This window comes from Gorilla gorilla, chromosome 10 (genome assembly GCF_029281585.2).
Source record: "Gorilla gorilla gorilla isolate KB3781 chromosome 10, NHGRI_mGorGor1-v2.1_pri, whole genome shotgun sequence".
Lineage (NCBI taxonomy): Eukaryota > Metazoa > Chordata > Mammalia > Primates > Hominidae > Gorilla > Gorilla gorilla.
This window is the reverse complement of record NC_073234.2, coordinates 117277941-117422119: the sequence shown is the minus strand read 5'-3', so window position 1 is coordinate 117422119 and position 144179 is coordinate 117277941. Positions and strand designations below refer to the sequence as shown.

General features: G+C 42.3%; 2 protein-coding genes and 1 pseudogene across 3 annotated transcripts; 2 read left to right on the top strand and 1 right to left on the bottom strand.

Annotated features, from left to right (window-relative positions):
* Positions 1-69120: 69120 nt before the first annotated feature.
* DRAM1 (DNA damage regulated autophagy modulator 1) lies at positions 69121-116167 on the bottom strand. 2 transcript variants are annotated; one of them, XM_019039450.4, is made up of 7 exons: positions 114838-116167; positions 94722-94789; positions 91209-91351; positions 84285-84462; positions 78408-78466; positions 72435-72527; positions 69121-71523 (listed from the first exon to the last, which is right to left on the bottom strand). In XM_019039450.4, the coding sequence occupies exons 1-7, from the start codon at positions 114966-114968 to the stop codon at positions 71479-71481; spliced, it is 717 nt and encodes a 238-aa protein (XP_018894995.2). In that variant the 5' UTR covers positions 114969-116167; the 3' UTR covers positions 69121-71478. The 2 variants fall into 2 exon arrangements, with proteins under 2 accessions (XP_018894995.2, XP_055214786.1); XM_055358811.2 differs by lacking the exon at positions 72435-72527.
* Positions 116168-116925: 758 nt separating this feature from the next.
* On the top strand, positions 116926-119602 carry LOC101152105 (10 kDa heat shock protein, mitochondrial-like). Its single transcript, XM_055358906.2, has 2 exons — positions 116926-116950; positions 119067-119602. Exons 1-2 carry the CDS (start codon positions 116926-116928, stop codon positions 119423-119425), a joined length of 384 nt encoding a protein of 127 aa, XP_055214881.1. The 3' UTR covers positions 119426-119602.
* Positions 119603-120938: 1336 nt separating this feature from the next.
* LOC115930289 (uncharacterized) lies at positions 120939-121030 on the top strand (annotated as a pseudogene).
* The last annotated feature ends 23149 nt before the right edge of the window (positions 121031-144179 follow it).

Here is a 144179-nt window from a genome sequence, read left to right as displayed (position 1 = left end):
CTGAGTTTTGGTCAATCAAATGTAACCAACCGTTTGAACTGTGTTCAAATAAGGCAAAAGCCAAGCTGTAATCAATCCAGCTGTTTCTGTGCCTCACTTACATTTTCTGTACATCACTTTCCTTTTTCATCCACCATATGGCTGTTCTGGAATCTCCAAGCCAACTCTGGCTGGGAAGGCTGCCTGATTCGTGAATCATTTATTGCTCAATTAAACTCCTTTAAATTTAATTCGGCTGAAATTTTTCTTTTTTCAACACCAAGCAGATTTAAACCAAATAAGACTACCTCAAGGCATTTAATAATCAAACTCCCATAGGTCAAGGATAAGGAAAGGCTCCTAAAAGCAGCAAGAGAAAAGAAGCAAATAACATACAATGTTATCAGCTTAAAATGATGAGTTATAAGATAGTATTTGCAAGCCTCATGGTAATCTCAAATCAAAAAACATAGAACAGATACACAAAAAAGTAAACAGCAAGAAATTAAATAATACCACCAGAGAAAATCACTTTACTAAAAGGAAGACAGGAAAAAAGACAAGACCACAAAACGACTCGAAAACAAATCACAAAATGGCAAGAGTAAGTCCCTACTTATCAATAATAACATTGAATGTAAATGGACTAACTCTCCAGTCAAAAGACATAGAGTGGCTGAATGGATTAAAAAAACAAAACCCAGTGATCTGTTGCCTATAGAAAACATACTTCACCTGTAAAGACACATAGAGACTGACAATTAAGTGATGGAAAAAGATATTCCATGCCAATGCAAACCAAAAAAGTGCCAGTCACTACACTTATATCAGACAAAATAGATTTCAAGACAAAAACTATAAGAAGAGACAAAAAAGGTCACTGTATAATGATAAAGGGGTCAATTCAGTAGGAGGATATAACAATTTTAAATATATATGCACCCAATACTGGAGCACCCAGATATATAAAGCAACTATTACTAGAGCTAAAGAAAGAGACAAATCCCAATACAATAATAGCTGGAGATTTCAAGATCCCACTTTTAGCACTGGACAGATCTTTGAGACAGAAAATCAACAAAGAAACATCAGACTTTGTCTGCACCATAAACCAAGTGGATCTAATAGATATTTACAGAACATTCCATCCAACTGCTGCAGAATATACATTCTTTTCTTCAGTACATGAATCAGTCTCAAGGATAGTCCATATGTTACCACAAAACAAGTCTTAAAACATTCATAAAATTGAAATAATATCAAGCATCTTCTCTGACCACAATGGAATAAAACTAGAAATCAACATCAAGAGGAATTTTGGAAAGTATACACATGGAAATTAAACAATATAATCCTGAATGACCAATGAATCAATGAAGAAATTAAAAAGGGAATCAAAAACTTCTTTAAACAAATGATAATGGAAATACAGTAGAACAAAACCTATAGGAAACAGTGAAAGCAGTACTAAGTGGGAATTTTATAGCTATAAGTGCTTACATCAAAAAAGAAGAAAAACTTTAAATAAACAACTTAATGATGCATCTTAAACATAATTAAACTAGACAAAAGCAAACCAAACCCAAAATTAGTAGAAGAAAAGAAATAATAAAGATAAGAACAGAAATAAATATATTTGAAATGAAGAAAACAATACAAAAGATCAATGAAACAAAAACTTGGGTTTTTTCAAAAGATAAACAAAATTGACAAGACTTTAGCCAAACTAAGAAAAAAAGAAAGAAGACCCAAGCAAACAAAATCAGAGATGAAAAAGGAGACATTACAACTGATGCCACAGAAATTCAAAGGATCTTTAGTGTCTATTATGAGCAACTATATGTCTTATTTATTTTATTTTTATTTTTTTTTTGAGACGGAGTCTCGCTCTGTCGCCCAGGCTAGAGTGCAGTGGCGTGATTTCAGCTCACTGCGAGCTCCGCCTCCCAGGTTCACGCCATTCTCCTGCCTCAGCCTCCCGAGTAGCTGGGACTACAGGCGCCTGCCACCACACCAGGCTAATTTTTTTGTATTTTTAGTAGAGACGAGGTTTCACTGTGTTAGCCAGGATGGTCTCGATCTCCTGACCTCGTGATCCGCCCGCCTAAGCCTCCCAAAGTGCTGGGAATACAGGCGTGAGCCACCGCGCCCGGCCGGGCAACTATATGTCAATAAATTAGAATACCTAGAAGAAATGGATAAATTCCTAGACACATGCAACCTACCAAGATTGAACCATGAAGAAATCCAAAACCTGAACAGAACAATAACAAGTAATAAGATCAAAGCCATAATAAAAAGTCTCCCAGCAAAGAAAAGCTCAAGACTTGATGGTTTCACTGCTGATTTCTGCCAAACATGTAAAGAAAGAATACCAATCCTACTTAAAACTATTCTGAAAAATAGAGGAGGCAATACTTCCAAACTCCATGAGGCCAGTCTCACTCTGATACCAAAATCAGACAAAGACATATCAAAAAAATATATAGGCCAATATCACTGATGCATATTAATGCAAAACCCTCGACAAAATACTAGCAAATCAAATTCAACAATATATTAAAAATATCAGTAATTATGACCAAGTGTAATATATCCCAGGGATACAAGGATGTTGATATGATACATTAAGCAACAGAATAAAGAACAAAAACCATACGATCATTTCAATTGATGCTGAAAAAGCATTTGATAAAATTCAACATCTCTTCATGATAACTCTCAAAGAAATAGAAAGAACATATCTCAACATGATAAACGACATAAACAACAAACCCACAGCTAGTATCATACTGAATGGGGCAAACCTGAAAGCCTTTCCTCTAAAATCTGGAACAAGACAAGTATGCCCACTTTTACCAGTTATTCAACTTAGTACTAGAAGTCCTAGCAGGAGCAATTAGACAAAAGAAAGAATAGAAATAAAGGGCATCCAAATTTGAAAGAAAGAAGTAAAATTATTAATATTTGCAGATAATATGATCTTATATTTAGGAAAACCTAAAGACTCCACCAAATCTCTATTAGAATGGATAAACAAATACAGTGAAGTTTCAGGATACAAATCAACATACAAAAAAGAGTAGCATTTCTATATGCCAACAATGAACAATCTGAAAAAGCGTTGTAATCCCATTTGCAATAGCTAAAATAAAATAAAATAAAATAAAATACCAGGGTTTTAACTTAGCCAAAGAAGTGAAAAATCTTTATAATGAAAACTATAATTGATGCAAGAAATTGAAGAAGACACAAAAAATGGAATGATATTCCATGTTCATGGATTGGAAGAAATCAATATTGTTAAAATGTCTGTATTATCCAAATCAATCTACAGATTTAATGCAATCAATTCCTGTCAAAATACCAATGACATTCTACAAAAAATAGAAGTAACAATCCTAAAATTTATATGGAAACACAAAAGACTCAGAATATCCAAAGCTATTCCAAGCAAAAAGAACAAAACTGGAGAAATCACCATTACCTGATTTTAAATTATACTACAGAGCTACCTATAGTAAACGAAATGGCATGGTACTGGCATAAAAAGAAACACAAAAATCAATGGAACATAATAGAGAACCCAGAAATAAATCCATGAATCTACAGTGAATTTATTTTTGACAAAAGTGCCAAGAACACATATTAGAGAAGGATAATTTCTTCAATAAGTGGTACTGGGGAAAGTGGATATATACGCCAAAAAAAAAAAAAAATGAAACTAAACCCTTATCTCTCACCACATACAAAAATCAAATATAAATACATTAAAGACTTAGAATCTGATACCTGAAACTATGAAACTACTGTAAGAAAACATTGGGGGAAACTCCAGGACATTGGACTGGGCAAAGAATTCTTTTTTTTTTTTTTTTTTTTTTTTTTTGAGACGGAGTCTGGCTCTGTCGCCCAGGCTGGAGTGTAGTGGCGCAATCTCAGCTCACTGCAAGCTCTGCCTCCCAGGTTCACGCCTTTCTCCTGCCTCAGCCTCCCGAGTAGCTGGGACTACAGGCGCCCGCCACCACGCCCGGCTAATTTTTTGTATTTTTAGTAGAGACGGGGTTTCACCATGTTAGCCAGGATGGTCTCGATCTCCTGACCTCGTGATCCGCCCGCCTCGGCCTCCCAAAGTGCTGGGATTACAGGCGTGAGCCACCGCGCCCGGCCAAGAATTCTTGAATAATACCCTAAGAGCATAGGCAACCAAATTGAAAATGGACAAATGTGATAACATCGAGTTAAAAAGCTTTTGCATCCCAGCCTGGGCGACAGAGTGAGACCCTGTCTCAAAAAATAAAACACAAACAAAAAAGCTTTTGCACAGCAAAGGAAACAATCAACAAAGTGAAGAGACAGCTCACAGAATGGAAAGAATGGGAAAAAATATTTGCAAACTACCCATGTGACAAGAGATTAATAACCAGAATATATAAGGAGCTCAAACAACTCTATAGGAAAACATCTAATAATCTGATTTTAAAATGGACAAATGACCTGAGTAGATATTTCTCAGAAGAAGACAAACAAATGGCAAACAGGTGTGTGAAAAAGTGCTCAATATCATTGATGATCAGAGGAATGCAAATCAAAACTACAATGAGATATCATCTCACCCGAGTTAAAATGACTTTTGTCCAAAGACAGGCAATAACAAATGCTGGTGAGGACATGGAGAAAAAGAAACGCTCATACACTTTTGGTGGGAATGTAAATTAGTGCAACCACTATGGAGAACAGTTTGGAAGTTCCTGAAAAAAGAAAAATAGAGGTATCATGTGATCCAGCAATCCTCATTGCTAGGTGTAATATATACCAAAAAGAAAGGAAATCAGTATATCAAAGAGGTATCTGCACCCTCATGTTCGTTGCAGCACTATTCACAATAGCCAAGATTTGGAAGCAACCTCAGTGTCCATTAATAGGTGAATGGATAAAGAAAATGGGGTACTTACATTCTCATTAAAAAAAAAATGAGATCCTGTCATTTGCAACAACATGGGTGGAACTGGCAGTCACTATGTTAAGTGAAATAAGCCAAGGACAAAAAGACAAACTTTACCTGTTCTTACTTATTTGTAGAAGCTAAAAATTAAAATAATTGAACTCATGGAGGTTGAGAGTCGAATGATGATTACCAAAAGACGGGAAGGGTAGTAGGGTTCAGGGGATGGGAGTGGGGATGGTTAAAGAGTACCAAAAAATAGTTAGAAAGAATAAGACCTAGTATTTGATAGCACCACAGGGTAAGTCTGAAGTAATTTAATTGTACATTTTAAACTAACTAAAAGTATACTTGGATTGTTTATAACACAGAGGATAAATGCTTGAGGGGATGGATACCCCATTCACCCTGATGTGATTATTAGGCATTGCATGCCTGTATCAAAATATCTCATGTAGTCTATAAATATATACACCTACTTTGTACCGACAAAAATTAAAAATAAAAAAGAGGAGAAAAAATACAAAGATTAAGCTAAAATAATACACTGGATTTGGTAGCAAAGAGGTCACTGGTAACCTTGATGAGAAAAATTTCGGGGCAATGATGAAGATGGAAGCCATATGGTAGCATGTTGTGGTATAAATGGGGTATGAAAAAAATAGAGAAATCTTTTCAGTGGCTTGGTGTGAGGGGAAAAGATAAAACAGCCAGAAGTCAAGTGGGGTAGAAGGGTCATGGTAGGCTTTTTGACCATTAAACCTTTTATATTTCAAAAGCTGGTAGAGATCTGAACAGGAAAAGAAGAGAATTGAGGGAGAAAGTATCTTCTGAATTGGGAAGAAGACAGAATCCAAAGCTTGAGTGGAGGAAAGATACAAACATGGCAAATTTAAAAATGCATACAAATTAAAAAGTCAACTATAGAAACAAGTATTCATTGCAAACAAGAATTCAAGTATTCATTGAAACAAGTATTCATTGCATCTGGTCAAAAAGGTTCAGTGCTCAGAAAAAGACTAAATCATTTGGATGGGTCTAGGAATGTTCTTTTAGAGGATTACTCTTAAAGTGTGTTAGGTGGAGAAGGTGAAGAAACAGAGCGAGAGCATTCTAGGTGAAAGGACAACAGAAGTAGTGGTTTATGATGAGAAAAAGGCCCTGGATCTTTTAAGCCATGCTTCAAATTTATCAAATGTGGAAAATTTCAGCCATTGTTTCTTTAAATATTTTTTTCTGTCCCCATCTTCCTTCCTTCACCCTTTGGAACTCCAATTATACTTGTTACGCTGCTTGATGTTACCCATAGCTTGCTCACTGATGGTCTATTCATTTTTTCCCCCAACTGTTTTATTGTTTGGTTGGTTTTGCTTCTTTCTTTATTTGTTTTTAAGATAGGATCTCACTGTGTCACCCAGGCTGGAGTACAGTGGCATGATCGTAGCTCACCAGAGCCTCAGCTCCAGGGCTTAAGCAATCCTCCCACATCAGCCTCCCAAGTAGCTGGGACTACAGGTACACACCACCACGCCCAGCCAACATTTTTATTTTTTGTACAGACAGGGTTTGGCAATGTTGCACAGGCTTTTCCCCAATGTTTTAGTCTCTGTGTTTCATTTTAGGTAGTTTCTTTTTTTTTTTTTTTTTTTTAGATAGTCTCACTCTGTCAATCAGGCTGGAGTGCAGTGGCTGTGATCTTGGCTCGCTGTTGCCTCTGCCTCCCAGGGTCAAGCAATTCTCCTGCCTCAGCCTCCCAAGTAGCTGGGATTATAGGCATGCACTACCACATCTGGTTAATTTTTGTATTTTCAGTAGAGACAGGCTTTCACCATGTTGGCCAGGCTAGTCTCGAACTCCTGACCTCAGATGATCCGCCTGACTCAGCCTCCCAAAGTACTGGGATTACAGGCATAAGCCACCACACCCAGACTTCATTTTAGGTAGTTTCTATTATGAACTTCTAGTCCGTTGCTCTTTTCTTCTTGTGATGTCTGATCTGCTGTTAATTTCAGCTACATTCAGTGCACTTTTCAACTCTAGAGGTTTGACTTGGATCTCTTTTCATAGCTTCCATTTCTCTTCTTGTCACGCTCATGCTTTCCTCATACACTTTAAACATATGGGATAAATTTATACTAGCTGTTTTAATGTTGTTGTCTACTAATTCCATCATCTATGTCACTGAGTCTGCTCCTATTGATTTTCTTCCTATCATGGATCTTATGTTCCTGCTTCCATTCATGTCTGGTAATTTTTATTTAATGTCAGATATTGTAAACTTATTTTTTGAGGGATGCTGGATAGGTTTGTAATCCTTTCAATATTTTTGGTCTTTGCACAAGAATGCAGTTAAATTACCTGCAAACAGGTAAGTAATTTAGCAAGTAACCCCAGCACTTTGGGAGGCCGAGGCGGGTGGATCACTTGAAGTCAGAAGTTTGAGACCAGCCTGGCCAACATGGCGAAACCCTTTCTCTATTAAAAATACAAAAATTAGCTACTGGGCGTGGTGGCACATGCCTGTAATCCCAGCTACTCAGGAGGCTGAGGCACGAGAATCACTTGAACCCAGGAGGCAGAGGTTGCAGTAAGCTGAGATCACACCACTGCATTCCAGCCTGGGCAACAGAGTGAGACTCCATCTGAAAAAAAAAAAATTACTTGAAAACGGTGTGATGTTTTCAAGGCTTGCTCTGTAGCTTTGTTTGGTGGGTGCAGAACAGCCTTTAGTCTCGGGATAATTTCACACTGCTATTGAGGCAATATCCTTTGGAAGGCTCCACTCAGTTTCTTTTGTGTTAAGAAGTCTTTCTACTGTAGCTCATGGGAACGTAAAATATTCCCAGCCCTGGGTGTGCTCCAAGGATTGCTCTACCTGCTCCTTTTCAGTGGTTTCTTCTCGAGCTTGATAGTTTCCTCAAATTCATACACTAATTATTACTCACCTAAGACTCAAAGGGACCTTCTGGAGATATCTGGAGCTCTCTCTCTCTCTCTTTCTCTCTCTCATTGCAGCTTCCTTCTATCCTGTACTTCGCCCCTCTGTGAAGTCTAGCTGCCTTGGCCTCTCTGAACTCTGAATTCTGTCTCTTCAGCTCAGGGAGACCACCAAACTAGGCTAGTTCCCATTCCTGTGCAGTGACCTGGAAATTCTTTAGCCAGTAATCTGGGTCATTCTTCAGGTTCATCCTGGCTTTTTTTCCCTTTCGGGGAAATGCCTTTTTTCTAATGTCTGAAAATCATTGTCTCATAGATTTTTGACCAATTTTTAATTTTTTAAGAAAGGAGGGCAAATTTTGTTCTGGCTACTCTATTATGGCCATAAGTGAAACTTCAATGTTTTAACTTCAATAAGAGTCTTAAATTTAGTTAGAATGTGAGCTTATTGAAATTAAGCTAGCACCTAGAATAGAACTTGGCACATAGTAGACATTCATTAAATATTTTTTGAATGAAGGAGGTCTGCTTCCTTCAGTATTGTCCTCAATAAACTTTTTTTCTTTTACTTCTAACCATTTCTCTAACCATTTGCATTTAGGAAGTAAACATTATCAGTTCCATTTACTCTCCTGAAATATTGACTCTCCTATATCCATCTTGGTGTGGTTAACATACTTCCATAAAATTTATTTTTTTAATTTTTTTTTTCAGAAACGGGTCTCATTATGTTGCCCAGGCTGGTCTTGAACTCCTGGGCTCAAGTGATCCTCCCACGTTGGCGTTCCAATGTTTTGGGATTACAGGCATGAGCCAATGCAACCGGCCTTCCATAGAACTTTTAAAATGTTTAGAAAAAAATTTCCAAGAGAGGACCTGCATAAACTGTAGGTTCCTCTGTTTGACTTAATCTGCTGATATCTTTGTGAGCAGAATCTCTCATCAGTTGTGTACCCATCAAACAGTAGTCTAATCCAGTGGCCTAAATTTTCCTCAGAGGAAATGATTCGTACATCTGATCTGCCAAAATAATTTAGCGTGGCCCTGGTCTCACACTATAATTTATGCTCTGAACACTTGAAAGTGCTAGAGAATGGCTAGTATTGGCATATTGCCTCTGTCTCTTACACGCTACCAGGCTACCTGCTTAAAAAAAAATGTCTTGGGTAAAATTGTCTCTTAAATCAGAAGAATAAAGTAAATTCAGTTCAAAGTTATTAACTGTGTTAGCACATAGTAGGCATTTAGGCTCCCTCCATCCTCACTACAGCTGGTCTTCTTTTATCCCTACTGGCATGTTTGTAATTTGAAATGACAAGAGTTGAACTGCATACATCACTCCAGCATTAAAAGAAAAAATAACACTTTATTTGGATTAAAAGAATCAGATGTGAATTAAATGAAAACGAATTTTAAGTGAAAATAATTTCACTTAAATATATTCTCTTAACATATTCTCCTCAACTTAAAATGGAATTTAGTGAGAGTACCAGCAGACAGCCACAGCATAAACGACTTATCACCGCTGCTTTTAAAGGGAGCATTTCCTGATGTATTGCTTTTGCTCTACATTTATTTTTTACTTTAGAATAATAAATCTAGATCCTTAAGTCCTAGAAGGAATTGGCTTCACTTAGCAACTTGAATTGTAGTCCCTAGACTCCGAGGGCTTATCACTAGCAAGATAGATCAGGACTGGAAGTATGATTTGTTTAGAGAGGTTTTTGGATATTTCTTTTCAGTTTTCAATGAAGAAGAGCAATAAGCCTGCTTATTTGGGCTTACTGTTGAATCAAAGTTAAAACACACAGCCTTTTTTTTTTTCTGAGACATAGCATGTTAATAACTGAAAGTTTTCTTCTAGGTGAGATGCTCAAGTCACAATTTAGCTCTTATTATACATTGCCCTCACAGTAACCATACATTTCTGGAAGCGATCTCACTTTAAACAGTTGAAACTGAATGGAAATGAAAAGGATCTCTTAGAGTTTCTTACGTTTAAGTAAAAGAATGCAATTATTTTTCAACTTTAGGAACTACACTGCCCAAACAGGCTAGTAAAGCAATGATAGTAGTAGCAAAACACAACTCCGTAAATTTAATTTATTAGCAGAAACTTAGTTTGATTTTCCAGATGAAAAAGTGCTGAAACATTTCGAGCACAAAACTTCCAAGGTGCAGGTGGATGTCATCCATCACATGGGGGTGGAAGGGCCAAGTTTAATTTATTTTTCCCTCCTTTTATTTGTACTAATAATTTGAGGGCAGAGCTTTTCAATGTTGACTGTAATTATTAGGCCAAGAGATTTTAGTCGACAAGGTTACAACATTCAGTGCAGAGGAAAACCGGGACAAATCAAAGTCAAAATAAGTTTCTCCTGGAACTATTACACGAGTGGGAACAGCTTGTTCATTAATTGCACAGATGAAGTCATTTTTGTTGTGCTGATATTAAAGGCTTGACATGAGAATCTTTCAGTCCCATCTCGCTCTGCAATATAACCCTGGTGACAGGTATTTAGGAACTGCCCGTTCTTCCAAAATGTTCACTGTCTACCAAGTACTATCAGACTGTCCATATACATAGTTAAACTGCTCCCAACTGTTTTAAAGCACCGCAGACCTTCCATGTGGTAGGCACGCCTCAGGTTGTAACTCTTCCCTTTGAATTGGATAGTCATTATTTCACTTTTGAATTTTTTATTTTTATTTTTTTTGCTTGCTTACACTTCAGAAACAGTGAATAATGCTTTGCTTTTTTAAAGAGACCACTTCTATTTAAAAACAAACTTACTTCCTAAGTGCAAAGAGCCTTGCAAAATGTAGTAAAATACTTTACAGGATGTCTCAGACCCTTGCTTAAGTTTATTTTCATTGGTGGAGACTCCTTGGGGCTATTTCACATTCTGTTCAATGCTAACACATACCAAATTTGTAGAATCATGGGAGATTGTTGGTATGAAGCAGGAAGGTTTGCAAAATTAAGACAAATTAAGCTGAATGTCAGTGTTATGACCAAACATTACAATTTCCACTAGTCCACAGGAAAGTAATAATAATTGGAAGCCCTGCAGTTGAATCCAGGAATGCCCTTTCTGAAGTTGCTTGCTGTTTACCAGTGTGAAAGCAAAATGATCCTTCAAGTACTGTTTCTTGAGAATTTGCTATTGTTATGTGATCTTCTAATAGAGATATTGGCTCCAAGCTCTTTGCAAGAGTATTTTGCAATAACCTCTTCTTTAAAAAGGTTGACTCGATGTGAACATGTCAGACTACAACTTGCCTGACCTGAAAGTTATTATTATGAGACCTTTTCCCCTCCTTGACTTTTTTGCTTTTTAATGTCCCCAAATAATAAACCATCTCAAATTTCTTGTTTAAATAATTTTTATAATATGCAAACTGTACTGAACACCATGGCTATCAAAACGAGCCTGCAGTTGCACTGATCTCCATGGAAACATTAAAATGCAGATAAACAATCCTAGACAATAGATAAGAATGCATTAACCTGTTTATTACAGTTTGAATTTCTTCCTGGTACACATATTGGCAAGTTCCCTAAGAGGAAAAAAGTTCAGAAAAATCAGAGGAAATAGAGCAATTTTATGATTGCAATATGAACTTTCTATAGAAGTTCTGACCAACAGTATAATAGGCCATATAAGTTATTTTAATTTTGTCTAAAAGCCATATTTTTCAAAGTAAAAAGAAACATTTATTTTTATAATATATGTTATTTAACCCAATATATCTGAAATTGTATTCAACATGTAGCTGGTACAAAAAGCAGTAATGAAACATTTTATACTTTTTTCTCATATTAAGTGTTTGAAATATGGTAAACTGTATTTGACACTCAACGGCAAATCTGAATTCAGACTAGCCACATTCAAATGCTCAATAGCCACATGTGGCTAGTGCTACCATGTTGGAGAGAGCAATTCTACAGGATAGAATTGCTTGACATATCTATTGCATTTAAAAAAGGAATAGAGTCTCTTTGGGGTATAGCCCTTGCAGTTTTCCCCTTGGACTTGTTTAGAAACTATATTATACCCCTCACTGACCCCCAAGGACCTGATATGTTCCTGTCCAGAATGATTAGGGTGCTATGCATGTTACAAGATGGCATTTTGCTTCCCTTTGTCTTCTATATTAAAATTGTGCCCCAAGCCAAAAGTGAATCTTGGTTGCTGGCTGTAATATTAATCTTCTAGAATCTTTCCCACTTCAAGGCCTCTGTTCCCACAACCTACCGCTGAAGCTGATTTGAACCTAAGAGGAGGCTCATCCAATTCTGATGGGCCAAAAGCTGTTGTCAACATGAACAGCCTATCAGCGAGCACACATTGAGTGCCACTGTAGGCTGGTCAGTAGCTTCATTCATAACCTCATTTGCTCAGATCCTCATTTGCTTCCAGCAGCACATCAGTAGCGTAGTGTCCATCTAGTTCCCTAATTGTACAGCATCTCCCCACGCTCTCTCTGCAGGTGCTCCAGCCACATGGAAATCGCTTCTTGCCAGTTCTTGACCATGCCTTATCATTCTTATCACACCAGGTTTATATACGCAGTTTCCTTTGTCTAGAATGAACTTTTCCCTCTTATTTACAGGTCAAAATCCTACACATCCATTCTATGAAATCCAGTGTAGTGTCTTAGCTTCCCTACTTATTCCTGGTGAGTTGCCCTGCTAATCCGAAAACACCTTTGTTTCTGATGAGAGGATCTACAGCTACTTCCATGAGCTAGTCCAAAAATGCTCACACTTTGAAGAGCATTAATGCTTCCGTCTTATCAAGACTAGTCTCTTAGAAAAAGAAGTAAAAGCTTTATTTTAAAGGTTCACTTGGAAGCATTTGAAAAGAAGAATTAATACTTTTTACCATAGTCCTATCAAGAAGGGACTAAAAATGAGACATGGACCTTCCAATGCCTTTTTGTGGCCTGAATCCACATAAGCACTCATTTTGTGAGTATTAATTCTCTCTTTAGTATTTTTCAGTGTCGTTTCCATTCATGTTTTTATTATTTTATTTTTATTTATTTTATTTTTGAGATGGAGTCTCACTCTGTCACCCAGGCTGGAGTGCAATGGCACAATCTCGACTCACTGCAACCTCCACCTCCTGGGCTCAAGCGATTCTCCTGCCTCAGCCTTCTTTGTAGCTAGGATTATAGACGCCCACCACCAGCCCAGCTAATTTCTGTAATTTTAGTAGAGATGGGGTTTCACCATGTTGGCCAGGCGGGTCTCGAACTCCTGAACTTAAATGATCCACCTGCGTTGGCCTCCCAAAGTGCTGGGATTACAGGTGTGAGCCACCAGGCCTGGCCTATTTCATTTATTTTATTTTTATTTATTTATTTATTTATTTTTTTGAGACAGAGTCTCGCTCTGTCACCCAGACTGGAGTGCAGTGGCGCAATCTTGGCTCACTGCAAGCTCTGCCTCCCGGGTTCATGCCATTCTCCTGCCTCAGCCTCCCAATTAGCTGGGACTACAGGCGCCCACCACCACGCCCGGCTAATTTTTTGTATTTTTAGTAGAGACGGGGTTTCACTGTGTTAGCCAGGATGGTCTCAGTCTCCTGCCCTCTGGATCCACCCGCCTTGGCCTCCCAAAGTGCTGGGATTACAGGCGTGGCCCACCGCACCTGGCCTATTTTATTTTATTTTATTTTTTAAGACAGTCTCACTCTTGTCACCCAGGCTGGAGTGCAATGGTGTGATCTCAGCTAACTGCAACCTCCACCTCCTGGGTTCAAGTGATTCTCGTGCCTCAGCCTCCTGAGTAGCTGGGATTACAGGCATGTGCCACCAGGCCCAGCATTTATTCATGTTTTTACAGCAGAGGTATCAACAGTTCACTCTCATACCTAAGCATATTCCAGATCAAACTCATCACCATCTCTCTAAAACCTGTTCTTGTGGACTCTCTGAGTTATCAAAAGGACATTACTTGGAATTACACTCAATGTGTCCCTCTGTGTCACTCCTGACAACAAATACATCGCCAAGTTTTCTTATTCTACCTCTGCGGCATCGTTGGCAATTGTTCCGCCTTGCTGTTTCCATTGCCAACATTCTAGTTCAGGCCCACATCACTTCTCACCTATACCCTTGGAATCACCTCTAGCCCTGTTTCCCTTCAACTCCTAAATTTCAACTTCTATCAAGGTGATGTTTCTAAGGCCCAGGTCTAAGCATGTTGCCTCCCAGCTCAAAAACCCTCAGCTCCTTCCCTTCACCTAATAAACACAGTCCAAATTCTTTAGCCTGATAGTCAAGGCCCACCCATGCTCTGACCCCAATATAACATTATAATGTGATCTCCTCCTACTCCCCTACAGGCTCTCCAGCCAAAATGTACTCATCAACTCCCAAATACACCCTACCCATTCTAGCATCTGGGTCTTGTCTGCAGTGTTCTTGTCCTTTCTTACTTCCCTAACTTCTCGCTGATTGAAATATGACACCATCCTTCAAGTCTCAGTCAAAGCTACTGTCTCTTCCAGGCAGTCCTTCTGGATTTTTTTCAGCAGAAAATAATCTTTTGGTCTTTGTGTAGACTTTAGTTGTATCTCTATGATGACTCGCTCTGTAGTTTACATTGTAAGCTTGTTTGTGTGTGTAGTATGTCAGTATCTCATCACTGCCCAAATTATAAAATTCATTTCATTTGTTCAACTAATATTTTTATTGAGTATTTGTGCTGTGCTAATGCAATAGAGAAAACGGTGAGCCAGACAGATATAGAATGTTCATTTTAGAGGGTCATCATACAGTGCCTAGCATGCATCTTGCACTTTGCAAACAATGTTATTTGTTGAATACCTGACTGAATTTATCTGAAACATATATATCCAGAAAGTTTTATTTTCAGAACAGAAAAGTAAGAATAGAGGATAAATTTAAAAGTCTTCGGAGCAGCCAAACTCGGTGTTCACAACATAGATGTGTTTGACTCTTGCCCAGTTTGGCCATGGAGACTCCGGCAAGCCCTCACACAGAGAGCCCTTTTCTCTTCGTTTACACACATTTCTAACAATAATAACCATGTCAACAACCACAGTGAGCTTGGGCATCTGATTTCCAACTCATTTTAGATGAGAAGCAGCAAATTAGGATCAGGGAATAGAAATGGCACACTCACATGGACATCAGTGAGATGGACAGCGGCAAGGGAGGACTCAGAAGAGCCAAAAAAACAAAACAACAATAAAAACACAGAAATCTGCAGCCATTTAGAATAGGGACAAACAGTTCTGCAAACCTCAGAGGGACCTGAGGGCTTCTCAGCGTTATAGCCTTTAATGACAACCCGGAGTCCTCTGGCTGGTTCATGTTCCTAATGCACTATTTGAGAAGGCAGTTAAGGTTGCTATACTGGAAATGTTTCCATCCAAGATAATTAAAAGTAAAACTTTTGATGTTCAAAAAGATAAATCCTCAGCCATCCATTAAACTCACTTATCCAGAACAACTCTCACCCCACCCTGCACCCACAGCCTCTGGATTCAGGGTTTTATTGTGCTTCCCCATACTACTTGATTCATTTGCCTTAGAACATTTGTTGGCTCTTGGCATCCAGTTCAATTTTCATTCAGTAAGTTTTATTCCCATTTTATTTGCACAATACTCTAAGAGAGCCAGTGGAGGACACAAAAGATTTTAAACATCTAGACCCTAGGCTTGTCTTGGGAATGCTCAGGGTCTAGTTGAAGAGATAAGACCTACAGCCTTGAACCAACATAAGGACACTATAGAGTGAGATAGGTGTGAGTGCATGGTGAAACATGACGTATGTAATGAAGGATCATTTAGGAAAGGACTAGGGCTAATCAGGCAAGATTTCTTAAAGATGAGCCTCTCAGCTAGAAGTGGAAGATAGGGGGAGGGCATTTTGGGTAAAGAAAACAGCACAAGGAGGAGTATATAGTAGAGGCAAGAAAGAGCAAATTGTGTTCAGGCAATGGTAAAGAGCCGGCCTGGCAGACTGGGGTTGAGGGGCCCCATTTGGATATAATAAGAGATAAGTTTAGAGCATTTCCGTAATTTTGTACAAATCCCTGTGATCTTTCTAAGATCATGTCTTAGTTGGCTAGGGCTGCCATAACAAAATCCACAGACTTGGTGGCTTAAACCACAGACATTTATTTCTCACCATTCTGGAGGCTGGGAAGTCCAAGATCAAGATGCCAACCAATTCAGCTTCTGGTGAGATCTCTATTCCTGGTTTGCAGATGGCAGCCTTCTCACTATGTCCTCACATGGTTGAGAGAGACAGAGCAAGCTCTCTGGTGTTTCTTCTTATAAAGGCACTAATCCCATCATAAGGGCCCCAACCCTCATGATTTTGTCTAGCCCTAATTACCTAGCAAAGGCCCCATTGCCAAATAGCATCACATTAGGGATTAGGGCCTCAACATATGCATTTTTAGAGAACACAAACATTCATTTCATAACAGATCATGTGAATGTAAATTTCTGCATTGTATGAAAATCCCCCCAATCAAGTTTAATGTATAGACTGTTATTGTCTTCAATCACATCATTTTGCTAGACAGTTTAAGTGACAGCTAATTGCAAACTACAGAGCTGCCTTGATTTGCCGTCTCTATGTTCATTTTACGAATACAACCATAGGAAATGTAAAGTTCTCCTTTGGCTAGACACCCTGGAGGATACCACATCTAGAAGACACCACCTAGTGAAGTGTGTGAAGTTTTGGGTGATGGTTAATAGATTCATGGGTAATTGGGTATGAACACAAGTATTTTTCTAACACTTATCAACTAATAAGGACTGGAGACTTATAAGCCTGTTAAAATAAGGTTCTAACAACTGTACTTTTACCTTTTTCACTAGACTATAGGCTGTGGGAGGATGAAGTGTTTTCCCTAGTGTCTAGCCCAGTGCCTACCAGCAAGATGGGATTTAGTATTACGTGAACAACTGAAAAAATGATTAAATGTAAAACCAATTTATTTGTTAACACTTGACTAAAGTAAAATCATGTATTTCTCAAAATAAACTTGGTCTGAATTGGCTGAGACTTTTGTGACTGCTGGAGCATGCTTTTTGAACGAATTAGAAATAAACCACAAAATCAGGGATTTAAAAGTAATTCTTCACAAACGTGTTCGTTATAAATCCAACTCACGTATCCTGCTGAATTGGCTGCTTTGTGTAATTGAGGGCCAATTTCAGCGTTCGCATGACAATGAAAATCTCGAGCTTAAATTTATTAATACGTTGCCTTGGCAGAACACCAGCCCTCTTAATAGCAAAATATGGAGAGAAAGGATATTAGTCTCCAAAGACTTGAGTTTGATTTTGAAAATAAGCTGATGTTCATTTTTAAAAAATCATTCATAAGAAGACATAACTGTGGAACTATAAAGTTATTTACATGGAAAATAATTTAAAGGACAGAACCAAACAAAATTTTAGTACAGTATTTAGTTGGAGTTCCTGTTTAAGGAGAGCCCAAAGATAAAAATATTTAAGTGTTTTGGGGCCCACCTGAGCAATTCAAGTCTTGAATAGCTGCTAGCCCACTAATCAGATAACTCCCAATCTAGACATAACTGACAAATAATTTGCCAAATACACCAAGATATGAAGCAGAAGCACTGCGTGGTTAACCAGACAGATCCCAGCAAAAGAGATGACCACATTTCTAATAACTGTGGCTGTCACTTATTATCAGCACCATATCAAGTGCTGGACAGTCATCATTTTATTTAATACATACAAAACCCCTAATGAGCAGATGAGAAACAAAGGCTTAAAAATAGTTTAAATAAATTACCTCAAATCAACAAATCTTTAAACAAGAAAGCAGGATTTAAGCCCAAGATTGTTTAATGGCAAAGCCTTTGCTATTGACCACTCCATATTATTTTATTGTTTCTCAAAGGATGGTAGTTGAATTGGCAACATGAGCAACAACTGAGAATCTATCCCAAAGTCTCAAATTCTACCCAGGTCTACTGAATCACAATCTCTGGCTATGAGACCTACAAGTTTATTTTAACCACCTCTCCAGGAGATTCTAAAGCTCACTAAAGTGTGAGAAGTACACCTCTACTCTATTTCTCCAAACTTAAGCAAATATATATAATATTTCACTTTGCCAGTGAAGATTCTTACAAAACCCAGAAAATGCATATCACATCCATTTCCTTGTTTAGGCTATGTGATCAATTGTCACTATAATTCCTACAAACAGAATATATAAAATGAGCTCCAAGGAAAATGACACAATAGCATTATTACCCACCTAAAATATGAACAAGGGATACAATGATTGGAATTCTTTCAAGACCTGACTACACATATTGATTTGGGATTAAAACAGTATCACTTAGCTCACTCTCTAAGCTTTAACAGATAAAACAAAATTTTAATATAATCTGACAAATGAGTATCTTGCCAAGAGGGCAAGAAAAGTCAAGAGCAACCATCCAGTGTGCTGTGATGAAAGTGAAACATATGAAAATGACAATCTGAATTTCAATCTATTGCTGTGAGTGGTTATCTTGCCAAATAATGAAATGTATTGACCCTAATGCTGCGCTGTCATTGGCATGTTATACAGACGTTGACATTTTCTAAGCAAAGTTGCTGGAGGTCATTCAAATATTTATAATGGTGTAATAGGTGAACTGAAGACTCTCTTTCAAAAAATTTTTGTTCCAAATTCCTTGATGAGAAAATGTTTGGAATAAAGCAAAGTTTATATGCAAACTTATATGACTGAAATTGATTTTTGTTTCCCTGGGAATTTAAGAATCTTTTTTAATAGTTGAGAGCTGGTGTACAGCTGCAAGAGGATGTCTTAATAAGAACCCAATATTTATGCTTTCTTGATAGAACAAATGAGAGTTCGCGCTCTGTTTTCTATCTTACTTATGCTGAAAGCCTGGCAACGCTAGAATAGAATACTTGCTCCTTCAGAATGTTTCTAAATTGTTGTTCACTGTTTTGTATTTCATCTCAGTGCTGCTTTATTTATAATATTATTAAACCTCAAAGAAACCCATATGGTGGAAGAGAATGAAGAAATTTTGTGATTTCGCTGTTTTATTCCTTTATAAAAGAATTGACTTGAAAGTGAAAATTGTTTTAGTCTGCTTTTTATTCACAAGGACTGTGTCCCTGCTTTGCAATGGGATGGCTTAAACAGACAGGTAAATTATATTACACAATAATTTTTTTGACTGATGTATAATTCTAGAGAAATTGTCCTCTTTCCAACAGGTATGTGAAAGTTTATGTAGATAGTTGCTGTTTATATTTATTTATTTTTTATTTTTTTAATTGTTTTGTTTTGTTTTGTTTTTGTTTATATTTAAATAAAGCAAACCCAGCCTTGCAAAAACACAAACATTTTTGTCCAAATACAGACAAGGAATATTGCTACCAGCAGCCCCACTCCTTAAAAATTTCTCGGTTCTTTCTAGCATTACATATTTATTCCTACTGCTTACCATTTTTTCCACTATATTGAGGACCTATAAAAAGCTAGCATTTTTAAGCTAACTTATTTATTTTCATGAGTTCATAATTGTTATATATATTTATGGGATACATGAGATGTTTTGATACCAGCATACAATGTGTAATGATCAAATCAGGTAATTGGGGCATCCATCACCTCAGCTATTTATCACTTATTTGTGTTAGGAACATTCTAATTCCACTTTTTTAAGTTATTTTTAAATATACAATAAATTATTGTTAACTATAGTCACCCTATTATGCTACTGAATACTAGCTCTTATTCACTTTATCTAAGTGTATTTTTGTATTTATTAACAAGTCCCATTTTATCCACCCCTGCCTGTTACCTTTCCCAGCCTCTGGTAACCATCCTTCTACTCTCTATCTCCGTGAGTTGTCTTTTTTTCTTTAGCTCCCACATATGAGTGAGGAAATGCAATATTTATTTTTCTGTGCCTGGCTTATTTCACTTAACATAATGTCCTCTAGTTCCATCCATGTTGTTGCAAATGACAGGATCTTACTTTTTATGGTTGAGTAATATTCCATTGTGTATAAGGATCACATTTTCTTTATCCTTTCATTCACTGATGTACACTTAGGTTGATTCCATATCTTGGCTGTTGTGAACATTGCTGAGAGTACAGCTATCTCTTTGATATACTGATTTTCTTTCTTTTGGGTATATACAGAGTAGTGGGATTTCTGGGTCATATGGTAGTACTATTTTTATTTTTTTTAATGCTATACTGTTCTCCATAGTAGCTGTACTAATTTACATTTACACCAACAGTATACAAGAGTTCGCCTTTCTCCACAACTTCACCAGCATTTTTTATAGCTTGTCTTTTGGATAAAAGCCATTTATGGAGAGATGATATCACATTATAGTTTTGATTTGGATTTCTCTGATAACTAGTGATGTTGAGCATTTTTTATTTATTGGCCATGTGTATGTCTTGAGAAATGTTTATTCAGATCTTTCGCCTTTTTAAAAATCAATTATGGCCAGGTGCAGTGGCTCATGCCCATAATCCTAGCACTTTGGGAGGCCGAGGCGGGTGGATCACCTGAGGTCAGGAGTTCGAGACCAACCTGGCCAACATGGTGAAACCCTGTCTCTACTAAAAATACAAAATTTAGCCAGATGTGGTGGCATGGACCTATAGTCCCAGCTACTCAGGAGCCTGATGCAGGAGAATCGGTTGAACTCAGGAGGTGGAAGTTGCAGTGAGCCGAGATTGCACCACTTCACTCCAGCCCAGGTAAAAGAGCGAAACTCCGTCTTGGGGGAAAAAAAGAGAATTATTGGTTTGTTTTTTTTTTCCTATTGAGTTGTTTGAGCTCTTCATATATTCTGGTTATTAATCCCTAGTCAGATAGATAGTGTGCAACTATTTTCTCACATTCTGTGGGTTGTCTCTTCACTTTGTTGATTGTTTCCTTTGATGTGCACAAGCTTTTTAGTGTGATGTGATTCCATTTGTCCTTTTTTTTTTTTCTTGCTTTGGTTAACTGTGCTTTTAAGGTCTTACTCAATAAATCTTTGCCCAGACCAATGTCCTGAAGTGTTTTCCCAATGTTTTCTTCTAGTATTTTCATAGTTTCAGGTCTTAGATTTAAGGCTTTAATCCATGTGATTTGATTTTTGTACATGGTAAGAAATAGGAGTCTAGTTTCATTCTTCTGCATATGGATATCCAGTTTTTCAAGCACCATTTTTTGAAGAGGCCGTACTTTCCCCAGTGTATGTTCTTGACACTTTCATCGCAAATGAGTTCACTGTAGATGTATGGATTTCTTTCTGTGTTCTCTATTCAGCTCCATTGGTCTATTTGTCTGTTTTTATGCCAATACCACACTGTTTTGGTTACTATAGCTTTGTATTATAATTTACAGTCAGGTAATGTGATTCCTCCAATTTTCTTCTTTTTGCTCAGGATGGCTTTGGCTATTCTGGGTCTTTTGTTGTTCCATATAAATTTTAGGATTTTTTTGTTGTTGTTTCTGTGATGTATGTCCTTGGTATTTTGATAGGGATTGCATTGAATCTATAGATTGCTTTGGGTAGTATGGACAGTTTAACAATATTGATTCTTCCAAATCATGAACATGGAATATCTTTTCCATTTGTCTGTGTCCTCTTCAATTTCTTTTGTCAATATTTTATTGTTTTTATTGTAGAGATTTTTAACTTGTTTGATTAAAAAGGTATTTTACCACTAGGTATTTAATACTAGTTTTTTGGTTTTGTTCTGTTGTTGTTGTTGTTGTTGTTGCTGCTGCTGTTGTTTGAGATGGAGTCTCTCTCTGTTGTCCAGGCTGGAGTGCAGTGGTGCGATCTTGGCTCACTGCAACATCCACCTCCCAAGTTCAAGTGACTCTCCTGCCTTACTCTCCCTAGCTGAGACTACAGGGACTACAGGCACACACCACCATGCCCAACTAATTTTTATACTTTTTAGTAGAGATGGGGTTTCACCATGTTGGCCAGGTTGGCCTTGAACTCCTGACCTCAGGTGATCTGCCTGCCTCAGCCTCCCAGAGTATGGGATTACAGGCATAAGCCACTGCCCCAGGCCTAATACTAGGTATTTTACTTTATTTGTAGCTATTGTAAATGAGATTACTTTCTTTGTTTCTTGTTCAGATTGTTACCTTTTGGCATATTGAAATGCTACTGATTTTTGTATGTTGATTTTGTATCCTGCAACTTCACTGAAACTGTTTATCATTTCTAATAGATTTATTTAGTGGAGTCTTTAGGTTTTTCTAAATCTAAGATTATGTCTTCTGCAAACAACGATAATTTAACTTTTTCCTTTTCAATTTAAATGTCCTTTATTTCTTTATTTTGTCTAATTGCTCCCACTAGGACTTCCAGTACTATGTTGAATAACAGTGGTAAAAGTGGGTATCCTTGTCTTGTTCTAGATAGTAGAGGAAAGGCTTTTTCAGCTTTTGCCCATTCAGTATGATACTAGCTATCGGTTTTTTGCATATGTCTTTTATCATGTTGAGGTATGCTCTATTTTTTGACAGAGTTTTCATCATAAAGAGATGTTGGATTTTATTGAATGTGTTTTTGGCATCAATTGAAATGATTATCTGGTTTTTGTCCTTTATTCTGTTGATATGATGTATCACATTACCTGATTTGTATATGTTGAACCACCCTTGCATTCCTGGGATGAATCCCACTTGATCATGATGAATGATCTTTTAAATGTGTTGTTGAAATTAGTTTTCTAATATTCTGTTGAGGATTTTTGCCTCTATGTTTATCAGAGATATTGACCTGTAGTTTTTCTCTCTTTTGTTGTGTCTTTGTTTGGTTTTGGTATCAGGGCAATACTGGCCTTGTAGAACGAGTTTGGAAGTATTCCTTCATCCTTAATTTTTTGGAATAGTTTGAGTAGGATTAGTATTAGTTCTTTAAATGTTTGACGGAATTCAGCAGTGAAACCATGAGGTCCTGGGCATTTCTTTGATAGGAGAATTTTTATTACTGCTTTTATCTCATTACATGTTATTGCTTTTTTCAGGTCTTCCATTTCTTCATGGTTCAATATTGGTAGGTTGTATGCATCCAGGGATTTATTCACTTATTCTAGGTTTTCCAATTTATTGGCATATAGTTGCTCATAATAGTCTCTAATGATCCTTTGAATTTCTGTGGTATCAGTTATAATGTCTCCTTTTTCATCACTGATTTTGTTTATTTGGGTCTTTCCCTTTTTTTCTTAGTCTGACTGAAGGTTTGGCAACTTTATCTTTTCAAATGACCAACTTTTGTTTCATTGATCTTTTGTGGGCCAGCATTATGCTGCATGCTTTACCTGAGATCATATGTACAGGTGCAGAACTCTGACACATGGTAAGCACTCAAGCAAATGTTCTTATCTATAAAATAATACTTGTATCTCAGCAGATGTGCCTGTAGACAAAGTAATTTATGCTTCTCACCAGCAGAGTTTTGACATAATGTGCATCATCTTTTTTTCTTTTTTTTTTTCTTTTTTTGAGACAGCGTTTCACTCTGTCACCCAGGCTGGGGTGCAGTGGCGCGATCTCGGCTCACGGAAACCTCTGCCTCCTGAGTTCAAGCTATTCTCCTGCCTCAGCCTCCCAAGTAGCTGGAATTACAAGCATGTGCCAACACGCCCAGTTAATTTTTGTATTTTTAGTAGAGATGGGGTTTCATCATGTTGGCCAGGCTGGTCTCCAACTCCTGACATCAAGTGATCCATCTACCTTGGCCTCCCGAAGTGCTGGGATTACAGGCGTGAGCCACTGTGCCCAGTCAATGTGCATCATATTTTAACAAAAAGATTAAGAGCAGGAATCCAATCTGTTCGTATAAAGTAGTGGTTAAGATCATGTGCATTGGTGACAGACAGCCTTGGTGTCAATTCTTGCTTTACTGCTTACTACTTATGTGATCCTGAACCAGTCACTTAGCTTCCTGTGCCTCATTTCCAATCTCATAGGGTTGTGGTGAAGATTATCGAAGAGAGTGCTTGGAACAGTGCCTGGCACAAGGTAGGTGGTTGATAGATGGTAGCCATCATTATCATTCTCTTGGCCTCATTTTTATCACCTATAAAATGGAACTAAGACCTCCGAAAAGGTCTATTCAGTGGCATCATGGAATAACTCCTTTCTTGACTAGAAAGCATTGGACTGGAAATCCAGATCAAGATTCAAGTCCTGGCTCAACTGTTTCCTAGTTGTTTGCCTTAGACAAGTCATTTCACCTCTTTGAGTCTGTCACTTCGATTGTGAAATGATTCATTTGGGTTGAAAGGTCCTCTTCTGACTCTGGATCTCTACAATTTTAGAAAATATATCCTAATTTTGTTCCCGAACATATGAACAATTTTTATGATCTATCCTTCATACACACACACACATGCATACACACACACAACTGTGTCTGTATGAGTCAACAGTGCCTGCTCAAAATTTTTTCATATGATATAAAAATGTTTCTTCTGAAACAGTGAATTCCTTTCTCCTTTTATTCTTTGTTGGTGATACCTGCAGGAGAGTCGCCCATTTAGATCTGGCTTCCTTATTATATTAGAAATGATAAATGTTCTAAAAGGAAGCCTTGTTCTTTTTTCATCTATATCAGCCCAATGTTATTCCCCTCCTCCAGACTTGTCTATTATTTTTGTTTGTACCACAAGTATTTGCCATTTCTCATATATTTAACTGATCGTGTGTGTGTGTGCATGCATGTGTGCATATGTGTGTGCTGTCTCCCTATATAAGAATAGCTATCACTAATTAAGCAGCCACTATTTTCCAGGCACCATGCTGGAAAATTTTCTAATTCTTATAACCATCCTGAAAAATTGCAGTTAGGAAAACTGAATTTAAGTGCTTAAGTAGGTGCCCATGTTTAAACCATAGTCATTAATGGAGGCAGAATTTGAACCCAGATCTGTCTCACGAAAGTCAATGTCCTTTCTACACTGTACTGTGTTTTAAACAGCTGTTTGCTTTGTCAAATCTCAACAGCCTAAAAACTTCCCTGGAAGCAGCTCTGCTTATCATGTTTATTTGAACTATTCCACCACACACACCATGCACACACAGAGAAGTATACGTAGTGGGTGCCTAGTGAATGTATGTTGAGAAAGTACAAGAAGAAAGGGGCACAGTCGGCTTTCTACATTTTATGGTCTTGTTTTTCTCCTAAAAGCTCTTTTTGGGGATGAAAACAGGAAGTGGTAAGGTTGTGACATAAATACAAATCACAGAGTAGTGACAAGTGCCATACTGCTTCTAAGGCATCAAGGAACTCAAAGCTTGGTCCCTCTTTTGCAACATTCAGCAGGCCTAAACCTCAGTATCCCCATCTTATGACAGCCTCTGTAAACAGCAGCCTGCTGTGGAAGGCTCGAGCACGGTCCTTACCAGTGACGGGGATCCCTGAGATCTTTTCATACCCTATGCCTAATAGTTTTCTCTAGGTTCATTAAAGTATCTCTTAAGAGAAATTGATCTTTTTGGGGTATTATTACCACTCACATATTTTGAAGACTATAAATGTAAGCGATTGAACAAAGCTATTATTTCTAATCACAGAAATGAGAGAGTTTATACTTAAATGGATTAATAAATACAGTTTTGGAATCTTTTTTGTGGGGTACTTTTTTGAAAAGTAGGTAATTATGATCAATCTAGGAAGGTTATATTAAACTTAGTACTTAGATTAGTCAAGATAAGCTAACATTTATAACAAGCAGTCCCAAATTCAGAGACTGTACACAATAAAAGTTTATTTCTAACTCATGCATTAGTATCATGCAGGTGTTCTCAGTCAGCTATTAATCCCCCTAATAGCAACTCAGGGGCCTAGGCTCCTTCTGTCTTGTAATTCTACCTCTTATAGATCTTCAGGGTCCTCTCCATTAAGCTATCAGATGTAGAAAAAATATAGATTAAGCAGAAGGTTTTTATAGGCCAGATATATATATATATATAATGTATAATATATGTCATAATATATATGTATTACATTATATATATTATATATTTATATATATAATCACTTCCTGTCCACATTCCATTGGCCAGAACTTAGTTACATGATCACACCTAACAGCAAGGAAGGCTGGGAAATATAGTCTAGCTGAATGGCCAGTAAGAAAATGGAATGGGGTTAGGTGAACATACAGCAGCCTCTGCCACAGCTCTAAATGTGTACTTCTCACCCAGCATGTCAGAGTTCACAATGTTCTATGTAAAAAGTCAATAAATGATTACTCTTGTTACTATTTGTACATCTGACTAAATCCAATAACCATTATCTCAGCCCTGCATGGTGCACATTCTAGTGTTAGTTGTGGGCTATGATAAATAAAACATTACTTCTGCCTTTAAGAATTTTGCACTAAAATAGAGCTCTCAACCAATACTGATATAGAGAAGATGAAAGTAAGGACAAAATAAAGGTGAAAGATTTTTGTAATATACATTATATGTGTGTATATATGTAACATACAGATTATATGTCTATCTGCTCTAACTTTAATGTTCTTGAGGCCAAGACCTAATAATATTCATATTTGTGTCTGTGATCTTTTGTCAGTGCCTGGCATATAGTGAGTGTTATAAACGTATGCTTAGGGAACAAAATAAAGAACTGTATTGAAGGAGTACAGAGAACAAAATAATTACTTATGACTGGAGCTTGTTATAAGTTGTACATTGTACAACTCTAGAAAGTGCAACTTACACTGTAATTATGAACGGCTCTCCTTAGAGTTGTGTGGTACACACCTGCACAGGTATATGTGGCAGCCCTAGGGAAAAGAGCAATCAGAAAACACATCCAGGAAAACATGAAAATTGAACTGGGCTTTGAAATACTCAAAAAAATTCTACATGTGGAGAAAGAGTGCATTCCATACTGAGGAAAAAGTCTGTACAGAAGCTCAGAGTCAGGGAAAGGCAGCTAGTAGACCAGGTAGCTGAGAGTTATGTTGTGATAAGAAGGTAATGGATGACAGGTAGAGAAGTTACTTTGCCACTCAATAATGAAGGACATTGCCTGCTATACTAAGAGTGAGATTTTCCTGGTGAGCATTCAGGAACTATTGCTGCTTTTGAAGGAGAGAAATAATGTGAACCTACTCATGTTTTAGGAAGCTCACTCTGGCCATTTTGTGGAAGATGGACTAAAGAATAAAAGGCAGAGAGACCATTGCGGTAATGCAGCTGAGAGATGATAAAGTCATTATTATGTTAATGACAAAAAGGATAGAAAGAAGAAGACAAAAAGAATGTTGTGACTTAATGGCTGCTCCAGGTGAAAGAGAGGAATAAAAAATTATTCCACGGGTGACTTGGTAGACAATGGTACAATTAATTGCAAAAGGGCACAGGACTTTTAAAAAGGGAGCTGATGTGTTCAGTTTAGCAACAAATGTATTGCATTTGAGGTACCAGCAGGACGTCTACATAAGTAACTGGTGTAGAGCTCAGAAAAGAGTTAAGATTAAGATTTCTGAAGTATCAGCTCATGGAGGATGGCTTAATCCATATAGGCCAGGTGGGCAGCAGTATAGGATGTTACTGGTTCTTAACAGGGTTAAGGCCAGGGAGACGATATAGGTTCTTCAGTGGTTCTATTCTTTTTTTTTTTTTTTTTTTCAGATGGAGTCTTGCTCTGTTGCCCAGGCTGGAGTGCAGTGGCACAATCTCGGCTCACTGCAACCTCTGCCTCCCAGGTTCAAGAGATTCTCCTGCATCAACCTCCAGAGTAGCTGGGATTACAGGCACATGTCACCACGCCTAGCTAAATTTGTATTTTTAGTAGAGATGGGGTTTCACCATGTTGACCAGGGTGGTCTCGAACTCCTGACCTCAGGTGATCTGCCCTCCTCAGCCTCCCAAAGTGCTGGGATTATAGGCCTGAGCCACTGCACCTGGCCAGCTTCATCAATGATTCTTAACAGGATGGTATATGTGTATAGGTAAAGAGGGTTGGTCTAGTTCACCTATTGTTGAGTAATAAACTACCCTAGAGCTTAATGACATAACACAGCCATTTATTTTGTTTATGATTTTGTGGGTCAGGCATTTGGAAAGGGTATAGCTAGGTAGTTTTGTTCCACATGATATTGGCTGGGCCTGAAGGATCCACTTCCCAGATGGATTCTCCACTCACACATGGGATCTCATCCTTTGCAGCTGCTTCACATGGCCTAGCTTTCTCATACCATGGTTGTCTCAAGATAATCACACTTCTTACAAGAGGTAGGAGGTGAAAGCTACCAGACCAATAAAGGGCTATGTCTAGAACTAGCACAATCACTGCTATCACATTCTATTGGCCAAAGATGTCACAGGGCCCCACTATATTCAAGAGGTTGATAAATAGACTTTATCTCTTTTTTTTTTTTTTCCAGATTAAGCATCTGTTTTATTCAAACCTGGGTAAGTCAGAAGTTTTAGGCAGCCTGTTTTGCAGGAAATTTAGTGCTGGAGTGTCTTCCTACCTCACACTCCCAAGAACCTGCTCCTGCAGATGAAACCTCAGAACCCTTCCTTCTTGTCAGAAAGGGGCTGGTCTTCAGTCTTGAAGTCCAGATTGGGACTGCCAAACTCATTGAGAATTGTCTGAGCCCTGTAGCTGACAATTGGGTGTTTGGCTTTGTACACACTGGTGAAGACATCATCCATGGACTACAACTTCTTGGCTATGAGACCTGTGGTGTGTCACAGGTGAGGTCTACATGATCCAAGGACACCTTGGCTACCCCTCTAGCAGAGTCCTTCCTGGTCAAGGCATTGTAGGGGGCTCTTTGTCCATAAAACCCCTTTCCAGAGGTGACATCAAGCCCCACTCCCTTCACTGCCAAATAGATGGGCTGATCCTTCTCCTGCCATAGTAGACCAGCCCCCCAGGCTAGCACCAGAATCAGGACTAGCACTGCCAGCTGTTGCAGCCACTGCCCTGGCATGGGGCCCACCACAGTGAGCACGTGGTGCAGGGCAAGGGCAGCCTGGCCAGCCTAGACTTTATCTCTCTCTTGATTCTCTTGATGTGGGAGTGGCACACATTGCAGAAGGACATGTGGGATAGGAGATATTTTGGAGCCATATTTGTAAAATACTGTCTGTCATAGAAGTGTTCACTAAAGTCACCTGAGGAGCTTTTGCAAATTATAGCAATTATGCTTCCAAGTTTTAAATAAATTACATAGAGGCTTCTGACACATATGCCTGACCAAGACCCACTAGAAAAAGTGGCTCAGGACTGACATGTGTAAGGAGGGGAGCAGCTTTGGATATGGAGCTCCTACTGTAGACCAGAGACGAAAGAAATGAACTAGAAGCAGTATGCAAGCCAAAGGAGAAGAGAATTTCAAGGAGGCTGAGGTCAGAAGCACTAACTATGATGGAGACAGTGAGGATGAGGAGAACTAAGCAAAGGCTGATGAATTTGGCTTTAAAAGCTCTCCAGAAATCTTTGAAATCTGTTTCAATGGGGTTGAAATCTGAATTCAGAAGCTTGCAAACTGAGTTTGCAACCAAAATAAGTTTTTTTCCACTAGAAGTGTGGCTAGCCTCATTAAAATCTTATTTGTAAAGATTGAAATAGCAGTTCTATGACAATATACCCAGTCTGCAAACAAAGTGTTGTAAAGGCAGCTAAGGTGTAAACTTTAAAGGCAGCTAAGGTGTAAACTTCAAGCAAATGGAGATATTTTCCTCTTGCTACTTCCTTTTATCTTTGCAAATACATTGCTTGGTATTAACTTTGATGTTTTTCTTTATTTGGGATATCAATTCAGAATCATGTAGTGTATCAGTTAGTTCTTGTTGTATAACAAATCACCCAAAACTCAACGCCTTAAAATCGGGGGTCAGAAAACCATAGCCTGTGGTCCAGATGCCAGTTTTCGTGAACACAGTTTATTTAGACACCACCATGTCTGTTCATTTACACATGATCTATGGCTATTTTTTGGCACTACAGTAGCAGAGGAGAGTTACAACACAGGGTATGCTGCACGAACCTATATTATGTACTATAGGGTCCTTTAAAAGTAAAGGTTTGCTGAATTCTGCTTAAAACAATGAGTATTTGTGACTGCTCATGAGTCAGCTGGGCAGTTTTTCTAGTCTCAGCTGTGCTCACTCAAGCCTCACTCATGATCAGCTGTAAGCTCTGGCAATGTGGGGTAAGCTCTCTCATCTGTGGTGGTTGACTGGTTGTTGGATAGCTTAGTATGGCTTTGACTGGAATCACTGGGATCTTCTCCATGACTTTTTATCTTCTAAGTATAGCCTAGTGCTATGTCCTGAATGTGTCCCCCAACAACCCATATGTTGAAACTTAATCACCACTGTGATAATATTAAGAGGTGTAGCCTTTAGGAGGTGATTAAGTCATAAAGGCAGAGCCCTCATGAATGGGATTAATTACCTTATAAAAGAAGTGCAAGGAAGCTGTTTGCCCCTTTTCCCCTCTGTGTCTCTATTTCACCATGTAGGGACACAGCATTCATCCCATTTGGAGGAAGCAGTGTTCAAGTCACCATCCTGGAAGCAGAGACTGGACCATCACCAGGCACCAAACCAGCTGGCACCTTGGTCTTAGACTTCCCAGCCTCCAGAACTGTGAGAAATAAATTTCTATTATTTATAACTTATCCAGTGTCAGCCATTTTCCACAGCAGGAGGAACAGACTAAGACACCTAGACTTGACCATACAGTGGTAGTAAGTTTACAGCAAGCAGAAGCTCACAGGTCTCTTGGTGCCTGTGCTCAGAAGTGTACCATCATTTCTACCACATTTCACTGGCCAAAGCAAATCACAAGGCCATCCCAGATTCAAGAAGTGGGGAAATAGTCTACCTTGAGATGAAAGGAACTGCAAAGTCATATTGCAAAGGACGTGGATATGGGGAGGCCCAAAGGATATGGGGATGGCCATCTTTGCATTTATCTGGAGTAGTGCATTCTGGAGTACAGAAAGTACACAAGACTGGGACTTGAGAGAACGGAGGTCAGATTCTGACATGGCTGCAAACTCACTCTGTGACCTTATACACATCACTCATCATCTCTGAGCCTCAGACTCCTTAGCTCCAAATTAGTATTTTTAAATGCCATACTCTGTTCTTGTTTGCATTCAACAAATGTTTATTTTCTTGAAATATCTTTTAACAACTCTTGAAAATACTCTCTATTTTCTAATGTGGTATTACTTGGGGCCAACATAAAGGAAAACATCTGCTTTTTTTTCACTGCTTTGACAAGGATTCTAAATATTTGTAATTTACGTGAAAAAATTACAACAGTCATACTGGGTTTCTTTCAAATGTGAAGAAAGAGCAAAGATTTTTCAAATGAGAATGATAGAAGCCACCTTCATGGGAAAATATTCTGAAGATGGTGTTTGCTCAGAATGGCTCAAGTCCTTGCCTTCATCAGGCAGTACTGGTAGAGTGGTAATATAAGAGAGATTTAGGTTAATGAACTCTCTAGAGCATTCTATAATAAGAGTTATAATGACTGGGTTTGTCATATGCTTATCAATCCATTTCCAAATTAAACTAGAAAGACAGTGGTGTGAACCTGGCCCTTCCTACACCTGCCATCAGGGTGAACTTCAAGCAGCATCCTCCCCACCCAGCCCCTGAAAAGGCTCTCCAACATCCACCTTCAGCAAGGCCAAGTCTTGAAACAGAGTTTGCATAGATGGGCTGGTGTCATGAGGATCTTCATTCTTTGTAATCAGGTTCCCAGTGCTACAATGGGATATTTATAAAGATGGGGAACCAGCGGGGTGCCATGGCTCACACTTGTAATCCCAGCACTTTGGGAGGCCAAGGTGGGTGGATCACTTGAGCTCAGGAGTTTGAGACCAATCTGGGAAACATGGTGAAACACCGTCTCTACAAAAAGTACAAAAAACAGCTGGGTGCAGTGGCACGCATCTGTGGTCCCAGCTACTCGGGAGGTGGAAGTAGGAGATAAGAGAACTGCTTGAGCCAAGGAGGCAGAGGTTGCAGTGAGCTGAGATCGAGTCACTATACTCCAGCCTGAGTGACAGAGTGAGACGCCATCTCAAAAAAAAAAAAAAAAAAAAAAGATGGGAAACCAATTGAGTTATTAATCAGTCCTACTGTTTCCAAATCACTTCAGCCTTGTCCTTCCTCCATCCCCTAGCTACTACTTCCTGCTCATTCTTGTTCATATTTTATCTTCCTCCCCTTTCTTTGTCTCTGTCTTATTCAAATCCCAATCAGACTTCAGAGTCAGGCTAAATTCTGCTTCTCCCTGGAAGCTTTCTTTAACAATTATAGGTCTCTCTGACATCTTCCATACAAGCATGGGTTACTCAATAGGGTGAATAAGTATGTGTTCAAGAAGTAACGTTTATTCTGCATTATATGGGGAGAAAGCACACAAAAAGTGTATGTTTTTTAGTTTCTGGCTTTTAGAGCTCTTAATTTTGTTCTGATCTTTTCTCTGAAATTATATTTTACTTGTTGTGTTTTCCATACATATGGGCATGTAATTGTATATTGTCTTGTGTATGTGTATGGCCTAGTGGCTGAGAATATGTATTCTGAAGTTTGATTTGTGTGGTTTGAATCTTAACTCTGACACCTGACTTGTTCTGTGATTTTGGCAAAGCATTTGTGGTAGATAGTCTCCAATCATGGCTGTCATCAACTCCTTCCCTCCTATATATTCACACCACTTCTCCACTGAAAGGTAAAATTTGTATCCCCTTCTCTTAAATCTTGGTGGGCCTGTGACTGCTTTGATCACTAGATAGTGGAAGAAGTGACATTCTGAGATTTCTGAGCCCAGGCGTTAAGAGAACTAGAAGCTTACATGTCTTCTCTCTTGGAATGCCCCCTTTTGGAACACAGCTGCCATCCTATGAGAGGTACATGGAGAAGCATGTGTTTGTGCCCTTATGGACGGTCACAGCTGTGCTCCCAGCTGAAAACCAGCATCAACTGCCGGCCATACAAGGGAACCATCTTGCATGTTCCAGCCCAGTTGAGCCTTCAGATAAATGCAGCCCCAGACAACAGCATGTGGGGCAGAAGAACCACCCAGCCGAGCCCAGTCAACTCACAGAATCATGAGATATATTAAAATGGTGGTTGTTTCAAGCCACTATGTTCTGGGGGTTATTATGCAGAATAGATAATTTCCATCTTAAACAGTATTTAAACTCACTAAGATTTGTAAAATTGGGTCAATAATGGTACCTCTCTCATAGAATTGTTTTGAGGATAAATGAAGTTATATGTATGGTAAGTGCTTAGGGCTAGTATGTTACTTATTTATATAAGGGAGAAAATGAGTGGAGCTAACATTTATTGGACAGCAAGTAGGTTGGTGCAAAAGTAATTGTAGTTTTTGCCATTACTTTGTTTTTTTAATCTTATTTTTTTTTTTTTTTTGAGACAGAGTCTCACTCTGTCGCCCAAGCTAGAGTGCAGTGGTACAATCTTGGCTCACTGCAACCTCCACCTCCTGGGTTCAAGTGATTCTCCTGCCTCCGGCTCCTGAGTAGCAGAGATTACAAGCACCTGCCACTGAGCCCAGCAAATTTTTGTATTTTTAGTAAAGACAGGGTTTCACCATGTTGGCCAGGCTGGTCTTGAACTCCTGACCTTATGTGATCCACCTACCTCGGCCTCCCAAAGTGCTGGGATTACAGGCATGAGCCACCATGCCTGATCTATCATTACTTTCAAATGGCAAAAACCACAGTTACCTTTGCACCAACCTAATACTACTAGTACTACTACTATGTGCCAGATCCTATGCTACATTTTCACACACATGATCTCTCTTGCTCTTCACGAAAACCTTGTTAGGCACATATTTTTGTCCTTAGCATTGAGCTGAGATTCAAAGAGGTGAAGTGGTTTCCCCAAGATCTTACAGCTAGCAGGTAGTGCAAGTAGGCTTCAAACCCCTGGCTGTCTGACTGCAAAGCCCATTCCTTTTTTCTACCTTTCCACACACTTTGGATAGACGGCCTTCCTGAAACCTTCCAGAGTGTAATAAATATTTTCAGTGAGAAATTACATAATCAGTCAGATCCTATGCAACCGAACCAACATTCTGCTTCTGACATGAATATTAAGGAAAACTTAAAAACATTCCCTAAAGCATTTCACTCCCACTAAGAAAAGTATTTGCAAATCTAGTAACAAAGAATCTAGATAAATCTTTCATGGAACTTTTCATAGTTACTTTCAGCCTATGCCACTTCTCTGGGAAGCAATTTCCAGGCATCTAAAGTGGTATTTCCTTTTATTTTCTCTAAAATATTACCTTAAACCCTCCAGGAAAGGCTGTCCCCTCATGCGTGTATACATTGCTACCTAATTTATAAATGGGAAGGTAAATTAACTGGCTCCCATTTCTCACAGAGCCAGTTTGCTTGGTAAGGTCAGTACAAAGCTGACAAGAAAACCCAAACTAGGTCCCCCATACCAGGCCTCCGACATCCTGGCTGCAAGCTCACCAGAGATCTGTGTCCAACAATAAAATCCTCCTCAAATCTGGGAGCACTCAGCTTATTCCTGCCTTCTCAATCTTTTAAGTGCCTCCTTCCTATGCTCCTTTTTTTCCTTTCCCCAGTCTCTTGCAAAATCTTGTTCCAAAATGTCAGTCAACCGTCAGCTAATGGGATCAGAAGTTGCTTCACAATCACAAAAACCTCCTGATCCCAGCCAAGGGCCCCCCATCACATCCAGTGTCCCAAGATGAACTCCCAGCCTCCATGACATAAGAAGACATTTCAGAGAAACTTTATAAATAGAGAAACTCATTCGTTATTTTTTCGAAAGACCAAGGAAAGAAAATGCAATGAACAAGGAAATTGTTGGTAGGTCATTGGCTGGGACACTGACATTCGAACATTGAACAATTAATTTGAGGATAATATAAACAGGTTTCATTACACCGATTTTAAGAATATGATATGAATAGTCTGTTGTTTTGAATTCTAGAATGTCCCTCCCCCTACCACACACCGTCTCCCTTCCTACTGGCCCCCTTACTATGAGCTGGCACTTCTCACTACTCTCTCTCCTGCTGGTTGTTTTCTTCATCCATGTCTGCTGTTAGAGTACAAATGAACTCAGTCTGCGACTGGCTTCCTGTGGTTGCCTTGCCTACATTTATTCTGGTTTTCTATTGTGTTCCTGACACATTTTTAAGAGTTCCATTATGTTGGAGCTTTTTTTTTCCTACTCTCTTCAGAAAAAACAAATGACTTTTCAAAAGGAACATCTTTTAAAAAATGTTTTTGTTTAAAGAAATAAGGTTCCCTTTAGTTCTTTGTGCTCTTTCACAATTACAGCCATGTAATCCATAAGGAATCCATTAATGTGTAAGAGGCTTTGAAGCTATCACGTGTGTGTGTGCGCGTGTGTGTATGTGTATGCATGCGCAAGCGCTGTTTTTTCTTTTTCTCTTTCTTTCAGAATATTGCTGCTGCCAACCACTGATTTAGGAATGTTTAGAGGTATATGCCAACTCAATAATCAAAATCATTTTGGTACTGGGAACCCAACCACAGTCTCTGTAGACCAGCGGAATTTATTGCTTGCTCCAGTTTATTAAGTAATAGTACCAACAGCATTTTGAATAAAAGAGAGTCTGATAAGATGTGATAGAATGTCAGGATAATTCATTTTGATCATAAAACAATGCTTGTTTTGAATCTGAAATGTTAAAAGCACAAACAGCCTGATGATCACGTTTTCCATCCCTTGACCTGGTATGGGAATATGATTCATAACTGTCTTCAGGAAAGAAGCTCAGTATAAACTGATGGTTTTCTGCTACACACACATCCCTGTTTTTATTCCACAAATACATATCTAATACCTATTGGGAACCAAGCACCGTACTCGGCATTGGGACCACAGTGGTGAAGAGAATAAACACAATTCCTGCCACATGGCACTCACCGAGGGAAGCTATCTTGGCCGCATCAATTACTTAAGACATTTGAGACGCACACAGAGTAATGCTGAGGCTTGTGGACTCTGGAGTCCAACGTAACCGTGTTCTGTTCCAGGCTAGACCACTCCAAGCTATTTTATCTTGAACAATTTATGCAGCCTTGCTAAGCTTCAGATTCCTAAACTGCGGTACTTACTTCATAAGGTTATTTCTAGGATTAAGTGGAAAAATGCTTGTACAGCTTTTAGCAAAGTGCCTCGTTAGCCAGTAATAGTAGTAGCACTAGTAATAGTAGTCGTAGGAGATGGGCCATATCTGGGGTCCCCAAACCCCAGGTCACGGACCAGTAGTGGTCCGTGGCCTGTTAGGAACTGTGCCACACAGCAGAAGGTGAGTGGCAGGCGAGTGACAGAGGCTTCATCTGTGTTTGTAGCCACTCTCCATCACTCACATTACCGCCTGAGCTCTGCCTCCTGTCAGAATAGCAGCAGCATTACATTCTCATAGGACCGCAAACCCTATTGCGAACTGTACGTGTGAGGGTTCTAGGTTGTGAACTCCTTATGAGAATCTAATGCTTGATGATCTGTCACTGTCTCCCATCAGCCCCAGAGGTGACCATCTAGTTGTAGGAAAACAAGCTCAGGGCTCCAACTGGTTCTACATTATGGTGAGTTGTATAATTATTTCATTATATATTGCAATGTAATAATAATGGAAATAAAGTGCACAATAAATATAACGTGCTTGAATCATCCTGAAATCACCCCTCCCCCCACACTGGTCCATGAAAAAATTGTCTTCCATGAAACTGGTCGCTGGGCGCCAAAATGGTTGGGGACCACTGGGCCATATGAACCTTCAGTACAACAGGCTCTTTCCTTATCCTTGGTATTTCAAGTTCTTAGGTCCACCTGTTACCAGGAGGTCACAGATCCATCCTACCCTGGGATTCTGTTCCATTTGAGGGAGAGATAAAAAAAGGCTTGCCCAATGCCCTGAAACACATTTTCTGCCTTCTCTTGCAGTGCCTCTTCTTGCCCATGGAAGGACATGCAGCTTCTCACTCCTCCGCTGCCCAACACAGTTTAGTGGCTGGCCGCTCCATGGCTAGGATCCTTCACACTACCTGAGACCTGATGTCTCTGGCTCCAAAGGACGCAGCTCTGCTCATCCCCCAGTGAGGCCTGTCATGAGTTGCTGTGGCTGTGGAAGCCTGCCATCCTGGGATGGAGACTTTTCCCACCACCCTGTCACTTTAATTTCAGCAGGCACATCATCCCGCTTCATGTGGATCCCCAGAGCAGCAGATCTGGAATCTCCTGTGATGCTGAGGCCTTCAGGGACCACAAGAAACCCATCTTAATGATGAATCCTGGACTTTCTTTGCCCTTGGAACAGTCCTGGTTTCACACATTTACCTCCAAAAGAGCACTTAACAGCTGCCACATGGCTGCCCTGAGGTTTGGGCTGAAACAACATGACCGTCATACCTTCCCAGACTCCTCCCAAGAATGGTCTCTAGGTTCTCCTTGACACAGTGGGGTACGATGGGCTACTCTGCCCAAACTGTGTACTCTCCTTGGGCTACTCTGCCCAAACTGTGATTTGGGGCATATAGCTATGCCTTCTCTGGTTCCTCTGTACCTAGGTCTCTCCAGTGGCTACCTCTTCTACTCAGCAGGACAGAGAAGCTCTCTTGGTTTTTATTCTTAGGATCCAGGTTCAAAAAACAAACAAACAAACAAACAAACAAAAAACCTCATGGTAGCTAATCTGCCCCCTCCCTTCTCTATGAAATGGGTAGGCAGAGAAAATCCCCCTGACCCTGCCTAGCCCATCCATTCCTAAGGGACCTTACCATAGCCAGATTGCAAGAGGAGAGCAAATTTAAATGAAATAAATATGAATTTCCTCCTAACAATAATAGTTCCATTCATTCAGCACTTACTGAGTTCCCAATTACCTACTCAGTGCTAGAAGACAGATAAATCCCAGCAGCCTTCTTGGTAGTTTAGCAAGAAGCTGGCTGAGCAGGTCTGTGTTAGTTCAAAGGAAAAGCAGGCTGATGCCTGAGGCTAAATTCTAAAAGCTCTCTCTTCTAACAAGGCTGCTTCTTCAACCAAGAAGTTCCCAATATCTGCAGTGTGCTAGATGTCCTCTGCCATCATTTCCCAAAAATACATAGAGCAGTAAGGGGCAGGGTCCTTTCCCAGGAGCCACTGCCGGGAAGCTAGCATCCAGCTCTGGCTGATCAAGCACACAGCTTTTTGTCGATCATTACAGCCAGGGTACTATGCATTCTGCTGCCAGTCCACATCGAAGCATCCCCAGTAAGCCATATTTCACTCTCTGCTACATCTCACTTGTCAGGTGTGTATCTGTGCCACCTTGGCAGGACAACATCAGACCCCAGCAGATTAGCCATACAAGTGTGAACTCAAGGTCCTCATGCATAAAGAATTCATAGTCTTGTGGAAAAGAAATCAAAGACAATCATAGATGCAAATACATTTATAGACATTTCTTAATTTAAAAAATGACTTTAACAAGCTGTTACTCCACCCTCACTCCATGCAACAAATATACTATGTGCAGTGATTGTAATCTTAACTAAGATGCATATTTCTGCCTGCTTAGCAAAGTCCTGTAGGACCACTCCTTTGAGAAACATAAAGAGACCAGAATTGGTTCCTGGATCCTCACTTTCACTCTCCAGGTATTAAAACAAACAAGCAAACAAAAAATCCGCTACAGAAAACTTTATCCTAACAAGAACTTCCACTAGGAAGAAACTCCAAAGGAGGATGCTATGGTCTGAATGTTTATGTCCCCCCTGAATTCATATATTGAAATCCTAACCCCCAAGGTGATGGTGGTGGGGCCTCTGGGAGGCGATGAAGTCATGGGGATGGGATTAGTGCCTTCATAAAAGAGACCTGAAAGAGTTCCCTTGTCCTTTCCCACATGTGAATTACAGCAGAAGGCACCACTTGTGAATCAGGAAACAGGCTTTCACTAGACACCAAATCTGCCAGACTTGCTCTTGAACTTCCCAGCCTCTATAACTGTAGGAAATAAATTTATGCTGTTTCTAAGCCACCCGGCTTATGGTATACTATCATTAGAGCTTGAATGGACTAAGACAGAGGGGATCTTCACTAAAAGGGAACCAATTTTGATGGAGAATGGACCACTAACTCAAGTATACTCTTTTTTTCTTTTTTTTTTTTTTGAGACGGAGTCTCGCTCTATTGTCCAGGCTGGAGTGCAGTGGCGCGATCTTGGCTCACTGCAACCTCTGCCTCCTGGGTTCAAGCAGTTCTCCTGCCTCAGCCTCCCAAGTAGCTAGGATTACAGGCACGTGCCCCCATGCCTGGCTAATTTTTGTATTTTTAGTAGAGATGGGGTTTTGCCATATTGGGCAGGCTGGTCTCAAACTCCTGACCTCAAGTGATCTGCCTGCCTCGGCCTCCCAAAGTGCTGGGATTACAGGCGTGAGCCACTGTGCATGACCTTAACTCTTTACTTACATTGACCCATTTAAGAAATTTAACAGAAAATACTAAGTTTTTGCTACAAACCAAAGATAATGTTTCCACATGAGCAGACACTCCAGTGGGGATGAAAACATGGTAGTTGGCCCTTTGAAATGAGATGGCAAACCTAGGAAAATACTCAGGCCTGGCCTGCTGCGTTCAGGTTATGCCTTACACAAGAGAGACGGACTGAGGGGAAGAAAGAGGCTGCAATTGACTCCTCTCTTAGCTTGTGTGGCTGAAGCATCCAGTGGAAGGAATACCATGCTTTTATTTCACACAAAGACACTACCACCCACCAAGCCTAGAGAAGCCCATTTTTTCTAATTCATCTGCCCAGAGGCTTTCCTTTTTATAATTGCTGTAATTTGTATGTGCTAACAGGTGCTCCAACTTCCTTCAAAGCTTTCTGAACTTGATGGTTCTGAGGGCAAGTGGGGGATCCAACTATTAATAATTTGAAGCATCCACCCTTCAGTTGAAAATGGCATCTTCTTCAAGGCCTCAGACTTACTTTGGACTCTGGTCTTCTACCAGGGGGTAACCAGGGAGCTTTCAAAAATGATGGGCTCTGTTCATTTAGGGATTTAAAAAAAAATTATTATTAAACTTTTTATTGTCAGATCACTGTAAATTCATTTGCAGTTTTAAGAAGTAATACAGTGAGATCCCATGCATACTTTACCCAAGATTTATTTTATTTATTTATTTATTTATTTATTTATTTATTTATTTATTTATTGAGACAGAGTCTCACTCTGTTGCCCAGGCTGGAGTGCAGTGGCGTGATCTCAGCTCAGTGCAACCTCCGCCTCCCGGGTTCGGGCGATTCTCCTGCTTCAGTCTCCTGAGTAGCTGGGACCACAGGTGCATGCCACCACGCTCAGCTAACTTTTTGTATTTTCAGTACAGACAGGGTTTCACCATATTAGCCAGGATGGTCTTGATCTCCTGACCTCGTGATCTTCCCATCTTGGCTTCCCAAAGTGCTGGGATTACAGACTTGAGCCACCGCGACTAGCCCAAGGTTTATTTTTGCAAACCAACATTTGTTGAGCATTTTTCTGTACCAGACATTAGGAAAACAAAGATGTTTTAGATGAAACCCTGGCCCCTTAGGACCTTCATTCTCATGATAAAGACAGACACAGAAAGTTTTTTGATGAAGTTCATCATGCAAAGTGCCCAGAGTGAAGTGAACATCTCAGAGAAAGAGTCCCGCACAGTGTCTTAAGGGATGAGCAGAAGTTTTCCAAGAGCAGTGGATGTTGGAAGGGCAGTCTCGGCAGAGAAAACAGCATGGGCCAAGGCTCAGAAGTAGGAAGTAACATGGCACCAGTGTGCTGGGGGCCATTCAAGAAATTCAGCATGAATTGGAGCAAAACATTCAAGGATTGGAGTTCAGTGGCATCCTGAGAACAACAAGGGAATGTTGTGCGATCCTGACCTCCCATGTTCTATGCCGGGGAAATGATAAGCAGATGGGAATTATGCTCCCAAACATGACTAGAGAATGACTCTCAGAGAAGCAGGAGAGAATCTCATTCAGATCTGAAGAGCCTGCAGAGACCTCACTGCAACCACTGGGATAATAGGGCCCAACTTCCTTCTGTGACCTTCACCCAAAGCCAAGGACAGGAAGTCTAGCTCACATCCTTCCAGCAAGGCAGAAAATTCTTCTCCTGTATAAGGGCAGCAATTGGAACAAAACAGAGTGCCCCCTCTACCAATCTGGGCTGCTAAGCCCAGCTGTCCTTGGCTCTCATGTGGTGTGAAGAGTGTCCTGAAGTCCTTCAAGGGCCCATTGAAAGATAAAGAAAGTAGATGGTGTGCTGGCAAGCTCAGCAGAGGGTTACCAAAGTGGGAGCTTGCGGGCAGACCACCTGGGTTGGTGATCGAATGGGAATCCCCACAACTTTAAAGACATACACAATCTCAGAGAGCTGAGATGATGCAAGTTAACCAGGAGGCCCCCAAACCTTGGCTGAGCTGAGAGACAGCAGACCGAGAGTATTACTGTAGCCACAGATGTTTGCAGAAGGTGCCGGTAGAGTGAGGAGTGACAGGGTAGACAGGGAAATCATTTCTTCAAAACGGGTGAAGATCTGGCATGAGACCAACACAAAGATTGGAGTTCCACCCACCCACCACCACAGCAACACAATCAGCAAACCCTAACAAGCCACTTGGAGCAGAAGACAATGGGGACACTGAAATACTTAAATCTAAGTTTCCTTGTTACTCAGCAGGGTGGAGCTTATAGGAGGATTAGGTAATTTATAGAAAGATAAGAAGTTTCATTTTCTTTGAATAAATGAGCATTTTGTGTATAAATGATCAATCTTCTGTACATTTTAAGAAATCCCTGGTGAGGTTTTGAAAGAAACAAGTCTACTTTAATTCAGAATAAGGGTTCTATGCTGGTTAATGACTTCTGAATGATGCCATACTCCCTGCCAGTGTTAAAATATTCTCTAGAATAAGCCTGTCCAACCCGCGGCCCACGGGCTGCATGCGGCCCAGGATGGCTTTGAATGCGGCCCAACACAAATTTGTAAACTTTCTTAAAACATTATGAGATTTTTTTTTTTTTTTAGCTCATCAGCTATCGTTAGTGTTAGCATATTTTATGTGTGGCCCAAGACTACCAATTCTTCTTCTTCCAATGTGACCCAGGGAAGACAAAAGATTGGACACCCCTGCTCTGTAATATTCAGTAGAAAAAGAGATGAGCTCCTTTTTTTTTTTTTTTTAACCTGTCCTGAGGTCCAAAGAAGTGACAGCTCCTGGTACGTCTCCAGAAAATGGGAATGTGACCTACTACTTTACAAGAGGATGAGAGTAGACCTTGTATCTGTGAACTGGTTTATTTCAGGACAACCTGATTTTGTAGTATACCACCCTGAAGTTGAAAGGGCAGAGAGAGAGAAAATGGTGTGGGATAAAGAAGGAAGCAGTGTCCTTTACAGACAGGACTTAGAATTTGGTGGCTTATGAGTCACTGATGGTCATATTTTTAGGTGTGTTTTTTAAAGTAAAAAATACATTTTCTTAGTGAGGTTAGCTGTGTTAACAAAACCCCTCCAAATATCAACAACTCAGAACAAAAATTTTTTTCTCACTCTCTGTATTTCTGTCTCATTCCAGTAACCAGGCTAAGAGAGTAACTCCTTCATGGGACGTACCTGGGAAAGAGCAAGAAAACTGGCCAAAACTCACAATGCATCTTAAACACCCAACATAGCAGACACCATATTTACTCACATTTCATTGGCCAAAGTGTGTCACATGGCCAAGCCCAAGTCCAGTGAGATGGAGACATAAAATTCCCCCACAAGAAGGATAGTAAACCACCTGCTGATGGACAGGGATGAGTAATACTCTTTTTTTTTTTTTTCTTGAGACAGAGTCTCACTCTGTCACCCAGGCTGGAGTGCAGTGGCGCAATCTCAGCTCAGTGCAATTGCTGCCTCCCGGGTTCAAGCAATTCTCCTGTCTCAGCCTCTTGAGTAGCTGGGATTACGGGCATGCACTATCATGCCTGGCTAATTTTTGTACTTTTAGTAGAGATGGGGTTTTACCATGTTGGCCAGGCTGGTCTCGAACTCCTGACCTCAAGTGATCTACCTGCCTCGGCCTTCCAAACTGCTGGGATTACAGGTGTGAGCCACCATGCTCAGCTGAGTAATACTCTTATAGGGACGGGCTAGGGAGAAATTGAAAAAATATATATATCATTTACCCATGATAATACAAACTCATTATCAAAAATTCGGAAAATACGGAGAAGAAAAAAATAATAATTACCTGTAACCCACTGTTAAAATTTTGATATATTTCCTTTCAGTATATATGTGTGTATGTGTTTGCAAATACAAATGCAAATTTGGGATTACATAACATATACAAGTATGCATCTGCTTCATAGGCTGCTCTTTTACATAGAGTTTTATTATTGAATTCTTTCTCACATAATTATTTTCTAAAAACATCATTTTAGTCCCTGCATAATTTTTGTATTACTTTAGACAAAGTAGGTTCCGTAGCAATAACAAAAATTCTCAATGTGGCTATGTGACTTAATACAGCAAAGGTTTGTTTCTGATTCAAGCCTCATGTCTGGTGCAGGACAGCATTTTGATCACTTTGAAACAGAGCCCGACTGAGCAGCTGCTATTTCAAATGTATCTGATCATCGAGCAAGAGGAAAGGAGACTATAGAAAAGTATACATATTTTATTAGCCAAAGCAAGTTACGTGGTGTGAAATAAATACATATATTTAATTTTAATTTTTTTCATTTTTTTTTTTATTTTTTTTTTGATACAGAGTCTTTCTCTGTCGCCCAGGCTAGACTGCAGTGGTGCAATCTTGGCTCACTGCAACCTTCACTTCCCAGGTTAAAATGATTCTCATACCTCAGCCTCCCAAGTAGCTGGGATCACAGGCATGCACACACACCCAGCTAATTTTTGTATTTTTAGTAGAGACAGGGTTTCACCGTGTTGGCCAGGCTGCTCTCAAACTCCTGGCCTCAAGTGATCTGCCGAGTGCTGGGATTACAGGCGTCAGCCCAGCCAACATGTGTGTGTGTGTGTGTGTGTGTGTATATATATAATGGCTACAATATTTTGCAGATCCTCCAATCAAGAGATTGAGTCTATTTCTCCACCTATTGACTCTGGGCTTGGCCATGTGACTTACTTTGGCTAATGGGACATTAGCAAATGTAACATGCGCAGAAACTTGACACATGCTTGTGCATTGAGGCTTTTCTCTCTTCATGCTTTTAGAATAGCCTAAGATTGACCTAGGGGATGAAAGACCACATGGAGAGAGAGGCTGAGCCATCCCAGCTGTCCCATACATGCAACCAGCTCCAGCTGAGCCCGCTCAGACCAAAAGATTCATCCAGCCAGTCCATGAATTTTGACAGCGTCTTAAGCCACTGAATTTTGGGGTGGTTTGTTATGCGGCAAGAGCTGGCTTATACACGTGTTTATTTCTAACTTAATCTGGGAGGAAGCCATAATAGTTTTGAAGGACCTTAATGTCTACCTCAATATTAAATTTTATGGATGTGCCATCATTTATTTAACCATTTTTCATTATTCAAATCACACTTTTAACATCACATTTATTAGAACTATAAATAATGCTCCCATAAACAGCTTTGTTTATAAATTTTTATCCAAGTTTCTGATTATTTCATAATAATAACAACTTCCACTAAATAATAGACTGGTGGAAAAAGAATTACTAGGTCGAAATTTAAGGCTGTTATTATTTATCAAATTATGTGCCAGAAGGATTGCACCAATTTATGTATCTAATGAAAGTGTGTAAGCATGACCATTTCTCCATACCCTCACTCACCATCACTGGCTGTGAGCTTTTAAAAATATCTTTGTTGCCCCTGAGACTGAAATATTTTGTATATATATATATGCTAATCTTCTTTTTTTTTTTTTTTTTTGAGATGAAGTCTCACTCTGTTGCTGGGGCTGGAGTGCAGTGGCGCGATCTTGGCTTACTGCAACCTCCATCTAATTTTTGTATTTTTAGTAGAGACAGGATTTCGCCATGTTGGCCAGGCTGATCTCGAACTCCTGAACTTAAATGATCGGCCTGCCTCGGCCTCCCAAAGTGCTGGGATTACAGGCGTGAGCCACTGTACCCAGGCATATATGTGTTAATCTAATGGAGAAAATTTTCTGATTTAAATATTAATATCTTTGCAAATTGAGATTGATTTTTTATATATTGTTAACAGTTAAGAATTTTTACACAACACTCATAGAGTGTATGGTGAGTATTTCTTTATTTTGCTGTATCAAATTAAATCCAGTTTGAGTGTCCCACAGGACAAAATTGGCAGGAAGCTCAATAACAGATCTCTTTCCCAGTTTCCTTTGTCTCTCTTAGATGGTGGGGATCCTGGACCCTGCATGGCTGTGTAAAGGCAGGGAGCTCTGTTCTGCTGCCTCATCCCTCTAAGGGAGGCATAGGGAAAACTTTATAAAGGGGAAACTTCACCTGGGTTCCCACAGCACTGAAGGCAGTGTCCGGTTCTCATGCTTCCACATGCCTTATATCTACCTCAAAGACACTGGAGTGGGTACAGGGCCCCTTCCTGCTCAAACCTTTAACCACCTGTTGCTTACCCACTGTCACCTCTGTCAGCACCACAGGAAGAAACCTCTAGTTCCCATCACTTGGAAGAGTTATAATTTGGGAACACTTAAGTGTGGCATGCTAGGCTTGTTGCTGGTTGTAAAATTAAACAAATAGGCTGGGTCCAGTGGCTCACGCCTGTAATCCCAGCACTTTGGGAGGCCAAGGCGGGTGGATCACCTGAGGTCAGGAGTTCAAGACCAGCCTGGCCAACATGGTGAAACCCCGTGTCTACTAAAAAGACAAAAATAAATAAATAGCCAGGCATGGTGGTGGGTGCCTGTAATCTTGGCTACTTGGGAGGCGGAAAGGCAGGACAGTCGCTTGAACCCAGGAGGTGGAGGTTGCAGTGAGCCGAGATCATACCGTTGTACTCCAGCCTGGGCAACAAGAGTGAAACTCTGGCTCAAAGAAAAAAAAAAAATTAAATAAGTAAGTATGGCATGCAGGGTATGGGGAGGTTAAGGGAAACGAATGGCTGTGGTCACGGAAGGTTATGTGTATTCCAAAATGCTTTTCCCAGTGGAATGAGCAGATATTTCAGAAGACAAAAGTTTTATCTGTTGGAAGTGTGATGTAAATGTCACAGGTCTAAGAAATCAGGTATGGAATTATTGACCTATGAGCCATCCTATTTCCTTTGTAACCAAGAAAAAAAAAATCACATCATTTTTATTGAGCTAGACTATAAATACAAAGTCAGACTGAACAGCACTTCACGGACACACTTACTACCAAGGCCCTCTGTATTCACGCCTCCCACAGCCACTAATTTTTCATATCTGCTCTTTGAAAAAGCTTCACTTCCATAAAGTGTCACAGGATGTGCCTTCTGCCAGCCAATGAATTGACTACTGGTCTCATCACTTGGGGTGACGGGACAGATGCAAAAACCCAGTCATAGTTGCTTGTACCCAAGGAACATAAAGTGCTGCTTTTAACTCTTCTTTCAAGGAAAGTAGCTGAGTGAAAAAGCCAAGTCCTCATGAAACCCACCACCAACTATCCAAACCTACCTCTGTGTTAGACAGTGCAGGGGCCAGTCTGCATCTAAGACAGAGGAAGAACTAGCCAGAAACCACCTGAAGGTTACTAATACCAAACACGTAATGAGACAACACGTGCCAGTGCAATCTGTGTGCATTATGCCTTCCCTAAAGGTATGTCAACAAAGGAAGGAAACAGAAACGATTCCCCATGCGGGCAACCTCCCCTCTGCTGCACGTGCAAGAGCTGGGGCAATGGATGCAAAAGAGGGCAGAGGAATGAGGGCCCCTAAGAAAGTAGAACAGATAAGGGCTCAGCTCTTGTACTTTGAATTTGTCAATGGATAAGAGAAGGGCTTTTAGAACTGTTTCACTCTTCCAGGTCTATGTGAGGTCCCGTGGATGTAGTTACTCCACCACAAAATCTCACATCTCCTTAAGATTCAGTTCAGCCCTGAAGTAATAATGCCTCTTTGGAAAGAACAGAAGAGCCCAGAAGCCTCTGGGTTCAAAAGGGCACGGTCTAAACTGACAGCCTGCTTGCCAGCCTCAGAGATAATAAAACTTCTCAGACTGGGAGAGAAATCCACTGTCAAGAATGTCTGCTGAGGAGAGCTCACTCTGATTGCCGCCATCCCCATAAACAAAAACAGATGTGTGTGCTCACGAGTAAAGTAAACATTCAAGGTCAATATACGCTCCTCTCCGCCAATCTAGTTTGGCACCTCAATGCGAGCAAATAGTCTGTGAGGCAGAGTGGAACTTTTCTATAACATGGGCGGTGTCAAGTGACAGGGCTCACATCTGTGTATTAGGTTACTTGTTATATGAAAAAGCTATAGAATAGACTTTCTGTTTCCCAGGGAATGATTTGAGCTATGGTAAATCTATTGCAATGGAATAAATAGTTGCTCCATATTAAAGAAACAAAAGAGCATCATGTTGAAGAACATGAGTTTAAATCCTGGTTCTACCACTTAGGGTTTGTGTGACCCTGGGCAAGTCATTTAACGCCAGTGTTTAACATCTGTAAAATGAGTTTTAGTAGTACTTATCTCTCATCTTGCGGTGGCAAGCATAATAAAATGTGAGCTCCTTCTAGGATTCTTCCATGGCACTAGAGGAAGTAGGATCTAAAAGTCTGAATATCTAAGCTTGTCTTTATTCATCCTTTCAACAAATATGTATTGAGTATCTACAGTGTGCCAGGTACAGAGACACAGCAGTGACGATGACACGTATAACTCAAAGGGACAGGATAGAAAAGGGATGAAACACGTCCCTGTTGTTTACTGTGGACTGTTCCTGGATGCAGCCACGTGGCATTTCTGCTTACATCCCACTGATGATAGTAGCAAGAGGGCTGGGTTAGCTGTTATTCTAGATGGCTTTGTGACTGGTTATAAATTAGAGCATTTTGGCTGGGCATGGTGGCTCACACTTGTAATCCCAGCAGTTTGGGAGGCCGAGGCAGGCAGATCACGAAGTCAGGAGTTCGAGACCAGCCTGGCCAACACGGTGAAACTCCATCTCTACTAAAAAATATAAAAATTAGCTGGGCATGATGGTGGGTGCCTGTAATCCCAGCTACTCGGGAGGCTGAGGCAGGAGAATTGTTCGAACCCAGGAGGCAGAGGTTGCAGTGAGCCGAGATCACGCCATTGCACTCCAGCCTGGGCGACAGTGTGAGACTATGTCTCAAAACAAAACAAAACAAAACAAAACAAAAATAAATTAGAGCATTTATTCATCACAGAGTCTACAGTCTTGTGATTTATCTGGCCCCTAAGATGTGGCCCTCCTATATCACTTGCCACCCTGAGCTTGGTGTTTCCCAAAGTTTTTTAAACATAAGAATCCCCTGGCACCCCTGTGAAAAGACAGATTCTGAGACCTCACCTCATCCTACTGAAAATTACAGGAGGATTCTGACTCCTTTTTCCTCACTGGCAAAACAGGGAGCAGAGCAAGCCCTATCACAATCTTGTAAGTTTCAAGGGAAATAGCATATGCAAAGGAGCTTTGGAAACCATGAAGTTACTCTCTCGTGGCTGGTATCCAGGCTCGCTCTGGAGGTTCAGAGGCAAAAGCCACTCTGAGGCTGTGGCCCATCACAGTGTCCTCCTCCCCCACACCACCTTCCCTTTTGGGGCTTTCTGGAAACACCAATCAGAAGACACCCACCTCCATTTGAACCCAATGAACTGATGGTCCCAGGCTGGAACCTGCCTAAAGTTTACCACCAAGGTGGACAACTGAGTTGTGTTCTAGGAGTACTGATTACAGAGCTTCAGGGGGTCAGTCAGCAGTCAAAACTGATGGTTTTCAAGGGATGGCCCTGCCTTCCCTTGGTACCTGCTGGAATGGAAAATGAACCCAAAGATTAGAGTGGGGAAATGTAGGGTCTTGGTAAGTTCTCATCACCCAGGCCCTGCCCCTTCTCCAGCTACATCTCCCCCTACCCCTCCATATACCCATCTAGCCTCTGATTACTCCTCTCCTTCTTTCAGTAATAAAATCCTCTACTTTATAACCAGTCACAAAGCCACCTAGAATAACAACTACCCCCAGCCCTCTTGCTACTATGATCAGTGGGATGTAAGCAGAAATGTCACATGGCTGCATCCAGGAACAGTCCATAGTAAACAACTGGCATGTGTTTCGTCCCTTTTCTATCCTGTCTCTTCTTTCATCCTGCTGCTTGGAATACTGATGAGATGGCTGAAGTTCTAGCATCTATTTTGGATGTTGGGGATGAAACTACACATTAGGAGTACTGGAATAGAAAAGGAGCCTGGAGCCCTGAGCACTGTGTGGAGTTGAGCTTCTAGACTAGTTTTGGACTATCTAGTTTGGACTAACCTCTGGACTTCTACCTAAGAGAAATAAACTTCCATTTAATTTAAACCACTGTTGTTTTGGGTTCTGCTATCACAGCCAAAATGAATACTAACTAATAGAGTGCTCAGGAGCATGTATTCTGGAATTAGATTGGCCAGGTTCAGTCACTTATTACCTGGCAGCCTTAGGTAATTTGCTTCCCTTCTTTGCCTCAATTGTAAAATCAAAATGCTCCAGCCTGGCCAACATGGTGAAACCCCATCTCTACCAAAAAAGCACAAAAATTAGGCAGGCATGGTGGCACACACCTACAGTCCCAGGTACTTGGGAGGCTGAGGTGAGCAGCTTGAACCTGGGAGATGGAGGTTGCAATGAGCCAAGATTGCGCCACTGCACTCCAGCCTGGAAGACAGAGTGAGACCCTGCTTCCCAAAAAAAATAAATAAATAAAACAAAAATCAAAATGCTAAAGACAGCACTACTTCCTGGAATTGCTAAGAATGAGCTAAAACATGTAAAGCTTAAAACATGGAAAGCCCAGCACATAGTACACACTCATTGAACATGAGCTATTATTGAAATCAGCTATTAAATACATAAAGAATAAAGATATACCCCTAAAGGAGCAAGACTGAAAGATATTCTCTATCATGCTGCATGCATGCACTTTTGCAAAGGGCTACATTTTTCTGTTAGTAAAGAAACACAGAAGGTGGGCTGGGCAGTGTGGCTCATACCTGTAATCTCACTGGGAGGCTGAGACAGGTGGATCACTTGAGGCCAGGAGTTCAAGACCAGCCTGGCCAACATGGTGAAACCCCATCTCTACTAAAAATACAAAACAATTAGCCGGGTGTGTTGGCACATTCCTGTAATCCAACCTACTTGGGCGGCTGAAGCATGAGAATCATTTGAACCTGGGAGGCGGAGGTTGCAGTGAGCTGAGATCACACCACTGCACTCCAAGCTGGGTGACAAAGCAGGACTCTGTCTCAAAAAAAAAAAAAAAAAAGAGTCATAGAATATAGAAGGTGCCCAAATTCCCAGTGGAAGAATTTTGTTTTCTCATCCCTGACACAGCTCAGATATAAATAGGCCCTTTATTTGATCACATAAAATGGTAGTCCTAGAATGTACTTTGAAAAAGGAGGTCCAATCTAGGCTTAGCTCGGAAATGGAGATAGAAGGAAAGACTTGATCCCTCTTGATGGCATCTGGATAACAGGGCCTGAGCCTGAGTGATATTCATGTTCACCCTGAAAGGGGCCCAAGGAGTGGAGCATCTGGATTGGGGCGAGGGTTCATGACAGTGCATGTGTTTTGAATTTGCGATTCTTTTAACAGAAGCAGTTTGGAACAAAGACTGGGAAGCTGCTGCTAACTGGAATGTTCTAGCCATGTTGCATGTTCCCTGAGGGCAGGGCTGGTGGCTCTCAGTGCATTGGGGGGATTTAAGTTAGATGCTAGGAAGAACTTGTTTACTATAATGGTTGTGAAAGGCAGATACAAATGTGGTTGTAGAATGTTTCTATCTGTAAGAAGATAATCTGAAGATAGTGGGGGGAAAGTATCTTTCACAGATAGAGGTTATGAACTGAGCATCCTCCAGTAAGAAAGAGGAAGTGAGAACAAAGAAAGTAATAGCATAATACTTCTGAGTAGTTGTTTCTTTAGTCCAAATAGACCTAAGTTCAAATCCTAGCTTACCAGTTCCAATTAACCACTCTGACCCTCAGTTTCCTCCTCTAACAGGAGATCACAGTACACCCGCCTCTGAGAGTGACTGTGAGGTTGAGACAAAATATATCCAATAATATGGGAGGTGTTCAATAAATATCCATTTTATTCTTGTCTTACAAATCTTTTCCTATTCTGCGACTCTATGATTCAGCACTTCCTGGAATTCTAAGGCACTAGAAACTTTCCAAAGAGTTTAAACTGCTTAATTGCTAGCTTCCAAGCTCTTCCCAGCATTTCTTTGAGAGGTGAATAGTAGAAATGGATCACAAATCAGACAGACAAATTGCACTTTGTTTGCTGGTCTAGCAATATCCCCTCACATGCTATTTTCTCCATTGTTCTCACTGGGACAAGAATGGGATTGTCAAAAACAAGTCACACCCTGCAATGTGTAGAATTAGGATGGGATGTGGCTATTGCTACTGCACTTTGCTGCCTGCAGAGATAAGCACCTGAAGTCTCTTAAGGGCTTGAGACTGGGGTCCAGCACAGGGCGGTGGGAAGGGCATTCCTTTGGGGAACAATTGTCTAGAAGCTCCCGTACTGGCCCGGCTGGTACCTCTCTGCATGACTCCCTGGTCCTCTCCTGTACATAAAGCAAGAATGAAATTAGGTGAATGCGAAAGACTCTCCAAACTCAGAGTTTCTCTGAGCTGGTGATTGCTATGGGTGGAGAGTGATTCCTCTGTCCTTTGCTGGTTTCTGTGGGCTATATTCCTGGATCTTGTTTTCTCTTTCTCTTGAGGAAAACATTTTAAAAGTATATGTAAAGTCTTCTCTCCTACGTGGGAGGCTCTGCGTAGGGGCTGTGTTGGTGGGTAATAAGGGAAGATACAGAGAAAAAAATAACCAACCTGAGCATTTGCTGCTGACAATTACCTTAAGTCTCTTGTGTTTGGCTCTGTAAGTCTCTTGTGTGTGGCTTGGATAGGGAGACCTGTCTGTCTTGTTCTACTTCACAGGAGAACAATAAAGACATGATAAGTGAGAAAAAGCTATGTGATATATCCACATACGTGGGAGGCTCTGTGTAGGGGCAGTATTCACTGGTAATAACCTCCTCTCCCCTCCCCTCCCTTCCCCTCCCTTTCCTTTCCCTCCTCTCCGCTCCCTTCCCCTCCCCTCCCCTTCCCTCCTCTCCTCTTCTCTCTCAATTGCCTCCAATCCTTTTATAGCCTGCCACATCATTAAAAAGAGTCTTATTGTATAAGTCTTGAGCCCAAAGTCTAGAGAAAAAATTTAAATTACAAAGAACTTATGTCCTAAAGAAGTTTGTTCTTTTCCTCACATGTGCAATTTATTCCCCCTTTAGAATGAGAAAGCTGGTGAAGGAAAGAACCATTCATTTCTCAACTCATAGGCGCTATGTTTCTTCAATAAGAACTTCCACAGTGGGATGTAGTTGCCCCAAGGTGGAAACAAACCATTGACAAGCAGTTGTTGAAAAGAGTTGCTTTATGTGATTTTCTATCTGTAAAGGGAATGAGCAAAAGAAAGATGTTAACCTATCCTGATTCTATCTCATTGTATTCCTCCAACAGAGAGCCAGAGAGAAACCCAAATTGCTCTCAGTAGCTTTCCATTCAGCTAGAAAAGGAATCGCTGAAATCCCTCCCTCCGTTTGCTACAACTTTGGTTTGCCCTTTCTTGCTGAGTTTGTGGAGGGGTGGCCATTACTACAGTCCCCTGGTGCCCCCTGTCGTTCATATTGCGAAAATAACCAGGCAGCATGAACTACTAAACTTTTGGTTCCTTATCTTAAAACCCTTTAAACCTTTTGGATGCATCTCAAAAATCCAAAATTGTGACTCCACCTTTAATTCACTGAGGGGAAGTTTATAGTCAACTTATATTATTATTTCATAAACTTACAGAATGTGAGGGAAGGTCCTTAGAATCTGTTCAGCCAATTGTGTGTTTTGTTCTGTTCTGTTTTGTTTTGTTTTACCAAGTATGGGATTAGTTATGAGAGATATTTGCTGTTATTATGTGAAACCAAAGAGGGTTAGGAAATGCTGGGTTAAATAAGAATTAAGTAACATTAAATAAGGAGCTTCTTTCCTGCTGGCCTTCTCAGAGCATTTAATATGGACTGTGTCTCTCCCAAGGGAAAGGCAATTTCCCAATCGTGCTTTTGACAACAGAACCGCTTTTTATATGAATTTCTTGCAGGGCCAATATTCCAGGGAACACACTTGGGAAGTGCTAATCAAGTCCAAATGAATCGTTCTACAAGTCTGGAAACTGAGGCCCAGGGAGGTGCCAGTGACTGGGTGGTAGTAGACACTGCAAGGCCCCTGTCAGGAGGCTCCCAGGCCACTTCCTCACCAGGATCCCTCCCATTCATTGGAGTTGGCCTTTAGTATTTCTGTATCCATAAAGCGTGTTTACTTGTGGAATGGGGAATGGTGTTGCCTTTAGCCAAGGATGTTGGAAAAGTTTAGTAAACCTTTTTTCAAGAATGCTCTAACTTCTTGGGGAAGAGAATTTGCTTCCGGTATTTTCAATTCGATTTCTTTCTGTCTCTTGTGAAGAACTTCATTGCTTTCTAAAAAGCTCCTATTCAACAAATTTGCATTAAGCACCTACTATGCACAGATACAGAGGAGGTCAAGATAATGCACTACTTTGGATAAAAGAAAATATTTGGGGGTCAAGTTCTGGTTCTGCTACATCCTGACCGTGTATAATTGGACAAGTTGCTTATCATCTTCTAAGACCCAGACTCCCCATCTATAAAGTGGGGGTAATAATACCCCCTCCAGAGGAATTGTTGAGGATTCCATTAGGTAATACATGTTAAATGGCCAGCACAGTGCCAGCACATATAAGTACTCAATGAATATTTGCCACTGCTATTATTGTTGTTAGGATTGTTATTGTTAGGATTATTGAGGCATGGTCCCTGCCCTCAGGGACTTAGCTCAGCTGGAGAAAGAAGACAAGCACGCTCAGAAACTTTAAATAGCGATATAAGGGAATAGATAGATCAGAGACAGCAACTAGGCTTCACAGAACTCCAATCAGCCTTTAGTGGCTGCCTCCAGTGCTGTGTTGGGAAGAATTCTGAGGGTTTTGTCAGCTACACAAGGAAAAAGCACCACAATCAATTAGTGATGTCTGTCACGGATGTGTGGAGCGTGGGTACGTGCTTATATGACATGTATTTGCCATTCTTAGAATGAATAATGAAATGCCAGGTGTGGCAGATTAGACAGAACAGTGGTTTCTGGAGGAGGTAAGAAAGTTGGACCTGGAGAACGGGTAGGACGTGAATGGAAAACAGATAAAGGGAGGAAGAAATATTTGACACTCAGAACTTGCGGCATATGCCAAGGATAAAACCAACATGGGCCACTTGGGTGGCAGTAAGTAAATGAGCCTGTCTAGAGTAGGTCTTGATGCTAAAGATTAGCTCTATAAATGTGGTAACCAGTGATGCCAAGCTGGTTTCCCAACATCAGACAAGCTGTCCTGTTGTTTCCATAAATTCCCTCATATGCTATGTGCCTGAGTTTGAGGTTCAGAAAATGTGAACACCACTCAGTCTTTCTAACCATCTTCTCTACCATGGAACTGTGCAAAGGCTCTTTCCCACTGCCTTTGCTCATGGAGACTATATTTTGGTGTAAGTCCATGGCTGCTGTTCAGAAAGCCCATCACCCTTTGTGTACTTTAGAAAGTCTTTACGAATGTTTTTCGTTATGCACAGATGGTATTGCAGCCCCAGGCAACTGAACGTCTCAACAAATGCACACAAGGAAAAAAGTTGTTGAAAATGAAAAGCGAAGACCCAAGCTACCAGAAACTGTAGCATCAGGTATGCTGTGTGCTTCCTCTATATCTGGTACTACACCAGCTCTGGGAGGGGTGGTGAAAAGGTGCTTATTAAAGCCACAAATGAACATGAGAAGTTTTGAAAAATTCCTGTTTGCAAGACTTCATCACTTGGTATCATGAGATTTTACTCATCCCGTCTTTTTTATTATCTACCATGCAATAATAGTAGACAGTCTTCTATAGCAGTTAGGACTTGTGTGGTTACAAGTGACAGAGACCTAATTCAAATTCATTTAGGCAAAAGGAGTGGGAAGGGTATTAAGAGATAATGTGACGGCCATGAACACTAGCAAGGTTCTGTTTGATTCTTCTTGTTTCTGTGGTTCCACTTAATCTCTTCATTAGCTTCATTCTTCACTCCAGCTAGAGATGAGCCTTCTCTGTGCAGTGAAAAACAAGGGCGCCAATAGCACCTAAATTTACCAGTACATCCACATAGATCTGGTCCCTAGAAAGACACTATCTTAACATTGTCTCTGGTTCCAAGTCAAAACGTCTCAAAAAATAACTCACTGAAGCAGGTTGCATCAACTCCTGTGGCAGCTACAAAGATGGGATTGGGTAAGGGAAACTTCTGGAAGGAGAGGAGGGAGGTGCTTGGTAAACAATATAAGAGATGCCTGCTAAAACTTCCCTTATCTACCTTTTCATGCCAACTCAACTTAGCTATCAATCAACAATTCCACTCATTTAATAAGCACCTATTTGCTTATTGAGTGTCTGCTACATGCCAGGTGCTGTGCTAGATTTCAGGGATGCAAAGGGGAACATGACGCTTTTTAAATTATGTTCCTCTTAGAATGCTAGGCATTCAGAGAGACAGAGGAATATCAAATATTATGGGTTTGGGATGTCTAGGAACTCACCATATAACTGGAGAAAGGAGACTATGTATTTGGAGAATAATAAGTGTTAAACTGTGTGCCATGGGTGATGAGGGTAAGAGAAACTTGAAGGTAACTGAGGTCAGCAAGGCCTGGAGCATTCAGGAGAGGAGAAGCGTCTTGGAGTGATACTTCTGTGAGGTCTTTAAAGGGTGAGGAAGCTTTGTTTATGACTACATGTGTTTAAAGTGCAGTATTTTCACAACATCACACTAAGTGAGGCCCTCTGCATCTGGAGGCGTTCTGGAATGCAGCCGTCAGCCAGTGGCCCTGTTCCTTTCTCAGAGACAGGACTACCACCCACGGCTCTTCTGATAGCCTTGTTTTCAATTGCCATGGCCTGTTGGATCAAAGCCTCTGAGTTTGATGCAAGTTCAAAATAATTTCCTTCAAGGATTAACTCATCTTTTTGGGCCTGAGGAGCTACAACAAGCAACATCTGGTATAGCCTGCAGAGAGATTTTTTTTTCACCCAAGGAGTTTCAAGTTTCAACATGTGAGCCATCCTGCTGAATAACATCATCGACGGGAAATGGCACGCAGAGACCTTATCTTGTAATGAGAGCTCTGTGTAACACCCCACAGTCATGTTTTGCATCGACTATAATAGATGGTGCAAACTGTAACAGGTTCCTTCTCACTTTGTTTCCTGCCAAAGTGACTGAGTTCCACACTGATGGGGTTGAAATCCCCTTGTGGGTTTCCTCTGGGGCCATTCCATAGCCCATCCTAGTGCCGTTAATAACACCCTCCCTGTGTTCATCAGGCCCACGTTTTAATGCCGTCATAGGGAGTCTCTTGGTCAGTTCCTATTATCAGATCCCATCAGTCACTTCCCTGTCTGCCTAGGTCTCCTGGAAAATTCCTGGGACCATCTCCTTGCTTTTGGTAAATCCTGGCTTCATTCCTCCATGCTGTGTTTTCTGTATTCCCAGCTCTCCCCTTTGCATCCCTTGGGCTAGTCCCACCACCCCTGGAATTCTCTCTGAGGTCAAGATTTTGCAATGTTTTTAAAGGTGAAACAGTGTGATAGCTAAAGTTGAGTGTTATGTGTCAGGGATGTATTATTTATAGGGGTGCTATTATCATCACCCATGACTTACCAGTGAGAAAAATGAGGCTCAGAGTTTGATTGAATTGCCCAAGTACAAGACATAAACCCACATCTTTCTCACACTTAAGACTGTGCTCTTTTTAAGGGATAAAATAGGGACCTAAAGAATGGTCATGGGAGTCCCGAGTTCCAAGTAGAGGAGGGAGAAGGAAAGAGAAATGAGGAAAACTCCAAGAGTGGCAGCTCTGAATTCAAAGGAGGAGAATTTTGAGACATAGTCAACTGCGTCTAAAGCCAGAACAGGTTTGAGAATATAGACACCATTGGCACGAAGATGCCTATTGGCAAATCTTTTCAACAAAGATTTCAGTAATGGGTCTGGCAGAGGTTATTAGGAAGAGGGTAAAACGATATAGATGGCAAACAAAAGCAAAGAGCAGCCACACAGATGGTGGAATAAAGCAGGAGAGTTGTTTTGTATCCACTAAATGGAAAACTCTGGGGCAGGTCCCAGAAACTGTGTTTTAACAAACCCTCCAGGTGATTCTGATGCCCACTAAAGTTAGCAAACCGCTACTGCAGAACCGTGTTTCTCAGCCTTGGCTGCACACTGAAATCACCTGAAATAATAACGCTTCCATCTGACTTCCTGAAATTCTGATTTAATTGCTCCAGGCAACAGGGTTTTTAAAAAACTCTCCAGGTGATTCTCATGTGCAGCCAGAGTTGAAAACTGCTGCTGTACAGGGAGAAGACAGTTGAGGGTATGCAGTCGAGAAGGAGGTGGAAGGGCTATAACAGCATCTGCCATGCACAGCTCTGGCTGTGCCAGGCAAAGTGCTAAGGCTGGGCATTTTGAGCTTCAATGGGCAGGCATAAGGATCACCAACAAGTTCCCAGGTGCTTTACAGGCATTGCTTCAAGGAATCCTCGTGGCAAGCCTACAAGGCAGGTGCTAGCATTATTCCCACTTTACAGATAAGGGTACTGAGACACCAAGATGTTATCTGACTTGACTGAGGCGTGACAGAAAGGAAATGGTAGGTCTGGAAAATTAGTTCTTGACTCCAAAGTACTTATTCTTTAAAAAAAATTATGATAAAATATACATAACATAAAATTTACCACTTTAATCATTTTAAAGTATTTACAATTTCATGTATTCACAATGTTGTACAACTATCCATTTCCAGGAATTTTTCATCATTCCAAACAGAAACTCTTATCCATTAAGCAATAATTCCCCATCTCCCCCTGTCCCCAGCCCCTGGTAACTTCTATTCTGCTTTTTCTTTATGAATCAAAGTACTCATTCTTAATCACTATGTTTCAGGATTGGCTCAAATATGAGATGGAGGTATCAAATTTGATCAAACCTTTTCCTTGAATTGATGGCATGTCTGAGCTAAGTGAGGCCACCATCAGCAATTTGTTCCCAAAATATGGAACAACTTGTAACTTCCCCCAAACAGCACATCCTCTTTTGCCTGTGTGCCAAAGCACATGCCAATTTGTCCAGGACATGTGCCTCTTCCCTCCTCGCCTTCATTTAGCAAACTCCATCTTCTCTAAGTCTCTTGCCAGGCATGACCTCTCCTGGGGATCTGAATCAAGTGCTTCAACTAGTGTGGTCCCATAGACCAGGACTTCAAAAGCTGACATTCATTCCAATCACCTAGGGATCTTGTTAAAATGCAGATTCGCATTTACTGAGTCTGGCTCGGGGCACTAAGATTCTGCATTTCTTTCTTTCTTCAGACACAGCGTCTCACTTTGTTGCCCAGGCTGGAGCACAGTGGTGCAATCATAGCTCACTGAAGCCTCAAACTCCTGGGCTCAAGCCATCCATTCTGCTGCTTTAACTCTCAAGTAACTAGGACTACAGATGTGTGCCACCACACCAGCTAATTTTTTTTTTCTTTTTTGAGAGATGGGGTCTTGGTGTGTTGCCCAGGCAGTCCTCAATTTCTTGGCCTGAAGTGATACTCCCACCTCAGCCTCCCAAAGCTGAGATTACAGATTTGAGCTACTGCCCTAGGACTTAGATTCTGCATTTCTACAGAGCTCCCAAGTGATGGTCATGCTGCTGGTCCCTGGACAACACCCTGAATAGTGAAGCCATAGGTTGCGGTGCTTTGCCATGGTACATATTGCTACAGCATCCCCTTGACTGTTTCTCTACTCCACTATAAATATCTTGAGGGCAAAAACTCATCTTATTATTATATTCCTGAAGCCTAACATTGTACTACCCACAGTGACAATAAATGTGAATAGAGCAATAGATAAACGAGCAAACAGCCTGGAAGGCTAGAAGGAACCAGATCTGTGAGGAACCTCATAAGCCACACTAAGGAATTTGAAATGTATCATGATATCACGGGCAGATACTGAAAGGTCTGAAAAGGGTGATAGATCAAATGTTTATGTGCAGTGTGTAAGATACGTTGGAAAGGACCAAGATTGAAGTCAAGGAAACCGTAGCAAGCTACTACACTAGTCTAAGCAAATAATTTTGAAGGCCTGAACTAAGGCAGTAATAGCAGGGAGAATGTAATGGGAAGAGGATTCAAGACCATATGGACGGGTTGACCATACATCCCCATTTGCTTCAGACAGTTTACCCTGGGTATGATTATTAGTAGTGTCCCATTTGCCCCCCAAAATGCCCTAATTTGGATGATAATTATCTATTCATACTGTACATAGGAGCCTTTTCTTTTTTTTCTTTGAGACGGAGTCTCCCTCACTCTGTCGCCCAGGCTGGAGTGCAGTGGTGCAATCTCGGCTCACTGCAACCTCTGCCTCCAGGGTTCAAGTGATTTTCCTGCCTCAGCCTCCTGAGTAGTTGGGATTAGAGGCGTGTGCCACCATGCCGGCTAATTTTTGTATTTTTAGTAGAGACAGGGTTTCACTATGTTGGCCAGGCTGGTCTTGAACTCCTGACCTCAAATGATCCACCAGAGTGGGCCTCCAAAAGTGCTGGGATTACAAGTGTGAGCCACCGCACCCGGCCAGGAGACAATGTTAATAGAACATGGGGTGTGGGCTTTGAGCAAAGTGAGATGTCTAGGATAATGCTCATGTTTCTGCCCTGGGTGACCCAACAGATGGTAACATCATTGACCAACCTAGGCAATCCAGGAGATAAAGCAGTAGGAGAAGTTTCTCTTTAAAATAAAAATATTTAAGTTAAGGAGCCATTGCAAAGTATTAAGTAAATTTTGGTACACAGCATGACAAGAAATTTCAAAAGAAGCACAGATGGCTGAAGTTTGGAACACTGATGGAAGGTATCACCAAGTGAAAACATCCTCCCTCCCTGGCGCTCTGAATCAAATTAGTTTCAGAGCAATGTACTACATTAGGAAACCTTCCCTATGTGCTATTCAGACCAACTGCAGACGGGCTGTCACAAAGGCCAACGAATTCCGAGTTTTGTTTCTCACTCCTTATTCTCTTCCCTTCAAGTCATTGCTGTGAATGCTCCAAACAACTGGATCACAGTTGACTGAGGTCATTGAGACAGTCAATATAAAGATATACCAAGCCATGGCCAGGTTGAGTCTGAAGACAACATCGCTTGGTTCAACTGTCCTGAGTAAAAGGTCAGTAACACCAAAATGTTCTACCACATTTATAAGCCTCATGACTCAAGATCCTTCCTAATCTCTACTCATATTTGCCAACATCTCAGCTTTTTTCTCCCGCCTACAACATTTCAACAAGTAGGTAATTATTTAATAAATCTCAGAACATACCTTTGCTTCTTCTGGCCAGAGACCTGGGGTTTTCCGGGTTTCAGTTTCAAGGTGGCTGTTACTTAAGGGTCCAAATGCAATCAAGCGGAAGAATAAATTCACCTGCTAGAGCCTTTTAAGAGAACTTTAAAACAAAACTGTAGCTTTTCAAGTATTAAAAGGAAATGAAAGACTGAACTAAGCTCAGTATTCATTTTAATATGCGTGTTAAAGGTTATGTTTGCAGCTGTCAAAGCACTGGCCAATTCTAAATACATCACTCTTCACCTTAAATCAGATGTCTTAGGTGGTACCCAGAACCTGCTACTCTGGGCTGACCCTGAGTAAAAGGATTGTTAAAGAAGGTGAAGTTAGTCTTCCAGGCTTTCCTGTCACTCATGCTGATATTAGCCTGATGAGCAAGGGAGAGCAAGAGAGCTGGAACCCAGGAGCCAGAGTCCTCACCACTTCCTGCTGCTGCTTCAGCTCCAAGAAGACTAACTTACATGCTGCTGATCTGATATCACATCCATACATGTGACAAGACTGAGGGCTGAGGAAAACAACCCGATTCAAAAATGAATGGAACAGATGTTTCTCCAAAGAAGATATATAGGTGACCAATAAGCACATGAAAAAATGACCAACATCATTAATTCTTAGGGAAATGCAAACCAAAATACTATGAGATACCACCTCACACCCATTAGGAAGGCTACTAACCAAAAAAATGGAAAATATGTCAGGTGCTGTGGTTTGCGCCTGTAATCCCAGCTACTTTAGAGGCTGAGGCATGAGGATCTCTTGAGCCAAGGAATTGGAGGCCAGCGTGGGTAACATACCAAGACCCTCAAATCTCAGATAAATAAATAAATAGGAAAAAACAAATGTTGGCGAGGATGTGAAGAAATTAGAATCCTTGTGCACTGTTGGTGGGACTGTAAAATGGTGCAGCTGCTATGGAAAACAGTATGGTGGTTCCTCAAAAAATTAAAAATAGAATTTCCATATGATCCAGCAATCCCACTTCTTGGTATATACCCAGAAGAATTTAAAGCAGGGTCTCAAAGAAATATTTGTACACACATGTTTGTAGCAGCATTATTCACAATGTGGAAGCAACTGAAGTGTCCATCAACAGATGATTGGTAAACAAAGTGGGTATAAATGTACAATGGAATCTTACTAAGCCTTAATATGGAAAAAATTCCAACACATGCTACAACGTGGATGGTGCTGAGACATTACACTAAATGAAATAAGCCAGTCACAAAAAGAGAAATGCTGTATGATTCAACTTATATGAGGTATCTAGAATAGTCAAAAATCATAGAGCCAGAAAGTAGAATAATGGTTGCCAGGGGCTGGGGCAAGAGGGAATCAGGAGTTATTGTTCAATGGGCACAGAGTTTCAGTTTTACAAGATGAAAAGGGTTCTGGAGATGGATGGTGGTGATGGTTGCACAACATTATGAATGTATTCAAAACCACTGAACTGCACACTTAAAAATGGCTACGACGGCCAGGCGTGCGTGGTGACTTACGCCTATAATCCTAACACTTTGGGAGGCCCAGACAAAAGGATCTCTTGAGTCCAGGAGTTTGAGGCCAGACTAGGCAACATAGTGAGACCCTATCGCTACAAAAAATACAAAAATTAGCCAAGCATGGTGGTGCACACCTGTAGTCCCAGCTACTTGGGAGGCTGAGGTGGGAGGATCACTTGAGCCCAGAGGTTGAGGCTGCAGTGAGCCAAGATCACACCACTGCACTCCAGTCTGGGTGGCAGAGTGAGATCTGTCTCAAAAAAAAAAAAAAAAAAAAAATCACCAAGATGATAAAATTTATGTTATATTTTACCACAATAAAGTAATAATAATGGTCACCAAGTGTTCAAACATAATAATAAAATAATAATAGTAATAAATTAAAATAACTTTTTAAAAAAGTGAGCACTGAGGACTTCTTTTACCCAGCCCTGTGATAGCCTAGATGGTACTTTCCCTGGGCCTCACCATGACTTCTCCTTTGGGAAGTCCAGACAGACGGACGACAACCCCCAGTCCCTCTTACCGCACCATCCAGAAGCAAAAGACACCAGGAGTTGAGAGTCGTAAGAACCCACACCTCACAGCCACCAGAGCCTGAATCGTACTGAAAGCCTGCTGCACCCTGTCTCACTGCCCAGTGGAATCCTTGGCCTCTTCAGTGCTCCTCCTCGGGCTGTGGTGGTTGCAGGAGAACGGATATGGCTTGGCTATGTCCCCACCTAAAATCTCATCTTGAATTGTAATAATCCCCACGTGTCAAGGGGGGACCAGGTGGAGATAATTGAATCATGAGGGCGGTTTCCCCCATACTGTTCTTGTGATACTGAGTTCACACGAGATGCGGGGGTTTTATAAGGGGCATCCCCCACTTTGCTCAGCTCTCATTCTCTCTCCTGCCACCATGTGAAGAAGGATGTGTTTGCTTCCCCTTTCGCCGTGATTATAAGTTTCCTGAGGCCTCCCTAGCCAAGTGAAACTGTAAGCCAATTAAAGCTCTTTTCTTTATAAATTACCCAGTCTCTGGTACGTCTTTATTAGCAGCGTGAGAACCGACTCATACAAGAACTGATCCCCATTCCCACCAAAGACCAGGTGTATCATACAAACCCTCTCTTACTGTTTCTACTCCTGATTCCTATCACCTGCTCCCACCCCCACAATTCTTAGATGCCCAGACTTCAACCAGGACCTGCCCTTTTGAAGTGGCAATCCAAACATTTCACCCATTTTTCTAAACTTGCCAGCTTAAGGGTTTCATTTCTCAAGGCCTTATATTATATAACCCTAGAAAAGCTGACAAATTACTTCATACTCCTAAGGCAGTGACTGGGAATCACATTGTCAGCATGGCAAAGGTTGACCATAGGAGTCACAGTCCTGGGTTTGGTTCTAGCCCCATCATTTGGTATCTGGTGACAACCTCGCTACATCTTAATTTCCTCATTAATAAAATGGGGTTAACTATGAGGAAACGCCCTCCTCACAGTGTCTGTGATATAGGAAATACTCAATCAGTATTAACAGAACGTAAGTGATCATGTAAGCAGATGAAGAAATATCCTTAGTTTTTAGGTGAAAGTCCCTGAATACCTGGTACTGAAAAAATTATGATGCCTCCCCATAGGTAATTCTAAATAATATTTTCTTTTTCCAAATGACATAAAGGATACATTTAGGCAAACATAAAGCTGATTATTTCCAAGTCAATTTTTAAGTTTCTCAAAAGTAAAGTTTCTTTCCTCTCTCTTTCTCTCTCTCTCTCTCTGACTACTGAATTGCTGGTGTCCCCCACTCCTTGAGTCATTCTGCAGTAACCACCAAGCTACAAGGTCAGGGAGGATCAAAAGGTCTGTGGGTTGCCCCTGGTGTTCTGTCCTGGATCACTTTGCCAGAGAGGAGAGAATATTGTGCTTGATTGTTGATGTCTATAAAAATACAATCGTCTCCAGCTGGGCACGGTCGCTCACGCCTGTAATCCTAGCACTTTGGGAGGCCGAAGTGGGCGGACCATGAGGTCAAGAGATCAAGACCATCCTAGCCAACATGGTGAAACCCCGTCTCTACTAAAATACAAAGCTTAGCTGGGCGTGGTGGCACACGCCTGTCGTCCCAGCTACTCGGGAGGCTCAGGCAGGAGAATCACTTGAACCCGAGAGGCGGAAGTTGCAGTGAGCCAAGCTCGCACCACTGCACTTTAGCCTGGTGACAGAGCGAGACTCCATCTCAAAATTTAAAACAAACAAACAAAACAACAACAACAACAAAAATACAATCCTCTCCAAAGATAGAGAAGAAGTGTAAGACAAGTAACAGGACTTCAGAGAGATACCAAAAAGGAAGTGAGTACAAACTGGAAGAGGCATTGACAAAACTTTTGCAACTAATTGCAAAAGTTTGCAAGATCATAATGAAAAACCCAAGTGAACTGGAGACACTCTTGCCCATAAAAAGAAGACATGTCCGGGTTGGGGTAGGAGGCAGAAGATAGGTGAGTTCTGCTGTCAGCAGAAAGAGGAGCACACAGCCTTGCATTCCCTGCAGTAGGTGGTTACATAAAAGAGGGAACAGAAGAGGTGTTTGTAAAAGACCCGTGACCAAGTTGGCAGGCCTCTGTCCCACACCATCTACTGCAAAATCCACATTTGCACCTGATCTACAGTCATGGATGACTGAGTCACCAAGGAAACATGAATTTATATTCAGCATCCTCAGGTTAGAAGAAAATGTGTGTAATCAGAAAGATTCCTGGCTTGTCCGAGTGCAGTGGTGTTTACAACTAATTGATCACAACCAGTTACAGATTTATTTTAGTTTAGTTTTCTTTGAGACAAAGTCTCGTCCTATAGCCTAGATTGGAGTGCAGTGGCACGATCTCTGCTCACTGCAACCTCTGCCTCTCCAGGCTCAAGCGATCCTCCCCGCTTGCCTCCTAAGTAGCTGAGACCACAGCTTGCACCACCATTCTTGGCTAATTTTTAAATTTTTTTGTAGAGATGGGGTCTTGCTATGTTACTCAGGCTGGTCTTGAACTCCTAGACTCAAATGATCTACCCGCCTCAGCTTCCCAAAGTGTTGGGATCACAGGCGTGAGCCACCATGCCCAGCCCAGTTACAGATTTTTTTCTTCCTTCTCCATTCCCACTGCTGCACTTGACCAGCCTTTAAAAAAAAAAAAAAAAAGAAAGAAACAAAAAAGAAAAAGAGGTTCCCAACAAAAATATTCAAGTAAAAAAGTTCTAAAGGCAAGATAACATTTACAAAATAACAGATGAAGTTTCCAACATCCCACTCACTGGAATTTGTCCTAGAGATTTCCTTGCACATGTGTGATATGATGTATGTACAAGGTCATCTACTTGTAATTGCAAAAATTTGGAAACTACATAATTGCTCATCAGATAGGGAACTTGCTAAATAAATGATGACACAGCCATACAATGGAATACTGTAAGGTATAAAACAAAGCAAATTAACCTTAAAAATGAGGGAGATCTCTATGTATTGATAAAGGAAACATCTCCAAGATACATTGCTATGTCAAAAAAGTAAGGCTCAAAACTGTTCTTACAGTATACTATATTTGGGGTGAAAATGAAAAGGAAAACGTTAAAATATTTGTTTTGGCTTGTATTTTCATAAAAATCTGATAAAAAGTGGATACCTAGGCTGAGCACGGTGGCTCACACCTGTAATCTCAGCACTTTGGGAGGCCAAGGCAGGCAGATCACTTGAGGTCAGGAGTTGACCAACATGGTGAAACCCTGTCTCAACTAAAATACAAAAGTTAGCTGGGTGTGGTGGTGGGCACCTGTAATACCAGCTACTTGGGAAGCTGAGGCAGGGAGAACTGCTTGAACCCAGGAGGCATAGGTTGCAGTGAGCTGAGATCATGCTACTCCACTTCAGCCTGGGCGACAGAGCAAGGCTCTGTCGTTAAAAAAAAAAAAAAAAAAAAAAAAGTGGATATCTGCAAGGAGAGAGTGAATTGAGTAAATGCAGGTAGGGAAAAGCAAAAAGGCTTTTCACAGTATAACTTTTCATATTGTTTTGAGTTTTGAATTGTGAAAATATTACTCAAATTTTTTTAAATAAAAACAAATGGTTCAGAGGGTGAGGATTGTGAGTGGGGGCAGCTGAATCCACTTATATAAAAATGATCTTTCCTGTGAAGGCAAGTCTGTACTGAAAAAAAATGCGAAAGAAAAAATGAAATAAAAATGACTCTAGATGATAGTTGTTTACTGTATTTTCATATTAGGGGAACTCTTGTGTATCCGTTATCAGTCAGGACTCTTACAGGTATAATCATCTGAAGTCTAACTCCAGTTTATTGAAGTTAGAGACTTTAACAACTCATGTAACTGAGTCGTCCAGAGGTGGAACTGGCCTTGAGGATGGTGGGGCACAGAGCAATGCTCCTTGCTGAGGAACTACCTAAACCACAGGCTTTCCAGGCACCCCACGCCACCCCATCTTAAACCACAAGGCAGACTGTTGACATCTTCCTCAGCATTTTCCGAGCATGGACTCTGGAGGTCACTGCCACCTCCAATATGGGTCTGGAAAACTGCTACCCTTCATTTTAGAAGATGAATCTGGGGCCGGGCGCAGTGGCTTACGCCTGTAATCCCAGCACTTTGGGCAGCCAAAGTGGGTGCATCACCTGGGGTCAGGAGTTTGAGACCAGCCTGGCCAACATGGTGAAACCCTGTCTCTACTATAAATACAAAAATTAGCTGGGCGTGGTGGCATGCGCCTGTAATTCCAGCTACTTGGGAGGCTGAGGCAGGAGAATCGCTTGAACCCGGGAGGCAGAGGTTGCTGTGAGCTGAGATCACGCCATTGCACTCCAGCCTGGGCGACAAGAGCGAGACTCTGTCTAAAAAAAAAAAAAAAAAATGAAGATGAATCTGCTGGGAGTGACCAAGGAGAGTCAGAGGCTTCTCCTCCAGGGCTTGAGGCTGTGGTTGCTCTCTTGTGCAACAGACATGATGCAGATGCATGACATTCTGGACTGGAGAATGTGGGGCATTCAGAGCCAGACCAAGAGTATGTGTGTGGGGAGACGGCTGGGCTTACTGGCTTGCCAGAATCAGGCAGTGGGAGAGAATGGGATACCACTTATCTTCCTCCCACTCCCCTTTCCTCATTCCAGGCTCAAACACCAGACTAGTGTGTCTCCAACTGAGTAAAAATGGGAACATGGGACAATGCCACATGTAAGGGATGTTAGGAAACCCAAACACAGCACAACACTGATGCACTTAATTTGGTTTATAAAATGCAATTTCTGTGGAATCCTCAGTGTTAATGTTAAAAAGGAAAAAAAAAGACCCACTTGATTAGAAATCAGGAAAACTGATTCTAAATAAGAGAGACTAAATAAGAAAACAAGAACTTTTTAAAAATATAAACAGAACTTTGGAGTTAACACAAGGTTTTTGTATTATCTAAATGGCTTATTTACTTTCAAATTCGAAAAGGTTATTAGCAAGTATATTTTGGTTTACTGTGAAGCCAGTTAGGTTGCCTTTTGGGCGGGGAGGGTATGAAGGGAAAGGGGGTTTTAATTCTACAGTGGAATCTGCTGCTTTTTGTCTGTTAGAGACCCATTTCCACCCTTTTCTTCTGAGAAACAACCTTCAGCCACCATCAGCCCACTAGTTTCGGCGGTGTTGACCCCTCCCTGCTCCAGAAGTGAACATGTGACTCACGTCTGACCAATCAGAGCCTCAGACCTCCCAATGGCATGTGATCCAAGCCAGCCAATGGGAGACAATTCATGGGCTTGTGGTTGGAACTGTTGAGAAGTCCTCTCTTTCCACCTCTTTTTGTGGATAGGTTGTGGGTCTGGGGGTTCTAGATGCCCTGTCACTTCCACCAGGGGAAAGCCTGCCTGAGAATGAAGCCAGCTGAGAGGAGGAAAGAGAAGATGGAGTCCTAATGGCACTTTTAGATCCAGCCCCCATAAAGCCAGTTCCACTCCTAAATGTCTGTTACTTGAGGCAATATAGATTCCCTTTTCCCCTTCTTGTTGGATTTCTGATTCCCTTTTCTCCTTCTTGTTGGATTTCTGATCTCTTCATCTCTGAATCTTGACTGACATAAACTTCTGATGCTAACGTTTGAGAATCTACGAAGATGAACCAATCGTGCCCACGTGGAAAACCACATGAATTAAGAAAGCATAAGATTTAAATCGTAATCATACCTTTATAAAGTCCAAATGGATCTGGAATCATCTCCCAGATAAATCTACTTCATAATAGTAGCCAAGTGACGTTGTCTAATTTAACAGCAAAACAAATTATTGGGCCGGGCGCAGTGGCTCACGCCTGTAGTCCCAGCACTTTGGGAGGTTGAGGCAGGCAGATCACGAGGTCAGGAGACTGAGACCATCCTGGCTAACACAGTGAAACCCCGTCTCTACTAAAACACAAAAAATTAGCTGGGCGTGGTGGTGGGCGCCTGTAGTCCCAGCTACTCGGGAGGCTGAGGCAGGAGAATCCCTTGAACCCAGGAGGCAGAGGTTGCAGTGAGCCGAGATCGCGCCACTGCACTCCAGCCTGGGCAACAGAAAGAGACTCCATCTCAAAAAAAGAAAAACAAATTTTAAAACAAATATTTCATTTCATTTAACTATTTCAGCCATGAGGTACAAGGAAATGCAAGTTCATGGAAATTAGAAATAATACCAAAATCCGAATAAGACCGGGTTTAGAGGTCGCATGGAATCTGCTGAATATGGTTGTCTGGAGTGATTTTTTTGGCCTTCTCCGTTTGCCAAGACAGGTGTACCATTTGGTCTAGCCCATGTAACAATTTTCTGTGGTAACTGTCCAGGTTGAAGATAGTTGTCATAGAATGGTGATGCCGAAACAACTGAAATGTTTACAGTACACAAAGAAAAAGAGTCAACATTACCAGGCGATACAGACTATTTGTTTATTATGAAACTAACTGGTAAAGCAGAGTAAATCCCATTCTATATTATAGCACTACAAACATCCTTAGTCCTTCCTTCATTTGTTCATTCATTCATCCATGCATTCAGTGAGTATTTCTTAAGCTCCTACAGTGTACCAGGAGGCACTCTGTTCATTGTGGCATTACAAAGATAAAGATTAAGGCACGTACTCTGCCCTCAAGGAGCTCCCAATCTAATTGTGCAGAGAGATGTGAAAATGAACCATGAAACTCCATCGTGAGGAGTGCCGAGAACAAAAGTCTGCTCGAAGTGAGGCAGAAGTATGGATTCATTCCACCACAGGTCCCATGGGAAAGGTATGTGGCATTTCTCCTCCTCTTCAGAATAACGAATGCTTGACATAGCTTTCGTCACTGTCTTTCAGTTCCAGTGTTACAAGGGGGATCCCCAGCACTACAATGAGTCACAGTGAACCCAGAAATGATTAGCATTCTCTTTATTCATTTATTTATTTATTTTTGAGACAGGGTCTCACTCTGTTGCCCAGACTGGAGTGCATTGGCATGGCTCACTGCAGCCTCCACCTCCTGGGCTCAGGTGATTCTCCCACCTCAGCCTCCCAAGTAACTAGGACTACAGGCATGCCACCACATTGGCTAATTTTTGTATTTTTGTTGTAGAGATGGGATTTTGCCATGTTTCCCAGTCTGGTCTCGAAGTCCCAGGCTCAAGCAATCCTCCTGCCTAGGCCTCCCAAACTGCTGGGAATACAGGTGTGAGCCACCACAGCCAGCCAGCATTCTTAATGTTTTCTTACAAAGGTGTTTCTCTGTCAAACTCTTCCATTCACTTAAAGAAAACCATGTATGATGCGTCTTAAAGAAAGCATGCTTACATTTGCCTTTTATTGCCAGATTTCTCTACTTGGCTTTATTAAAGGGCCCAAATGGCAGGGGTAGGGGTGTCGGACGTGTTCTAATAACATATGCTAAACACATAGAGGGGAGGCAGCTTGTCATTGCAGAGGTACCTGCCACTGAGCCTCACCCCTTTACTCACCCAACAAATAGTTAATGAGGAGCTATCCCGAACTCCCTACACCCCCATGCCCTCCAAAGCTGTCTACATGGGCTGCTCTGCCCTTGGCATGTGCCCTTGAGGGCTGATCCCACTTGGCCACACATGAGTTTATGCTCTAGGATTTGAAAGAGAGAATTCCTGCTCTTCACCTTTCAAGCCTAAGCCTTAACATTTCAAGGGCTGCTTCTTCCTCTGGAATAACTTGCTTTTTATTGGTCATTCATGATTTGGGTGAAAAGATGGAGTCTGTAGTTCTTGCTTAACACAAAGGGCTTGACTTATATTTCCTATAGTGTTGTGGGACATCCAGCCACAGGCATGAAGAGGAGGAGCAAATAAACAGCACCCTGAACCCAGAAGTTCTTCTTGGCTGCCCCCTTCTCCATTCTTCTTGTCTCGCTCTTGGGCCTTTCTTCTCTTTGCCACATTTACTGGCATGAAATGAATTTGAGATGTGAGCTTCAGTTCTGAGTCAGACTATATATCAAGTTGTGCCAGCAACAATAAAGGATGGTTTTCACCTGACTTGCTGAAACCATTCCACCTGGAATTACACCCACTACGAATGGGCAATTAGCAGCAACAGCAAAAGGTGCGACCTCATGAGCAGGGAGAAACAAGGTGGCAGAATTTCAAAACCAAGGTCTTCCGTATTCACTTAGAGTTACTGTACATGGTGGTATAAAGGCCTCTCAGTAGAAGCACTTTGTTTAGTTCGGCTAAAAATCAGAGTATCTTAGTGTTAATGTATCAACTAAATCTTCATGATTTGGGTATATGATCTTTATAAATTGAATTTTATAAATGCTCTCATGATAAAAAAAAATTATACAGTTCATTCACTAAGAATAAAATTTACAAATGAATATCCCCTGATTTCACTTTGTAATAAATGTACTGAACCTGAATTACTCATTTAGTGTATTTCCATAAATCTCACACAAATAAAAAAAAACGACAGAATCTGTACAAAAATAAGAGCTCTCCATTTTTTGTAATACCTTATTTTTTCTGTATATGAATTTGTTAATATAAAAAAATCTACTTAGAAAATTATAAAAACATCACTACAGTGTCATGAGGCTGTACATTCTCTAGGAAACACATCTTTAGAAATACAACTATTAGGAACTCGTAATGAAATTCAAGTCCTGGATGTGCTGCAGATGCATCCCAATAATCAGGGTGGCCTCAAAACCCTGTCTGTCCTCTGTAGCACTTTTAGAAATGGCCTGCGACATTCACTGAGTGAGACTGAATTCTTCTTTCTTCAAATATCACCATTGATTTCTGTGGATATCCTTAGGGTGACACTCTGTTTTTAAAAATGAAAGAGAAAGGTTTAAAAGAAGTTAAACAATCCCAGCATTGACAATGACATTTCCAACAGCTCTGCACCACCTAAGGAATGATCTCACTATGGCTTGTGCTATGCTTGAGTCAGGTCCTAAAGAATTTTCTTGGCTTTCTATATCCTTTGAGCTAATAATTCACTTGTTTCAAAATGTAAGATTTTTCCTGTGGACAAATCTGATATAGTCCCATCTTCTATCTGCTTTGGGAATGTTTTTTGAACAACACACTTTTATTTTTTATTTATTCATTTATTTATTTATTTTGAGACAGAGTCTCGCTCTTGTTGCCCAAGCTGGAGTGCAATGGCATGATCTCAGCTCATGACAACCTCCGCCTCCCGGGTTCAAGCGATTCTCCTGCCTCAGCCTCCTGAGTAGCTGGGAATACAGGCATGTGCCACCACCCCCAGCTAATTTTGTATTTTTAGTAGAGACAGGGTTTCTCCATGTTGGTCAGGCTGGTCTCAAACTCCTGACCTCAAGTGATCTGCCCGCCTCGGCCTCCCAAAGTGCTGGGATTACAGACGTGAACCACCACACCTGGCATACTTTTATTTTTAAAAAAGATATATTTACTTTGTATTATTTGGAACTAGTAAGTGAGACCTCCTAAAAGAAAACAACCAGGATACATGACTGTTAACATCAAACAGCAGAGGACATATGAAAATCTCATTGGTGGGAGAGCTATTAAAGATGCCTCCCATTGGGAATAAGCTAACACATGAAGTTGCACAATCCTTACATATTTTTGTCAAACACATTAAGGATAAAAAGAAAGTGCTCTTTTAAAAATGCAAAATGTCTTCTGCAAATTTTTACTAATCCTAATTGTCCGCAATTTAAAACATTTGAATTGATAAACACCTACCTGGAAATCTTGGATGAAAGTTAGGAAGTAGAAAATAAAACCAAAGGCCACTGTCCATTCACAGATCGCACTCACTACGTGATATACATAATCCTAATGCAATAATAAAGAAACAGAATTTAGCCGAAAAAGACTCACTTTAATGTACGTACTGAAATACAATGGGGAGTTTCAACCAAAGGAAAAAGCTGTCCAGTGAGCATAAGTCAGAACTTTGAGGATATACGGTAAGCACAACCACGTTACTAAGTGTCAGGGCACCTGCCCACTGAGAATGCGAAGGCAGGTATTCCAAAGTTCTTTCTGGCTCGCACAAACTCTTGTTTTAAGATTTAGTTTGTCACTCCAAAAGGTAGACTAAGGACTACAAAATGGCTGAGACTGGGAAGCAAATTTGGACTCAACAGAAGAAAGAAATTTCCATACAAGGCATGACTTGGTCTCGCTCTGCTGAGAATCCCTAAGTGTAAGGGCATGCTTAACAAGCACTCTCGCAGTTGTTCCAAAGAAAGTGTGTACACATCTAGATGAACTTGGCCAACTAGTCCCCTAGGGTTTGTGTTTCCCTGTTTATATAGAAATGATCATTCAGGAAATAGTTCTGCTTAACATCCTAAGGTAAATACAGCTACAAAGAAAATGCTAATAATGGACATCCACATGTCAACTGTATATCTTCTTGGAGGCAAGAATGGGAGAATGGAAGCCAAGGAGAATGGCTTCAATCAGATGTTCCAAACTCAGTTGCCTATGGAGGCCAGAAAATTAACAATAATAAATAAAACTGATGGTTGTGAAAAGAGAGGGAAGTTAGGGAGCCCACGCCTCATCAGCTCAATTCCATGGGAAAATAATACACTAGTGTTGCTTTCAAAGGGGTTTAAAAAAAAAAAATACCGTGTGTGTGTGTGTGCATGTGTGTGTCTGTGTATCTGTGTATGTGTCTGTGTGTGATATCTCCTGATTTTTCAGTGCTGGAAACTAATTTTAAAACTGTTGCAATGGCTCACACCTGTAATCTCAGCACTTTGGAAGGCTGAGGCAGGAGGATCACTTGAGCCTAGGAGTTTGAGACCAGCCTGGGCAACATAACAAGACAAAAAAAAATTAGCTGGGCATGGTGGCCTGCGCCTGCAGTCCCAGCTACTTGGGAGGCTGAACTGGGAGGATCACTTGAGCCTGGGGGATAGAGGTTGCAGTGAACCATGATTGCATCACTCTACTCCAACCTGGGTGACAGAGCGAGACTCTGTCTCAAAAATAATAATAATAATAAAATAAAAATAAATAAAACTCTGAGTCAAATATGCACGTCTGCATTCTGACATTAGCTCACATGCCAAATGAGGCCTGGGGACTGTCAGTGTGCCCCCTCTGATTTCCTACATCACTTTCTGCTCTGCTGAAATGAGGAACTACCCCTCACTCCCTACACCCCCATGCCCTCCAAAGCTGTCTACATGGGCTGCTCTGCCCTTGGCATGTGCCCTTGAGGGCTGATCCCACTGCTGTTCTACCCCAAACTGCTGTAGGCTACAAGGGTAAGTAAATGTGCTAGATCACAGGGCAGCTGCATGGTGACAGTTGTTTTCTTTGATCCTGTTTTCATCCAGACAGATCGATGGAGGCACACCAAGCCCTCCGAACGTCACTCTTCACTCTCCTTGTCATGGTCACACCCACCCACTGTTTTCATGCTAGGTCACACCGAGGAGGACCTGACCAGCCTACAGTAGGAGGTACAGAACAGAGGCTTCCTCCTTCTGGTACCAGTACCAGGGGACCTGCCACATCCCGTATCATCCCTGAACAAGGAAGATGGCTTCTAAAAATAAAGGCAGAACTTTGGGGGGAATTTCTTAAGCATGATATTAATGAAAGTACATGGAACCAAGAGTTCTGAATGCAGGAAAAGCCCTAATATCCTCGCTATGTGAAATGAGATAGTGACATTATAATTCTCACCTCCCCCTACCAAGTAAGTCACTGCACATAAATGTGCTGTGAAAGCTGTAAAGCACTACACAGAAGTTTGAGGCAGTACCTAAATGATTATTCAGCGAATTAATGTAAAGGGAATTTTTTTACATCCTTTGATATTAGGAACAGAAGGAAATGCAAGAGTGGCACAGTCATTTATGGAGTGAATAGAAAACCATGTGCTTTTCACATTTTTAAGATAGAAAGTGGAATGTAACAGATTTTTAACTGCCTGGGAATATACTTCGATAAGCCCTTCCCAGCAGCGGGTTTGTGGTAGAAGGTCTCCCCCGAGTGGCTGAAAAGTAAAGTACACCTGAACTGCTCCGCTATGCGGTCTCACTTTCGGAAAGAGGTTCTCACCAATGGAAAGAGGAACTGAACCCCCTTCGCATGATGGGGCTAATTCCCCATATATAAGAAAGAAAAAAAAACTGCCTTTTGCCTAGGTCTAACCTATTGACGAATTTGACCATTTTAAGGTTAGATTTTAAAGAAGCCTTTTTTTTTTTTTTTTTTTTTGAGATGGAGTCTCACTCTTGTTGCACAGGCTGGAGTGCATTGGCGTGATCTCGGCTCACTGCAGCCTCCAACTCTCCAACTCCTGGGTACAAGCGATTCTCCTGCCTCAGCCTCCCAAGTAGCTGGGACTACAGGTGTGTGCCACCACACCAAATTTTTTTTTTTTTTTTAGTACAGACAGGGTTTCGCCATATTGGCCAGGCCAGTCTTGAACTCTAGCCTCAAGTGATCCACCCGCCTTGGCCTCCCAAAGTGTTGGAATTACAGGCCTGAGCCACCGCGCCTGGCCAAGAAGCACTTTTTGATCTCCTGTCTGGATCATTCTCTTCCTCACCATCTTCTGTCTCTCTCGTCTTGGCAGGCTTCCATTACCTGCCAGAGTTCTCCATCTTGGGAAATCCTGCTGTCTCCTCTAGCCACCCTGGTGTTCCTCCTTTACCTCTTACCTCCAGTCCAGAACAGGACTCAATAAACATTTGGTTGACAGCTGAACGAATGAACCATCCCTCTCACTATTTAACTTCTTGCCATTGGCTTCTAACCTCGGCGTTTTACTGAAACTACTTTTTGACAAACATCACTGACTCCCTTATTGCCCAAATTGAGGGACTTCATTCCTAAAGGCTATTCAGCTGCATATGCCATAGTTAGCCATTTCCCTTGCCTTTGAAAAATGTCCTTTAGTCTCTGGGATCGTATCTCCTCTCATTCCATCGTTAGGATTAATTGCTATTGCTTCTGCGTTTCCACAATGTGTTGTCTGAAGTCCAGTTCAGCATTTTTTTTATTCTTCAAAGTATTACATTTAGCCATTGACAACTGGCTGTTTGCCCCTCTGAACTATAAAATCCCTCAGGATCCTCTATCCCATGGCCACCCTGCCCTCTATAATCTTTCACAGTCTTGCATGTGGTAGGGACTCATCAATGAGGTCTACCATACAGCACAAGTCTAGTTCTTCTCTCTGGTCCATGATCCCTTTACTTCTCCTTTGCTGGAGGTATTCTTCCACCTGATCCTTGGGGGAAAGAATCCTCTGTCTCTCACTAACTCTCTTCTTTCCTGGGGCATCCTTGATTCTCCTATAAGTCGTCTAGATGAACCACTACTACAGGTATCTAACAAGATGGGTTGATCTCAATGTCAAACATTTGGTTCCATGTGTTCTGATGCTTGGTCCAAAATGTCCTGGTCTACCCCACACTCTAACAACTCTACCCTACACTCTGACGACTCCCAGTCCCACCAGAAGTCTAGGCCTACCGGGGTGCAAGCGATCCTTCCACCTCAGCTTCCCAAGTAGCTGGGACTACAGGCGCATGCCACAACGTCTGGCTAATTTTTGTAGAGACAGGGTCTTACTGTATTACCCTGACTGGTCTTGATCTCCTGGACTCAAGCAATCCTCCTGCCTCAGCCTCCCAAAGTGCTGGGATTACAGGCATGAACCACAGCACCTGGCCTAGGCCCCTGTTTCTAACCTCGATATCTCATCATATCCTCAGAGCCATCAACTCTAACCAAACTCATCCACTTCCACCTACTAAATTATTTATCCCTGTTAGGGGCCTTATTTCTGGTCAAGGGAATAAATTCTTTGGTTCGCCTAAGATAAAAACTTAGAAGTCATCTTTGATTCATCATGCCACTTCATTCTTGTGTTAATCATTTGCCAACACCCATCAGATTTCCCCTATTTGAAATGTGAACTAGTAGAACTGCCTTCTCCTTGCCCTCCTAATGCCAAGCTCTCCAAGCCATCCCAGGCGTTGCTTCTCTCTAACACTCATCTAATAATACTCTTTCTATTTGCTTTACTGTTCGAAAGTCTGCAGGTTGGGCGTGGTGGTTCACGCCTGTAATCCCAGCACTTTAGGAGGCCAAGGCGGGCAGATCACGAGGTGCAGAGATCAAGACTATCCTGGCTAACACGGTGAAATCCCGTCTCTACTAAAAATACAAAAACTAGCTGGGCATGGTGGTGCGCGCCTGTAATCCCAGCTAGTGCCTGTAATCCCAGCTATTTGGGAGGCTGAGACAGGAGAATTGCTTGAACCTGAGAGGCAGAGGTTGCAGTGAGCCGAGATCGCGCCATTGCACTCCAGCCTAGGCAACAAGGGCAAAACTCCATCTCAAAAAAAAAAAAAAAGTCTTCAAAGTCTTACTCTGGTCACCTAGGCCAAGTACAAGCCTCTCTGCCTGCCTCTTACAGCCACTACACCCTTGCACAGTTATCCCCGGCTGCAGTGATTTCTCACTCTATCCTGAAATGAACTATCCACCACACTGGAGCTGGTATCGTCCTCTCTACTTAACATTCCACGCTCCCTTTCACCACCAAACACCTTCATTCACACTGTCCCTCTACCCTCTTTTACTAAAGATAGATAGTTGAAGTGTTTAAGAAAGAAATTAAAGGCCAGGTGTGGTGGCTCACACCTGTAATCCCAGCACTTTGGGAGGCCGAGGTGGGCAGATAACGAGGTCAGGAGATCGAGACCATCCTGGCTAACACGGTGAAACCCCATCTCTACTAAAAATACAAAAAAGTAGCCCGGGGTGGTGGCAGGCGCCTATAGTCCCAGCTACTCAGGAGGCTGAGGCAGGAGAACAGCGTGAACCCGGGAGGCGGAGCTTGCACTGAGCCAAGATTGTGCCACTGCACTCCAGCCTGGGCGGCAGAACGAGACTCTGTCTCAGAAAAAAAAAAAAAGAAAGAAAGAAAAGGAAGAAATTAGAGGGACGGGTGCGGTGGGTCACGCCTATAATCCCAGCACTTTGGGAGGCCGAGACGGGGGGATCACTTGAGGCCAGGAGCTCCAAACCAGCCTGGTCAACATGGGAAAAACCCTGTCTCTACTAAAAATAGAAAAATTAGCCAGGCATGTGGCGCACGCCTGTGGTCCCAGCTACTCGGGAGGCTGAGGCACAAGAATCACTTGAACCCAGGAGGCAAAGGTTGCAGTGAGCTGAGATCACGCCACTTCACTCCAGCCTGGGTGACAGAGCGAGACTCTGTCTCAGAAAAGAACAAAACAAAACCAAAAATTAGCTGGGCCTTGTGGCAGGTGCCTGTAGTCCCAGCTACTTGGGAGACTGAGGCAGGAGAATCGCTTGAGCCTGGGACGCAGAGGTTGCAGTAAGCTGAGATTGCACCACTGCACTCCAGCCTGGGCAACACAGCAAGACTCTGTCTCAAAAAAAAAAAAAAAAAAAAAAGAAGAAGAAGAAGAAAGAAAGAAATTAGGAACTCAAAATTTTGAAAATACTTCCGGAAGCATTTGGAATTACCCTGATAGCTAATTACTACATACTGCCAAATGATTGGACAGTAAATTGATTACATGCCATGTTTATTTGACATTTTGCAACTTGTTCTAAGGAATGGCAGTGATCTTCCCTACGCCTAGCCTGGCCACAAGCTCACATAACCACGTCCGACAACCACATTCACAACAACTTAAATGTTACCTTTTCTCTTGGATTCCACTCCAGCTTGGTTATGGAAATTAGTGAAGCACAGACAATCACTGAAAGAAGTAAACAGTTAAGGAAACTACAGCACACAACAGTTCCTTTAATGTTAAGACTACATTATTCTCCTAATAACATAATCATTATACGGTGTTAAAATGTTAATACCAACATTTCTATCATCAATTAAAATGTTAACACCAACATTTCTACAATCAAACCAGTTATATTAGCTTCTTATAAACTCAAACTTCAAATTCAATGATGAGAGTTAAATCACAACACGGAAATACCTTCGCAATAGTTTTCCAGTGTGTATAGTAAAATTTATTAAAACTTGTCACTACATTTTGCACAACCCTACATGTTTCTGGATCTTCCCATTTAAACTAGCTGTTTAAATTCGGTCAAAATGACTGACGCAGCAGTCCAGCATGGTTCTTTTTGAGTACTTCCCACTGAATAAAAATACTTTTTCCCTAAAATACTATTTTCCTTTCCTTTTTTTTTTTTTTTTTTTTTTTTTTTGAGACGTACTCTCGCTCTGTCACCCAGGCTGGAGTGCAATGGCGCGATCTCGGCTCACTGCAACCTCCACCTCCTGGGTTCAAGCATTCTCCTGCCTCAGCCTCCTGAATAGTTGGGATGACAAGCACCCACCACCATGCCCGGCTAATTTTTTGTATTTTTAGTAGAGACGGTGTTTCACCATGTTGGTCAGGCTGGTCTTGAACTCCTGACCTCAGGTGATCTGCCCACCTCGGCCTCCCAAAGTGCTGGGATTACAGGCATGAGCCACCGTGCCCGGCCTAAAATACTATTTCCAAGGTAACAGCTTTAAGGAAAAGTTTAAATTCCAAAGTGCCAAGGCTCATATACAAAAACAAGCTACAGAAACTCAAACTATTATCTTTAAAAAAACAGACTTCTGTTGGGTAATTGGGTATAAGGTGAGCCCTTCCTTCCTGGACCAAAGATCTGGCAAATCAAAGAGATTCGCCCCATATCAGACTTCAGGGATGACTGACACATGCCTACAGTCCAGCCTAATAATGCCAGGGGCTGAGGCTCCTATCTTCCACCGGCAATACTTTCTGCACGAAGGCAGTGATAACCATTTTGATTGAACTTAGAATGCAAAAGAGAAAGCTAGAGAGAAATGGGATGCTCTAAAAAGTCTGCAAAATATTAGAAATTCAAAATGTTAGGCCGGGCGCAGTGGCTCACGCCTGTAATCCCAGCACTTTGGGAGGCTGAGGCGGGCGAATCACCTGAGGTCAGGAGTTCGAGACTAGTCTGACCAACATGGTGAAACCCAGTCTCTACTAAAAACACAAAAATTAGCTGGGCATGGTGGCGTGCACCTGTAATCCCAGCTACCTGGGAGGCTGAAGCAGGAGAATCGCTTGAACCTGGGAGGTGGCAGTGAGCTGAGTTTGCACCACTGCACTCCAACCTGGGCAACAGGGTGAGACTCTGTCTCAAAAAAAAAAAAAAAAAAAATGTTGAGCCAAGGAAAGTTTAGAGCCTCCTCTGAATTCAGAGTCAGCGTCATCTCTCTTAACTCCAACCCCCCGCAAATTGTGCAGAGTTTAATGCTTCTGATTCTCAAAATAAAAGAAGTAGAGAGCACAGAAGATTCTCTGATCATTTCATCACCTCACATCTGTTTCTAATAGTTTAAAAGCCTCTTAATTCTTTCGTTTATTTATTCTTAGCTCCATCTTCAGTGCACCAGGTACCATTCTGGTCTGGGGGTGGGAGAAGGGAAAACTTGGTCTCAGCTCTCAGAAATATCACAACTTTGTTGGACCAGACCCAGAGAATGTACCATAGTAGACAGAAAAGAACTGGGTACAGCAATGACTGTAAGGGAAAATTATTAATTCAGAATGGAATGGGAGAAAGCTTCATTCAGTGAAACTTAATGTAAGTTGTGAAGTTTAAGGAGCTCTCTAGAGCAGCACCATCCCACAGAAATATGTGTAATTTTTAATTTTCTAATATCCAAATTTATTTATTTATTTATGTATTTGAGATGGAGTCTCGCTCTGTCACTCAGGCTGGAGTGCAGTGGCGTGATCTCAGCTCACCTGCAACCTCCACCTCCTGGATTCAAGCAATTCTCCTGCCTCAGCCTCCTCAGCAGCTGGGATTACAGGTGCCCACCACCACGCCTGGCTAGTTTTTCTATTTTTAGTAGAGATGGGGTTTCACCACATTAGCCAGGCTGGTCTCGAACTCCTGACCTCAAATGATCTGCCCACCTCGGCCTCCCAAAATGCTGGGATTACAGGCGTGCCTGACCCCTAACTTAATTTTAATAATATATCTTATCTAACCCAACACATAAAAATATTGTCAATATAAGATATACATAATATGCAAAACATATCTTATATATTGATAAACAACATACATCTTATTTAACTCAATATATCAAATAATATTGCTGATGATATCATTTCAATGTGTAATAATATAAAAAATTATTGAGATATTTTACTTCTTTTTCTTATCAAATCCTTGAAATCAGGTATATGTTTTACATTTAGGACACATCTCAATCTGGACTAGCCACATTTCAAGTATGCAAAAGCCACATGTGGGTACCATGTTGAACCAACAGCTCTAGCAAGACAAAGTGGAGGAGGATAATCCAGCCAAGTAGAGATCAGTTAAAAACAGAGGACAACAAACAACCAAGCCTGAGGGAGAAGCCCTAAAAACAAGGATGAAGAACTAGGAGGTCTCAGATCATGGGTCTGATGCAGAGGAACCTGGACTTTATGCTGTTGGTGAGTTCTGCGAAGGCTTTCAGAAGCTTTAGAAGGCCGGTGCAAGACAGATAATTCATCAGGAAAGGTTTAGAAGCAGGATTCTAACGTCTGCCTCACTAGGTGCCTCTTCTTCGGTAGTCAAATGAGGCTATTATACAGAAATACTGCAGTAAGAAGAAACCAGGGCATTTTAAAGATGCTTTCAACTCTTTTTTTTGAGACGGAGTCTCACTCTGTCACCTGGGCTGGAGTGCAGTGGCACAATCTTGGCTCACTGTAACCTCCCACTCCTGGTTCAAGCGATTCTCCTGCTTCAGCCTCCCAAGTAGCTGGGACTAAAGGCATACGCCACCACGCTTGGCTAATTTTTGTAACTTTAGTAGAGATGAGGTTTCACCATGTTGGCCAGGTTGGTCTCGAACTCCTGACCTCAAGTGATCCACCTGCCTCAGCCTCCCAACGTGCTGGGATTACAGGTGTGAGTCACCGCACCCAGCCTATTTAAAGATGCTGTCAATTCTTTGTAAGGAAATATAAATACCACGCTAATGTTTAAGACAGAAGATCTTTTCGTGTGGATGAATTCATTCAAGTTAATCTGACATAGGGTTATAACCCCTTTCTGTATGGGGCTGCTTCCTGTTGGCATGACTTATAACAAGAACTTCCTAGAGGCCAGGCACAGTGGCTCACACCTGTAATCCCAGCACTTTGGGAGGCTGAGGCGGGTGGATCACCTGAGTTCAGGAGTTTGACACCAGCCTGGCCAACATGGTGAAACCCCCGTCTCTACTAAAAATATGAAAAGTAGCCGGGCGTGGTGGTGGGCACCTGTAATACCAGCTACTAGGGAGGCTGAGGCAGGAGAATTGCTTGAACCCGGGAGGCGGAGGTTGCAGTGAGCGGAGATCGCACCATTGCACTCCAGCCTGGGTGACAGAGTGAGACTCTGTCTCAAAAAAAAAAAAAAAACTTCCTAGAAATGAGAATTATTAGTAAGTGAAACTCTGAGGCCTGAAATGCTTATTTTGCGAAAACTCTGACTTTGATATCTAGGGATCTGTTTCCGAAGTTGGAAGCAAGGGAAGGTTTCCTGCATCAAGAAACTTTGCTTGTAACACTACAACCACTATTATGAATTTTACAACTAACACAAGATAAAATGTTGAAGGAGATATATTCAAAGAGAAAGTGTTCCTTTAACCTATAAGTAAGACAAGGAATTTGAGAAGCAACTATCTTAGGAACAAGGGTATATATTTTGTTTGTAAATTTCTCGGTACTAGGATTTGGCTACTCTGTGCTTGGAAATTTTGTAATTAAAAATGTCCTTCCCCAAGATGGAAGAAAACCCAAAATCATACTTACACTTCACATTTTGTAGTTTCTATTTTAGAAAAGAAACACAAAGCTTAATATTTAGAAGGAAGTGATGTGTTTTCACTCCATCTTGCCCACTTTATACCGTAACTCAACCCAGACTAACAAAATTGCCGCCGATAACATAGTTCCGATTTTCCTACAATCTGACATTAGTCATCAATGTTTAATGATCCTGAAGCTTTCTCTGATATGACTACAGATGGTATTTTGAAAGATGGGGAATTCTGCAACTCTTTAAGACCACGGCTTTTTTTCTTTGTTAAATACTTCATTAAAGAAAAGAAAAAGGGAAAGAAAAAGCTTTCGTTTCCTCTAAATCAGAATCTACAAGCATGCTAAATTTATATTTTCATTTCCTTTCAGATTGCTGAGTTAGAAAATAAAATGGATTTCATTTTGAAAATGAAATCAGTGACTATAAAAAGAAAAGGCTAAACATATTTTAATTTACTCAGTAATAAGTGATCTAGAGCTTTTTAGAAATTTCTTCACATGAATGAGTAAATCAAACTGTCTTGCCACCTACGACATGCGGGGGGGGGAGAGTTTAGCCTTGAGGGACTTCGTGGGGCTATTACTTTGAGTACAATATCAACATTTGGTGTCTTTAGCCAAGCACTACAAAGAAAAATAAATATTTTCATATGGCTCATGAAACTGGCCCTGTGAGAAGGAAAGTAAACAGAGACTAAAGTGTTCCTACATTTTCCACCCTTCTTTCATACCATTCTTCCCTGCAAAGAGACTTTTGATCTAACTAGACAATGTTGAGACATTTTCTTAATGATCTACACTTTTTTTTTTGAGACGGAGTTTCGCTCTTGTTGCCCAGGCTGGAGTGCAATGGTGTGATCTCGGCTCACCGCAACCTCCATCTCCCGGGTTCAAGTGATTCTCCTGCCTCAGCCTCCCAAGTAGCTGGGATTACAGGCATGTGCCACTATGCCTGACTAATTTTGTATTTTTAGTAAAGACAGGGTTTCTCCATGTTGGTCAGGCTGGTCTTGAACTCTCAACCTCAGGTGATCCACCCACCTGAGCCTCCCAAAGTGCTGGGATTACAGGCGTGAGCCACTACGCCCAGCTTGATCTACACTTTTATCCGAATTGTTTTTCTGAAAAAATGTGGAAACTTGGTTGCTATCCTTTGCTTTTTTTTTTTTTTTTTTTTTTTTTTTTTTGGTTGTGGGGAAGGGAAGTGTCAAGCTTTGCTAAGACACCGTGACAAAGATCCTTTGCTTGGCTGAACTTTAGTCAAGCCCCTGAAACTTCTCCTAGGTCCATCTGTGCACTTCCTTGTAAGATCCAGTTTTAGCAAAGAACCCTGGCTAAGTCAGTTTAGCAAGGACCCCCCACCCTCATATCTGATCACACTCAATATCTGATTGGGTTCCTCCTCCTCCTCCACCCTTCCCAGGTGATGTCTGATCACATGGCCAGTACTCAATAAGAATCCTGTTAGGTTGGTTTGGCCAGAATTCCCCCTCATCCTTGAGGTTTCCTTTTAGTACTTTTCCATTCACTGACCTCATCCTACTCCTTGGCTATAAATTCGCACTTGCCAATGCTGTATTCAGAGTTGAGCCCTATCTCTCTGCCCTGCTGTCAGAACTCATTGCAGTGATCCCTATAAAGTCTTCATTACCCTTCTTTAACAAGTGTCATTGAATGTTTTATTCCTTTAACAAGGCACAAATGTGAAAAAGGATACTGGGGATGACAGCTGCGCAAGAAACGGCAGAGATGACCATCCGTACGTGGCATGTCGAGAGACTGTTCCACTGGGGACATGATTTGTAAGAGATGATGGACTGTAGGAGCGTGTACACGACACCACAGACAAAGGCCAAAAGAGCGCCCCCGTCGTGAACCACTGGCACAGCTAACTCCTGGAGAAAAAGTCATAAATGTGTGTTACTCTGGGTGGGTTTGTCAACATCGAGCCGCAAGCACTCTCACTCTGGGCTGCTTTGAGCCATTGGTCATCACAGATGCACCACTTCTTGGAAAATGTGGCTGTTTGACTACCAAAAGAAAAGCCCTCCAGGTGCTGAAATTAATGCCAAAAAGTTGGTTGTTCCACAGCGAACCTGGGCTCATGGGACAAGGAAAGGAGGTCTGCCTTACAGGTGGGAGGGTTGAGTATGGTGGGCTTCAGAGTCTGGTACACCTGGATTAAAAGTCCTGACTCCACCATGAGGCTCTGTGACCTTACTGCAAAGCCTCGATTTCTGTATCTAAAAATGGGCATAATCATCTCAGTCTTGCATGTTTGCAGTGAAGATTATAGGATACATATCATATACAATTTTCTTTTGTTGTTGTTGTTTTTGAGACAGAGTTTCACTCTTGCTGCCCAGGCTGGAGTGCAGTGACATGAACTCGGCTCACTGCAACCTCTGCCACCCAGGTTCAAGCAATTCTCCTGTCTCAGCTTCCCAAGTAGTTGGGATTACAGGCACGTGCCACCACGCCCGGCTAATTTTTGTATTTTTAGTAGAGACGGGGTTTCGCCATGTTGGCCAGGCTGGTCTCGAACTCCTGATCTCGTGATCCGTCCACCTCGGCCTCCCAAAGTGCTGGGATTACAGGCGTGAGCCACCGCACCCAACCCTGCCTTTTTTGTTACAGAAATTTTTGTTTGATGTCATCAATAAACTTCGGTATGATATGATTGAAAAAAAAAACCAAAGTACGTGACTCGTTCCATGATGGTGCCAAGGGTGGTTTGGGGTTTTTAGGCTCCCTGCTCCCTGATAATCTCTACTCATCCCTCCCAAGGCACCTCAAATGAACACACTATCTAAGTAAAACCACTGCTTTTGTTATGCAAATGCAGCTTCTTCTTTTTCTTCTTTTTTTTTTTTTTTTTGAGACAGGGTCTCATTCCGTCGCTTAGGTGGGAGTGCAGTGGCATGATCATAGCTCACTGCAGCCTTGAATTCCCAGGCTCAAGAGATCCTCCCACCCCAGCAAGTAGCTGGGACTACAGGCACATGCCACCACACCCAGTTCTGGCTAATTTTTTTTCAAAGGCAGCTTCTAAACAAGTTCCCTGTCCCCGCCATCCTGTAACCAGCCATTTCAACCAGAAGGCAGCCCCTGTGCCAGTCTAGGCAGAAAGTTGGTGCAGACCCTGTACACACTACACACTCAAAATGCACCTCACCTTCGGCTCCCTTCTTTTCTTTTCTTTTCTTTTTTTTTTTTTTTTTTTTTTTTTTGAGGCAGAGTCTTGCTCTGTCGCCCAGGCTGGAGTGCAGTGATGAGATCTCAGCTCATTGCAACCTCCACCTCCCGGGTTCAAGCCATTCTCATGCCCCAGCCTCCCGAGTAGTTGGGATTACAGGCATGCACCACCATGCTGAGCTAATTTTTCTGTTTTCAGTAGAGACGGGGGTTTCTCCATGTTGGCCAGGCTGGTCTCGAACTTATGACCTCAGGTGATCCACCCACCTCAGCCTTCCAAAGTGCTCAGATTATAGGCATGAGCCACCACACCCGGCCTCGGCTCCTTTCAAATGTGCACTGGGCACAACCTTCCAGTCGAGGAACATTTAGATGGAACCACTGGGTCTCGACTTAAGCTTGAACATGCAAGCTTTGCAAAGGGCAAGTTAAAGTGTTGTCCAGGAGAGCCTGGTTTTGGCCACAGGCCACCCCTTGGCCTCAGCTCACGGTGAACACACTCTTCCCCCAGCTTCCCTCTGACCTGGGCTTCCCCAGCACCACAATGTTTGCCATCCAGACAGTTCAACCTCAAGCTGGAGCACAAATGAACTGATATTAAATTTTCATTCACCACATAAGAAAGGGAGGTGCAGAAAAAAAAAAGACATTTTAACTTATTTCTAAGGAAATGTATTTCCTAGTATCAAACCTAGAAATAAGGGGAGAAATTGATTACATGATTGGTGTTATATTCAAATATGACTGCACTGACTCTGCAATACATCATATAGTTTCTGTATACCTAAGATACCTTGCATGGGCCAGGTACTGTGGCTCACGCCTGTAATCCCAGCACTTTGGGAGGCTGAGGCAGGTGGATTACAAGGTCAGGACTTTGAGACCAACCTCGCCAACGTGGTGAAACCGCGTATCTACTAAAAATACAAAAATTAGCCAGGCATGGTGGCGCGTGCCTGTAATCCCAGCTACCAGGGAGACTGAGGCAGGAGAATTACTGGACCCCAGGAGGTGGAGACTGCAGTAAGCCGAGATTGTGCCACTGAACTACAGTCTGGGAGACAGAGCAAGACTCCATCTCAAAAAATAAATAAATAAATAAATAAATAAATAAATAAAATCAGATGGGCATTGATGGTGTGTGCCTGTAGTCCCAGCTACTTGGGAGGCTGAGGTGGGAGAATCACTTGAGCCTGGGAGACCAAGGCTGCAGTGAGCTATGATAGCACCACTGCACTCTAGTCTGGGCAACAGAGTGAGACCTTGTCTCAAAAAGTAAAATAAAAATAAATAAAAGACTGGGCACAGTGGCTTATGTCTGTAAACTCATCACTTTGGGAGGCCAAGGCAGGTGTATCACATGAGCTCAGGAGTTCAAGACCAACCTGGGCAATGTGGTGAAACACTGTCTCTACAAAAACTACAAAAATTTGCTGGGCACGATGGCATGAACCTGTAGTTTTAGCTACTCAGGAGGCTGAGGTGGGAGGATTGCTTGAGCTCACAAGGCAGAGATTGCAGTGAGCCGTGATCACACCACTGCACTCCAGCCTGAGCAACAGATCAAGAGCCTGTCTCAAAAAATAAAGGTAAAAATACAAATACAAATAAATAAATAAATAAGATTCCTAACATAGGCATATAGATTCAGGGAAGTTATATATGAAAAATAAAATACGACAGGGTATGGTGGCTTGTGTTTGTAATCCCAACACTTTGGGAGGTGGAGATGGGAGGATCACATGAGGCCAGGAGTTGAAGAACAGCCTCAGAAACATAGCAAGACCCCATCTCTACAAAAGTGAAAATAAGAATTAGCTGGGCATGGTGATGCACCCATAGTCTCAGCTACTCAAGAGACTGAGACAGGAGGAGTTCAAGGCTTAGTCTAAGCGTTCAAGGTTACAGTGAGCTATGATTGTGCTATTGCACTCCAGCTTAGGTGAAGGAGCGAGACCCTTTCTCAACCAACCAATCAATCAAAAAAGCAGGGAAATGATTTTTAGATCAGACATGAATTTTCGATAAAATTAAAACCCGGCACTCTTTCTGGATTGCTTTTTAGAAACTCTCTTGGTAATTTAAAAGGTAATAACAACAACAGAGAGAGAGACAGAGAGAGAATAGTTTAATAAAGCTCTATCAGCCAGGCGCGGTGGCTCATGCCTGTAATCCCAGCACTTTGGGAGGCTGAGGCAGGTGGATCACGAGGTCAGGAGATCAAGACCATCCTGGCTAATGTGGTGAAACCCCATCTCTACTAAAAATACAAAAAATTAGCCGGGCGTGGTGGCGGGCGCCTGTAGTCCCAGCTACTTGGGAGGCTGAGGCAGGAGAATGGCGTGAACTCGGGAGGCAGAGCTTGTAGTGAGCCGAGATTGTGCCACTGCACTCCAGCCTGGGTGACAGAGCGAGACTCTGTCTCAAAAAAAAAAAAAAAAAACCCTAAAGCTCTATCACTCAGCTTCAAAAAAAAAAAAAAAGAATACGTGAATACTGACAGGGTTAAACCTTGGAAAGTTTCTTTTCTAAAAAGGAAACTTTAAAAGTTTTTATTTTTAATTGACAAATAATAATTGTTTATAGGCTGGACACGATGGCTCACACCTCTAGCACTTCAGGAGGCCGAGGTGGGAGGATCACCTGAGGTCAGGAGTTCAAGACATGCCTGGCCAACATGGCGAAACGCCATCTCTACTAAAAAAAATACAAAAATCAGCTGGGCATGGTGCCAGGTGCCTGTAATACCATCTGCTAGGGAGGCTGAAGTAGGGATAATTGCTTGAACCTGAGAGGCGGAGGTTGCAGTGAGCCGAGATCGCGCCACTGCACTGCAGCCTGGGCAACAGAGAGAGACTCTGTCTCAAAAAATAATAATAATTGTTCATATTTATGAGGCTTATAGGGGTGTGTGTGTGTGTATGTGTGTGTGTGTGTGTGTGTGTGTATGTGTGTGTGTGTTTCCAGAGGCACGGTCTCCCTGTGTTGCCCTATGTTGCCCAGACTAGTCTCAAACTCCTGGGCTAAAGCATTCCTCCTGCCTTGGCTTCCCTAAGTGCTGGGATTACAGGTATGAGCCACCACACCTGGCTGTAGATGTTTTGATGTATGTTTACACTGTGGAATGATTAAATCAAGGTAATTAACATATCAATCACCTCACATACTTATTCATTTTTTTGTGATGAGAACATTTAAAATCTACTGTTTTAGCAATTTTGAAATATACAATACACTATTATTAACTATAGTCACCATGCTGTGCAGTAATAGATCTCCAGAATTATTAATTCAGTCTCACTGAAACTTGGTACCCTTTGACCAATACCTCCCCGCTCCTCATCTTCCTCTTCACTCCTGTAACACCATTCTACTCTCTCCTGTAAGTTTGATTTTCTTAGATTCCACATATAAGTGACAGCATTCGGTATTTGTCCCTCTGTGACTGGCTTATTTCACTTAGCATAAGGTCCTCCAGGTTCATCCATGTTGCCACAAATGACAGAATTTCAAAAAGAAAACTTTCTGAGGGAAAATAAAGTATTGACAGAAGTTAGTGAGGACACACCAAAAAGTAGCCATCTCACCCACCCGTTTGGGAAAAAGATTATCTGTGAAATTCTCAAAAATGTGATTTATTGCAACTCAAGAAAAATCACCATGGCTGGGCACAGTGGCTCATGCCTGTAATCCCAGCACTTTGGGAGGCCAAGGCAGGCAGATCACTTGAGTTCAAGACCAGCCTGGCCAACATGGTGAAACCCTATCTCTACTAAAAATACAAAAATTAGCTGGACATGGTGGTGGGTGCTTGTAATCCCAGCTACTCGGGAGGCTGAGGCATGAGAATCACTTGAACCCGGGGCGGAGGTTGCAGTGAACCGAGATCGCGCCACTACACTCTAGCCTGGGCGACAGAGCAAGACTCTGTCTCTACAAAAAAAGAAAAAAAAAAAGAGAAAGTCACACTCTCTCTTGGCCACACATCTCAAAATCATCTTGAGTTAGCTCAAGTTGGTTTGCTCCTGATATGACGAAAATGAATTACAGGATATCAAACAAGGAAGTTGTAAAGATACAGTTATCAGAACAATGACAAGTCAAACACTTTGCTCCTTGGGAAGTTAAGATTCTATTTCTGGTTTTTGTGAAGATTTAATCACATCATTGAAGACTTAAGGGGAACCAAAAGTTGAAATTATTTAACCATCTAAGTTTTCTTCTTAAAGTCAGCCCTTAAATGGTTTAAAAACTGACATCTGTATCTCTCATGATGTGGTTATTCAGAGGATAAAGTGATATATCTATACTAGCCCCCATTAAACCATAACCACACTGTACTAGACAAATTATACCACTCTAGGTCTTCCTTTTTAAATTTTGTGTGTGTGTGCTTCCTGATGGTAGAACTATGCATCATGTACTTGGTTTTTTTTGTCACAGATATATCTTCATGTTAGCATTGAGGATAGCTCTCACAGGCTCTAGGAAGATGACTTCAATTCAAAGCTCGCCTCTGCCATGCATTATTCAACTGATCTTAGGCAAGTATTAACCTCTCTAGGCCTCCATTTTACCATTGATAAATGGGGAAAATAATAGTGCCTATCTTACAAGGCTTTTATTATAATTGTGTGGTTAAAATATGGAATATTTTCTTAAGCATGTGTCACAGGAAAATTTCAATAAATGTTTGTTGTTATGAAAAACAAAATGCATACTGTCATAAAAATATAAAGAAATGTCACCGGGAGCCTCCTCTTTGAATACCAGAGGTTTAAATGGTAGAATTGGTAAACACATACAAATATTTTCACACTCTTAACAAAATCATCACAGTAGCTGAAGTAGCTCTCCCAACACATCAAACCACATCAATGACAACATGGAGCAATGCAAAGCCCAAGGCCTCCTCTGAATCACACACTCTCATAATTATGCAAATGTGCACCCCATTTCTCCCAAGTATCAGAACTCACTTTCAAATGCTTTTTTTTTTTTTTTTTTTTTTGAGATAGAGTCTCGCTCTGTCAAGTGCAGTGGCACAATCTCGGCTCACTGCAACCTCCACCTTCCAGGTTCAAACAATTCTCCTGCCTCAGCTTCCTGAGTAGCTGGGATTACAGGCATGTGACGCCACGCCTGGCTAATTTTGTATTTTTAGTAGAAATGAGGCTTCACCATGTTGGCCAGGCTGGTCTTGAACTCCTGGTCTCATGATCCACCTCAGTTTCCCAAAGTGCTGGGATTACAGGTGTGAGCCACCACACCTGGCCCTGATTTCCAAATGTTAAAGGTTTCTAAAAAGCAAACTAACCCACTTATTGTAAACTCATCAAGCTTTTAATGGCTATAATGGCATAAGTGTGCCTCTTGCATTTCTGCTGCTCTCTTCAGACACATACACTCCACCACTCCTCATAACTGAAAAAGCTCCAGGTTATACCTGAAAATTGGCGACAATGCCCATTCCGAAACATCCCACCAATCCAAGCACTAAAGACACCAAGTTAAAAACAGGAGTGCTGAAATAGCAGGTTTGGTTTTGCTTCTGTACTATTTTATATCTTGTATACATCGTGGCTGCACCTGAAAAAGAAGAGAACTTTGATGAATGTTCATAATTTGATGTCTTTAGGATGAAAAACAGGAGCAGCTTTGTATCACTTTTTAAAAATGTACTGATTGCAAGTCTCCCCACTTTCCCACCCGTCCCTCCTGACTCCATCTTACTCTCTCCCCAGCATGGACACACACACACACACACACACACACACACACACACACACACCCCTTGGCTGTTGTCCTTTTCATGTAAATGCTATTATAGTACATGTATTACTCTGTGACTTGCTTTTTCCATTTAACAGTGTACCATGGAGATCTTTTCAAGCAAGTACAAACAGATCTACTTCATTGTTTTCAGGGATCTTATCATGGTCTGTGGTATGAGATACTATATTTATTCCTCATTCTCCTAAGAATGAATTTCTACATTGTTTCCATGTTTTTCCTGCTACAAACAACACTCCATGAATATCCTTGTATATAAATCTTTGGGTTTCTGAAAGACCAGTTCCTAGAAGTAATATTACTGGGTCAAAAAACCATGCACAATTAGAAACACCTCCAAATTGCTCTGGCCCGTTGACGATTTAGACTCCCACCAGCAGAATTTGCGAGCAATTGTGTATGCCCTTGCCTTTTTAATTCTGTCAGTCTAATAAATGAAAATCCAACCTGTTGGGTTAGTTTGCATTTCTCTGACCATTAGCAAGATTTAGCAACTTTCAGTATATCTACTGGTCATTTGCATTTCTTCTTCTGAGAAATGCATGTTTACAATTTTCTTTTTATTCTTCTCTTGGGCTTGTCGATATCTAATTTGTAGTTACTTTTTACACATTATGTCCATTAGTCTATTATCTGCTATAAATATTACAAATTTTCTTCCGCTCTGCTATTTGTCTTTTAACATTGTATCTTGTATCTTACATCATTTGGAAGTTTTAATTTTTAATCTACTCATATTTATCAATTCTTCTGCATTTTGTGTTTCTATTCCAAGGTTTAAAAAATATTCTCCTGTAATTTAATTATTGCATAGTTTTGCTTTTCATGTTTATTAAATTGCAATTGGTTTTTGTGTGTGATGTGAGGAGGATAGTAAAGGTATGTTTTTCCAAATAGCTAGTCAATTAACCAAATACCATTTGTTGTAATTTGGCAATAAAATGTAGCCTCCATGAGAGCAGGGCTCTTGTCTGTTTTGTTGGCTGTTGTAACCTCAACACTAAGTCATAAACAAGCACAAACCCTATCATATAGTACATACTTAGTAAATGTTGAATAAATAAATAGCTACCATAATTTTAGATACATATTCCCTTTAACTCAGCAAATTTATCTTATAGAAAAACTCACACAAATATGCAAAGATATATTTAAAAGATGTTCACTTCAACATTAGAATTACAAAATACCAGAAATAGCCTAAATGTTGGACAATAGGGAACTGATTAAATAAATGAAAATACATCGTTGTGAAAGATATCATGCATGTATGGAAAGGATAAAATAGATGTGTATATATTTACATAGTATGACGGCCATAATCTATTCCTGAATTTTTAAAAAGCAGGCTAAAAACTAATAACTTATCATAAATCTTTTTTTTTTTTTTTTTTTTTTTTTTTTTTTTTTTTTGTGGAGACAGGGACTTGCTCTGTCACCTGGGTGGAAGGGCAGCGGCACAGTCATGGCTCACTGCAGCCTTGACCTCCTGGGCTCAGGCAATTCTTCCACTTTATCCTCCCAAGTAGCTGGGACTACAGGCACACATCACCACACCCAGCTAACTTCTTTTTTCTTTCTTTCTTTCTTTTTTAACTTTTTGTAGAGATGAGATCTCACTACATTGCCCAGGCTGGTCTTGAACTCCTGGGCTCAACAGATCCTCCTGCTTCAGCCTCCCAAAATGCTAGAATTACAGGCATGAGCTCACATAGACTATTTCAAATGAATATATTTATGTCAGTTTCTGCTTTATTCAGAAGCAAAAGCCGTATTTATCACTTGCTGTGATAAAATAATCTCTCTGTTTTCCAAGTCTGGATTCTTGGCAAGGATGGTGTAAGAGGGCACTGGGATTGACTGACTCCATATTGCTACTTCCCCTTGCTCACCTCCAAAACTTTAGGAGGACTACAAATGGTGATGCGGTGAAACTTTCCTGCTACCAAGTAGGATGAACAAATTCCAAAATGCCAAGTCACTAAGTAGGGTCAGCATCACTGTCCCTTCTCACACTGTACCAGTAGAGAGGAACAGAAAGCGTTGGTTACAAGATAGGCCCTTGGCAAACACTTGATTGTTTGGGGGGAGATTATAGAAGGACTAAGAGAAAATGCCCCACATCTGATATCTATATACTTGGATCACCTTATAGAAGACTGAGCTTTACATTAATTATACAATAGTTGTAATTAATATGCATTACATTAATTGGCTTATGACAAGGTTGTACCCTATCATCTGCATCTTAGGTACATCTGAGGAACTGAAAAGAAAAATCATACTATTCCTTGCTCCACCTGTCCCCTTTCTCTAACAGGTAAGATAATGCCTTTGTCAATGGTCCTCAAACTTTAGTGAGAAACCAAGTCCCCTAGAGTGCTTGTTTACAACACATCTTCAGGAACCCACACTCCCAAAGGTTCTGGTTGAGTAGCATGGCCCAGGAACCTGCATTTTACGAGAACTCCAGGTGACTTTTCATCAGCTTGCCTTCAGAATACACTTTGAGAAACTTAGCTTACGCATTGGGTGTCTTTGGCTTACATAAGTGTCTTGACCATAAATCAACACTTTTAAAAACTAAATTGCACTTAAAATCCATTCCAGAAGTTTGGTATTTAAAACCACCTACAGCAAATCCTGTTACAAATTACTAATTAAAGTATAGTTCTCTAATAAAGCCATAATTTTTTATATCTTTTAACTTCAGTTTCTCAAAATAGGACAAAAATCTAGCTGCAAAGATTGTGCTTTTAAAAAAATTATACACAAGGCCATGTGCAGTGGCTCACACCTGTAAGTTCAGCACTTTGAGAAGCCAAGGCAGGTGGATCACTGAAGCCCGGGAGCTCAAGGCCAGCCTGGCAACATGGTGAAACCCCATCTCTACAAAAAACTACAAAAAATTAGCTGGGCGTGGTGGTGTGCGCCTGTAGTACCAGCTACTCCAGAGGCTGAGGTGGGAGGACTGCTTGAGCCTGGCAGGTTGAGGCTGCAGTGAGCCGTGATCACGCCACTGCACTCCAGCCTGGATGACAGAGACCCTGTCTCAGAAAAAATAAATAAAATAAAATAAAAATTATATGAAAACTACAAATGACACATCAACTTCACTTGGAATTGTGAGCTTTTCAATTATTTATAATAATTATTGTGTACTTACCAAGAAATGCAGAGAAGTTTATCATAAATCCAAAAATACCACTCTCTGGAGGTGTTGTTCCCGTATCACTGGCAAAGGGAAGAAATGTCCAAATTATTAGAAAGAAATTCTGTCCAGACCTCTGGGAAGACACGTAATTGGCAAGTTTTATATTCTGTTTCTTTTAGGTGTTCAGCCACTTTGAATTCCAAAGATTTGGCCTGATTTTGTTCTAAAGTATTTTCATTTTGGCTCTGAAAAAATCTAAAATTTATTTTTATACCATGAGAGATTCCATAGTAAAAAGCCAGAAAATGTTTAAAATGAATGGTGCTGCCATTTTTCAAGTGATCAAACCCACTAACCTTGGTATGTGTTCATTCTCAGTGAAGAATGACTACTTTGAAAAAGAAAAAAAAAAACAAAAAAAAGATCTAAAATCATGTTTGAGGCCGGGTGCAGTGGCTCACACCTGTAATCCCAGCACTTTGGGAGGTGGAGGTGGGAGGATCACCTGAGGTCAGGAGTTCAAGACCAGCCTGGCCAACATGGTAAAACCCCCATCTCTACTAAAAATACAAAAATTAGCCCAGCGTGGTGGCAGGTGCCTGTAGTCCCAACTACTTGGGAGGCTGAAGCAGGAAAATCTCTTGAACCAGGGAGGCGGAGGTTATGGTGAGCCGAGATCATGCCACCGCATTCGAGCCTGGGCAACAGAGCAAGACTCGGTCTCAAAAAAAAATAAATAAATAAATCGCGTTTGAAAATTCTAATATTGGCATGTTAAATACACATAAACACATCACTTTATTTTCTAATAATTGAGATTTTATTATCTGCTGAAAATATTATGATAAAAATCTGAGGCTGGTCACGGTGGCTCACGCCTGTAATCCCAGCACTTTGGGAGGCTGAGGCGGGCGGATCACCTGAGGTCAGAAGTTCGAGACCAGCCTGACCAACTTGAAGAAGCCTCATCTCTACTAAAAATACAAAATTAGCCGGCCATGGTGGCACATGCCTGTAACCCCAGCTACTCAGGAGGCTGAGGCAGGAGAATCACTTGAACCCGGGAGGTGGAGGTTGCGGTGAGCCGAGATCACACCATTGCACTCCAGCCTAGGCAACAACAGTGAAACTCTGTCTCAAAAAAAAAAAAAAGAAAAAGAAAACTGAACAATATTATTGATCTCTAGGAATACTTTATGGAAATAATAGGGTATCTAGGGTATATTAATTGTGGTAAATTATTTTAACAAAAAAGGGTTTCTGTAAAACATTTTTCAGGTACAGTCTTTCAATTAATTAAATGAGTTGGAAAATACTGTTTGACATGTTCTTTTTTTTTATTTTTTAGAGACAGGGTTTTGCTATGTTACCCAGGCTGGTTTTGAAGTCCTGAGCTCAAGCAATCCTCTTGCCTCAACCTCCGAAAGTGCTGGGATTACAGGTGTAAGCCACCATGTCTGGCCAACATGTTCTATTTTCTATTAGTGCCAAGCTTTAATTTTTTTCATTTTCAGGCTGCTCACTTTAAAACTGATGGCAAAAGAGCTCCCAACATGAAACAACTTGAACTCATTTTGAGGATTTCTACATTTGTAAACAGCTCTGAAATTTAAGTATTAAAAAACCGATCACGTTAAAAATGATGCACTTGTAAGTGTTTGAAGAATTCCACAAGGAGCCTGTGTGCGCAGAAAACAGGAATTTTTTAAGTTTTGTGAACACTTAGTATTTAAACTGGAGTATAAAGAAGTTAATAGGGCCGGGCGCAGTGGCCCACGCCTGTAATCCCAGCACTTTCGGAGGTCGAGGCGGGTGGATCACCTGTGGTCAGGAGTTCGAGACCAGCCTGACCAACATGATGAAATCCCATCTCTACTAAAAAATACAAAAATTAGCTAAGCATGGTGGTGGGTGCCTGTAATCCCAGCTACTCAGGAGGCTGAGGCAGGAGAATCGCTTGAACCCAGGAGGCAGAGGTTGCAGTGAGCCAAGATTGCGCCATTGCACTCCAGCCTGGGCGACAGAGCAAGACTCCGTCTCAAAAAAAAGAAAAAGAAGTTAATAGCCTCCCTTATGACCAGGCGCGGTGGTTCACACCTGTAATCCCAGCACTACGGGAGCCCGAGGCAGGTGGATCACGAGGTCAGGAGTTCAAGACCAGCCTGGCCAACATGGTGAAACCCCGTCTCTACTAAACATATAAAAAATTAGCCAGGCGCGGTGGCAGACGCCGGTAATCCCAGCTACTCCGGAGGCTGAGGCAGGAGAATCGCTTGAACTCAGAGGGCGGAGGTTGCAGTGAGCTGAGATCGTGCCACTGTACTCCAGTCTGGGTGACAGAGTGAGACTCCTTCTCAAAAAAAAAAAAAAAATAGCCTCCCTTACAGCAAATGCCTTTATTCCAAATTAATTCAATTTCAATGTCACTGGTATTGCAAGAACCTGAAGGGTTTAGGATTTAGGCTGGGTATAGTGGCTCATGCCTGTAATTCCAGGACTTCCGTGGGCCGAGGCGGGAAGATCACTTGAGCTCAGGAGTTCGAGACCAGCCTGGCCAACATGGTGAAACCCTGTTTCTACTAAAAATACAAAAATTAACTGGGCATGGTACAGCGTGCCTGTAATCCAAGCTACTCGGGAGACTGAGGCAGGAGAATCGCTTGAACCCAGGAGGTAGAGTTTGCAGTGAGCTGAGATCACGCCACTGCACTCCAACCTGGGTGACAGAGCGAGACTCCGTCTCAAAAAAAAAAAAAAAAAAAAACCTGAAGGGTTTAGAATTTAGCATTACCACTTTTCCTACAATAACCATTTTTCACACTAAAGGAATGTTGAGGTGGAGGATGCCCTTCTGAGCACAATGCTGAATGGGCAGAGAGACAGGAATGGGAACCAGTAATGGGGAAAAAAGCAGAGACAGCTCACAACCTTGGGCAGCACTTTTGCCACACAATTAACTCTGCCAGGGAAATCAGGCCTCCCTGCCTCGGCCTGAGGGTATAAAAAAGCAGGCACCAGGTGACTCATCCTAGAGTTCTTGTTACACAGGTCTGAGAATAATTCTGAACCTCAGACAGCCACATGCCAGGCATGGGAGCAAACACAGAGAAGCGCTGGGAAGAAGGTTGTTTGCCTGTCTGTGGAGAAACGGAAGGCAATGAAAGAATGAGGAGGATATTTAGGAAGATAGGGAGGTGGGGATATGAAGGTGCTCTAGGTGCTCTGACTGAAGAGAAGACCAGACTTGGGGACTCTGTCTATTGATGGCAAATTGAGACTATGTCAAAGGCCCAGGTGTGGAGTCCACATGACATCAAACACGTGATCTGAAAACTCGGAATTCCAGGGTCATGTTTTATTATTGCTTATCTGTACATTTAAAACCATACAGGTGGAGGCCAGGCATGGTAGCTCACACCTGTAATCCCAGCATTTTGGGAGGCCGAGCAGGATGGATCACTTGAGCTCAGGAGTTCGAAACCAGCCTGGGCAACATGGTGAAACCCTGGGCAACATGGTGAAACCCTGTCTCTACAAAAAATACAAAAATTGGCCTGGTACGGTAGCTCATGCCTGTAACCCCAGCACTTTGGGAGGCTGAGGCGGGTGGATCACTTCGGGTTAGGAGTTCAAGACCAGCCTGGCCAACATGGTGAAATCCCATCTCTACTAAAATATAAAAATTAGCCAGGCATAGTGGTACATGCCTGTAATCCCAGCTACTCAGGAGGCTGAGGCAGGAGAATCATTTGAACCTGGGAGGTGGAGGTTGCAGTGAGCCGAGATCACGCCATTGTACTCCAGCCTAGGCAACAGAATGAGACTCTGTCTCAAAAATTAAAAAATAAATAAAAAATAAAATAAATACAAAAAGCCAGGCATGGTGGCACCTACCTGTAGTCCCAGCTACTCGGGAGGCTAAGGTGGAAAGATCACTTGAGTCCAGTAGGCAGAGGTTGCAGTGAGCTGAGATCATGCCACTGCCCTCCAGCCTGGGTGACAGAGTGAGACCTTGTCTCAAAAATAAATAAATAAATAAATTAAAAAAAAAAAAAACATACAGGTGAAGGGAAGCTCAGAATATTTGGGACTAAGATTAAAATAAATAAGTAAATAAATAAAACTATACAGGTGGAACCAAAAGCACTTTGCAAATAGCCATTGAATGAACATCAGTACTGGCCAAAAAAAAAAAAATTGACCTAATCAATACCACTTACTGAGCATTGACTATGTACCCACCAGGCACCATTAGGTGCTTACCATATATCATTTCATTTCATCTTTACAACCCTGAGGGGGGTCTATATCAACCCCATTTTACAAAGTAGGAAATTGGGTATTAGAGAGGCTATATAACTTGTTCAAGATCACAGAGCTACATAGAGGATTCCCTATCCCAATCCAGATGTTTAACTCCCTGACTTCCCAGCCTCTCCTCTGCTTTAACAGCAGACAAGGAACTAAGCCATTAGGAGAATGATTGGGGGCGGGGAGCAAACACTAATATAGATGCTGGTCAGTGTTTAACAGCCAGCTCTGGAGGGTGCCTGGTTTGTGGCATTTGCCAATTTCCATGGTGAAAATACTCTCAACACGTTAAAATTCAGGCTACCAAAAGAACCAAAACAAAAAAACGAAATAAATAAATAAAAACAAAATTTGGGCTACCAAACGGCAGGTCATTGAACGTGGAGTTGGAAGAGAAGCACACAGTCCCTGCTCAGGAGCAGACACCAGCTAGCTCCAGCACGCCATGGGAATGAACCAGCATGGTGATGAGAAGACATCATTATGCCTTTGTTGTAGACCAGAAAGATGTAAACTAGGCAAGATCTTAGGAACTCCTCAAATGCTATAATTGTAAAACCTTTCTGCCAAATACTGCCATGGTAAATCTGATTATTTTTCAGGATGACTGAGGCTATAACACCCACCATCAATGCCTGAATATCAATAGCCCACATTCCTACACCTTTGCACTGCAACAGTACAATACAACAGTGTTGATACAACAAAAATTCATAACCAGTTGTTTGATTAAACACCCATCTTTTCAAAGTTTTTTTCTTTTAACTCCACAGATAGCTATAGAATTTACTCACTCATCAGCAAAATATTTTTTAGATACAATCTGAGTCACAAATTCCCAAATCTATCAGATAACAATTATCAATTTGTGATTTATTTACACTAAGTGTAGAATTCAAAGAGGTGAGGAAATAAAATAATACATAAAAATAATTTTAAAAAATCCCACTAAGTGACAAAGCAGTACCAATTTACATTAGCTGAAATTTTGCTCAAGAATAGTTCATGAAAGCTTTCCAAGAGGCAAATGAAAATGTGAAAGTTTCAAAACTTTTAAGAACAATAGTGTTTGCCCATTACCATTTTAAAGATGAAAGAAGGCTGGGCGCACATTAGCTCACACCTGTAATCCCAGCACTCTGAGAGGCCGAGGCAGGTGGATCACTTGAGGTCAGGGGCTCGAGACCAGCCTGGCCAACATGGTGAAACCCTATCTCTACTAAAAATACAAAAAAAAAAAAAAAAAAAATTAGCCTGGCATGGTGGTGGGTGCCTGTAATCCCAGCTACTCAGGAGGCTGAGGCATAAGAATCTCTTGAACCCAGGAGGTGGAGGTTGCAGTGAGCCAAGATCGCGCCACTGCACACCAGCCTGGGCGACACAGCAAGACTCTGTCTCAAAAAATAAAAATAAAAAATAAAATAAAAATGAAAGAGCTCTTACCTCTCAATGAAAAATGTTCTTATGTCTTTCCATGTCTGATCTTATATATTAAGTAAATATTTTTTATTTTTGTTGTTTTGTTTTTTGCTTTTTTGGACAGCATACATAAGTAAATATTAAGTCACATCTTCTGGTGATACTGGAATCCAGATAAGTAAACACTAAGAGGTAACCAAGAGACCCTGTGGGTAACCTCTTTTTATTTATTTATTTTTTTTAAGCTCAAGCTAAATGATTCCATCATGCAAGGGCAGAGGTAGTAGTATTTGGTTGGCCTAACTGTGCCTGGGTGCCTGATTCAGTAAACTGGAGAATGAGTGAGAGGCGAAACCAGTTGCTTCCCAGCCTGGCAGCAGTAGTCTCTCTACCCAGCTCCTACCACATCATTCTGCACCACACGGTTTCTGCAGTGCAGTGGGCCCTGCCCAGCTCCACCCACCACCTGATTTGCCTCCTTGCTAATAAGGCACTTTCTGGAAACTGCAAAGAGGACAAGGCCAGCAAATTGTTCATTTGCCTGTGGTTCAGAAGCTGTTGAGGCTGTTATGTGTACACAGTTATTTTAGGGGTAGGTTGTGCCTAGGAAATCCGTTTATGTCCACATTTCCTGTATTTACATTTCTGCAAGTTAAGCAGACTGTGGAAAATTCCAAGTCGTTTGTGTAACATCCTACTTCAAACTAATTTATGATGTTAAGCTAGTGAATAATCACTTGATACTGAAAGGAATGAAAACGATACAAAGAAAACATGCTGGATAATAGAAGACTTTCCGAAGCTTGGTCAAACTTTGTTCTTTAAGTTACTGGATACACAGGATTTAAATATTCCAAAGCCTAGAATTATGGTTTATTGGAGGAACTTAGATGCTAACAAAATGCAACATCATGTGTGTCTCCAGCCTGAAATTTATTAGATTGTTCCAAACTCATACACTAATTGCTTGGATGATTGATAGGGACTTAGAATCTAAAAAAAACATAATTCCCCAGTATAAAGAGAACATCACTTCCTTTATCTTTATAATATTTAAATATATTATTTAAAAGGGATAAGTACGGAATAAAAAGTCACACTACATTTTATTAGCTACTTTTAGTTATGAGAGCTAACTTTCTGGCAGCTTCACTTGTGATGACTGTTTTAGAATGTGGGGGGCAGGCCGGGCGCGGTGGCTCACGCCTGTAATCCCAGCACTTTGGGGGGCCGAGGCGGGCGGATCACAAGGTCAAGAGATCGAGACCATCCTGGCCAACATGGTGAAACCCCGTCTCTATTAAAAGTATAAAAATTAGCTGGGCGTGGTGGCGGGCGCCTGTAGTCCCAGCTACTCGGAAGGCTGAGGCAGGAGAATCGCTTGAACCCGGGAAGTGGAGGTTGCAGTGAGCTGAGATCACGCCATTGCACTCCAGCCTGGGCGACAGAGCAAGATGCCATCTCAAAAAAAAAAAAAAAAATAGAATGGGGGGGCACCCTTCAGCTATATCAACTATTCTGAAACTTAAAAAGAATTTCCTACTGACAAATACAAATACCTTGCTCTTTTCTCACTACCCACAAGCAATTTTGCCCTCTCTCCATCAGAGTTCCCTCTTGTTCACGCATACAACACGTTTTTAAAGGATGTTTTGAAAAGACTGTAAGAGGCAATTGTGGACCAGGGAGACCGTAAGGAAGCTATTTTAGCAGTTTGTCCAGAGTGCTTAGCCCAGTATGGTGATAAAGAGGGCTTTATCACCCTCTTTATGACAGTGGCTTAGCCCAGTATGGTGATAAAGAGGGAGATGAACGAACGTGGTTTGATTTGGAAAGTTATTTGAGGGGAATCTCTAGAAACCATCCCCACATGGACTCCAGTGGCTACAAGGACCAAAAAAAATAGGGCCGCGCTCGGTGGTTCTCACCTGTAATCCCAGCACTTTGGGAGGCCAAGGCAGGCAGATCACCTGAGGTCAGGAGTTTGATAGCAGCCTGGGCAACATGGTGAAACCCTGTCTCTACTAAAAAATACAAAAATTAGCCAGGCGTGGTGGCACATACCTGTAATCCCAGCTACTCGGGTGGCTGAGGCAGGAGAATCGCTTGAACCCAGGAGGCAGAGGTTACAGTGAGCCAAGATCATGCCACTGCACTCCAGCCTGGCCGACAGAGTGAGGCTTCATCTCAAAAAATAAATAAAAATCAAAAAAGAAAAAAGAAAAAGAAAAAATTAGAAATGAACACTTCCTTAGCAACTACATTCCGCCAGGCACATCTTACTTGATCTTCACAACATTAGAAAGTACTCATTACTGGCATCTTTTTTTTTTTTTTTGAGACAGAGTCTAACTCTTGTCATCCAGGCTGGAGTGTAGTGGCACGATCTCGGCTCACTGCAACCTCTGCCTCACAGGTTTAAGCAATTCTCGTGCCTCAGCCTCCCAAGTAGCTGGGATTACAGGCACCCACCACCATGCATGGCTAATTTTTGTATTTTTAGTAGAGATGGGGTTTCATCATGTTGGCCAGGCTGGTCTCAAACTCCTGACCTCAAGTGATCCACCTGCCTTGGCTTCCCAAAGTGTGGGGATTACAGGTGTGAGCCACCACATCCGGCTCACTATTGCCATCTTAAAGATGAGGAAACGGTCTTAGAAAACTAACTTGATCACAGAGTAAACAAGGAAGCCAAGCTGTGCATCTAGAACTCTCCAATTTCCTTTTTTCCTGCCTTCTTCTTTTCCTTCCTTCCTTTCCTTCCTTCCTTCCTTCCTTTCCTTCCTTTCTTCCTTCCTTCCTTTCCTTCCTTCCTTCCTTCCTTCCTTCCTTCTTCTCTTCTCATCTCGTCTTGTCTCGTCTCTTTTCTTGTCTGAGCGGAGGTTTAATAGGGAAAAGAAAGAGAAAGGAAAACAGCTCTCTCACGAGAGGGGACTTCCAAGAGGAAAGAACCTTAGAACTCTCTAATTTCAATGGAAACAATTTAGGAACTCTTCTCTGCTGTGCTATATTACATTTCTTTAAAGTTGTTATCATTTTCATGTGAGTTTACATGTTGTACATTTCAATCAGGGGTCTATCAGCTATTTCTTCTGGAGCCAGCTATGGTGTCCTTGGCTCACAATAACTCTTCAATGCATGTTCTTGATGGAATGAAAGGCAATTACTGTGACGTAAAGAAGACTATGAAACTTTTTTTTAATTGAGATTGAGGCCAGGCACAGTGGCTCACACTTGTAATCCCAGCATTATGAGAGGCTGAGGTGGGAGGATCTCTTGAGCCCAGGAGTTCAAGACCAGCCCAGGCAATACAGTGAGATCCCGTCTCTACAAAAAAACAAAATTAGCCAAGCATGGAGACATGTTCCTGTAGTCCTAGCTACTTGGGAGGCTGAGGTAGGAGGATCACTTGAGCCCGGAAGGCAGATGCTGCAGTGAGCTGAGATCATGCCACTGCAATCCAGCCTGGGCAACAGAGTGAGACCCTGTCCCCTGACCAAAAAAAAAAAATTGAGATGTTTGAAAGTTATCAGCCCTGCATCAGTCAAGACTTTTGAGCAATACTCTAATGCCCTTTTAAAAGGAAAAATAGAAGAAAAATATTCATAATTTTACTTAATTCACTGAGAACAAAAGAATTTGTTGTACCCAAATGACAGGGAAATTTTAAATCAGAGGAGAAATTATATATTTACAGTAGACTCATGCTGAACAACACTCCATCCATCACCCTCAGTTAATTTTGGGGCTGCAAAAGTTTGGGATCTTCACTTTTCTTACTATGCTTTTCTTAGAATTAACTAATTTCATGTGTTTGTGAAATCAATATTCAATTATAAATGATCATCTCAAAAATAATACTTTTCGGCCAGGCACAGTGGCTCATGCCTGTAATCCTAGCACTTCGGGAGGCTGAGGTGGGTGGATCGCCTGAGGTCAAGAGTTCGAGACCAGCCTAACCAACATGGTAAAACCCCGTCTCTACTAAAAAATACAAAAATTAGCCAGGCATGGTGGCGGACGCCTGTAATCCCAACTACTCGGGAGGCTGAGCCAGGAGAATCACTTGAATCCAGGAGGAGGAGGCTGCAGTGAGCTGAGATCACGCCATTGCACGCCAGCCTGGGCAACAGAGCAAAAACTCTGTCTCAAAACAATAATAATAATAATACTTTTCTAGCTAAAGGTTTTAAATGGCATGCCTGCCTTTTCATCTTTGTGACACTGTAGATTAGAAATACTACGAGGTTATAATCACTGCACTGCAAAAACTGATATGTCATTAACATCATGTCAGAATACGTGATTTTATGCACACAGCCCTCATTAACTGAGTATTTTTTATCATGGTACTCATTGTTACAGCTGAACAGGAAAGCCAACATCACCACTGCCTGAAATTCTGTGTAGTCTCAGTAATCAAAAAAGTTGGTTTAAGCAAAAGTCATCAAAAATTAGGGCCAGGCACAGTGGCTCATGCCTGTAATCCCAGGACTTTGGGAGGCCAAGGCAGGCAGATCACTTGAGGTCAGGAGTTCGAGACCAGCCTGGCCAACATGGTGAAACCCCTGTCTCTACTAAAAAAACAAAAACAAAAAATTAGCTGTGCATGGTGGCATGTGCATGTAGTCCCAGCTACTCAGGGGGTTGAGGCCAGAGAATCACTTGAGCCCAGGAGGCAGAGGTTGCAGCAAACCGAGATTGCAACACTGCACTCCAGCCTGTGTGACAGAATGAGACTTTGTCTCAAAAAAAAAAAAAAAAGTATTCAGAACTTGTATGAATGAATACATACCACAAACATTTTATTTTAACTTAAAGTGTATCAATGTATATTCATTTGCCCACCTGTGGATGTAGACCAAAGCCGTCACAAGAGTATGGGTCCACTATGTCTTCTTGGCATATAAATCGCATCTACTCTGAATGATCTCATTTCCAATTTTGGTTTCTTTAAAGTGGAGGGAAGTCTTAAAAACACTTTTGAAGCAATTTGAATTCAGACTCCTTCCAGTTTTCCTTATACCAGTTTCCTAAATCTTTACAGCTGTCAGATAATTACTAAAAGGGCTACAAATTTTTTTTGGACAATTTGTCTCTTTTTAATCTTTCCAAAGCATTCAACCAATTTTTTTTTTTTTTTTGAGACGGAGTTCCACTCTTGTCGCCCAGGCTGGAGTGCAATGGCACAATCTCAGCTCACAGCAACATCTGCCTCCCAGGTTCGAGTGACTCTCCTGCCTCAGCCTCCCGAGTAGCTGGGATTACAAGCGTGTGCCACCATGCCTGGCTAATTTTGTATTTTTAATAGAGAAGGGGTTTCACCATGTTGGCCAGGCTGGTATTGAACTCCTGACCTCAAGTGATCCGCCCACCTCAGCCTCCCAAAGCACTGGGATTCCAGGCATGAGCCACTGCATCCGGCCCAACCAAATTTTTTTAGAAATTACAATTCTCTTTTTGCCTACACAGATCAACAGTTAATATGTATTGCATTAAGTCACACAGTTACAATACAAAATACAACTGGCATGAACATAAATACAATTTGGGAATAAACACAATTGGCATTTGATGAGAATACAAAGACATGGGTAAGAGAAGCAAGTACCTACAGAGTGGCCCTCACAGGAGGGAGTTTTCAGAGGCCATTGGCTTCAGTCAGTGCATTTTTCAAAGAACAAATTCATCAGTTAACCCAGCAAGTTGATTAAGTTGAGGCTACTGAATAAAAGAGCTTCTGATATTACATTCACATATAAAGCGATCACTTCTAAAATTAGCTCCCAACCAAACATCCTTTCCTATCCAGACCAATGTGGACTGGCCCCTTGATAATACCAATAGCAAGTGCTTCTACATACTATGTTCCTCCACCAGGGTGTTAATGAGTTTTCTGTGAGTTCATGTTAATAATGAAGTACGTGCAATTATTAACCAATAGAGAAGCAGAGAGAAGTCAAGTAACCTGTCCAAAGTTCTACAGCTGGAACACATAATGGAACCATACCCTAATCCAGGCTGTCTGTTCCAAAGCTGTTGCTCTTAATCATGCTATGTTCCCTCTCAGTATTATTATTAAATATTGTAAATAGTCAACAATGCAAGTCAAATCGACCACAAACTGGGACCGCAAATCTTCTGAAACACAAGGATTTCATTTCTAACTGTGCTGGAAAACAGAACTGCAACCAAAGTCAATGAGCAATGAGGTGCTGGCAGAATCAGTTAACAATTAAAGAGGAGGAAACTAACAAGGTTAATGAAACAGGACCATATGACACAAATTATCTTGTTCAACATTCAGCCAATATTTACCAAGTGCCTGCAATGTGTCAGGCTCTATCACAAATGCTGTGGACAAACCCCAAATCTCTGTCCTCATGGAGCATATATTTTGTGTGAGACAGGTAATAAACAAGATCAATATCCTTACATATAGATTAAGAATGGCCACTGGGAGGCCAGACGCAGTGGCTCACACCTGTAATCCCAGCACTTTTTGAGGCCGAGGCGGGCAGATCACTTGAGGCCAGGAGTTCGAGACCAGCCTGGCCAACATGGTGAAACCCTGTCTCTACTAAAAATACAAAAAATAAGCTGGGCATGGTGGTGGGCGCCTGTAGTCCTGGCTACTCAGGAGGCTTGAACAGGAGAATCGCTTGAACTGGGAGGCAGAGGCTGCAGTGAGCTGAGATCATGCCACTGCTCTCCAGCCTGGGCGACAGAGCAAAACTCTGTCAAAAAAAAAAAAAAATATATCCAGTGGGAAAATTGGAGTCTTCAGACATTTTCGCAAAAATGAACCTCTTCCTATCCCCCTTCAAAAGCTTAATGTGGTTCATGGGAAACCTGGTGTTAAACCATTCATAGACAACCTGCTCCTGGGGCAGGGTTTCGTAGTAGCAGAGCAGCTCCCTCCCTCGATTTGAGCTACTGAAAGTCAGCACTTGACACAAGGGTTTATCAAAAACAAACAAAAAGAGAAGAAGGAAACTTTCTTTAAAGTTAAATGTGAAATGAAAGACTTACTATAATATAATCATAAAATTGTATTGGAAAAAGAATGCAAGGCTGGGCGTGGTGGCTCACGCCTGTAATCCCAGCACTTTGGGAGGCCAAGGCGGGAGTTCAAGACCAGCCTGACCAACATAGAGAAACCCCGTGTCTACTAAAAATACAAAATTAGCCAGGCGTGGTGGCACATGCCTCTAATCACAGCTACTCGCTACTAGGGAGGATGAGGTGGGAGAATCGCTTGAACCAGGTGGCAGGAGGTTGCAGTGGGCCGAGATTGCGCCATTGCACTCCAGCCTGGGCAACAAAAGCAAAACTCCATCTCAAAAAAAAAAAAAGCATTTTCTCTATAAAGATCAGCATCTGAAGACACATACTTGTCATAACCCAAAATTTGTGATTGTTACATAAATGCAAGTTAAAATCGTTATATTCCTAATTTTTAGTATGATTTTTGAAGTTAAAGACCTGACCAAACTTCTTTTACTTCATTTACTCTGCAATTTTGTTCCTCCTTTTAAAGTGGCTTGATTCTAGGTGACCCAGTTTTCTGTCATCAACTACTGAGCAGAGATTGTGGGGTCATGAGGTAGGACAATATGGGTGGCCAAAGGCCACAATCTATCCCACAAAACTGTATTCACACGGAAAGTGAGACGTGCTAATAAAGAGAAAAGCCAGGATCTAGAATCGGCAACATTGAAGAGTAAAGGATCACAGAATATCATGAGCAAGATATCATGGCAGGAGACACACACCAAAAAGAAGATGGAAGACAGTGATCTATCAGCTGGAAAAAGTTAATAATTTGATAAGAAACTATAACAAGTTAAGCATGATTTGGCTTGAGAATGTGGGTGTGGCCGTGTGCAAATCTTTTTTTTTTTTTTTTTTTTTTGAGACAGGGTGTCACTCTGTCACCCAAGCTGGAGTGCAGCAGTGTGATCATAGATCACTGCAGCCTCAGACTCCAGGCTCAAGTGATCCTCCCACCTCAGGCTCCTGAGTAAGTGGGACTGTAGGTGCATCCCACCACGCCCAGCTAATTTTTTGTATGTATTGTAGAGACAGGGTTGCACCATATTGCCCATGGCTGGTCTCAAACACCCGGACTCAAGTGATCAGCCCACTTCAGCCTCCCAAAGTGCTGGGATTACAGGCATAAGGCACCACACCCGAGTGCAAATCTAAACTAATTTTTTGAGATTAGCTTTTATTTGTCCTTCCTTTTGATATGCTTTTGTTAATAGTTTCAGAATAAGAACTATCACTTTATGCTATCCTAACTTGTTATATCTCATGGTGGTTGGTCCCATGTTTTTATTTATTTATTTATTTATTTATTTATTTATTTTTTTTGGAGAAAGAGTCTCGCTCTATCACCAGGCTGGAGTGCAGTGGCACAATCTCGGTCCACTGCAACCTCCACCTCCGGGTTCAAGCGATTCTTCTGCCTCAGCCTCCTGAGTAGCTGGGACTACAGGCACATGCCACCACGCCCAGCTAATTTTTGTATTTTTAGTAGAGATAGGGTTTCACAATGTTGGCCAGAATGGTTGCGATCTCTTGACCTCGTGATCCGCCTGCTTCGGCCTCCCAAAGTGCTGGGATTACAGGCGTGAGTGAGCCACTGTGCCTGGCCTCATGTTTTTAATTTAATTTTCTGATAGGAAACATTCATGCGGGGCGCAGTGGCTCACGCCTGTAATCCCAGCACTTTGGGAGGCTGAGGTGGGCGGATCATGAAGTCAGGAGATCGGGACCACCCTGGCTAACATGGTGAAACCCCGTCTCTACTAAAAATACAAAAAAATTAGCTGGGTGTGGTGGCACGTGCCTGTAATCCCAGCTATTCAGGAGGCTGAGGCAGGAGAATCTCTTGAATCTGGGAGGCGGAGGTTGTGGTGAGCCGAGATTGTGCCATTGTACTCCAGCCTGGGCAACAAGAGTGAAACTCCATCTCAAAAAAAAAAAAAAAAAAAAAAAACCTATTCATTTGGCTAAAAAATAAAACAAAAAGGTATGCCTTATAATCATCCTTTTTCCCTATCTGCCAATATCTCACTGACCTTGACCTACTCCTCCCTCCATCACACACAGATAAACCACTTTTATTAGTTTCTTTATGCAAGCTAATGCAAATATATATTATTTTTCGCCTCTTTTTTAACTAACGAGAGCATAGGTTGTTCTGCATCTTGCTTTTTCCCATGTAACAATGTATCTTGGAGATTTTTCCATATAAGTGTATCGACATAAAAATCTGCTAGGTACAGACAGCTTTCACTTGAGGTATCCTTTAATAAATAAACCATATTTATTTAGGCAATTCTCTACTGATGGTCATTTGTAGCTTCCAATCTTTTGTTATTCAAAGCAATGCCCTGAGTAACTTTGCAGAAATGCCATTCTTCACATGGGCATGTACACCTATAGGATAAATTTCAAAAAAAAAAAAAAAAAAAAAAAAAAAGGCTGTTGCATCAAATGATGGGGGTGTGTGTGTGTATCTGTCATTTCCATAGATATTGCCCAAGTCCCACCATGGAGACTGAAATCAATTCACGTTCCTGTAAGCAATGTATGAGAGAGACTGTTTCCCCATATTCTCACCAGTACTAGTATCAAACATTTGGGTTTCTGCTAACCCAGTAGATCACAACTGGCATCAGTGAGTTTTAATTTGAATATTTATTCCTATTCATAAAGTTGAGTATCTTTTCATATGTCTAAGAGCCATTTGCCAATTTATCCAATATGCTGAAGAATAACAATGTTACAAGGAGAAAGTATCTGATAAGGAAGCTGATTCTAAATGTCATACTGGGGAGAGGTCCTCCTTATGGTTGTGGCTTTTATTTAAAGTGTTCAACTGTGCTAAAAACATTAGACCATCAGGGGCCGGGCGCGGTGGCTCACGCCTGTAATCCCAGCACTTTGGGAGGCTGAGGCGGGCGGATCACAAGGTCAGCAGATCGAGACCATCCTGACTAACATGGTGAAACCCCGTCGCTACTAAAAAAATACAAAAAAATTAGCCGGGCGGGGTGGCGGGCGCCTGTAATCCCAGCTACTCGGGTGGCTGAGGCAGGAAAATGGCGTGAACCCGGGAGGCGGAGCTTGCAGTGAGCCGAGATCGCGCCACTACACTCCAGCCTGGGAAACTCCGTCTCAAAAAAAAAAAAAAAAAAAAAATTAGACCATCAGAATGACTGAACAATGTTAGAATGTAAAAGGAAACTCATCCTGAGGATTTTCAAATCACTGACTAGCCACCAAACAGAATGGCCATGTCAAGCTTTTCCTTAAGGGATCTGCCCTGTCCTGGGGTAAAGAGTGAGTACCCAAGAAATATTCATTCAGAAATATTCATTCAGCAAATATTGAGAGCTTTCATGGACCTTACAATCCAGTGAAGGGAGACAGAAAATAAACATAATAAATAAGTTAAATCACATGATTTGTTAGAAGGTGATACGTGCTGCGGTGAATAATAAGACTGGATATGGAGACCAGTAGTGGTCAGGTGCAATTTTTAAAAAGGGTGATCAGGGCAGGTCTCATCAAGACGATAACATCTGAACAAAGGAGGTAAGTGAAAAAGTCTGCAGGAAGGTAACGTTTGAACAAAAGAGGTAAGTGAAAAATAGCTGCAGGGAGAACACCTGGCAGAGGGAACAGCCACTGCAAAGGTCTTGAGAAGGACGGGTGCTTGATGTGTTTAAGACACAAGGCCAGCGTGGTTGAAGGGAAGTACAAAGAGTAGGGGTAGAGGAGAGGAGGAGGTGATGAGCTAAGAGATACCGTCAGCCTGGCATGGGGGTGCACACTTTTAATCCCAAGTACTCAGGAGGCTGAGGTCAGGGGATTGCTTGAGCCCTGGAGTTCAAGACCAGCCTGGGCAACATAGCAAGACCCCATCTCCAAAAAAAACACAACAAAAAAAGAGATAAGGTTGAATATTTCAGGGCCAGTGGATAAATGTAGAGTTATCACTTCTCTATGTCTGGTTCTTTCATTTTTTTTGAGAAAGAGTCTCACTCAGTCACCCAGGCTGGAGTGCAGTGGCACAATCTCGGTTCACGGCAACCTCTGCCTCCCTGGTTCAAGCGATTCTCATGCCTCAGCCTCCTGAGTAGCTGGGATCACAGGAATGTGCCACCACGCTCAGCTAATTTTATATATTTTTAGTAGAGACTGCACCCAGCCTTCTTCTCTATGTGTGGTTCTTATCCACATCTTGTTGCTGCACCAAGGACTTGTTTTCTAGGAGTGGGCAGAGGCAATCCAGTGCTCCGGCTGCTCAGGTAAGCAGACAGCAAACAACCTAAAAGACCCAGGCACACATGGGCAATCAGTACAAATGTTTGTTGTGTGTTGGCTGAGAACTCCTGGCAACAAGGGGGCATGCCTTTTTCTCCTGTAATTCTGCTTTTCCTGAAGGCTTCCTTGTTAAATTTTAAACCCCTTCCTTGTAGGGTCTGTGATTTGAGCATCTCATAAGTGGTTCACCTTGTCAGCTCATTTTCCCATTTCCGAATGTCTCCCATTTCAAGTTCACCTTGGAGTGATATTAATCACAACTACATCAGACACCTCTATGAACATTCAAAACCTGCCTTTGACAGCCTGGCCAATGAATATCACATATTATCTGTCCTCAACCTTCAGATCTGGGACAAATATGACTACTGTTTTCTCAATAAGAAGCACTGCAGGCTGGGTGCGGTGGCTCACGCCTGTAATCCCAACACTTTAGGAGGCTGAGGCAGGTGGATCATCTGAGGTCAGGAGCTCGAGACCAGCCTGGCCAACATGGTGAAACCCCATCTCTACTAAAAATACAAAAATATTAGCTGGGCGTGGTGGCAGGTGCCTGTAATCCCAGCTACTTGGGAGGCTGAGTCAGGAGAATTGCTTGAACCGGGAGGTGGAGGTTGCACTGAGCCGAGACTGCACCATTGCACTCCAGCCTGGGCGACAGAGCAAGACTCTGTCTTAAAAAAAAAAAAAAAAAAAAAAAAAAAGGAAGCATTGCAGGACACAGCAAGATGCCATCTCTACAAATACAAAAAAAAAATAAAAATTAGCTGGGCATGGTTGTGCATGCCTATCTACAGTCCCCAGCTATTCAGGAGGCTGAGGTGGGAGGATCAATGGAGCCCAGGAGGTCGAGGCTGCAGTGAGCTGTGATCCCACCACCACACTACAGACTGGGCAACAGAGCGAGACTTTGTCTGAAAAAACAAACAAACAAACAAAAGAAGCAGCACTGCAGGTAGAGCAGCTCTTTACCTTTTTTTTTTTTTTCTGAGATGGAGTCTCGCTCTGTCATCAGGCTGGAGTGCAGTGGCTCTGTCTCGGCTCACTGCAACCTCTGCCTCCCAGGTTCAAGCAATTCTGCCTCAGCCTCCCGAGTAGCTGGGACTACAGGCGTGCACCACCACGCCCAGCTAATTTCTGTATTTTTAGTAGAGATGAGGTTTCACCATGTTGGCCAGGATGGTCTCGATCTCTTGACCTCATGATCCGCCAGCCTCGGCCTCCCAAAGTCCTGGGATTACAGGCGTGAGCCACTGTGCCCAGCTGAGCAGGTCTTTACTTTTACACAAGTCTAGAAGGATCTATCCTGCTTCAGAAGCAAGATGATGGCACTTGGGCCTGAGATGTGCCGTGAGAAACCAAGCCTAGGTTTCTTCCAAGCATAATACCAGATGGGAGGGCCAGGCGTGGTGGCTCACGCCTGTAATCCCAACACTCTGGGAGGCCAAAGCAGGGGGAATGCTTGAGCTCAGGAGTTTAAGACCAGCCTGGGCAATATAGTGAGACTTTGTCTCTACTGAAAATAAAAAATAATAATAATAAATGGAAAAAACCGAAAGGCCAGATGAGAACATCTTGATATACATAACATCTCTTCTTTCATAGGCAAAAACCACCATCATTACTGCAAATTTGCACTATTCTACCTATTGCTCTATTCCCTGCATCTTTTAAATGCTAGTTCCCTGGGAACACTGGCTCACACCTGTAATCCTAGCATTTTGGGAGGCCAAGGCAAGAGGATCATTTGAGGTCAGGAATTTGAGACCAGCCTGACCAACATAGTGAAACCCTGTCTCTACTAAAAATACAAAAAAATTAAGCCAGGTGTGGTGGTGCACGCCTGTAATCTCAGCTACTCGGGAGGCTGAGGCAGGAGAATCGCTTGAACCCGGGAGGCAGAGGTTGCGGTGAGCCGCGATTGTGTCACTGCACTCCAGCCTGGGCGACAGAACGAGACTCTGTCTCAAAAAAATAAAAAAAAATTTTTTAAATGCTAGTCCCCTCTTGCTCGATCTTTGTTTCCCCCTTTCTCCACACTCCTCACCCCCACCCCAAAAAAAAGGAAAAAAACAAACAAACAAACAAACACAGAACACTGCTTACCAGACAGAATGGCTGCAGGGAAGAAGACACCCTGCATTTTCTATCATAGCAGTAACAAACCTTGGGTGTCACCAACCTTATCATCCGTTCACCAACCAATGCCTGTCCAGAGGGGTCACACTACTTAGATAAGGATGGATTGTTCTAACGTTTAAAGAATCCTGCCACTATGAGAAAGGCACTGAGCTGGAACCCACATAGGAGGATCAGACCACTGTTCCTGGCACTGAAGTGCCCCTCAGGAAAGGTAGAGGCCAAAGCACAGGAAAAGTGAATGGGTAAAATAACACAAAAGATGTCACAAGTTGTTGACAAGTTGAGGACTTTGGGGTCACAGTGCCCAGAGGTGTCTGGTGCAGCTCCAGAGAATTTAAGCCAGACTCCCAGAGACCTGGGAGCAGCACAGTGTTGCTTTCTGCATGGCCGGGTGTGAATTCTGCTCCTACCATTAACTAGTGTGACATCAGTGTCATGCTGATGATATTTCATCAACTTTACACCACCGCTCGCTTGCGGGAATAATAAGCCCAAACATCCACTTCAAGGGATGTTGGGATGCAGAAGTGAAAATAGTGGCTGTTTAGCATATACCTGGATCTACCTCTTGTATAATATACGTCATCTATCAGTACCCATCTTGTTTCAATATCGCCTAAGAACGTCCTGCTGAGATTCTGTCCCATACCCAGAATGAATGCTCTACCATCTATCCTGAACCTCTCCTTGCTGCCACTCTGTTCCATGCTCCGGGTACAGGCAGAAGTGCTCAGCGCCGCACCCGCTGCCTCCCTAAACATCCCAGGCTATCGGGAGCACCTCTCCTCCTGCTCCCACCTCTGCCTGACCACACGACGCCCCAAGCTGGGTCCGGACGCCTTCCCTCCCCGTCGGCAGCGCTCCCTGTGGTCCCTGTGCCTGCTCCTGGGGCCCTGACGCCCACTCTGCCACTCACCTGATATACGGGAGGAAGGGGTTGACGTGCCCGGAGAGCACGGCGACCACGTAGGAGATAATGAAGGCGGCTGACGACCAGGTCACCAAGAGGAAGGGGACGAAAGCCATTCCCCTCAGGAAGCACAGCATCGCGCCGCCGCCGCCGCCGCCCACGGAGTGCTGCGCCCAGCGGGGCCGGGCGCCGGGTTGCTCCGGGCTGCCTGGAGGCGGCGGCCGGGCGCGGACACTCACGGACGGTGGGAGGGGAGGCTCCGCGACGGCCGGGGCAGGCCCAGCCCCGGAGGGAGGGGAAGCGCGAGGAGCGGAGCGAGGCTGCGGGCGGCGAGGCTGCCGGGCCCGAGTGGGTGGGGCGCGGGCTGCCCGGGCTTGTTGCGAAACGAGTGAAGTCACAAAGCGGCCCGGCAGGGTCGGAGGCTCCCGGCGACCTCCAAGCGGACGCGACGCCGGAGCCGCCGGAGGGGACGCGGGGGTCGGGTTCCTTTCGCTTTTGGTTCGGACACTCGGCGGAGGCCGGGTTGGGCGCGGACGGGCGGCCTGGGGTCACTGGCGGGGACGCCCGCTCTGGCTTTCTCACGCTGGCCCTACCGCGCTGGCTCTTGCGAAACTCTGGAGAAAAGGATTTATTTCTCCCAACCCCTCCCTCCCGGGGGATTTCCGAGTGCCGGGCCTCGCGCCCCGAGGGCGCCCCCTCCTAGGTCCCGCCGCCGGCGCTTCGCAGCAGTGAGAGTGGCCACCGCGTGGTGACACCCACGCCATCCGGTCGCGCTGCTGCTGCGGGGGTCGGGCAGAAGTGTTCAGTGAGGTTCGCCAGGTCACGGGGCGCAGATGTGGCTCCCACCTCAATGGTGAACACCCGAAAACCCAGACAGGGTGGGAACGGGTGAGGTGGAGAGTACGCGGGTGGGGTGCGGGGCAGGCGGGTGGGACTGCACGCCCACGGAGCCGGGAGGCCCATTGTGCTGCTTTCCAGGAGAGCGCAACTGGAGACTATTTCCTGGAAATAAGATTTCCCAGGCCGGGTGCCGTGAATAGCCATCACTTTGGAGGCATCCAAAAGCCATCACCCCTGCAATGCCACCACTTTGGGAGGCCGAGGTGAGAGGATCGCTTCAACCCAAGAACTAGAGATCAGCCTGGGTGACATAGCGAAACCCCTCTTCTACAAAAAAAAAAAAAAAAAAAAAAAAAAAAAGAACGAAAAAGAAAAAAAGCCGGTTCCAGTTACTCAGGAGACTGAGTTGGGATGATCACTTGAGCCTTGGGGGTCGAGGCTGCAGTGAGCCTTTATCACACCACTTCACTCGGCCTGGGTGACAGAGCAAGACCTTGTCTCAAAAAAAAAAAAAAAAAAAACTCCCCTCCGGGTTCTGGAGTAGCCCAGACTTGGAGCCTTGGCCTAAGATGATTAATGGTGACTTGATACATTTCAAGCCCTGTGAAACGGATTTCTGTTCTGGAGGCACTTATAATATAAGCACATGATTTTGATAGTTTAGGGAGTCTGAGCCCAACATATGTGGCCAAAATTGTTGGGTCATTGGTGACCAAAGATAGGTTCCTTTCAGCCACAAACACATTTCATGGGTGCCATGCTAGGCTACAAAGATGAAATAGTAATAGTACCCTCAGGACGAGGACACTCAGATCAAAATAACAAAATTAGGCCGGGCGTGGTGGCTCATGCCTGTAATCCTAGCACTTTGGGAGGCCAAGGTGGGTGGATCACCTGAGGTCAGGAGTTCGAGACCAGCCTGGCCAACATGGTGAAACCCCATCTCTACTAAAAATACAAAAAATTAGGCACCATGGCTCACGCCTGTAATCCCAGCTACTCAGGAGGCTGAGGCAGGAGAATCGCTTGAACCTGGGAAGTGGAGGTTTTCTCAGTGAGCTGAGATCACACCACTGCACTTCAGCCTGGGTGAGAGAACGAGACTCTGTCTCAAAAATATAAATAAATAAAAACAAAATTATGTTATGTGGTTTATTAAATGGAAAGGAGAGGATTTTAAAAAGTAGAGACATGCCCAGAGCTGAGGGCCAGGGGCCTGGGCTCAGAGGAAGGACCACGGAGGTTTTCTGACAGATGACATCAGAGTTTTCAAAAGGAAGTAATTACTAACCAGGCAAAGAAAAATAAGATTAGCATTCCAGGCCCAGAAAACAGGAGGAAATGCATACACAGAGCTTGCTTCCCTGGGACTATGAAAGCACTTAAATAAGTGTGAGGCAGCAAATGGAGAGAGGAACAAAGAGGCAAAGTCACCAGAGTCCTGCTGAGAATCTTGGATTATTTTTGGTATTAAGGAGAAAGTAGGAACATGGGCAGACTAGTATTTCAAGAGATCACTGTGGCCGTGGAGTGAGTGCCCGCCATACAAAACAAAATAGAAAATTTAAAATAAGGCTTTTTAAAAACCACAAAAGCTGGCCAGGCATGGTAGCTCACAGTTCTGTAATCCCGGCGCTTTGGGAGGCTGAAGCCTGGACAATATAGTGAGACCCGCAACCATATCTACAAAAAATTTCAAAATTAGCTGGGTGTGGTGTTGCATAACCTGTGGTTCCAGCTACATGAGAGGCTTAGGTGGGAGGCTCACTTGAGCCCGGAGTTCGAGGCTGCAGTGAGCTATGATCACACCACTGAACTCCAGCCTGGATCACAGATCCAGACTCTATTTCAAAAACAAATAAAAATTTAAAAATGGTCAGGTGCAGTGTAATCCCAGCACTTTAGGAGGTTGAGGCAGGCACATGACCTGAGGTCAGGAGTTCGAGACCAGCCTGGCCAATATGATGAAGCCCCGTCTCTACTGAAAATACAAAAATTAGCTAGGCATGGTGGTGCGCGCCTGTAATCCCAGCTACTCGTGAAGCTAAGGCATGAGAATCGCTTGAACCTGGGAGGCAGAGATTGCAGTTGAGCTGAGATTGCAGCCACTGCACTCCAGCCTGGGCAATAGAGCGAGACCCTGTCTTTAAAAAAAAAAAAAAAATGGCCAGGCACAGTGGCTCACGCCTGTAATTCCAGCACTTTGAGAGGTGGAGGCCAGCAGACCATGAGGTCAGGAGTTTAAGACCAGCCTGGCTAACATGGTGAAACCCCGTCAATGCTAAAAAATACAAAAATTAGCCAGGCATGGTGGCGGGGACCTGTAATCCCAGCTACTCAGGAGGCTGAGGCAGGAGAATTGCTTGAACCCGGGAGGCAGAGGTTGCAGTGAGCGGAGACCGTGACATTGCACTCCAGCCTGGGCAACAGATAGAGACTATGTCTCTAAATAAATAAATAAATTTTAAAAATAAAAAATAAAAATCACAAAAGTTAGCAACCATGGTTTCATTGTAATCTCTACCTAGGTTTCTGTGTTCTGAAAATCACTCTATTCCTTCCCTTTTTTCCTTTCCTGCCCTACTACTGATTCATCGGACTAAAAAAAAAAAACTCCCCCTAAGCAAAGAAATTATAATATCAAAGGGAATTCACCTGATCATCTTACCCTTCTGCTGCTTATGTAATTTCCTTAATTAAGCAATTCAATTGGCTAATCACTTTTAACACAGATATAAGAATTGTCTGGCCGGGCGCGGTGGCTCACACCTAATCCCAGCACTTTGGAAGGCCGAGGCGGGCGGATCACGAGGTCTGGAGATCAAGACCATCCTGGCTAACACGGTGAAACCGCGTCTCTACTAAAAATACAAAAACAAAATTAGCCGGGCGTGGTGGCGACGGGCGCATGTAGTCCCAGCTACTCAGGAGGCTGAGGCAGGAAAATGGCGCGAACCCGGGAGGCGGAGCTTGCAGTGAGCCGAGATCGCGCAACTGCACTCCAGACTGGACGACAGAGCAAGACTCTGTCTCAAAAAAAAAAAAAAAAATCTGAGGCCGGGCATGGTGGCTCACGCCTGTAATCCCAGCACTTTGGGAGGCCAAGGCGGGCGGATCACCTGAGGTCAGGAGTTCGAGACCAGCCCAGCCAACATGGTGAAACCTCATCTCTACTAAAAATACAAAAATCAGCCGGGTGTAGTGGTGGGCCCCTGTAATCCAAGCTACTCGGGAGGCTGAGGCGGGAGAATCGCTTGAGCCCGGGAGGCGGCGAAGGTTGCAGTGAGCCGAGATCACACCACTGCACTCCAGCCTGGGCAACAAAGAGCAAAACTGAGTCTCAAAAAAAAAAAGAGTTGTCTGACTATAGAGCTAACAAGAATTTGTCACTTAAGATGAGTATGTATACACGCGAGCAGAGTACGAGTCTGAGGCGGAGGGAATCATTGCAAGCCAAGCGTTTAGAAAGTTTCTTCCACTCCTTGACCGAGTTTTGGTTGAAAGGCGTGCTGCTGAAACTGTAACCAAAGGAGGCATTATGCTTCCAGAAAAATCTCAAGGAAAAGTATTGCAAGCAAGAGTAGTCGCTGTTGGATGGGGTTCTAAAGGAAAGGGTAGAGAGATTCAACCAGTTAGCGTGAAAGTTGGAGATAAAGTTCTTCTCCTAGAATATGGAGGCACCAAAGTAGTTCTAGATGACAAGGATTATTTCCTATTTAGAGATGGTGACATTCTTGGAAAGTACGTAGACTGAAATAAGTCACTATTGAAATGGCATCAACGTGAAGCTGCCCATTCTACTGAAGTTCTGGAATCTTTCATCATGTAAATAATTTCCATATTTTTCTTTTATAATAAACTAATGACATCCAGTGTCTCCAAAATTGTTTCCTTGTACTGATATAAACATTTCCAAATAAAAATATGTAAATGAGTGTAAAAAAAAGAGTATGTATACATATATATTTAAAATAAATACACTGTAAATGTAAAAGTTCTGGCTTTTTTTTTTTTACTTTTTTTTTTTTTTTTTAGAGAGTCTCACTCTGTCACCCAGGCTGGAGTGCAGTAGTGCGATCTTGGCTCACTGCAACCTCTGCCTCCCGGGTTCAAGCAATTCTTGTTCCTCAGCCTCCCAAGTAGCAGGGACTACAGGCATGCACCACCATGCCCAGCTAATTTGTTGTTATTGTTGTTGTTGTTGTTGTTTTGAGGTGGAGTCTCGCTCCCATCATGCAGGCTGGAGTGCAGTGGCACGATCTCTGCTCGCTGCAACCTCCACCTCCTGGGTCCAAGCGATTTTCCTGCCTCAGCCTCCCGAGTAGCTGTGATTACAGGCATGTGCCACCACCCCCAGTTAATTTTGGATTTTTAGTAGAGATAGGGTTTTCGCCATATTGGTCAGGCTGGTCTTGAACTCCTGACCTCAGGTGATCCACCCACGTCCGCCTCCCAAAGTGCTGGGATTACAGGCTTGAGCCACCCTTGCCCAGCCAAGCCATTGATCTTAGGAGTAGTTTAGGGATGGTCAATCTTGTAGCCTCCAGCAGCATGACTCCTAAACCATAATTTTTAATCTTTTGAGTAATTTGTTAGTCCTACAAAGGCAGTCTAGGCCCCAGGCAAGAGGGGGTTTATTTCAGGAAAGGGCTGTTATTGTCTTTGTTTCAAACTATAGTCTATAAACTAAGTTCCTCCCAAAGTTAGTTCGGCCTATGCCCAGGAATGAACAAGGACAGCTTGGAGGTTAGAAGCAAGATGGAATTGGTTAGGTCAGATCTCTTTCACTGTCTGTTATAATTTTGCAATGGCAGTTTCAGAGTCACATGATTTTTTTTTGTTCTCCAGTGCATATAGAATTTATATTTACATTATACTATAATCTATTACGTGCACAATAGCATTATGTCTTTAAAAACCATGTACAGACCTTAATTTAAAAATATGGCCAGGCACAGTGGCTCATGGCTGTAATTCCAGCACTTTGGGAGGCCAAGGAAGAAGGATCACTTGAACTCAGGAGTTTGAGACCAGCTTGGACAACATAGTGAAACCTCATCTCTACAAAAAAATCAAAAAATTAGCTAGGTATGGTCATGCACACCTGTGGTCCCAGCTACTTGGGAGGCTGAGGTGGGAGAAATGCTTGAGCCCATGAGGTCAAGGCTGTAGTGAGCCATAGTTGTACCACTGCATTCCAGCCTGGGTGACAGAGAGACCCTGACTCAAAAAAAAAACAAAAAACAAACAAACAAAAAAACAAAATAGTGCTTGCTTTGGCAGCACATAAACTAAAATTGGAACAATACAGAGAAGATTAGCATGGCTGCTTAAAAAATATATTACAAAATAATTTTTTAAAAAACTTTATTGACTGGGCTCAGTGGCTAACACCTGTAATCCTAGCACTTTGGGAGCCCAAGGCGGGCAGATCACAAGGTCAGGAGTTCGAGACCAGCCTGGCCAATATGATAAAACCCTGTCTCTACTAAAAATACAAAAATTAGCCAGGCATGGTGGCGGGCGCCTATAGTCCCAGCTACTCAGAAGGCTGAGGCAGGAGAATTGCTTGAACCCAGGAGGCAGAGGTTGCAGTAAGCCAAGATTGCACCACTGCACTCTAGCCTGGGCTACAGAGCAAGACTCTGTCTCAAAAAAAAAAAAAAAAAACTTTTATTGCTGGCAGGGCATGGTGGCTCATGCCTGTAATCCCAGCACTTTGGGAGGCTGAGGCAGAAGTATGGCTTGAGGCCAGGAGTTCAAGACCAGCCTGGGCAACATAGTGAGGTCTCCATCTCTACGGGGAAAAAAAAAAAAAGATAAATATGTATTTTTAAAAATACTTTATTGCAAAAAATTGCTAATCATCATCTGAGCCTTCAGCAAGTCATAACCTTTTTGCTGTTGGAGGGTTTTCCTTGATGTTGATAGCTGCTGACTTAGGGTGGTGGTTGCTGAAGGGTGGGGTGGCTGTGGCAATTTCCTAAAATAAGACAGGGAAAATTGACTCTTCCTTTTACAAAAGATTTCTCTGTAGCATGCAACTCTGATAGCATTTTACCCACAGCACAACTTCTTTAAAAATTGGAGTTAATTCTCTCAAGCTCTACTGTTTCTTTATCAATTAAGTTTATGGAATATTCTTTTTTTTTTTTTTTTGAGACAGAGTCTCGCTCTGTCGCCCAGGCTGGAGTGCAGTGACCCCATCTCGGCTCACTGCAAGCTCCGCCTCCCGGGTTCACGCCATTCTCCTGCCTCAGTCTCCCGAGTAGCTGGGACTACAGGCGCCCGCCACCACGCCCAGCTAATTTTTCGTATTTTTAGTAGAGACTGGGTTTCATCATGTTAACCAGGATGGTCTCGATCTCCTGACGTCATGATCCGCCCGCCTTGGCCTCCCAAAGTGCTGGGATTACAGGCGTGAGCCACTGCGCCCGGCCAAGTTTATGGAATATTCTAAATCCTTTGTTGTCATTTCAACAATGTTAACAACATCTTCAAAAGGAGTAGACTCCACCTCAAGAAACCATTTTCTTTGTTCATCCATGAGAAGTAAGTATGGCTGGGTGCAGTGGCTCACACCTGTAATCCCAGCATTTTGGGAGGCCGGGGCAAGCAGATCACCTGAGGTCAGGAGTTCAAGACTAGCCTGGCCAACATGGAGAAACCCCATCTCTACTAAAAATACAAAAATTAGCTGGGTGCAGTGGCGTGCGCCTGTAATCCCAGCTGTTCAGGAGGCTGAGGCAGGAGAATTGCTTGAACCAGGGAGGCAGAGATTGTGGTGAGCTGAGATCACACTACTGCACTCCAGCCTGGGTGACAGAGTGAGACTCCATCTCAAAAAAAAAAAAAAAAAAGTAACTCCTTGTCTGTTTACCTTTTATCATGAGATTGCTGCAATTCAGTCACATCTTCAGGCTCTACTTCTAATTTTAGTTATTTTGCTATTTCCACAATGGAGGAGTTACTTCCTCCACTGAAGTCTTGAACCCCTAAAAGCCATCCATGAGGGCTGGAATCAAGTTCTTTTAAACACCCATTAATGTTAATATTTTGACCTCCTCCCACGAATCATGAATGTTCTTAATGGAGTCTAGAATGATGAATCCTTTCCAGAAGGTGAATCCTTTGCCGAGATCCATCAGAGGAATCACTACCTATGGAAGGTATAGCCTCATGAAATGTATTTCTACAATAAGACTTGAAAGTTAGGGGCTGGGCATGGTGGCTCACACGTGTAATCCCAGCACTTTGAGGCAGGAAGATTGCTTGAGCTCAGGAGTTCAAGGCCAGCCTGGGCAACATGGAGAAACCCCATATCTACAAAAAATTTTAGAAAATTAGTTGGGCATGGTGGCATGTACCTGTAGTCCTAGCTACTTAGGAATCTGAGGTGGGAGGATAGCTTGAGCCTGGTAGGCAGAAGTTGCAGTGAGCCACAATCACACCACTGCACTCCAGCCTGAGTGTCAGAACAAGACCCTTTCTTAAAAAAAAAAAAAAAAAAAAGAAAGTTGAAATTACTCCTTGATCCATGGGCTGCAGAATGGTTGTGTTGGCAGGCATAAAAACAACATTAATCTCCTTGTACATCTCCACCAGAGCTCTTGTGTGACTAGGTGCATTGTCAATGAGCAGTAATATTTTGAAATAAATCTTCTGAGCAGCAGGTCTCAAAAGTGGGCTTAAAATATTCAGTAAATCATGCTGTAAACAGATGTGCTGTCATCCACGTGTTGTTATTCATTTATAGAACACAGACAGTGCAGATTTAGTGTAATTCTTTTTTTTTTTTTTTTTGAGACGGAGTCTCACTCTGTCACCCAGGCTGGAGTGCAGTGATGGGACCTCGGCTCACTGCAACCTCCGCCTCCTGGGTTCAAGCAATTCTCCTGCCTCAGCCTCCCAAGTAGCTGGGATCACAGGCACGCGCCACCACGCCCAGCTAATTTTGTATTTTTAGTGGGGATGGGGTTTCACCATGTTGGCCAGGCTGGTCTCGAACTCCTGACCTTGTGATCCCCCCCACCTCGGCCTCCCAAAGTGCTGGGATTACAGGTGTGAGCCACCATGCCTGGCCTTTTTTTTTTTTTTTTTTTTTTTAATTTGAGACAGAGTCTCGCTCTATTGCCCAAACTAGAGTGCACTGGCATGATCTCGGCTCACTGCAACCTTTGCCTCCCAGGTTCAAGTGATTCTCCAGCCTCAGTCTCCTGAGTAGCTGGGATTACAGGCACACACCACTACACCCATCTAATTTTTATTTTTAGTAGAGACTGGGTTTCGCCATGTTAGCCAGGCTGGTCTTGAACTCCTGACCGCAGGTGATCCGCTGGCCTCGACCTCCCAAAGTACTGGGATTACAGGCATAAGCCACCATGCCCAGCCTCATGTCTTTACTTCTATATGTTTTTATTCACAGGCAGTAAAAACCTCAATTATCTCTCCATTCAAAAAGTTGGAATATCTCCTCTCTCTCTCTCTTTTTTTTTTTTTTTTTTTGAGACAGAGTCTCACTCTGTCGCCCAGGCTGGGGTGCAGTGGCATGATCTCACCTCACTGCAACCTCCACCTCCCAGGTTCAAGAGATTCTCCTGCCTCAGCCTCCCGAGTAGCTGGGGTTACAGTCGCCTGCCATCACACTCGGCTAATGTTTGTATTTTTAGTAGAGACAGAGTTTTACCATGTTGGCCAGGCTAGTCTCAAACTCCTGACTTCAGGTGACCCACCTGCCTCAGCCTCCCAAAGTGCTGGGATTACAGCCGTGAGCCACCATGCCTGGCCAATCCTCTCTCTTAGAGTGTGGACTAAAGCTGGGGATGGTGGCTCATGCCAGGAGTTCAAGACCAACCTGGACAATATAGTGAAAACCCACCTCTACAAAAAATACAACAAATTGGCTAGGCATGGTGATACACACCTGTAGTTCCAGCTACTCAGGAGGCTGAGCTGGGAGGATTACCTGAGCCCAGAGGCAGAGGTTGCAATGAGCTGTGCTCACACCACTGCACTCCAGCCTAAGTGACAGAGTGAAACTCTGTGAAATAAATAAATAAAATGTAAAAAAATAATAAAAAGGAGTGTGGACTAAGTGATTTGCTTCTGAAGACTTGAGTATGGAAAGAGAAAAAAAGATCTTTGCAGGAGAAATATGGTAGACACCAGTTTAACAAGCTGATTAAAGTTAACATTGAAACCACCATTGCAAAATTATAACTGAGCCGACCTAACCAACTCCATTTTGCTTCCAACCTCCAAACTGTCCTTATTCATTCCTGGGCGTAGGCTGAACTACCTTTGGGAGGAATTTACTTATAGTTACGGTTTAAAACAAAGATAAGCCAGGCATGGTGGCTCACGCCTATAATCCTAGCACTTTGGGAGGCCGAGGCGGGCGGATCACCTGAGGTCAGGAGTTTGAGACCAGCCTGACCAACATGGCAAAACCCTGTCTCTACTAAAAATACAAGAATTAGTCGGGCATGGTGATGGATGCCTGTAATCCCAACTACTCAGGAGGCTGAGGCAGAAGAATTGCTTGAACCCGGGAGGTAGAGGTTGCAGTGAGCTGAGATTGCGCCATTGCACTCCAGCCTGGGTGGCAGAGAGAGACTCTGTCTCAAAACAAACAAACAAACAAAAAACAAAACAATCACAAAAAAAACAAAGATGATAACAATGATAACAGCCCTTTCCCAAAACAAACCCCCTTCTTGCCTGGGGACTAGACTGCCTTTGTAGGACTAACAAATTAGCCACAAGATTAGAAATTACGGTTTAGGAATCATGCAGCTGGAGGCTCCAAGATTCTGACCCTCCCTATACTGTTCCTAATGAAGCAGGATATTTCCCTGACCCCTTCACGGGACTTGCAACAGGGGTGCCTTGTTTACTTAGCCCACCACTCTCAACTCCTTGCAGGAGGAAGCACGCAAGCGAGCAAGGCAGGAATTGGAGTGCACAAGCACTGGAATTGGCTGGCTGCTTCAGCACCAGTGGGATCAAACTCCACTCACGCAGGCCCATTGTGTTCCACCCCATGCGGGAGGGAACACACAGGTGAATGGGTGCAGGAGCCAGAGTGAGTGCTTTTGGGCACCAGCAGTAGTGAAGTTTGTGCAGGCCCCTCAGCAGTGTCCAGGCAGGGGTACCTGCAACTTCCAAAGCCCCAGGGGGCGTGTTACAGTGCTCTTTTAGCTCTGCCATCCATCAGCAACTTTGTTAACAGCTCAGTGGGCCCACTGCCCTTTCGTGTAGGCAGCTGCCCTCTGCCAGCAAAGGCTAAGGGCCAATAGACAGCCTTTTGAATCTGCACTTGTGGCTCCTGAGCTCTTGTCCAGAGTCCAGGAGAAACGAGGTCACATAAACGAATTGAAGGATGGTCATGCAGGGGATTTTATGACGGATTAAAGTGGCTTATAGCGGGAAGGGGAGCTGAAAAAAAAGATAGAGTGGGTAGGTAATCTCCCCCTGAAGTCAGCTGTCTCTGGCCGGATTGTTCTCTGAAGTTATGCCATCAAACTGTCCCTCTGAAGTCAAGTCACTTCTCTCCAACGTCCAGCCATAGTCCCCAGTGTCCAGCTGCTTCTCCTTTCTGAAGGTGAGTCTGGGGTATTTATAGGCACAGGCTAGGGTAGGGCGGGGTCATAGGTGATTCAGGAAAAGGCAACATTCAAGCGGGAAAACGGGGATATGAGTTCTGACTTTGAGCCGTGGTCTCAAGCTTTTCAGCTTGAGGGTGGGGCATCACCAGAGACCTGCCCCTGTCTGCCTAGAATTTCTCTGCCTCCTGCCTCTATCATTGTATCACTAAGATCAGTGCTTGAGATATTTTGCAGACCCTGCACTTGATGGATCAGCTGGAACCACCCTAGATGGATAAATTGGCTCATCTGATCTTGCAGCCCCCATCCAGGAACTGACGCAGCACAAGATGATAGTTTCAACTTCCCGTGATTTTATCTCTGACCCAACCAATCAGCACTCTTGACTCACTGACCTTCCCCACTCACCAAATTATTCTTAAAAACTCTGATCCCTTGCCAGGCGCAGTGGCTCATGCCTGTAATCCCAGCACTTTGGGAGGCCAAGGCGGGTGGATCACAAGGTCAGGAACTCTAGACCAGCCTGACCAACATGGTGAAACCCCGTCGCTATTAAAAATACAAAAATTAGCTGGGTGTGGTGGCAGGCACCTGTAATCCCAGCTACTTGGGAGGCTGAGGCAGGAGAATTGCTTGAACCGGGGAGGCGGAGGTTGTGGTGAGCTGAGATCGCACCATTGCACTCTAGCCTGGGCAACAAGAGTGAAACTCTGTCTCAAAAAAAGAAAAAAACCAACAAATAACTCTGATCCCCGAATGCTCAGGGAGACTGATCTGAGTAATAATACAACTCCATCTCCCACACAGCTGGCTCTGCATGAATTACTCTTTCTCTATTGCAATTCCCCTGTCTTGATAAATTGGCTCTGTCTAGGCAGTGGACAAGGCAAACCCATTGGGTGGTTACAAATTTGGGGCTCGTCTGGGATTGCCCTGTAATTACCTGCCTGTGGTTCAGTAGCCCCCCTCCAGCAATGGATCCAGAGGCCAGCCCAAGCAGCCACCTAGTTCTCTTGGACTGGGGGCTGACTCTGGTACTCTCTACTGGTGGGACACGGTTGACCCAAAGAGATGAATTTGGCAGGGTGTCTGTTTGTAGCTCCATCATAGGTTGTCTGTTTTGTTTGGCTCTTGGGAGGTCTCATTTGGCTCTCCCTAACTAATAGGAAGATTCCTGATTCTGGAGACTTCTCCTTGATGAGGAAGATTTCAGGGAGATTTCTCAGATGGAGAATAGGATAGTTTGGAAGGGATACTCTTGGAATTCTTGGTTAGGGATCTGATTTGGAAGGCCTTCTGTCTGTCATATTTTTGTGTGTGTTTGTATATGTGGAAGGGATCTCAGAAGGAATTCCTGATGGAAGTCCAGCATGCCTAACTCAGAGAACCCTTCTTATTTGTCCGGTGACATTTGGTGAGCCCTGAAGAAAGTTCAATAGGCCTGTCTCGGGGTATAATTCTCATAATGTGTGTGTGCGTGTGTGTGTGTGTGTGTGTGTGTGTGTGTCAGACAGGGTCTCACTCTGTCACCCAGGCTGGAGTGCAGTGGCATGATCTCAGCTAACAACAACCCCTGCTGCCTGGGTTTAAGCAATCCTCAGCCTCTCAAGTAGCTGAAGCTACAGGCATGTGCCACCACACCTGGCTAATTTTTGTATTTTTATTAGAGATGGGGTTTCGTCATGCTGGTCAGGCTGGTCTTCAACTCCTGACCTCAGGGTTTTGCCATGTTAGCCAGGCTGGTCTCGAACTCCCAACCTCAAGTCATCTGCCCGCCTCAGCTTCCCAAAGTGCTAGGATTACAGACATGAGCCACTGCGCCTGGCTAATTCTCACAATTTGGAAGGCTAAGGTGGGAGCATCACTGGAGCTCAGAAGTTCAAGCCCATCCTGGGCAACATAGGGAGACCCCTGTATCTACAAAAAAATTTAAAAATTTAGCCAAGTGTAATAGCTGGACCTGAGGTAGGAGGATTGCTTGAACCCAGGGGGATGAAGCTGCAGTTAGCCATGATCTCGCCACTGCACTGCAGCCTGGGCAACAGAGTAAGACCTTGTCTCAAAAACCAAAAATACAATCTCATATAATTTCACACTTCATTAGTGTCTTAGTTTGGGCAGCTATAACAAATTTCCGTAGATAGAGTGGCTCCAATTACAATCATCTATTTCTCACAGTTGAGGATGCTGGGAAGTCCAAGATCAAGGTGCTTGCAGATCCCATGTCTGGTGAACCCCAGCTTCCTGATTTGCATCCTCTTGCTGTGTCCTCCCAGGGTGGAGAGTATAAAGAGAGAGGAAGCCAGCACATTTCATGACTTCTAATAAGGGCATCAATCCCATCATGAGGGCTCCACCCTCATGATCTAATTACCTCCCAAAGCCTCCACATTCTATTAGCATCCCATTGTGGTTTTCTTTTTTTCTTTTCTTTTTTTTTTCTTTTTTTTTTTTTGAGATGGAGTCTTTCTCTGTCACCCAGGCTGGAGTGCAATGGAGTGATCTCAGCTCATTGCAACCTCCGCCTCCTGGGTTCAAGCAATTCTCCTGCCTCAGCCTCCCAAGTAACTGAGACTGCAGGTGCATGCCATGAAGCCCAGCTAATTTTTGTATTTTTAGTATAGATGGGGTTTCACTATGTTGGCCAGGCTGGTCTCAAACTCCTGACATCAAGTGACCCACCTGCCTCGGCCTCCCAAAGTGCTGGGATTACAGGCATGAGCCACTGCAACTGACCCCGTTGGGGTTTAAGGTTTCAACAAATGACTTTGAAGGGGACACAAATATGTAGCTCATAACACTGAGTCACCTTATTGATACAGAATGCCTGGGGTCCCAGCTAAACCCACTCTAAGCCTGGCCCTAAGTGAAAACAGCTGACTCCATTTTTCCACCCAAACGCTGCCTTTTTGGTCTGCCCTGCCCCTATGCTGTGCCCACAAAGAACATCAGCCGGCAAAGCAAAAAAAAAAAAAAACAGCTAAGCGTGAGGGATACAAGCGGCTGAACGGCAAGCAGAGAAGCAGCAACTGAGCATTGGAAACTACGGATAGACACAGCTAACTTCAGATGGTGCGGCTTCAAGGAAAGATCCCTTCTTCCCACACCATCCCCTTTCCAACTCCCATCCCACTGAGAGCCACATCCATCACTCAATAAAATCCTCTGCATACACTACCCTTCAATCTATTCATGTGACCTGATTCTTCCTGGACGCCGGACAAGAACCTGGGTTCTTGAACACTGCACAGAGCCTGCTCCCACCAGAGAGGAGTGACTGGGTGGTTCCAGCATTCATTCCCTCCGGTTCCCACATTCACTTGCTCACATGCTACCTCTCGTGAGGAGTGGCCAGCGGTGGGCTGAGTGAAAAGAGCCATTCCAGTTCCCACTCATGACGGGGGTCAAGGTCAAGGGAACAATCCCATTTCACTGTGACAACCATACTCCTTTTTTTTTTTTTTTTTTTGAGATGGAGTCTGGCTCTGTTGCCCAGGCTGGAGTGCAATGGCATGATCTCGGCTCACTGCAACCTCTGCCTCCTAGGTTCAAGCGATTATGCTGCCTCAGCCTCCTGAGTAGCTGGGATTACAGTCATATGCCACCATGCCTGGCTAATTTTTGTATTTTTAGTACAGCCCGAGTTTCACCATGTTGGTCAGGCTGGTCTGAAACTCCTGACCTGGTGATTCGACCATCTCGGCCTCCCAAAATGCTGGGATTACAGGCATGAGCCACTGCACCCGGTCTGACAACCATACTACTTTTCTAAGTTGTATTGTAGAAGCAGAAAACATATGTCGAGGCAGAAATGATGAGATGTTCACCTGGGATAAGAGAATTATGCTACTTTTCTACTGTGTAGTTCTTGCTGGGAAGAGGCTTCTCAGGCAGGGACTTCATTTCCTAGGCCTCTGAGAAAACAAAAATAACTCAGAGCACCCTGTGGTATGGGAAGTATGTAAAATTCAGCAGGCCAGAAACACATGAGTAGAGGACTTCAGCCATGCCCTGCCATGCCCATGCCTGAGGACAATTGTTTAAAGATATTTTGTTCCTGACTAGCTGCCTTACCCATTATCATTGAATTCCTGGAATTTGTGATGCAAAGAACAATGTACGGCCAATCAATAGCTTATGTTATTTGAATATAAATTCTTGGGAAACAAGTTAGGAATTACCTTTTCTTTTTCTTAAAAACCTACTTGGCTGGGGGCTGGGGGGTAGTTTCGGGATGAGACAAGCACATTAGTTATTGTGTACTTTATTTCTATTATTATTATATTGTAATATATAATAAAATGATTATATAACTCACCATAATGTAAAATCAGTGGGAACCCTGAGCTTGGTCACCTGCAACTAGACAGTCCCATCTGGAGGTGATGGGAGATAGTGACAGATCATCAGACATTAGATTCTCATAAAGAGCCCACAACCTAGATCCCTGGTATGCACAGTTCACAATAGGGTTCATGCTCCTATGAGAATCTAATGCTGCCACTGATCTGACAGGAGGCGTGGCTCAGGTGGTAAAATGAGTGATAGGGAGTTGCTGTAAACACAGATGAAGCTTTGCTTGCTCACCTGCTGCTCACCTCCTGCTGTGCAGCCTGGTTCCTAACGGGCCACAGATGGTACTGGTCCATGGTTCAGGGGTTGGGGACCCCGATGTATAGTATTATTCTTACTTTGTAAAATAAAATGCATGTGTATTAATTTATGAAAAATAAACATGAAGAATGAATCTGTAAAACGATATACCAAATTATTAGCAATGTCATCTGGAACCATATGATTCTCCTTTTATTTTCATTTATAAAAATATCTGTATGCCTAATTTTTTTACACTGGATATATAGTATGTGTTCAATAAAGAAATAGGAAGGAAGAAAGGGGGGGAGGGAGGGAAGGAGGGAGGGAGGGAGGGAGGGAGGGAGGGAGGGAGGGAGGGAGGGAATGCATTCACACCCACACCTTTATATATATATATATATATATATATATTTTTTTTTTTTAATAGAGACAGCATCTCACTGTGTTTCTCAGGCTGGTCTTGACCTTATGAGCTCAAGCAATCCTCTCACCTTGTCCTCTCAAACTTGTGGGATTGTGGGTGTGAACCACCACAGCCCGCCCACATCTTTATATCTTTTGAAAAAAATCAAGATACTGTATTTTTACATTGCAAGATCATAGGGATCATTACACCCAAGTAGATGTTACATCCTCCATCCAAGAGTCCTTTGAAACACTTAAGTTTATTTGAGTGAGAGTGTATAACCATTGCTCTGAAAAAAAGGGGCACACATACTAGTGTGTACTCTCTCTTTAAAAAGCACCATAAATATTACAACATCTACTCTCCCTTTTGTGATCAGGAAGAAACTTAAAACAAGCTCTTGAGGGTAGGGACCAGGTAGAATCTCTTCCTTCTATTCCTGCTTCTGGCATTGAGCATTGTTACAATGGGGATGTCAAGACTGGGACCAGCCAGTGCAGTGTCAGTGGTCATGTGAATGGCTCACCCTGTGTGTGTGCATGTGCATGTGTGTCTCTGTGATTGAGTGCACATATGTGCCTGCACATGTCTTTTTCATGGCAGAGGCCCCTCACATGTGAATGGATTCTAGGCCCTGTTCGCTGGTGTGGAGGGAAGCACTCCTCTATAGAAACTGGGAACACTTCAACATGTTCTCAGTGAGTTTTGGATAAGACAGAGATTACACAGCAAGCTGGAGACTTTTCTGAGCTATACTTACTTATATATAACTAACCTCCAAAGATACGCTGTTCATTTCTTTGTGGATCATTTATCTGGCAAGCTTCTGTTCTTTCTTCACGTTATTCTCCTACAATGTAAGCTTCATGCAGGTAGGAATATCTTTCTCCTTTATTCACTACTGTATACCCAGGCCTGGAGCTGGGCTTGACATAGGCACTTAATAAATGTTTGTGGATTGTATTCTCCTCAGCAATGGCCTTCTTCAGGAAGCCCTTCCTAACAGCCCCAAAGTGTGACCTCTGTGTCACTTCTCTGTATCCTCAGGCTCTTTATATTACAGATTTCACAATGTTAACTTGTCAACCTAGTGGATAGACTCTAGACTGTAAATGTTGTGAGCAGGAATTGAATCTTATATATTTCTATTTCCAGTGCCAAGCACCAGCACAAAATAAGTGGTTAATACATGTTTATTGAAAACATGTGTACAGATAGATGCATGCTTGATAGTAGTTTGACACTATTACCTATAGAATCTGATGCTATACATTTGTACATACCAGCAGCATAGTAGCACCTCATAAAAGGTACTGTAAACCCTATGAGTACAGACATCAGAAGGAAGAAGCAAAAGTTTAAAATTTTTCATTACTCAAAGGGAGAGAGCACCAGTGCCATTTGTGGGAATGACACTTGACTGTTTTAAGGATAATCTGATTATTACAAGTTATTACAAGTTTGGGCAATGGCATTAAATACATCTTAAGTTTCATATTTTTTGGCAGATGCTTTCATGCTACCAGAGATGAAGAAAAAAAGCATATTTGAGAAATTTGGGAATTTCCATTATGACAATGTGAGAAATTCTTGTAAGTTTTAAGAGGTCAGGTTTTTTTTCTCCCTTCCCCTTATGAATAGTTTCTAAATTACCTCATGAATATAGGAACTCATATGATCTGACTTTCTCAGTTTAGCTAATCATAAATCTCTATTTACTTCAACAATTCTACATAGGGTATTCCTACAAGGTGCAGTTCATGTTTTAGTTGTCATTATCTGCAGACAAACTGAGTATGATACTCGCATTCACAAAGATCTCATTGATTTATCTCTCCACACAGTGAATATATTACAAAAGGAGGAAAAGATTTTGTCAGGTTTTTTTGTTTTTTGTTTGTTTGTTTGTTTTTTGATACAGAGTCTCCTTCTGTTGTCCAGGTTGGAGTGCAGTGGCGTGATCTTGGCTCACTGCAACCTCTGCCTCCCAGGTTCAAGCGATTCTCCCCCTTCAGCTTCCCGAGTAGCTGGGACTATAGGCGCCCACCACCATGCCTGGCTAATTTTTGTATTTTCAGTAGAATCGGGGTTTCTCTGTGTTGCCCAGGCTGGTCTCAAACTCCTGACCTCAGATGATCCACCCGCCTCGGCCTCCCAAAGTGCTGCGATTACAGGCATGAGCCACCACTCCTGGCCACAGTTGTTTTTCTTTTTATATCTGACATGAATTGGACAAGAATTGAAAGTGGCTATGATAATGACAAAAAGTTCAGAAGGTAATTGTTTGCTTCCCTGCTCGAGGACAAAGAGAGGAGGATTCTTTTGAGAGAGGGGTTTCTTTCATAATTCTTTTACTTAAAAATTAATATCTTGCTGGGCACAGTGGCTCATGCCTGTAATCCCAGCACTTTGGGAGACCAAGGCAGGAGGATCACTTGAGGTTAGGAGTTTGAGACCAGCCTGGCCAACATACTGAAACCCCATCTATACTAAAAATACAAAAATAAGTCGGGCGTGGTGGCATGCACCTGCAGTCCCAGCTACTCAGGGGGCTGAGGGAAAAGAATCACTTGAACCCTGGAGGCAGAGGTTGCGGTGAGCCCAGATCAAGCCACTGTACTCCAGCCTGGGAGACAGAAAGAGACTTTGTCTCAAAAAATATGTAATAATAATAATATTAATTAATGTCTTATTCAGAAACCACCACCCAGGATCCATGATTCATTCATTCAAAAGTTGATTGAGGATGTACAATTTGTCATTGTGCTTTGTGATCAAGGATATGGAAATAAAACACTCAGTGCCTGAATTCAAGGTCATGGTGTTCAAATGAACTTGATTCGTCTAGGGGATAAGTGGTCCAGTGTGACTGGAACACATGAGGATACGGCTGGGAAGACTGGTGGTGATGACATTATAAAGGACCTTGTGTAACACGCTAAGAAGATTGGATTTTGCCCTGAGAGCAACAAGGAGAGCTCATGAGTAGGGTGGTGTCATCATCAAGTTTATTTTTTGTGGTGATAACTCCAGCAACCCTTAGATAGATTGGACTAGAGATAGCATTAGCGATTAACATCAGGAGGGTCGTTTTAAGAAATGCTAAAAACCTAATTTAAGGCAGTAGATTGTGGATGGAGAAAAAGGATTTGCTGGCCAATTGGATGAGCAGAGTAAGAGATAGAAGAGTTGAAGAAGAGGAGAAGTTGGTTCTAGTTTGAAAGGCTCAATGAACTGGGCATGGTGTCTAGTGCCTGTATGCCCAACACTCTGGGAGTCTGAGGCGGGCAGATCACTTGAGGCCAAGAGTTCCAGACCAGCCTGGCTAACGTTGTGAAACCCCATCTCTACTAAAAATAATACAACATGTAGGCCAGCATGGTGGTGCACATCTGTAATCCCAGCTACTTGGGAGGCTGAGACATGAGAATTGCTTGAATTCGGGAGGTGGAGGTTGCAGTGGGCCAAGATGGTGACACTGCACTCCAGCCTAGGTGACAGAGTGAGACTGTCTCAAAAAAAAAAAAAAGGATCAGTGAATATTAATCATTAATTGAGCCAGGGAATAGAAGAAGTCTGGAGGATTATGAATTTGGTTTTAGACATCCAACAGTTTGAGATGTCTGTAGGACACCTAGGTGAAGACAACTGCTAGATAGTTGGAAATTGACTTGGGAAACATCAGCGGAAAGGGGTTGGTATATATGAGATTACCAAAGAGCAAATGCTGCAGTGGAATCAGCACAAAGGGGAAAAGAAGAGGTCGGTTTGGGCAGATAAGCAGTCACTGGCAACCTTTGTAGGAATTTCAGGAGAGTGGTACAGATAGAAGCTGGATTGCATGGAACTGAAAAGTAAAGCAGTAGGTTCAGACTTCTATTCCAAGAAGATAGGTGGAGAAGCACAAGAAGACAAAATGGAGAGATACATTTGGGGGTTAGAACAGAATGCTTTCTGAGAGAGAATATGAAGACATAGCAGAAGTAAGTGATGAAGCAAGAGCAGGAGGAGGAGGAAGGAATTAATAGTAACAAAAATGTGTTTACTTCTCAGAAAATTTTCAGGTTTACCCATCTCAGCCATGTAATTCATGTGCCTGTGCTTAGACCGGATATATCATTCAGGAGTTCTTTCCATTCTGGCCAATTATAATGACCCCAAATCCTAAGGGGCTGGAGAATTACATAATAGCACTGTAATGCATTGCAGTTCCAGTGAGAGGTTAACATGTGACTCAATGAATAACTCAGCTTGCTGACACATTTATGGACAATGAGCCATCTGAGCATTTCAGAAAAAATTATAGATCTACAGAAAGGTTCCTTAGAGGTCATCTGGTCTAATGCCTTGGATTTGTGCAAGAGGAAACTGTAAAACCAGAGAGGTAATGTGTGCATACTCACATATTATTTAGTGGCAGTCTCCTTCATAATGATCATAATCCAGGTTTTATGGTCTCATCCAGGACCTTTGTCCTCACATTTCTTTGGTTAAAGAATTAAAATAAGAGGCCGGAGGCAGTGGCTCACACCTGTAATCCCAGCACTTTGGGAGACTGAAGAGGCAGTATCACTTGAGGTCAGGAGTTCGAGACCAGCCTGGCCAACAGGGTGAAACCCCATCTCTACTAAAAATACACAAATTAGCCACGTGTGGTGTTGTGCACCTGTAGTCCCAGCTTTCAGGAGGCTGTGGCAGGAGAATCACTTGAGCCCAGGAGGTGGAGGTTGCAGTGAGCTGAGATCACGCCACTACACTCCAGCCTGGGTGACAGAGCAAGACATCATCTTTAAAAAAAAAAAAGAATTAAAATAAGAAAAGTCTTATTTAAGATTGGCTCAAATTACTCATCAGCAGACCAAAATCTGAAGCATTAAGTATTCTGATTACTTTTTTATGTTTATTTTTTATAAACAGGTCTTTGTGGCAGAATGCATTCCAATTCCTATCAAGTGCAGTTTTCAGTGCTTTTGCTCAATTCTGTCGTTATTATATCATCATTAATATGTATTGAGCTCCAATGTTTCAATATCAACATTTAAATATTATGTGTTAGTCTGTTCTCATGCTGCTGTAAGGACATATCTGAGCCTGTGTAATTTATAAAGGAAAGAGGTTTAACTGGATCACAGTTCCACAGGGCTTGGGAGGCCTCAGGAAACTTACAATCATGGCAGAAGGGGAAGTAAACATGTCCTTCTTCACATGGTGGCAGCAGGAAGTGCAGAGTGAAGGTGGTGTGGGGGGGGATGCTCTTTAAAACCATCATATCTGGGGAAACTCACTCACTATCACAAGAACAGCATGGGGGTAACCGCCTCCATGATTCAATTACCTTCTACTAGGTCTCTCCCATGACACGTGGGGATTATGGGAACTCTAGTTCAAGATGAGATTTGAGTGGGGACACAGCTAGACCATATCATATATCTTAGCTATGTAAAAACATGTACTCTTGATTTTGTGTAATTAATCTAAAAAGAGAAGAGGAGCAGAAGACACTCAAATTTGATAGTTAAAGGGTGATATAAATGTTGTACCTCCCCAAATAGTTTTTTCTCTATAAACATTTTCCTGTTCTTGCAAACATTCCTCACTTTGGGACTAGGAGATGTTTATTGCCTCAGGGAAAAGAAAGAGAAGAACTAGCTTTAGGTCAAGGAAGAAAAACAAAAATTCTAAAAGGGACGTCTACCCAGAGGGAAGCCTTCCTCTGGTCTAGTGGTGCAGGGTGTAGAAGATGTGCAGGAAGAGATTAGACACCAAGACCCTTGCTTTAAACATAGCTCCTTCTCCCTGTTGAAACTCAAGGGGTTGTAGTGATAAGTGTTAGCCAGCTTGCTTTAGGCAGACAGTAAGGGAAGGGTCGCCGGAGAACCTCCCACCCACCCTACAAGGGCTTACACCAGATGTTTTGTGCAGATAAGGGAACTTGCACGGGGAGCTTGCCTAAACATGCCTGCAGTGGAAAATTCCATTCCTTAACACATACACAGTAAGGGAAATAAATCAATATGGAGCTGCTCAGTCCAAGGGCCTGCATCAGCACTGGAAGGACAGGGTGGAGCCACCAGAAATTCATGCCTTAAGCCCTGGTATTCAACTGTGAAGGGGGCAAACAGTAACCTGCTTTCAGGTCCCCTCTTTTTGCTGAGAGCTTTCCTTTCACTTAATAAATTCTGCTCCACTCACTCTTCAAGTGTCTGCATGCCTAATTCTTCCTGGTTGTGAGATGAGAACCCAGACCTAGCGGTGGTAAGGAGTAAAAAATCCTGCATCAGTAGCTGATTAGAAAAGTGAAAACCCAGTTTATGTTGAAGAGAGAAAATATATGTAAAGACAGATTTAACCTGACTTCTTGTTTTGAAATGGAGAGAACACCACTGCAGAGTGCACCTAGGCCTACGGTGATGTAATGGTAGCCTAATTAGCCTAATTCAACAGTGCAGACCTCCCTTGATGACTTGGAAGAGAGTCAAAAGACCCCTTTTCAGCATCCTTTTTGGGGAAGTGAAAGGTAATTGAGTGTGACCTGCCATTGGGTCACCATGAGGAAGTGGGTAGACAGGGACCTGATAACCTCTACCACATGTCTGAGGGAGACAGTAGCTGAGCCTTGAAGGGATGCAAAATTTGTAGATAAATGGGCCCTACCACAACTGATATGGTTTGGCTGTGTCCTCACCCAAATCTCACCTTGAATTGTAATAATCCCCAGGTGTCAAGGGCAGGGACAGGTGGAGATAATTGAATCATAGGGCATTTTCACCCATACTGTTCCTGTGGTAGTGAATAAGTCTCTCAAGATCTGATGGTTTTATAAAGGGCAGTTTCCCTGCACAAGCTCTCTTGCCTGCCACTGTGTAAGACATGCCTTTGCTCCTCACTTGCCTACCACCATGATAGTGAGGCCTCCCAGCCATGCGGAACTGAGTCAACTAAACCTCTTTTCTTTATAAATTACCCAGTCTCAGGTATGTCTTTATTAGCAGTGCGAGAACAGACTAATATATGCCAACCAAGAGGAGAGACCAATAGTCATACTGCACACTCTAGCAGCAAATGTCCCCAGTGTCCCAGTGGCTGAGCATAACCAGGGTATCAATACTAAGTTGAGCAAAAACCTTGAAGCCTACAAGGATTCCAAAGCCTATGGAGAGACTCATTTATGGATAAATGCGCCAAGAGTGCACATGGCTTGCCCATGGAATCCTGACACCTTGAAAAGTAAGAGAAAGAAGGATGAAATGGCTCTGATGTGGAGTTAAATATTAGATTATTTAATATTTACTCAGCAAGAGATAATCTTAACCATCTTGCAGAGACTAACGGACCTTTATTTGACAAGTTTAACTCCTGTGGCATCCTACTTCTCTGCCTTCCTCCTCCCTCAAACCAAATGGAGTTTACTGAGAATGTTTAGATCAATTATAAACAGAGACAAAGGAGTAACAGTTGTGGCCTATGGGAGTTGCAGTATTTAAATTTTTAACCTTATGCTGAGCATGGTGGCTCACACCTATAATCCCAGTATTTTGGGAAGCTGAGGCAGGTGGATCACTTGAGGCCAGGAGTTTGAGACCAGCTGGGCCAACATGGCAAAACCTGTCTCTACTAAAAATACAAAAAAAATTGGCCGGATGTGGTGGCTCCTACCTGTAATCCTAGCACTTTGGGAGGCCAAGGCAGGCAGATCACCTGAGGTCAGGAGTTCGAGACCAGCCTGGCCAACATGGCGAAACCCCACCTCTACTAAAAATACAAAAATGAGCTGGGCATTGTGGTGGGGAGCCTGTAATCCCAGCTACTCAGGAGGCTGAGAGAGGAGAATTGCCTGAACCCGGGAGACAGAGGTTGCAGTGAGCAGAGATCGCACCACTGCACTCCAGCCTGGGCAACAAAGAGCGAAACTCTGTCTAAACAAAAAAAAAAAAAAAAAAAAAAAATGAGCTGGGCGTGGGGGTGCAGGCCTGTGATCCCAGCTACTCAGGAGGCTGAGGCAGGAGAATCACTTGAACCTGGGAGGCAGAGGTTGCAGTGAGCTGAGATCGTGCCACTGCACTTCAGCCTGGGTGACGGAGGAACACTGTCTCAAAAACTAATAATAATAAAATAACAAAATGAATAAATAAAATTTTAACCTTATAACACTTGCTATGTATCAGGCACCATGCTGAGATCTTTATGTGCATTATCTCATTTGATCCACACAGCAGCCTTGTAAATTATTATTATACCCATTTTACACATGAGGAAACTGAGACTTAGAAATGATAAGAGGAGACCTGGTATCAAATCACACTGATTGATTCCAGAGGCTATGTTTTTGATGTTTCCCTGTAGGTCTCTATGTTTTCCCTGTAGGTCAAGTAGGATACTTAATGAAAGAATAAACGTTTCAATAATCACTGATTGATTGAGATTTTATATACCACCCTAAACTTTTATGTCTCTGAAATTCCAAGCATCATTCATTCATTCAACAAATATTTTTGAGTACTTACTATGTGTCAGTCCCTGGGCTTAGCAATAGGTGTATAATGGTTAATAAACTGCATTTGACAAAATTGGGGTGGTCACCCAAAAGGAAATCAGGATCTCTTGCCCTGATGTTGAACCTAAGTCAGTTTTCAGACCTGGTACTGGTGGACTGAAGAGGTGGCCAGGTCCCCAGAATAAAGAACCCTGAAACATCATCTTGAGTATATTCTGTAATGATTTTCAGTCCTTTATCAAAAAGACCAGTGGTCATTTACTGAGGTAGCTGTGCACTGGGGAAAGAGGAATACCCAGAGGCATTCAAGGACTATTCAACACGGGCTGAGCTGACACTGAGATTTGGAGTCCTGAAGCATTATCATGTGTTATTTGTCTTTGTCTTTTAGTGTTTAAGTTAATAATAGGTACATTACACACTTAACATATATGAGTTTCAAACATTTTTTCAGGGCTGGGTGTGGTGGCTCATGCCTATAAACACAGCGCTTTGGGAAGTCCAGGTGGGCAGATCACTTGAGCCCAAGAGCTCCAGACCAGCCTGGGCGACGTGGTGAGACCCCATCTCTAGAAAAACAAACAAACACACACACACACACACACACACACACACCAAGAAATTAGCCGAGCACGGCTATTTAGGAGCTATTTAGGAGGCTGAGTTGGGAGGATCACTGGAGCTTATGAGGCGGAGGTTCCAGTGAGCTGAGATCACACAACTGCACCCCAGCTTGGGGGCAGAGTGAGACCCTGTCTCAAAACAAGCCACAAAAACAAAAACACAAATTTTAAAAATAGATCTAGATTTGTCATTCTTCAAAATAAAGTTTTAATTGGTTTTAGATTTTCTTTTTTTTCTTTTTTTTTGTTTTTTGAGATGGAGTCTTGCTCTGTAACCCAGGTTGCAGTGCAGTGGTACGATCTCAGCTCACTGCAACCTCTGCCTCCCATGTTCAAGCGATTCTCCTGCCTCAGCCTCCCTAGTAGCTGGGATTACAGGAGCACACCACCACGCCCAGCTAATTTTTGTATTTTTAGTAGAAACGGGGTTTCACTGCATTGGCCAGGCTAGTCTCAAACGCCTGACCTCAGGTGATCCACCTGCCTTGGCCTCACAAAGTGCTGGGATTACAGGTGTGAGCCTCCATGCCTGGCCAAATTTGCATTTTTTAGGCTACATTATTTCTAACAGATACAGATTTATTTCCAGTTTAAGAGAAAAAGATACTGTGCATGATCCAGTATGTTTTAAAGATTCACTTACTGCCTTTATCTGATAACTTCTGGTTTTTCATAAAATACTGACATCTTAATTGGAAATTTTTTTCACATAACTAATTATTTGTTTGCATTTTCAGAAATGTATAAAAGATCAATCCAAAGTTCAGAATAATCTCTTTTTTTTTTTTTTTTTTTTGAGAGGGAGTCTGGCTCTGTCACCCAGGCTGGAGTGCAGTGGTGGGATCTCCGCTCACTGCAAGCTCCGCCTCCCGGGTTCATGCCATTCTCCTGCCTCAGCCTCCTGAGTAGCTGGGACCAGCCAGCGCCACTGCACTCCAGCCTGGGCAACAGAGCTAGACTCAGTCTCGAGGAAGAAAAAAAAAAGAAGTTTCTGTGTAATCTGCCCCTTAATTTGCAAGTAATTAAAGGTGGATATAAATATGACTGTGGAACTGCCTCTGAGCTGCTACTCTGGGCACACTGCCTATGGGGTGGCCCTGCTCTACGACAAGCAGTCCCTTTGCTGCTGCTGTACACTGCCAGTTCAAGAAAAGTTGCTATTTAACACCACCAGCTCACCCTTGAATTCTTTCCTGGGTGAGGCCAAGAATCCTCCCAGGCTATGACCCAATTTTTGGGCTCGCCTGCCCTGCATCAGTACAAACAGACCCTGGAAACTACTCAGCAGTAAAGATTAAATAACTACCGATACATGAAACAACATGGATGTATCATAAAAGCATTATGCTAAGCCAGGCACAAACGCTATTCACTGTATGATTCCATTTATGTGACATTCTAGAGAAGATAAGACTACAGGTACAAAAAATCGATTTCCAGAGACTGAGAGTGAAAAAAGGAGATTGATCTCAAAGGGCACAAGTGAAGTTTTTTGGGGGAGGTTGCTGGTAGAATAGTTTTCTTATCTTGATTGTGGGGGTGGTTACACAACTGTACACCTTTGTCAGAAGTCATTGCATTTTAAAAGGATGAATTTTACTGCATGTAAATAATACCTCAATAAATCTGACTTTTAAACAAGTATGAAAATATATCCTTACTATTGGCTTAACTCAAAATCATTAAATGTATTGAAATCACAGACTGATTAACATTTAGTGATGGGGAAGGGGTTGGAAGTCTATGAAACTGCTACGCTCATACATTTAATAGATGAAAAGGTGGAGGGAAAAAAAAGCTGTTTCATCTCAGTAGTAACTAGGGGAAGACAACTGAGAACACCAATGGAGGTTTCTCAGTTTCATCAAGTCTCCATCTCATGGCCTTTGCATCTCCTGCCTGAAATGATCATTCCCCAGGGTTTCACGTGGCTCTCCCTCACTTCATTCACATGTGCTAAAAAGTCACTTCCTCTGGTACCCTTCCTGATGACACTATCTAACCCTTCATTTCATCACTCTCTACTTCCTTATTCTGCTTTATTTTTCTTCATCACACTCATCATCACCTAACACTATATTGTATAGTAATTTACCGATTTCTTTATTGACTGTCTATCCTTAGTAGATTATACACTTAGCAGATTGTATACAATATCTACAGGGGAATGAATATTTTTTAATTGTTCATTCATTGTGTCTTTGGCCTAGCACAATGCTTGTAACATAATTGGTACTCAATGAATATTTGTTAAATAATTAAATGAATAAATGTATGAATGAGAAATGATTTTATATAGGTAGTTTTCTTTCACTGGATGTGTAAAACTTAGAATGTTCTGGGAGATACAAAAAATTGGGTCCTTTTTTTTTTGAGACATGGTCTCATTCTGTTACCCAGCCTGGACTACAGTGATGAGATCACAGCTCACTGCAGTCTCAGCCTCTGGGGTTCAAGCAATCCTTCCATCTCAGCCTCTTGAGTAGCAGAGACTACAGATGCATGTCACCAGGCCCAGCTAATTTTTGTATTTTTTGTAGAGATGGAATTTCACCACATTGTCCAGGCTGGTCTTGAACTCCTGAGCTCAAGCGATCTGCCCCCATTGGCCTCCCAAAGTGCTGGGATTACGTGCCTGAGCCATCACGCCTTGCCAGAAATTTAGTACTATTATATTCTATAGAGGAACAGAGACTGGCACAGTGTTTTTGGAGGGCAGTTAACCGATATCTATCAACATTAAAATGTGTGTACTTTTTTGATTCAGTAAGTCTATTTCTAGAGTCTATTTGACAGAAATATTTAGAAATATGTACAGAGATATACAAACAAGGATCTTCACTATATCATTAAATATAACAGTGAAGAATTAGTTAAAAAGTAAGGGAATTAGGCCGGGTGTGGTGGCTTACGCCTGTAATCTCAGCATTTTGGGAGGCCGAGGCTGGTGGATCACCTGAGGTCAGGAGTTCGAGACCAGCCCGGACAACGTGGCAAAACCCCGTCTCTACTAAAAATATAAATATTAGCTGGGCATGGTGGTGGGTTCCTGAAATCCCAGCTACTTGGGAGGCTGAGGCAGGAGAATCACTTGAACTTGGGAGGTGGAGGTTGCAGTGAGCCGAGATCGTACCACTGCACTCCAGCCTGGGTGACAGAGCATGACTCCACCTCGGAAAAAAAAAAAAAAAAGTAAGGGAATTATTATTACATTTAAGCTAATTCAGTGGAATATTTTGCACCTGTAAAGAAAGAATAGGGTAGATTACATGTTATTAACATGGAGACAATGCACTAGAGGACCGTACAGAGTAATAGTGCAGTTTTTGGGCTCTGGAGCTGAGCTGTCTGGGTTTATACCCCAGCCTTGCCATTTACTAGCACTGTGTTCTTGGGCAAGTTACTTAATTTCTCTGTGTCTCAGTCTCATCTTCTGCCACACAAGGACTGCAGTTGTTCTCACCTTATAGAGTTAAATTTATTAATAATTGAAAGTACTTAGAACAGTGTCAGGAATATGGTAGGCACACAATAAATAACTTTATTATTATGCTGTTATAATAATAATTTTTATATATTTTACTACTAATTGTTATTATTACTACTATTATAGAAATAGTTTCAAAAGCTGCATTAGAGTAAGCTTTTCTAGGATGAGTTACGAAGTGTGTTTGTTTTGCTTGTCATTGTAACCCCAGAGCCTAGCCAAGTATTTGGCACATAGTAAACTGTTAATAAATATTGACTTATTGAATGATAATATATTTATACCACAAGCTGTA

Bases quoted from the DNA above. Each gene is read 5' to 3' on its own strand.
- DRAM1 (XM_019039450.4), bottom strand. From the start codon at position 114,968: ATGCTGTGCTTCCTGAGGGGAATGGCTTTCGTCCCCTTCCTCTTGGTG. The intron at 94,790-114,837 runs GTGAGTGGCAGA...TCCCTTTGCCAG, and splicing joins CCCTTCCTCCCGTATATCAG to TGATACGGGAACAACACCTC. The intron at 71,524-72,434 runs GTAGGTGTTTAT...TTTTAAAAACAG, and splicing joins CTTTCATCCAAGATTTCCAG to AGTGTCACCCTAAGGATATC.
- LOC101152105 (XM_055358906.2), top strand. From the start codon at position 116,926: ATGACATCAGAGTTTTCAAAAGGAA. The intron at 116,951-119,066 runs GTAATTACTAAC...TTGTCACTTAAG, and splicing joins ATCAGAGTTTTCAAAAGGAA to ATGAGTATGTATACACGCGA.